The sequence below is a fragment of the Pygocentrus nattereri genome, chromosome 3, assembly GCF_015220715.1.
Source record: "Pygocentrus nattereri isolate fPygNat1 chromosome 3, fPygNat1.pri, whole genome shotgun sequence".
NCBI lineage: Eukaryota > Metazoa > Chordata > Actinopteri > Characiformes > Serrasalmidae > Pygocentrus > Pygocentrus nattereri.
This window is the reverse complement of record NC_051213.1, coordinates 43,645,610-43,774,668: the sequence shown is the minus strand read 5'-3', so window position 1 is coordinate 43,774,668 and position 129,059 is coordinate 43,645,610. Positions and strand designations below refer to the sequence as shown.

Below are 129,059 nucleotides of genomic sequence, written 5' to 3'. Positions count from 1 at the left end.
AGATAGGGAGAGAGAGGGAGAGACAGAGAGAGGGAGAGAGAGAGGGAGAGATAGGGAGAGACAGAGAGAGAATGAGAGAGAGACAGAGAGAGAATGAGAGAGAGACAGAGAGGGAGAGAAAGACAGAGGGAGAGAGAGAGATAAGGAGAGACAGAGAAAGACAGAGGGAGAGAATGAGAGAGACAGACAGAGAGGACTCTTATTGGTATAGTGTAGGGTGTTTGTCTAGGTGGGGAATTGAACCCCAGTCTACAGTGTAGAAGGCAGAGGTGTTACCCACTACACTATACCAACCATTCCAGTGGTAGTAACCCATGTCCCCAACAACATACTGGTTCAGGTTTCAGTTTTTCCTGTTTTCCATCTTTCAAAGGAGGGAAAGTGATAGAGCTGTAATTAGAAACCCAGATATACATAACTAGAGGCCGCGTTGTCTGTTGTTCTCTATCTGAGGCGATAAGTCTGCCTCCATGTTGGAGCGGTCAAGATCTGCTTGTGAACAAATTCACTTTTACTGAGAGGTGATGAACCTTCAGGATTAAACAAGCCACAAGTTCCTTATTACAGAACTAAGTTTCACCAAATTTGTTTTGTTATAATTCTCAGACATAGACTGATTTAGGTGGCATGGACCGCTCTCGGTAGATTTTTTCCAGCAGGAAATAATTCAGTCCGCACCTAACATTAAAAACGGAGTTGTCCATCAATGTGTGAGCCACTTCTAATCTTGTTACACTGTAAGAATGACAAGAAGCTGGAGGTTGGCTTCCAGTTTGCCAGCTTCTTGGTTGAATTTTCCTGTTCCACCTTAAATGGTGCAGCAGTCACCTACTGATGCCTCAAGCTGCTCCCTTGTGGAACAGGAAATTTTGGACAAGAAGCTGGCAAATAAGAAATTAGCTTCAGCTTCGTGTAAGATGGTGCTAAAGTTGATCCAGTATGAATATCTACACAGATTAAAGAATGGTTAGGGTTAGGGTTAGGGTTAGGCTTACCTAGTTAGCATTAACCATAATGTAAATAAATAACTACTACATCAATTAAGATCTCCTGAATTGACTGTTAAATCAAATAAGCTTAAAAACAATCACATCAACAGGTTCTTTGCATTTCACCAACCACACGGCCATATCTACACATAAACATCACACAAACATGAGCGTGGATCGCTGCGTTCTCTCTGTTATATAATCCTATCCTGCATATTGAGATGTCTTGAAATAGTTTAACTTTGGACAGTATCTTCATTAAACTGCCATTCTGTAATGGTACTGAATGCAGTCCAGTAGCGATGTTGACCGCCCCTAAAATTGTGGCACCGTTGATGTGCCTGCCTGGCATCTACATATGAACAGAGCCAGTTCATGAGGAGTCTGGCCGCTTCCTATTCCACCCGTTATATCAAAAACAGGACTGCTGAACAGCAGAGGGCGCCTGCGAGGGAGTCTTCAATGATTCAACTGCTAAAAATGAAAAGTTAAAATGATCACAGAGCGTTTCTTTCAGAGCGTGATGATTGATGGGCAAGCGGAGCAGCTCATTGGCTATTCGCGTTCACTGATGTCATGGACCTACATCGGGCACTGTTTAAACTCCTATAACTCGAGTTTAAAAGCTCTGTTTTATGCAGTTCTATGATCAGGAAGTGTGTATATTCTTTTACGTTAAAACAGTTTAAGCATTTAAAAACTATAATTTTGCTCAAATTCTCCATATCAACCCATTCATTTTTGACTCACTCAGGAGCGCCCTCTAGCGTTTGAGAACACTGGAAGACTTTGCAGAGTGGAAGTTCTGCTCTCTACAAGTTAAATATATTTATATATATTTATATCTATGGTAACAGCTATTAGTATTGTCATAGCAATTACAGTAAAGGCTACTCATAAACACTGCAGTGAAAATGAATGGCTGGTACTTTCCCACACAGTCCAGTCCAGTTAATCGTGAAGTTATCGCAGAGGAACGGTCAGTTTAATACGGAGCCCCTCCTGCATAAATAAAAATAATGCGTGGCCACACCATACTAATGCGTGGGAACGAGATCCTAATATACGGCCACAACTTACTAAAGCGTGGGAACGGGATAGTTCAGTCATGCCTACGACTTAGTAAGGCGTGGGAATGAGATCCTAATGCGTGGCAGTAAGTATGGAGCCCCGCTGGTGACAACCTGTTTAAATAAAAATAACATGTGGCCACGACTTAGTGGGGCATGGGAATGAGATGATTAAGTCGTGGCCATGACTTAGTAGATCACGGCTTACTAAGTCATGGCCACGCATTAGGATCTTGTTCCCACACTTTAGTAAGTCGTGGCCATGACTTAATCATCTCATTTCCGCACCTTACTAAGTCGTGGCCACACATTATTTTTATTTAAACAGGATGTCACCAGCGGGGCTCCATACTCACTTTTCTTCGGCAGTCACATGAATCCCCTGACAGCATGTGTGTGTATATATACACTTCTGATATGCTAGCAGTGGCTAAAATAGAAGGATCTCATCACCACGCCTTATGAAGTTGTGGGCACGACTTAACTACCCCATTCCCACGACTTATTAAGTTGTGGCACTGTTTTTATTTATGCGGGATGTCACCAGAGGGGCTCATAGTTTAAAACAGAACCAGAACATCTTCATCAGCTCACAGCCATTCACCAACACCAGCAACAGCTGTAGAGCATTCAGATCATTTACATGATTTGATAATGAAGATGAAGAGATGCACATGACCCCAGTGTTTAGATATGTCGTCACTAAGTTCACTAAGTCCTGTTCTCTCCAATAACTTGATTAAATAAGTCAAATAGGTGTCAGGATTGGTATAAAATCTTGTATCAGTCCAGCGTGATCCACACTGAGGGTCTTTTCTTTGTTGTTGTGATGTCACACTGATTTGTCCTATAGTTATTGACAGTGTGGACCTGAGTTACTACACTGCTCTGCATTTAATGTTTCTCTTTGCATAAAAAGGCAAACTGAAGGAAATTTGACCAAATTACGTGGATAAAACAGCAGCTTAGCCCAATAGTCGTCACTCAGCATCGGCTTTTCAGGCTCCCCTGTTAATCCTGCTAATTTAGTCAAACCAGCTCATGTTACCTGACAGGTGTGAGTGTAATGAAAATGAATGAAAAACAGTAAAGTACTTCAAATAAAAGTAATAATAATAATAATAATGTTCCAGATATGAATGTAATGAAAAATTATAAAATGCTGCAAATAAATTAAAAGATAAAGATCTTAAAGAATTAGTATCATTAATCATTCATTTATTTATTTAACAATTACAATTGTAAATAATGTAATATTATTAGTATTAATCGTTGTTTTACCATCAAAATAAATCAAATTAATCAGCAATCAGTATGAACCAAATTAAATTTGAATTCAAATGTCTTTACCCACTTTATGAACCCATGTTTTATGATTTCCTGTCACTGTGGGTAAATTGTTTTTGGTGCACAAACAACATCAAACATTGAATTTTAAGTTTATAATTTTAAAAAATCATATCACTTCTACCACAAGGGGGCAGTGATGCACGGTTTTGACTGGCCTGTGAGTGGAAGGGAAAAATTATGATGCAACAGCAAAACGTTAAAGGGCCCATATCAAAGAACTTCCACTCTGCAATGTCTTCTGCTTTTCTCAAGCGCTAGAGGGCGCTCCCAAGTGAGTCCTAAATGAATGGGTTGATATGGATATAATGCGGCACATTATATATATATATATATATATATATATATATATATATATATATGTATATATATATATATATATATATGTATATATATGTATGTATATATATATGTATATATATATGTATGTATATATATATATATATATATATATATATATATATATATATATATATATATATATACGTCCATGACCGTGAACAGCCAATGAGCTGCTCTGCTCGGCAATCAATCATCACGCTCTAGCAGTAAAGCCCGCCCCCTGCTGCCCAAAACCCATTTGCTGTAGAAAAAAGGAAATATATAGGTGGGATTTCTCTGTTTTTTAGTGAAACACATCCTTCTACTTTCTATAATGAAAGAAACGTTCTGGGCGAGTGATCAGAAACTATTTTAACTTTTCATTCTTAGCCGTTCAGCTCCATTCACTCCCATTCATTGAGGACTCACTCGCGGGCGCCCTCTGCTGTTTAGCAAGTCCTGTTTTTGATATAACGGGAGAAATAGGAAGTGGCCAGGCTCCTCCTAAAATGGCACTGCCCATATCCTACATTTTACTTACATCTCTCATATTTCTGTGGTTTAGTGTCCCTAAAATAGTTCTTTTTTGCTCATGTTCCAACCCGTCTTTATCCCTTAGAATTAAACGGGACGTTCTAAAACGTTATGATTACATACTACATCAAACTCTTTGAGTCTGGGAAATCCAGTTTTCAGTGAAATGGTCCATGTAATATGAGACCAGCTAGTCTCAGAATCTTTAAGCTTTAAGAGTATATTATGCTGTATGTAGACACTCAAAAAGTAGTTCAGGGAAAGGTCACTGACTTTTTTACAGTGTTATATTCACCACTGACTTTGCTGTTTCAAGTTTCTTTGTCATTTGCACAACATGTCAGGACATTTATGCATTGAAATGCTTCTGGTGAGGCTCAGATAATCACTCTACAGAAAGTAAATAAGTAAAAAATAAAAAATACAAGAAAAACAAACTGAAATATATGAAATATACATAAAATATAGAGAAATATACACTTTAAAGTGGCTTAAGTGACTCAGTGTTATTGTTCTTTAAAGTGGCTTAGTGTTAAGGTGTTATTGTCCATAAAAGAGATGATATGATAGAATAATAATACTGACAGAGTGACTGAGTAACTGACTGAAAAAGGTAGTTGGGGACGGACCCATAGCTTCACAGCTTATTCAGAAGCCTGACAGCCTGTGGGTAGAAACTGTTCATTAACTGGGTGGTTCTAGCCTGGATGCTGCGGAATGTCCTGCTTGATGGCAGGATGGTGAACAGGCTGTGTGCTGTGTGACCGCTGTCTGACCGGATCTTTTTGATTTTCCTGAGGCATCGGGACTTTTAGATGTCCTGTAAGGCTGGTAGTTTATTGCCTATGATGGCACCACTCACCACTCCTTTAAAGGCCTTATGGCAGGCTGTGCAGCTGCTGTACCGGACAGTGAGGATGCTCTCTATGGCGCATCTGTAGACGTTTACTGTACCTAGCATTAAAGTTTTTCCACAGTTTAGCAGCTTCACTCAAAAAGAAACAGCTAAATATTGATTGACCAGTTGTACTTTGGCATGAATTCAGGCATGAATACTGCTCTGCTAACAAGCTTTCAGAATTGAACAGTATGCTGTAGTCAAGAGTGCTGGAGTACAAATGACTCATTACTTCCCTCACTAATGTAATGGTTACTCATTACTTTCTAAAAAGTACTCTCACTACTCATTACTTTACTTCTGTGTCACTCTGTAAAAGCTAAACAAATTTGTACCAACAGAAAAACACAACTAGAACTTTTCAGTATTTCATTTACAACCCAGTTCTAAAAAGTTTGGACAGCAGGCCTGTGTGAACAGTGGTGGACAGTAACTAAGTAAATGTAATTCGTTGCTGTACTTAAGTCATTTTCATGTATCTGTACTTTACAGATTTTGGGCGATTCTTTACTTTCACTCCACTACATTTCAAAGTCAGATATCTTACCTTTAATTCTACTATTTCTTGTGAAATCTGTTGTTCCTTTTGGTTTATGTGTGTCCATTTCAAAATGAAAGAAGCGTGAAGCAAAACCACCAGTCAGGGCACAGTGGTCACTTTGTTCTGAGCTTGTTTTGACCTGTTGGTCATACTGAGCTGGTGCAGCATACGGTTCAACATCACTGCAGCAACGTAACATTTTGGGAGAGTCTATTCAACGTAAATGATGAACAAACCTAGCTTTGTGTAAACAGAGCACAATATAGAAATATGTCCACATATGCAGTCGTGACTGACGCGTCTTTTTTCTGAATTTATACAGTCACTTTCATTTTATAGTAAATTAGTTTTGGCTGGTTTATATTTATGAAGAGACCTACAGATGCAACATAGTAAGGGAAACTGATTTGTGATCCTGAGTTTAAAGCCAGTTTTTATTAAACTTAAACTTGTAACTAAGTTGCATTAAGTTGATTACTCTTTTAGTACTTTTAACTTCAATACTTAAGTACATTTGAAGGCAAATACTTTTGGACTTTTACTCAAGTGGAGGTCTAAAGGGAGGAACTTCTACTTTTACTGGAGTAATTTTTTACTTTGGGTATCTCTATGTAACGCCGGGGAGCGAAGAGGCGGATAAGCGACTTTTATTGAGGGCAAATGCAGGGTCGTGGTCATGACAGTCCAGGTTCATATAGCCAACATGGATCGAATGGGGGACAGACATGAAATACAACCACGAAACCATGTTAAAAAGATGTTAAAATAGTTTTTCATGGCACAAAATTCTTACCCCTCCCCTTTTTACCCCTCTTTGATCGCTAGCAGCTCAGCATGGCTCAACATTTCCAACCCAGAGAGCAGACAGTGTCCCGGTTACTCTAATAACGGAGATATAGTTAAATAACGTCATTTATCACAGTTTATTTCCATTCCAGCAGAATGGCACTAGAATGGCACTGAGGAATTAGGTTAAATGAATTTTCTAGCGCTTTTCTGCCAGATCTAATTTCCCAAACTGACTTCTGGCAAAGGTTGGCACCTTATGACTGTCATGCTTGGTTCCTCCCACTCCCCCATGTGCTTTTGTTTTCATTTATTCACAGTCCAGCCCACTTGTTTTCCACTTGTCCCTCGTTATCCTTTTGTATTTAAGCCCTGTGTTTGCCCCTTGTGTTTGTTGGTCTTTGTTTGATGTTGGATATGCTGTTTGTTGGATGTATGTTTTGTATTCTCGTGTTTGGTTCTTGTTTGAGGTTCTGTGTTGTTTATCATGTCTGCACCCTGAGCTGTTTGCATTGGCTCTATGACCCTTAACTGTCTTGACCCTGATTTTGGATTTACCCATAATAAATCTCGCTTGTCTCTGCACATGCGTCTGCCTCAGCATCACTCCATGTCACAATGACTCTATGACCTGCTCTTCAGTATGACCCATTCTACTGCCAGTGCTTGTGTATGGAGATTGCATGGCTATTTGCTTGATTTTATACTGTTATCAATGTGTCTAAACACCTGAACTGAATAATTTGGAGGGGTGTCCACATAGTTTTGGCCACATAGTGTACTTTCAGTGTTTTCCAAGAACAAAAAAAAACTTTTTTACTCAAAAACAATAGAAGTAGTTTCAGAATTATTCCTGTGGTGATCTACTATTAGATACAGTTATGGCAGATAGAGAACGCTGGAGTCTTCCTTTAAGGAAACACAGTGTGCTTCCTGTGTCTCTTATCTGATCTCAGTGCAGAATCCTACCAGCTTTTCTGATAGGGATTACTTCTTTTAAACAGTCTCTGCTTCAACGCTCTGTGTACTGTGGGCATAATGACGAGGATGTCCTGAGAAAACACTGAGATACAAAACCCATCACAATAACAAATGGCTATGGCAGATGAACGCCTCATTTCCATAGTAAAATGACTCCAACATTCCCATGAATTCCTAACCTTGACATTATGCCGGGTAAGTGGTGTGCACTGGTGGTTCTGAAAGGTACTCTGTGCATATGGTATGTATGAATTTAGCTAACAGAACACAGAATATTTTGTTATAATTGTCTAGAAAACATTCCATGCTGTGCAAAAGTCAGAGTTGTTTATTTCAGTTCCAGTCAAAAGAGCCATTTAATACAAGTTATAGATATTTTCAGCACCAGGAAAAAGTCAAAGAACTTGACAGAAGACTTCCTAGCTAAATATCATATCAATATTTTTTTGGTACTTATGTATCCACCCCTGTATCTTTATTATCTTTATTCCATTCTTTTCCAGAGACTTGCTATCGGGTATTCAAAGAAATCTGCGGGGATATTTTTCCACACCTCCAAAGTTCAGTCTTAGAAGTTGGTTGCATTTTCTGATTCTCACTGTCCAGGTAATCCCAAACACATATCGTGATATAGAGGTCCCAGGGAAAGCGGGACAATTCCTGATGGGCCGCTATGTGTGTGGTCCACTGAGAGAGTGAAAATGAGATAAATGATTTTTTTTTTTAATTGGCACTTACAAATCTATAGAAAATGAATGGAGACCGCCTGGGACAAACTGCAGGCGTCAAATACTGGAGCGCACATGTCCAGGCATGTTTGTGCCCATTGCATTCTGACTGTGTGGCCATCGGCCAGTTACACAAATGTGTTCCCCTTCTTCCCAAGAACAAAGCATACACAGTTTGATTGGATATCACAGCGAGGAACTGCAAGGGTTAGAAGGGGTAAGTTAACCATGGAAAGGAGTATTACCGGCTTTAGGGGTCATGTTGGGGGTTAGATCACTGTAGTGCGCTGGTCTAAAGAAAAAACCAAGGCTAAATTTAGTTCCCAGTCCAGTCAAGTCTCTTCCAATCCAGCTGACTCTTTTCGGCCCTTGGGGCTTGAGTGCTGGTCTCTGCCTTGTGGCACTGTTCATATAGCAGGTAACACACTTCTGCAGTGGCTTAGCAAGCAATAGTTTCACCACAGCAGGTTCATTCTGGGTCACTGGCTCACTGACGCAAGCTGAGAGATGAAAGAATTAGATTTCATTTGTTTAATGTGTGGAGCTGTTAGCTATTTTGAATTCATATCCTTGTTAGCACCAAAGGCTAATGAGGCTAGCAAGAATACTAATCCTCCAGTAATTCTGACTCAGATAAAGTAACTCAAAGCAAGAAAGCACTGGAGCCTCAAGGCTAATGTAGCTAACATGTAATAAGCAGTGCCCTTAACATACCACACTTGTGCCAAAGTGTATTAAGCTGTTAAATGATTAAAACTATTTTTATAGAGGAATACAGTGTAAGAAACCACATGGGAAAGATTTATCTGAGATATATAGCAACTCAGTGTGGTTTGAGGCAAGTGTGTGCCTTGCTTTAAAAAAATAGCCCAGCATGGCTTCGTCACCAGCAAAACCAGCAAACCTTGTATATATATTTTTTGTCGTTTTTCAATTTCTGACATAATTTGAAAATGCCTGTTGTCCTTTACGTTGTCTGTATAGACATTACATTAAATGTAAAGCAGATTTTTTCCTTCTTCTGTGAAGTTAGCATTTTAGAGGTATGAGCTTTTCTTCCGACAACAGTGATATGTTTTCGATGCTGGTGTGCTGGTCAACCATCATGAACATGCTAGGTGGCCAGCTAAACCATCACCAGACCAGCACAAACCAGTGTAAAACAGCTTAGAACAGAATGAAATAGGCGTGCAGTTTGTACAATGCTACTGGCTGGCTGTAAGCTTCCCTTACTTGTTAGCTACTTTGGCCTTGTAGCTCTAGTACAAAACTAAAATAGCACAGATGCCTTGACTGATTGAGAAGACTGTGTAAATTCATTTTTAGCCAAACTATCATTTTTAAACCAACCTCAGACACCACTGAGGAAGTGGGAAACCAATCAATCCAGAAAAAAAACTCCAGCTTTAGGCCACCAGCCACAACTGGTGTACCTGGAAAAAGTCGAACAGACTGACTCTTGGCCTCCCTCCACCTCAGGATGAGTAGACTGTGGTTTTGGTGGGGGTGTGTCTCAGCAATTATCACTTTAAGCTTAAGTGATAGAATTCTTTGATGATTTTTACTGTCGTCAAAGCTGCCAAACCTGCAACTGGGTGTGGCACCTTCGTCAAGACCGAAAACCTACCATACCAGTCGTACAAAAATGCAGACGCAGCTTCTCGTGACATGCTTCCAGTTTTTTTGTGTGGAAGCAGCTTGTCTTTGGATTTGCTGAGATCTATGTTTCCTTTTTTTCCCCACACTAAAGGCCGTACACACTCGCCAATATTGAAAAGATGTGCCCTGAAATAGGTTACTGACTGCATATCTAAAGAGAGGACATGTGACAATGTGAAAAATAGACTCATTTTCCCCATGGAAACGAACTGGAGGAATGCAGAAATAGCTCCTCTCTTCTATCAGGCAAGCACTGTGTCCTGTGCTCCAGTTTTGCCCATGCTTTTTACAGCACCAGTAAAAAGCATGGGATTGCTCCATGTTTTGCAGGTTTGTAACTCAAACCATGCTTTAAATTAGATCCCTAAAGCTGAGAAATTTGACACAGCAGACCAGGCAATGTTGGGTAGGCCCGAACGATTTGGACAAAATACAGAATTGCAGTAATTCTGAGCTTGTGACTGCGATTTGAATTGTAATTATTTTCTAATGAATTCAGAGCCAAGCTTGTTATTTTGGCCAAGAACACCACAACGTTCACTTCTTCTGGCTTGAGGCTGGAACCGAAAGCTAGGTGTGTTTCTCATATTTCAGCACATGGGATCATCTACAGGTGATCCATCAACTCAGTGTTATTAGGCTTAATTTCCCAGGTTTATACTCAATGGTGTTAACAATATTGGTTATATGTAAAATTGAAGCTCTTGAAGTTTGAACATCGCACTCTTTGAAACCGTAATATCGGTTTAAAAATGACTGATCTTTCAGCTCTCGTTGGCTTGGAAAAAAACACGTTAGTAACACAGACTTTTGTTTTTGTAAATGTAAAAACATCATAACTGAGACTTTTAAAGGTAATGAGTGCTTCAGACGTCTGGTTCCTATCACCCCCACTGTGAACAATTCTGACTTTTCTCTACTACAGAGAATTGCACACCACACCTCTCTGACTGACTGTGTTTACTTCTGTACGATTTAATTAAGCAGAAAAATTGAAAAATGAATGGAATTATCATATGAATCTGAATTCTTATTCAGAATATTTCTTTCTTTTCTACAGGTCCAAGCACATGGGTGTGACTGTAGGCCTACACGGTGCTTATTTATGTAGAGAGAACAGATTTTTTTAACCTAAATGTACATAATAAGGATGAAATGGCTCTTCTACACTTTAGTTGACTACTTAAGTGTAATTCGAGAATGAGGCAAACGACAGGTTGGTGTTTTTAAGCGCTAAATCATCGGTTTCGACGGAGAAGAGGAAAACAAGAAATCGCTGTTAACGTTAGCAACAAATCTTGAAGTGTCTTTCTCGCAGCCGTCGCTATGGTTACCTTTGACGTCACCGCGCCCCGCTCCTGGGGCCGGGCCCTGATTGGAGGGAAACCCCGTGGACGAGCCCCGACACTGCCCGAGAGAATCAGCTGGGACTCCGCGGTTAGCCTAGCTAGCTCCAACAAGAACCTCCACTGTCCCCGTCTATTTACTCAGGTAAGCGAAAGAAAGGCCGTTGTTGCCTTTATCGTCTTATCCTCCTTCCATTTCATCCATTACACGCGTCACGTTGTGCCTATCTTGAGAATTCACAGAAGGAGTTAAGCTAGCTCGCTGGAGCTTCCACTGCTGGTCCGCCTATGCTAACCAGCTGGGCACGAACAATGAAGGGGAAGGCGTACTTAGGCTGCGGCTGTCGGCCTTTTTGTTTCGCGTTAGCTAGCTTAGCTTATCCGCAAGCGAGTTGTTTTTAGTAGGGAAACTGAAACGGGCGTCTGGCTGTGAAGCGTGGCTTTAATGCTGTGGACCCAACAATTCAGACGAAGCCCAAGTCAGCCTCTCGTTCGCACTTTCCCGGTCCACCTTAAATGGTGCTGCAGTTACGTTCTGGCGCATCGGGCGCCAGCCTGTAACTACTGCACCAGGTAAGGTGGAACGGGGAAATTCGAACGAGACGCTGGCTAACGCTAGCGTAGCGCTATGGCAGCCCAACATTTAACGCTCGGAAAAGGGTCTAGTAGTTAGTCAGCACCTTCAAATGGCCCCCTGTTAAATCAGCTGACGTTAAATAACTGGAAATGAGCGCAGGTCTGCGTGATATTGAGGATGTGCGGAGTTAAAACTTAATGAGTGTCAACCCTGCGCTTACCAGTGTAACGTTACCGCCAAAGCCTTTAACGTTAGCTGGCGGGTTAGAAGCGGCTCACAATGCGAAAGCGTCCATTTGCCAGTTTAGGTGGATGGTAACTACGTGTTTTAAACTACATGCGCTCTTTTCCTGGTCTGTTAAAAGATAATACAGCAAATAATTACTGTAAACGTTTATGAACTGCCGTTAGTAGGGTGTTAGCTCAGCTGCACGAGCGCTTTTCATTCACTGCTGTCCGTTAGGCTAGCGTGTTAGCTGGAAGCTAAACTGGTTATGATGGTTTACGTTAGGCTCTCTCGGTGGAAGAGCTGCTTTGCCTTCAGCATATAACATCTTGTTTGGCTTAGTGTTTAGCTAGCTACGTTTCACGTGTGGTGCAAAGCGTGAAAAATAGCGTAATGTGACATCAGGTCGCTAATAAGGGAATAGCTGGGTGTGGTGGGGGAATAAGGGCACATCCGCATTTTTCCTCACATGGCAGTTTAGTTCCGTGTGGATTTCTTAAAAACAAGACATTTTTTGGCTTGTATCAGTCAAACATATTAATGGCATCGCCCTGCTAGCGGTGTCCGCCGATTTCCTCAAAATGTGAGCTAGCTCGCTGGCAGAAACGTCTCCTTACAGTGAATGAAAGAAGGCTGACAGATGAGGGCCGGTTCTGCTACCGACACATTTCCTGTAACTCAGCGGTGTCCAAACTTTTTTTCAAAGAGGGACAGATCTTACAGTGTCAAAATACACGTGGGGTGAAATTTTTAATCAGATATGAATAATATATTAAGTTTTCAAAATATCAGTGCGATCAGTGAGATCTTACTGTATGCTACTGTTTCCTATCACTGCATGAGGCTTCTGTCATTCGATTGCTCGTTCAGAGGAATTTGGATCAGAAAGCACTCATGAAGCATGATTAATGTATTAATGTTAAGTATATACCATTCAGATGTGTACTTGCTCGAAAATGTAATTTGAGACAAATATAAATTTTCATTTTGTAGATCATGTTCTTTACATATCAAATTACTTCAGCAACAGCATTCAGAAATGGCTTTTTTTTTAAGGAGAAGAGCCAATAAAACGGTATAAATAGCTGCTAGAGGTGGGCGATATGGCAAAAACATAATGTGATACAGTAAGAAAATTTCACCTACACGATTACGATTACACAGCAGGTAATAGCGGCCCACATCCGATCTTTATCTTCATATGTGACACAGATGTGACATTTGTTTGGCAGTGTGAACAGCAAAAAAATGCATTGAATCTGATATTTTAAATTCCGATTTGAGACGCTTTTTTATGTGGTGCTGAAATCCGATACGTGTCTGATCTGCGGCAATGCGGCTCAGTCTTAACAGCCAGATCGGAATTCATGCAGTTTTTACTTCATGCCAATTCCACATTCGTCATAGTTTCGTGCTGCTGAGACTCAAACGTTAAGGCTAATGTTTCTGTGCCGAAAATTAGAAGAGGCTCATCGTAGCTGCTCCGTGTTTGAAGAGGTTTTGAACAGAGTGGCGGAGGAGACCGAGGCTACAGTGTCAAAAAAGTTTAGAGAGGACACGAACCAAAGAAGTGGCCATGGCCGAATAATGTGCCCTCTTTACGGTGAACTCTGTGGGTGATTAGCCCAGCTGTCAACCATTGGAACTTCATAATCGCTCCTGTGATCTTGGCGAAGATGAAACTGAAGCTGTGGGAGCGACTGGCATTCACTGGCTGACATGATTGTTTACCTCTGGATGAGCCACGTGAAACATTGTTCGTTGCACATGTGGCTCAGTTTAGGAGCTGATCTGTTCAGACTGATGTCGCATACAGATCATATTTGTCCCCAGTGCCGACAGTCCATGACTGAGGTGTCCTTGAGCAAGACACCTAACCCCCAGTTGTTCCACGGGCGCCGTGGATAGGGCTGCCCACCGCTCCGGGCAAGTGTGCTCACTGCCCCTTAGTGTGTGTGTCTTCACTAGTGTGGGTATGTGGTGTTTCACTTCACAGATGGTTTAAATGCAGAGGTGGAATTTCCCCGGTTGTTGGATTAAAAAAGTATCACATAACCTTATTTAAAATATAGTGTGAACAGCCAAACAAACAAAAAAAAAATTTGGTGAGAAAATCAGATTTGGGACACTTTGACCTGCTGTGTAAATGTAGCCTTAGTCAGTATTTTGCATATTGTGTTGAATTAAATCCAGATTAATTTAATCTCTTTATAAAGTACTCATGATATTCTCAGTATGTTCAGAAAAGCATATTGTATTATGACATATATATTATTAGCATGATAATTTGTCATGCTGAGCAGCCCTAATAGTCACTTTATTGTTCGGCTGTAAAGGGTTTATATACTTACTGAACTACTGAAGTTGGAGCTGTGAGACCTGTGTAACTTGTAGATGCTTCAGTTTCTCTGCCCTCTCCTCCGCTAAATATTTATTGTAATAATTTATTGTATCCTCTATGCATTGTTTCATGTTGATTTTACACTGTAATTTTGCGATACTGCTGTTACTATCAGGTAGAAGGAAAAACTAAAACATATTGGCTAGCCAATTAAAATCCATCTACGGGCTGCATTTGGCCCTGGGCTCAGACTTTGGATATCACTACTGTAACTTCCATACAAATTTTATTAAAGAGGAATTCCACTGGTTTTTCAACATTTTTACATAATTACACCATTAAGATCTAAGCATAGGAATTTAAAGTGGTTTGATGGGTAATGCTTTGTTATAAAGAGCAACTGTGAACAGTTCTGCTGACTCAGAGTTGTTCACAGTGGTGGTGATGGCAACTAGATGTCTGACTTGTTCAGGGTGCTGTAGGGCAAAATGGTCCCCAAAGAAAATATACATTTTCTGTTTTACCATCATCATTACATTAAAACTCAGTTGCGTTCGTTCACCGGTTGTTTTGGATGTTGATGTCTGTATTTGCGCAGAAGACATTGTGACCGTTGGTTCCAAACACTACCGCTGTAAAAGAAGTGAAGTCACTGAGTTCCTCTACAATGACCCATTCAGCATTTAACCACTCTGGATGACTAAGTGTGCTTGTCTGAGTGACTGTTTACATTACAATTATATTACAGTTGAACTATACAAAAAGTAACTCAGTGGGTTTCCCCTTTTATATGAACAATGTCTTTGCAGTAGTTTTTCTCAGTCCAGTGTTGGCTTTGTGTACATTTTAGTTTCCTAATGTTTGAAAAACAGGTAACATAAACGGCAAGGCCCATACTATCAACACTTTTCAGTAAGAAAGTTAAGTTAGTTGAGGTACAGTAAGAAAGTCACGTGTTTAAACTCACTAGTAAATTTTAGGCATATTAATTGTTTGATTGAATAAATCTATCTTTATTTGTGTCGTGGTTACCACTTCATTAACATGGAATTTCTGTTATGTCCAGTCTCTCCCTTCAATTAGCTTTCAACAGAGAAAGCTGCTTGGGTTTCTTTTATTGGAGGAATGGAGGGTTTAGTTCTTGTTCATTCAGATAGAGTAAATAATAATAAACGATAAATAATGTAATGAACATCTAGAGTGATAAGAACGTAAATATCTGACTGATCAGAACTTAGAAACGTGAATTTAGAAATGTTTCTTTTCACTTTTGGATTTAAATTTCTGGAGGTGTAGTGTTATGCTTGGCCCATGATTCGATTCACAGTCATGTATCCTATCTAATCTATCTATCCATCTATCCATCCATCTATCTTTCCATCTATCTATTTTTTCCTTTAACCTGATGGAGCAAAATAGTCCCATTTTAACAATATTTTGCTAAAAAAAAAAAATCCATTTTTGTCTCACACTATTACTGATGTGGCACATATGTTTGTTCTCTGTGGAACATTTTCACTTACTGAATCAACAAAATGCATCAGTTTAAGTTTTTGCTTACAAATGTAACCACACTAGGACTGGGTGGCAGGAAGAGTGCTGGAGTGAGAGTTGATTAGTGTGGGTTGTTTGTGAACTTGAGTGTTTTTGGCGTTTGGTGCAGTTGTATTAAGATAATATAATGGCCATTCTCCAAAATGCATTGTCACTGTTTTGAACTGATGTCAAGCTACAGATTCTGGAATAATGTGTTCATAAAACCACAGTGAAATAGCAATATTTTAGCCCACTTAAGTATTAAAATACTAACGGAAATCTAACGTAAAGGATTTTACAGAACTGATCAAAACGTATGGTGCATATCTGCAGCCAGTGGATGTTCATTCAGTGGCACATTACTTTGATATTATTTCTCTGTTCCAAAAAAGTTTAGTTTGTGGAAGGAATATGTATGTGGATGACTGAATGATGTAATCATCGCCAAAACTTATGTATTTTTTTTTTCTAGCTCTGAGCAGCCATGGACAAGAGTGAGCTGGTGCAGAAAGCCAAGCTGGCCGAACAGGCAGAGCGCTATGATGATATGGCCTCTGCCATGAAGGCCGTCACAGAGGGCGACGTGGAGTTGTCCAACGAGGAGCGCAACCTGCTCTCTGTGGCCTACAAGAATGTGGTGGGTGCCCGCCGGTCCTCTTGGAGGGTGATTTCCAGCATCGAGCAGAAGACTGACTGCAGTGACAAGAAGCAGCAGATGGCGAAGGAGTACCGGGAAAAGATCGAGAAAGAGTTGAAGGAGATTTGCAATGATGTGCTGGTAAGGGCTGCGCATTTCCTTTAGACAGTTTATAAATACCACATTTGGATGACAAAAGGACAGAACAAACTGGCCCAGTGTGCATGATTGTTATGCTTTTCAAAGCTAGGTGACTTTTGGATGCACAGCAACAGCCTTTCCAAATTACTGCTGAGACGCTTTTGGTTTTCCTAGTTTTTCTCTTCATGTTGGTAAGCTTTTGCAAGTAGGAGAGAGTAGGAAATTCTGAAAATGCCTGTGCACCACGGTTTTAATTAGGTCCGAAAGAAAATGATAACCAAAGCACCATCATCCTACCTGTTTCCTCAGCCTAAAGGTTGGTGCGTAATGTAGGATGATAATCCTGATGATTCTCCCCTGCTTACTCTAATTAGTGATCATGAGTAGGGACCTCCTTCAGCCAAGCCTATTAGTCAAGCCCTGATCTCATTTGTCCCAGCTCGAGACGCAGGTGTCCTCGCTCTGGGATGAGTGTCGCAAGTGAGAGCGCTCTGTGGTTGAGGACACAGACAGATTTAAGATGGTAGGGTCCACTTAGCACCCCCCCATGGCTTTGTCGTCTTATTAGTAGGTGTACACCAAAACCCTTTCGTTGCCGACACCAACATTCTGAGTGAAGTGAACATGATGAAGGAGACTCTGCTCACACAAGAGATGTGTTATTGACTCTGTAGTGGTTGGACACAATCACAGATTATTTTAAATATTCTGCCTTAGTGCTCAGTGTTAGCAGTACTGCTCAGTTTCTCAGAGTTTTTTTTTTTTTTTTTTTTTAAATGATGCAGCCTTATTTTAAATTGTTGAAACTGTAGAAGTTGCGTTTCGTGTAGCAGGGGCTAAGTGCTTTGTTTGTACATGATGGACTATTTAAACGTGCAGTGTGACACACTAAAGTCACACTGTGTATCTCCATAAACTCCATATGTGATATTATGATATTATGTTATAATGTAGAGTCGAGGAGCAAAGCTACAACTTTACAGGAGCGCTTTTCTGACATGGATCCACACCCACTCTTCTCCACTGCTACACTACTCATTCAGGGTAGTGTTAAATAATATAGCATAGCTAGCTTTTCTACTTCCTGTAAAATGAGCTAGATTTTAGTGATGGAATTGTTAAAGTACACTGCACTTACAGTGTACTTTACAGTGCATTTACACTAACAGCTGCTTATTTCTAAGTAGGTTACTCAGTATAATATCAGACTCTGTATCAGCGAGTACTAAAAATGTGTACTTGTTCTTGTACGCTGTGTGAAAAAAATTGTATCTGTGCGTTCCTTTAAAAAAAAAGTGATTGAGTTGACCATCATGCAGACGGTGTTGAACAGCATGCGGATTGTATTATTATTTATTAGCCTGTAGACCAACATGACCTTGTTATTTCCAGTCATACGGAGAAGAACAGTAAAATGCTTCATTAGTAAAAACTTTCAAACAATGTGGCAGAAATTAATAAAAGTGGGTCCATAAATCTGTCACTGTAGGAGAAAACAGAACAAGAAATTGATTATCAGCATACAGACTACTGCTCATTCATGAAGGCATGTGTGTTTTAAAACCTGATGGCCCTAAAAACATTGTTTGCCGCCCCCCGCCCCTCAGTATAATTTTGGAATTATGGGTCATTATATACACTATCTATTGGACCTTGGATATTTTGAAATTATGTTAAAAAAAAAAAAAAAAAGGGAAAAAAAGGAAATTTTGTTCTGACAGCAGTGATTTGCTTTGGGCCTGTTTATATAATTCTCAATGGGTTAAGCTCTTATTCTCCAGGGTATATTTTGTTTTTTCCATCTGCCTTCATTTGGTCATGTAAATTCAAATTATTCAGTAATTGCATGAAATAAATGTAATTTTTTTTTTATTTTATTTTTTAAAAAGCTCCCCTCAAATGAACAGAATTTGTTTTATGAGTCATACACATATTGCTATAAGCTTACAATTTACTGCGGAAACCCAAAAATCTTAGATGCGCTTTGTAATTTTTAAAAACAATTTTCACAGAGCAGATCACTGAAGAGACGCCGTCTTTTTATAGTTTAAAGCCCAGAGTTTTGAAAAAATGGGTCGACTTTCAGTAGAAAAAAAATGAGTTCAGCTTTAAAATTACATTACCATCTATTTGACTGGACAGAAGACCGTTACTGAAGACAGAAGACAGTTTTGACACATTTTATACCTTCACAAACAGTCTTGTGAGTAACGGAAAGCCATTCATCAGGAGCTGCAGAAACAGCGCCACAATTGCCCCAGGACAAGATCAGAGTCAGAGCTTAGACAATGGCAGTATTAATGACTGTGGTAGCATTGCTGTTTGTCAGTTGTTGCTAAGATTGTGCAATTTTTCTCCGTTCATTGGTTCACATGTTGAACGTTAAGCCCGTTTCACATCAGATGTAGAGACCACGCCACGTGATAGACACAAAACACTCCTGTATTGATCAGTATTTGCCTTTCACACCGACCGTGTGCTTCTTTCTTTGGATCTATATTTAATGCGTACCATGTTTGGCATGCTCGCAGTCAGGTTATTATATTGGTTATCTCCGTCATCTATATAAAGGATATTTAAGCAATGAACAGACAATAGACATTTGTATTACATAAAAAATGCAATGTAGACAGAAACCGCCTTTTCTGTGTGGTGCATGTCGCATCTAGTGTGAAAAAGGCTTTGGACGAGCTTTACATTGCCCATGCTCAGCGAATTCTGTTGACCAATTTAGATTAATTATCATCAGGCTTAAAACCAAGGACGCAACCTTTCAGAATGTCACTTATAAAACACACATTTTCGGTTCTGAAATCTGATCCGTGTTTGAAGCCCTTGTAAAATACTTATATATGCACATTTATGGTTGCACTGCATTCTCTTTCAGTGCACTGACATATTAAAAAATGTTCCTTGTATGGACTGAACTATCTGTACTGAGGTGTATGCATGTATATGAAGTAAAAGGCCCTACATGGCCGATATGCTGAGATCTATAATGTGTTTACAATGATGTGACCAAAAACAAAAAAATGTCTGAAAAATACATGATGGGCTACTGAAAGTTCTGAAACTCATCACTAGCCCACGTTAAAATGAACACAAGTGTAATGACCAGTAGCTTTGATTCATTTTTACACGTTTTGTTAAATATTGGTTTATTTCCCTTTGAAGGCTGACGGATTGCTGAGTTACTGACTGTGGTCAGGGCTCATCCTTCGTGTGTGCATTTTCACCATCCTGGTTGTACGACTAGCATTTCTGGCTTGTCAACTAGTATTTCTGTGTCTCACTTGTCGTCAGCCTTTGGATCAGTCAGGGGTCAGTCTGGCAAAAATTACAATCAGGTCTGCTTAGGCGAAGATAACAAACTGTACTCTTCCAGCTCTTGCCAAAATTTGACAGTGAGCTTAGGGTGAGAACAGCTATCAGGCTTTTAGCAGCTGCTCAGAAAAGAAAGTACAGACGCTGTATAATGAGTTTTGGGAGGTGAAACACCTCGTGGGAGCAGGAGATTGACTGAGTGCCAGACTTCAGCTGTTGACAAAAAAAAATCTTCCTTGGCTCACACATGTGGGGCTGAGGGCTGATTATTTTGAGTTACCGCAAATGTATCACTATGGTTGAAATTCCCATTCAAAGGACCATTAATTAGTGGCTTGTCTTTAGGGCTGTGTCAAATATTCAGTAAAGTTCTATCATTCAAATTTGTGAAAACAAAAAAAAAGTAGCTGGGGGTGTTTTCATCTCGAATGTTATGGCTCAGTGAATACAGTCAAAAGGAGAATTCACGATATGGGTGAAGATTGATGAAAGTAATGCAGAACCAAATTTCAGAAGCACAAGTTGGATCTATTGATGGTCGTAACTGCAGCAGCGTCATGACTCCTGAACCCCTAATGAGCTGCGAAGCTGAGTTTGAGGTGTTTGAATGGTTAACAAGAGCTCAGACAAGGTACACCACCAGGACTGTCATTCCATTAGCACTTAAAGCTTTCATATATGATGGAGAGGAGAAAATTAAGCACCTCGCTTGTTTCAGAAATCCACAGGCGTGTTTCCATCCATGTTTCCACTTCAGACAGACAACTCAGCCCTGTGAAAGGATGCGTAGCTGTCAAACCCGACACTAGTACAACAGAACTGGACTTCTGAGAATTGGAGTAGTTTTCTATGAACTGATGAGTCTAAATTTAGGATAACTGGGGTTGTGAGAAACAATAAATGCTATCAGCTAATTAGACTGAACCTTGGAGGTGTGGGGTAAAATGTCCCTACCCGTTTCTTTGAAAAACTGAAAGCAAGTCTCCTGAAATGAAGGCTGTAGGGCAGGAATCTTTAGTTCAGTGAGGTCCTGTTAAAGAAAATTTCCTCAAGCAAAGGTCCAAACATAATGTCTGAACCCGCGTCCCGTTTTTGAGTAAACATTAGTAAAACTCATCTTCTTTGATGCATTGGGTAAGCAGATGTCACAGTACTTCCCTTACACGCTGCCTCAACTCCTATAATGTGTCTTTCAGTAATTTGCAGCTGTAGAGCAGTAGCTGTTGACTGCTTTGCTGTTCAAACTGTTTAGACAAATATTTGCATAATCTATTAATGTATTCACAGGGGGGCATTTTAACATTTTGCCACAGGTAAAATGTTTTGAAGATGAACCACAGTGCAAATAGGCAAGATGATGAAGTATTTCACTGTGAATTTAAGCAGATCTAATTTTCACATTCTCATGAACGCCACATGTGGAGGTTGTAGGCAATAATATTAGTTTGTCCCTGATTTGGCTCATATCTGAATTTTGATTCCTCAGATGAGAGTTCTGTTTCCATTCAGCCTGTCCAGGTGGTACTGTTGACTGCAAGCCTCAAGCTTTAGATGTCATTAAGGATGGATGCTGGCGTCAATACCAAAATATACCTACTCTGCAGATCAGTTAGGACTTAAGATGACATTGAAATTGAACCAATAATTAATCGCAATACTATTCAGATTTTGTTACATTGTTGAGGCTGTAAGCAAGAAAACAGATTTAGAAGCAGCGATAAATGTTATTTGTTTAATATTTGGTCTTTGAGGGGATTCTGTATCGAGAGTACCCTTAACCATTTGGCACAAAAGTGAATATTTAATGCTGAAATGTTTCTTTATAATCAGCGAGGAACGTTCAAGACCTTCAGTTTTCTTTTAAATAAAAAATACACATCTTTAGTTTTTAGTAATACACATTTTCATTGTGAAGTTGTAAACGGGAGACTGTAACGCCCAATGGAAAACTGTCTAAACAACCTGGAATCAGCCAGAAATGAACCCAATACCATTCGCCAAACATGTCGTCTCATCTTCAGTCAGACCAAATCGGACTGAGCCATAAAACTGACCCAATAAAAACCAAAAAGGCTACTCAGTGTTAATGACAGTTTGGGAATTTAGTCTAAGGAGCTGGGTAAGGAACTGTGCAGCGACTGAGCGGAGCTCGTTACTGTGATGTAGCAACAAGCTGCTTGTTAAAGAAGTATAATTTGGTGGAAGGAATTGCTGACATTAAAACATATTAAATGCCTTGTTCAAGGCCCAATTTATTTATTTCATACTTTTCATACTTAGCAATAGAACACTGGAGGCCACTGGTGTGTTATCGCGAATAATGCACTCCTTCTCATGCTTGCCTTCTGCTTGATGAGTGCTCCTGCTGAAATCTGTTGAGGGGCTTTTTGAGCTCAATAAAGAGTGCCTTGGGTATTCACTTTTTTGTGCAACCTTTTTTTTTTTTAGCTTCACTCCACAGAGCACCTTAAAGGCCTCAGCATATTGCTTGCGAAACAAAATTCTCGAGGGTTGTGCGAAGCCAAAAGCGCCTTCACAAGCTTACAACCTTGTATACTTTCTGCGCTTTCATGTTGTCTGTCACGGATGGTCCATGTCGCTAGTGGACTGGTTTCGTGACTGCTAGAAAACTGTTCTTTCACAGTTCCAACTATGGCGATGTTTGCGTTCAGAACACTGACGAATTTAAGGAGATTCAGCTTTGGCAGACACATTAATATTTCACCTTAAATGGTGTCAGTGATTGTATAATGGCACATTTCTTATTTACCAACCAATCGGAGGCTTTGTCGCGTAACGTTTTTGTTCACCCGGCTGCCGTGTGCGTGACACGGTGAACAAAACTTCTGTGCAACATCTGCGGTTGTTCATTTTCTGCGCAGTTATATGTCATGTTGTTCGCTGAAGCCAGACGAATGTCGTCTCCACAAGAAGTCTGCTGAGGCCTTAAGTATTTATGCATTTATTTCCCTACTTGTAGTACTTTCTGTTTGTACATTCAAATAGTCTTGAAAATATTAATTACTTGTGCTTCCCTAATAGTGACACGCCGTTGCTAAAGTCTGTGAAAATGCCTTCAAGGGCAGCACTGTTATTCATAAAAGGTTCTGAGACATCATGTACTCAGTGGTTTAGTTTTCTTGTACCTTTTCAGCCAAAGGTGAATGAAGCAACCTAAAGCGTAATGACTGTCCAAGCGAGGGACAGTAGGTTTAGAGTTGTGCCTGTAGGCAGGGTGATTCACACCTATAATCTCTTTATAACAGCAGCTGAGCCCTCAGCCTGGGCCATCAAGCTCTCTAGAAAGCGACTAAATAAGATACTGTTGTGCTCTTTCTGGTGTTCTGCTTCTTTATGACCTCAGTGAGAAGAAAGAGGACTGAAATCAGGAAGCTTATGTTTTCAAATCAAAAATGTAATTACATTGAAGTAGGACTTTCCCCTATTCATTGATTGATCATTCGTAGCGTTCTTCATTGATTAAGAACAACTATTTGTGAAGAAAATTAATTTCTTCACTTATGGATTTTCTTTGGGGGCGTGGATCTTCCATGTAGGTTTTAGAAAGTCTTGATTTATGTTGAGAGGAGTGGATTGAACTGAAGAGGTTTTTTTTTTTGGCTATTATGTGCACAAGTTCAGACATGCTGGATTGAAACTAGTGGACAGAATCTGAAATATGATAGTTTCCATCCTACGCCTTCCACTTTTGAATGTTGTTTGTGGACACAGACTAGTTCATTCATAGTCTTTGTCTCTGAATTGCACTTACATGGCAAAAATGACTAGGTTGTGCAGTGAGTACTATAACATTGCCTTTAGCACAGAATGATGAGGGAGGAAGTTCATTTTGTGAACCAGTATCTGTCTCTCTGTGGAACTGAAGCTCATTTCATGAATCGGCCATCTCCTGTATCACATTGCTCCCAGCGTGCCTTGGACAAGTGGGTCATTGGTACATCGCTGGCACATGACATTACATGATTATGGCTCTCGCGTTCTTTTTGCTGGTGTAGATACCAGCCAGGTTTGAAGGATGTCTTGTATACAGTGCTTCGTGTCCTTGGTAAACCTTTAGATTAAGGTCAGACCCACTGAGCAAAAAGCAATTTGTCCAGTAAACTGCTTTTGATTCTGTAGGATTTCTTTGGTAAAATATGTTGCGTTGCTCAGCAGCCCTTAGTGGAGAGCAGAGTCCCTGGTAACACAGTCAGTCCTATGGTGTGGCAGCAATCAGGCCAGCAGAGCTGTGATCAAGCTCACTGACCTACTTCCACTAGCAGGAGTGCACACAGACTAGTCCATTTTTCCCATCCTGCCTCTTCCCCCTCCCACTGCCTCCAACAGAAAGGAGGTCTCGGAAGCATCTGTGAAACTGCAGCCTACTCTCAGGCCTCCAAAGCTTCAAAGGCGAGCCAAGGTTGTTTTCTTGAAAAGCCACAGGTGGCCGTTTTAGAAATAACTGAAGGAGGTAATATTGAGCTATCATTTGCACAGCTGACAGCAAACTGGAGTATGAACTTTATAGTATTTTGTAATTCATTTTTTGTTTTTATAGTTTCAAACTTGGCATGAGCAAATACTCAAGAAGAATATTCACGAAAGGCTAAAAAAGCAAATAGTAGAGTAGGGCTGAACGATTTGTCAAAAGTATATAATTGGGATTTTTCCAGACTAATATTGCGCCTGCTATTTAAATTGAGAAATTCAGGCCTGATTTCAGGTCTTTTTTGGCCTGAGGCTCCACCCCTGAACATAGTGTGTCAAACTGCCAGTAAGTTGTGGTTGTATTGTCACAAAACATGGAGGTTTGGTTGACTCTGATTGATCTAACTCACCTACAGACAGTTCACAAACTCTTAATAGGTTCAGTTTACCCCCTTTAAAACTTTAGCAAAAACATTGCTTAAGTACACATTAAAAGATGGTTCTTCAAAGGTTCTTTAGTAAAGATAGTGGTTCTATGTAGAACCACAAGGACTCAGGATATCAGTGCATCTGTACCACTGCAAATGTCTCAAGCTACTTTTAGTATTAGTCTATTTCCTCTTTCCTTCCTCTTTGAAAGGCATTTTTGTCTATTTGCAAATTCCTAACTCTCTCTCTTTCTTTCTCTCTCAGGTTCTTCTGGACAAGTACCTGATCCCCAAGGCGACTCCAGCTGAAAGCAAAGTTTTCTACCTGAAAATGAAAGGAGATTACTACCGATACTTAGCCGAAGTAGCTGTGGGAGAGGAGAAAAGCAGTAAGCCATTGCACTCACTCACTCCATGATCTCATTCACTGAAGCGGGGGAGGTTTAGGTTTGGTTGCGTGGGAAGGTCTTGGGACAAGACAATGTGTCATAATCTAGATCACACCTTCAGGAACTGCCGTCAGAGTTAAATCTGGCTGAAGAAATAAAAACCATGCAGCCTTCTTTATTGGTTTGTAACATTTATTATTTCATAACTTGTCATTTTGAAGCTTGATGTTGCTGGAGGTTTCTAGAAGTGTAAAGCTCACCTACACGTGGATGGAAATGCTTATTTTTGCTATGGCCACATTGAGCTTGAGGTCATGGAAATGCTGTAATAGCTTCCTATCAGTGGAATGAAACTACTAAGCCCTGTCCTTGTTAAGAGCGAATGGCAGTTGCGTCTGCTGCAGTCGCTGTGTACAACTCACAAGCGCACCCTCTACAAGTCTTAGACCAAGATGCAGCGATTTCCTGTTTCCAAAGCATGTTCTGTGCCATCAAACAGTTACTAAGATTCGCTTATTTATGTAATTTAAGCAGTGGATGTACAGTATGGTTGTCAGCAAGTGTTTTTGGATGTGTGTTTTGTTTTTTTTGTTTTTTTTTTGTGAAACGTTAAAATTTTGGTTCTGGACTCTGAATGTGTAACCATTTCCTTTCCCTTGAACTGATGTTGACTTTAAGCGAAGCGTAAGAGGAAGTAATGAGGTTTTAAAAAAAAAAAGCCCCCCCTCCCCTCTTTTGTTAAGTCTTGGGCTCATTCATAAAAGAAAAGAACTTCTCAATGAATCACTCATTGCATGTTTACAATGTGCTTTCCCAAGTTGAGTGGAAAATTGGCAACGGACCATCTCGTGCTTTATCATCTGCCTCTTGTTGAAGAGGTAGTAAATGAACAGTTTGTCCACACTAGGCCTGATGTAAGTTTAATTCCTTTTTACTGTTAAGAGTGGATTTTTACAGGACATTAAAGGAGAATTCCACAGTTTTTGACATTTCTGAGATTTAAAGTCATTCAAAGTGCTTTGATGTGAAGTGTTTGATGATAGAGAAACTTACCAACGAACTTTTCTTTATTAAGCATTTTATTTACTATGCAAAACCACCATTGAACCTACACATCTTCTGATGTTAAGTTCTGTCAGTTAAGTCTGTTTTTGTTGTTTGACTGATTTTCTTGATTAGCCTTGAAAATAATAGATTATATTAGTAATTGATTGAACTATCAATACTGATGGCCCTAATCTGCAAGACCTGTGTGTGTTTGAGAATGGAGAGTCTCAGATTAACAAAGCCACAATGTGCATAACGGGAAGAGGACTGTGATTGCCTTCCAGTGTCGAGGTTGACATGCTCATTGGGCATTGCCTTAGAAACTTAGAAGATGGCAATGGGGGGAGTGGTAAAAATACTCATTATGCAAGATGAATGAAGACCTGCTTGTTAGGGATGGGCACTTTAATCAGTAGCGCTATTTCGATATCTATGTTTTCAGTAGAATGTATTTTTGAGTATCACAATGAGAAAATTGTATGCAGTTAGGAATAAAAAGCAAATACTTAAGGTTTAATATTTGTTCATTGTGTGCAGTTTATTCTAAGGAGTAATCTAACAAACTAAGACTGATGATAGTTGGTTTTCTGTTTTTATGAAAAAAAGGTGGTTTTCATCATAATTAATATTAGTACGTTACATTATGTGCCTTCAGTGGCCAACTGGTACTCTCAGCGGCTGTTAGAAGTTAAGAGCAGCCATAAGATACTGCTGTGGTGTCCAGAAGTAGTATGATTTCCAGTACTGGTGACTATATGCTTTATCTGTTGTAATTATTGGGCAAATTTCAGTATCAGACTGATAATTATTTTTTCATATATTGGGAAATAAAATATCAACCAGCCTTGAGAATTTGTACTTCATTATCGATCTGCACCCACAGCAGAGTTGAACCAGAAAAGGTACTGACCAAAATAACGAAATTATTGTGATAAGAATGGTTAGAAATTCAACGAGACAAATAATTTATTATAAAAGTTTTAGTGAAAAAATGGCTTTGTAGTGTAATTGATCTTTAAAGCACTATATAATTAAAGCCTATAGTGACATTACAAAATGAGTGTTAACATACATATTCCACCAAAACAAAATATAGGAGCATATATCTGTTTATATATAGAATATGAAGTGATTTCACTGCAGTATATTAAAGTAACTGGACCCAGATCACCAGTAGGTCAGTCAGCTTTCACACTTTGCACATGCTAAAAATGAAGTGAATGTATTGTAGTATTATTTAACAGAATGTCATATCTTACCTAAATTATGTGGCTTTGTTATTTGCAAAAGCACAAAGATCAGTATTAAATCTAATTGAGGGGTCTGAAAAATTGGATGAGGGCATTCCTAGACTTTTTTTTTTTTTTTTTTTTTTAAATCATCCCTAGGCATGTTTTGTTTGTCGCTTTTCAATATGTGTTGTTTCTGGTCATGTGATGATGGTACAAAGTGGAAGAACATTAGCATCAGAGAGCACAGACAGAGGCTGGTTAGTCCGCTGCTCCATCTGGCAGTAGGGGAAGTTCCGCTAGGCATAGTCTCCATTGTGTAAAACAGGCAGTCTATTGTATTCCCTGGGGTGAGGAAAAATGAACCCCCTCATTCTTTCATCCTTTCTTTATCTTTGTTATTGCTAAGACTGTACAGCTCTGTTGTACAACTATTCAGTTGCATTTTGTCATGTGAAATATAAGTTTAAAAAAAATCCTGGCCTGTGTAAAATGCACAATAAAAACTTAAATATTTTTTGATAAAATGACTGCCCTCAAAGCGATGCAAGAACATCAGTTACATGCAAATTAACACTTTTTTACTAGCTTAATTTCAGTCTTTGTCTTCTTTCAGCGCGAGTAATGTATTTTTTCATATGCGGTCACGCCTCTGATGGGCATATAGTTTCACTGGGGAAAATACCCTATAACAGATGGTCGCCTGGCTTGACCAATTAAGAATCTTGTGAGCCAGTCATATCCAACCTTATCATCAGTGAAGCACTTCCGTGTGTTACAGTTCTCTTCAGCAATGGCAAAACAGTTCATAATCCATTAATGTTAGTTATTTAGAAAATTTGTGTTCAAGAAAACACTATCACTGCTTACGCTTGTAAGCAGTGCTTACGCTATGTATCTCATGCTTACGAACTACAGTCGTATCGTCCTGTATATACTTGTGCTAAATTGCCATCAGTTTAACTAACTTAAATTTGTTTGTTTTTTGTTTGTTTGTTAGTTTTTTTTTGTTTGGCTGTTCATATTATCTTTTAAATGTGGACTGTATGCGACATCAGTCTGAACAGATCACGATACCAAACTGACAGGCATGCACAAAATAACAATGCTTCACGTTGCTTCACGTGGCTCATCCAAAGGTAAACGGTGACTTCCAGTGTATGGCAGTCGCTCCCGGAGGGTTCAGTTTCATCTTCGCCAGCATCACAGGAGCCATCGTCAGCTTCACTGACAGACTGACAGCTGGGCTCATCACCCACAATGTGTTGGAGCTCACCATAAAAAGAGCTTGGACTCTTCTTTGGTTTGTGTCATTGGGTTCTTTAAACTTTACTTTTAGACTTTAGTTGTTCTTTGATGCTGCAGCCTCGCGCGGCCACGTTCGGCCATTCTTATAGAATTCTCCTCGAATGCGGAGGTGTTTTGGATACGTCTCTTCTTATTCCTCTAAAGAAATATAACCCCAAATGTTTGAGTCTCAGCAGCACGAAATTGATGAGTTGCAAGTTGGATTGACGTAAAAACCGCATGAATTTCGATCTGGCTGTTCAGTCGCATTTCAGTACCACATATGAAAGCGTCTCATCGGAATTGAAAATGTCATTCATCTGTGTCACATATGAAAAAGAAAAGAAATCACATTTGGGCCACTTTTACCTGCTGTGTGAATGTAGACTTAGAGATTCGCGAGTTGTGTAGATTTTCAGTTTAGAAGAACAGTGTACAAATAGGTTCCAGTCGATTACTACGTACTTTTCCGCAGCATTAAAGGTTTCAATGGTGTTACCGTCTCCATTCACCATTGTTTTTTGTGGTGTTAGACATATTGTGGCACATTAAAAAATTGTCCTGGTAGAAAACTTTGAGGATAAATGACGCAAAAGTCAGTTTGTTGTGTTGAGATCTGTGTCCACAAAACAGCAGTTTGTTCAAAGTACTCGGGTGTTTTCTCTGTTTACTCCCATTCACTTACTCAGAGTCTCTGGTCTCCCTTTTCACCCCCATTTATGCTTTTTAGATCAAGGATTGCCTTCTCTTCTCTGATGGAAGGTCTCTGCTTGACTACATACAGGAATCTCTCTTCTCCTCAAGCTGCTGCAATATTTGTCAGTACTTATGTGTCAAGAAAAAGTTAGATGAATCACTGTAGCGTAACTGCAGCAAGGCATTATTTCGAGCTTAAAAAAGGCAACTTTGCTAGTTACATGTGGATGCTAGCTAATTTTCTCATAAGTGCTGCTCACTCTCTCGCTCTCCCAACCTGAACTGTGTTCGCATAGCCATCAAATGAAATGCTTGTATTTTTTTACTCAGCATTTCTTCTTTTAACCGTCAAAATATACTGTGTATACAGTATACAGAATATGTCCATAAAACTTGGTACGCCACCAAAGTATAACCTGTGTCTGCAACACACTCCAGTCACTTGTCCACTTTGGCCTTTTTGAAGTGTACAGCATTTAAATAGAAGCTGGCAAAACAAGGATGCAGTTGTATTGTTGGGCAGTTTGGGCTGTTACTGGTGATTTGATGTCAGTTTTTCACATTTATTCAGTTAACACTTCATGGAATTTCCAAATGAGCAAGAGATTACAGTTGAACTGACATTCATATGCAGTCATTTAGTTAAATTGGCTCATTGGCTTGATTTCTTTTGATGTGTGTACAGTGGCTTTTGCCCAGTAGACACCGGTTTCAAATTCCCTTTTTTGACTTAACACAACTACTTCCTTATTTTCTAATTTAGGCTTGCGGATGATCACTTGGTTGAACATTAGTGAAGGCAGTATGGAAGCTTCAGTATTAGCAAAGCCTGAACCTGGTAAAATATTTAAGGCCTTTAACTTTCAGACCCAATTCCTGATCTTTGTCACAACTTGCCAAGAATTTTAACAGGAGCACCTGAAATTTCCAGAAGAAATCAGTTACCCCATCTGATCACAGCTGGAGGCTAGTTATTGCAGGTTTCTCACAGAAAATGCTTAAACCAGAGTTTATTTGCAGTTCTTATTATTTTGGGCCATGTATCCAACAGTCTCAGTGGGAGGCTGCCACCTTCAATTAAAGGAAAGAACGGTGTTGTGTAGCCTAACCTTGCCAGTAAAATTTGAGAGTGCCATTGGTGGTCACTTCTCCTGTTCCTTATTTCTAGTGGTTCATCAAAGCCCTATTTGAGCTGGATTTGTTTTACCTAGAGAGATGCCATGATTCAAGTGATAACTGACCAGATCTATGATTTTAATCTAGTATTAATCTGAACCATCATGCTAATTGGATAATAGAGCTTGCTAATACACACAGTCGTGTGAGTTGTTATTAATGTTTTTGAGAACCTGGCTATGATCTGTTGGTCCAGACTGTCTGGTACATTTATGTAGACACATTATTGTGTTGCATTACAGAATCTCCCGCAGTAAAACTTACCCAGCTCTTGCAGTGCTTAAACTTCTTGTTTGCCTTGATGAAAAGAAAAACATGTAATAGATGTGTGAAATATTGCTGTGATTTTAACACGCTGCATCAATCCTCAGCTATCATCTCCAGCTCGCAAGATGCCTACAAGGAAGCCTTTGAGATCAGCAAAGCCGAGATGCAGCCCACACACCCCATCCGCCTGGGCCTGGCCCTCAACTTCTCCGTCTTCTACTACGAGATCCTGAATTCGCCCGAGCAGGCCTGCAAGCTGGCCAAAACGGTAGGGGATGGTGAAAGAGACCTAACACCACCTAACAGTTATTTAACACAATCATGAAGCTGTTTATGTAGCTGGTACATCTCATCTTAGTCAATCTCATGGACAGCCACAAATATCAGTCTGACAGTTGTAAATTAAACTTGAGATTGAAGTTGAATTTATGTATAATTTTCTCATCCACCTCCTGATAGCATTCAGTTTTTTGTGCAGAACAACAAATGTGAACATATCCAGATGGTATTAGATTCTGGTATTATTGGTATTATTTCTCCCAGATCTCCAACTTCCACACGTCACTGTTTGTATATGAAATTCATTCTTACTTCTCTGGATATCCTGGGGCCGTATTGAATGTTTTATGCAGTGGAGCAGTGTGGAAAAAGCACCTTAATATGTATTTTTATCTTTCTGTGTTCACAGGCTTTCGATGAGGCTATTGCAGAACTTGATACACTGAATGAAGAATCATACAAAGACAGCACATTGATCATGCAGCTACTGCGGGACAACTTGACAGTGAGTTCAGTGCTCTTTGGTAGCAATTTATATATATATATATATATATATATATATATATATATATATATATATATATATATATACAGAAAAGTGTGTTAAAAGTTGAATCACTGAGTTTTAAAATAAGGCAGTACACATGCATTGTGTCTCACGCTGTGATGTATATTATAATTGACCATTATAATTGTTTTAACAATTCTAAATTTTTTCCTAGCTACTGTTGCAAGGCTGCACAGGCAGAAATCTAATCAAACCTGTGGCTACTTTTTGTTAAATTTTCTTGCATTTAGAGCGGAAAGTTTCATTTCAGGTTATTTTATTCTGTACGCATTTGAAAGGTCACACTATAAGGCTACATCACTTTATTTTTTTTTTGTAGTGCTATCAACAGAATAGAATAACCATCTAATTGATAAGCAGAACATTCACCAGATTTGGCTGTCATGACATTGATAGGTGCCTAAAGCTGCTGTCCTCTTATTAGTCTTTGTCTAAGTTGCTTAGTTGCTTGACTGTTGATGTAGCTAATAACATGTATTGCTTCTTTATTCCTTCTCAGTAATGTTGGTGTATATTTATCAGACACAATGGGGGAAAATATTTAATTATACGACAAGACAGGTTTTCCACAAGGGGGCGCTATTCGTACTCATTGGTTTTTGTATGGGTTTTTAAAAGCAATGATACTTGCGTGAACCCACAGAAGCTGGATCTCTGGAATAGAGTGATACACTCAGATAAAAGGTACCCAGTGGTCACTTCAAGGCTCTGTCTTCAGTACCTTTAGTTAGGGGCCATGATTGTACCATGAGCTACTGCAGTTATGTTTGTTGTAGTGAGTCCACACACCCCGGCTAGACTCCATGCTTTTCATTTTCTCTTTCTGTTTGAAAACACTAGTTTATGTAAAGGTAAGTTCCTCTTGCCTGGGAAAAATGTATTCAGTGTATTCAAACACAATTGAACCCTAAAACCATTGTTGGGACATTTTATATTGTGCACTATATTATATGTGTGCACAGTACCTTTTTTCTGACAGTGTAGTTTCAGATGTGTATCCTAAAAAAGCTCAATTACACAACAGAACTACACCCACTTTGACTTCTAATGCATACTAAATATTCTCTTACAGTTTGTCCTACAATTTCTATTTAGGTTGAATTGTAAGTTTTTAAAAACATGTATAATTAAAGCTTGTCCTGCCTCACTACGCTTACATAATTGTTGGACTGGGCATCATTTGACATAACTGATGTCTGTCATCTCTCTTCAGCTGTGGACTTCAGATAACCAGGGAGACGGCGAGGAGACCGAAGAGGGCCGGGAAAACTGAGCCCCCTCCCCCCGTCTCCATCCGTCCTTCCCCTGACGTCCGCCTTGCATCGTCCCAGCTCATCCATCAAAACTGAGAACACCTCATCGTCCAGCTTCTGTCTCCTTTAGTTCTTTCTCTTCCTTCTTTCCTTTCTTTCCCTTCTTCCTTTCTTTGTCATTGTGGGTTTTATTTTTTCTTTCCCAGGGACCTGTTCTATTGGAAGATGGGGGTGAGGGTGGAGGGTGGAAGAAGATGGGGTTCTGTTGGGGGTAAGGGAGGGTGGGATCATGGTGGATTCCAGTGGGATGGGATTGAGGCTTGTCTGCTGTTGACCTTGTTTTCTCTTCGGGGAGCTCTAGGTTGTCGGATTAGTGTGGAAAGTACGCAGGTGAAGGCAAGTACGCAACTCCAAGCCACAAGTTCTGTCAAGTTCAAGTTTTTAAACATTGGTTGTATACTCTGTATGTATATTCTGTACTGTCCGTTGGTCAAGGAGTTCGAGCATTTGCTGTAGTCGTTTTAAGCACATCTGCGATTCGTAGTCAACGTTGAAAAAAAAAACAGCCCTTGTCTTCAAGTGGAGGGTGGGGTTTAGCGGTGGTCCGTAGCTAGTAAAGAGACAACAGCTGCTTCACACATCAGTTCAGTGGCCTGCTAGCGAGCACATACTGTAACACAGTAGCGCTGGGCGAAGAAAAGGACACATTCCAGTTACTGTCACTAGTTTTTCTTTTCCCTTTTTTTTTGTATTGTGGGTGACCTGCAAAATGTCATTTTTCGCACTATTCCGCGTCATTTACGAGGTATAGAGGACCCTTAAGATCAAAGAGCACATAAGCTTCATGCTGTTACCACAAGACTGCGCAAGCAGAGCATCAGCAACTCCCTATGTGCATATTCAGTTACTTGTTTTTGACCAACTCTGTTATATTTTATTTTTTGGTTTATTTTTTTTTATACTTACCTAAATTGCATGTGGCTATGAAGTAGTTATTGGGGAGGGGGGTGTTACTGTTGGGCTGGCTAGCTTTGTTTCATGTCTTTGGAATTTTCATACAAAACACCAAGCATAAATGTTATTTGGAGGGAAATATGTAATTTCATCTAAGTGGAATAAAAAAGTAATAATTTAACATTTTAATATGTCTACTTTTTTTTTAATTAGTATATTGAAAATGTTTCTGCATTAAAAAAATATAAATCATGAATATGAATCTCCAATGTTAAACATCAACTCAGTTCTATAAGTTTCTGTCTGCGAGCCAATCAGCACTTCGAATACACACAAGAGGACCAATCAGATTCTGCGTTTGTGTCATGTTACAGCTCTGCTCAGTGACTCTGGGAAGAGTTTATAAAACATGAAAACATGTTGCTGAAACTTGTCTTAAAGTTCTTTAAAAAGTCTTATTTTAAATTTTATAAATATTAAGTCTTAAAGGGAATTAAATAGTGAACATTTGAACGGATGGGCTCTTATTTACAACATGGTTGATTTAATTTCATTAATCTATCTTTTCTTTTTCTTCTTTCTCCCAAAGTAAGACTTTTTGGCTCATTAATCACGTGTCTGATATAAAACAAAACCTCATACTGCCTTTAGACTGACCTGCTACACTTACTTGCTGGGACAGTTTATTACAGTAGGTGGTTTCTGTCTAACTAAAGGAAAGTTAAACTAAAGTTTTCCTACCTAAAACTGACCTTCATACTTAATCTGCAGTATGAAAAAGAAAAAGATGATTTGTCCTAAAATGAGGAAAAAAACCCCCAAAAAATAAATGATAAATGTCTTAAAAATGATAAAGTATCAAGTTTAACGTTCTGATACATGTAGAGACTCTGATACATCTGCTGTAGTTACAGCACTAATTTTGTTTTAAACCAAATCGTGAGTATAAACTTTAGTGTTTCTTCAAAATCATTGTTTCTTTTCATGTTTAGCCCGGAAGAACCTAGGAAGAAAGAACTTGGAAGGTTCTATGTACATTTGAGCTGTTCCAAAAAAGCCTAATTAACAAGTTTGATAGTTTGATTTTGATATTGGATATTGATGGGATTTTGGGTGTCTGTCATTTTCACATATGATGGCGACGTGTTCCACTTATTAGATTTGCGATTTGGACAGCAAAAGCTCTGAAGCTCAATATCCCAAAACCGCTCAGAACTCCAAGGGGATTATTTGATGACATTTTAGAGTTGCATTTATCTGCAATGTACCCTCTTGTGCTTGTCTCTTACACCCTCTGGTGGCTACTGAGAATAATTTTAAAGCTATCAATTAAACAAGCTCAAAGTAAGACCATTCCTCTAAATCCAGAGATCATCAGTGCGCTGCCTGATTTAGTGTGCTTTCTGTTTGATATATTTGCTCTGTTTACATTTCAAGATTCCCCCAATATACAAACCTCATTTCCAAAAATGTTGGGACATTATCAACACACATCCACAAATGCAAGTTAGCACTGTAGTATGACGTCTAGTTTCCACTGTGCAATGTCCAGAAACGCCCCGACTTCTCTGGGCTCGAACGCATGTGAAAGGGACTGGTGCAAAGTGGAAACAAATTAATCAAGACACATTGGTGGCGTGTTGTGCTGGGATGAGCGCGTCAGACACAGCAGTGCTGCTGCAGTTTTTAAACACTGTGTCCACCCACTGTCCACTCTATTAGACGCGCCTAGGTAAGCATCAAATAGTCCTACTATTTACTTCTAGCTTTCACATACTGCCCCGGTTTTTTGGAAGTTTTTGAAATTGAGCTTTGAATGCAGAAAGATACCCATTCAGATGGAGTGAAAGCGTCGTGTTTAGGATATCCGATGACCCTTCGACTCGGCTGCGTTTGTTGGCAATATGCTCGCTGTTTCTTGTCTTGGACACCCTCAGGTGGTCACTGAAAATCTATCAAACACACACGAATTAAACAAGCTGGAGGCAAGACGAGACCTTTAAATCCTGTGGTACCATCACTGTGCTGGCTCATTTTGTGTGCTGCCTCTGTTGCGCTTATGTGGTCTGTTTACATTTGAAAATCTCCCACATAGATGTATTTTTTCAAGCAATAACTGCATGTTTGCAAAAATAAGTGTTATGTTAAAAAAATCGAACTCTGAAATGTTAAATCAAAGGTTTAGGTTTATTATATATAAACCTGTCCTGCGAAAGACTGGCGACCTGTGCAGGGTGATCCCTGTCTTCTGCCCAGTGACCGGTGGGATTGGCTCCAGCTCCCCCCCACGACACAGAAGGATAAGTGGTTTAGAAAATATGTGTGTATATCAAACAGATTAATATTGGGGGTTTTGGAGAACATGCAAACTGTTGTTTAAAAGGCACCACATCCTACAGTTTTCTCTACTTTCCCCTGTGAGGTCCAGTTATGATATTTGTGTGGAGTTATGTGCCATAAGCCATATGGTGAGCCTTGTTCAGAAAGCAGTGTGGGCTGAAACACTATAACGTCACTGTAAATGGGTGGAGATAAACTGCCGGTTATATATACACCAATCAGGCATAACATGACCACCTTGTTTCTACACTCATTCTCCATTTTACTCCACTTACTCTATAGCTGCACTTTGTAGTTCTACAGTTACAGACTGTAGTCCATCTGTTTCTCTGGTACTTTGTTAGCCTCCTTTTACCCTGTTCTTCAGTGGTCAGGACCCCCATGGACCCTCACAGAGCAGGTACTATTTGGGTGGTGGATTATTCTCAGCACTGCAGTAACACTGACATGGTGGTGGTGTGTTTGTGTGTGTTGCGCTGGTACGAGTGGATCAGACACTGGAGTTTTTAAACACCTCAGTGTCACTGCTGGACTGAGAATAGTCCAACAACCAAAAATATCAAGCCAACAACGTCCGGTGGCCACTGATGAAGGACTAGACGATGACCAACATGAACTGTGCAGCAGCAGATGAGCTACCGTCTCTGACTTTACATCTACAAGGTGGACTGACAAGGTAGGAGTGTCTAATAAAGATGGACAGTGAGTGGACACAGTGTTTAAAAACTCCTGTGTTTGACCCACTCGTACCAGCATGTCCCATACTAACACGCCGCCAACACGTCAGTGTTACTGCAGTGCTGAGAATGATCCACCACCCAAATAGTACCTGCTCTGTTGAGGGTCCATGGGGGTCGTGACCACTGCAGAACAGGGTAAAAGGGGGCTCACAAAGTATGCAGAGACTATATGGTTTAAATTGTGATTATTTTCTAATAAATTAAGGTCCAGGCTTATTTTGGCAATGACAACACACTGCCCACTTCTGACTTGAGGCTTAAAGGTTATGATATCACAGCACATGGATGTTTCGTTGCTGATCCACCAGCTCAATGTTGTCAGGGCAAAAGTTAATGTTATTGACAATGTTTTCATTTTAAAAAGTTTAAAATTCCACTAATGATTTAATAATGCTTAATCTGTCAGCCCTAATTGTTTCTGTCCTGTGAGATCGACAAAATTAATTATGTAAAAAAAAAAAAATAACGAAGAAAATTGGCGCTGTATGATGAGATCGGAATCATATTAGTGTCTGTAGATGTTTCCTTAAATCAGCATTAGACGGATGGGTAAATATGACAAAGTATTTACCAGAGGTGGACGAAGTACACAAATCAAGTACTGGAGTTAAAGTAGATACTCAAGGTAAAATACTACTCCAGTAAAAGTAGAAGTCCCTCCCTTTAGACCTCCAATTGAGTAAAAGTACTAAAGTATTTACCTTCAAATGTACTTAAGTATCAAAAGTAAATACTAAAAGATTAATTAACTTAATGCAACTTGGTTCCAAGTTTAAGTTGAATAAAAACTGGCTTTAAACTCAGGATCACCAATGAGTTTTTTTCTTTACTGTATTGATCTGTAGGTCTCTGTTCATAAACATAAACTAGCCAAAATTAATTTACTATAAAATGAAAGTGTTTATGAATTCAGAAAAAAGACAAATCAGTCCCAAAATTTTACGCTGCTGCGCTGACTTTTGTATACACACATAAACCAAAAGGAACGACAGATTTCTCACAATGTAGTGGAGTAAAATGTAAGATATTTGACTTTGAAATGTAGTGGAGTGAAAGTAAAAAGTCGCCCAAAATGGAAAAACTTCAGTAAAGATACATGAAAAAAACTAATTACATTTACTTAGTTACTGTCCACCACTGGTATTTACAGAATAGTTGTACTGTAGGCCACACTGGGCTACTGTGCTAAAATATCTCCACTTGTAATCATTCACTCCACACATTCTGGGCCTCAGCCTGAGCTTTTCCAACACCTTCACACAGAGAAAGAAGCAGAAAGAAGCTGTGAGGAATGAACTGGACGAGGAGATTAACGAAAAGGAGGAGACAGAAAAGAAAAGAGGATGGTGGCAGCGCATCCGACTGGCCTTCCGAGTGGCGTACCTGACATTACGCCGCTCCTCCCAGGATGCGTCTTCCTTGTCTTCTTCCTCCTCTTCCTCTGTCCTCTCCTGCTTCCCCACTCTCCCCTGCGTCTCTCTGAGTTCTGGGAGGTTCTCCCGGCCTCGAAGATGCTTTTCATCCTCCCTGATCACCTCCTCCGTCCCTCCTTCACCACGCCGCTCCTCAAGCGCTCCTCCTGCCACCTGTGACCTCTCCTCCACTCCCCATAGCAACACCTCACCTTCCACTCTCCCTGTGTGCTTAGAGCCTGAGCCTGAGAGATCCAGGTAACTTTGGAGAGACTTAAAGTCGTATTGAATGGTTTATCATATGAGATGATGTGGTCTGTATTTCCACTGTTTAAAGCTCAATTTCTTTCATTTCTTTATGTATTTATAGCTCTCCTGGATCAAACAGTGATGTGCCACCATCTCAGCTCAAGGCTAGATCAGAGATCACTCCAGGTCTGAGCTCAGTCATGTGTATTGGTGGTTTGTTAATCCCCTCAGTAGCTGTAAACTCCAAGTTCTTGACTGTATTGTATTCTGCTCTGTACAGGATCTGCTGATGATATGTGCGTGTCCTCCTGGCCTCTGGAGAGGTCAGTACAGTCAATTGAGGCTCTTATATTTTCAGATCAGCACACTTGCTCCATCTAGTGGCTAAACACAGACACTGACGTTTCTGCCTGGCATTCACCATAGATTTCCTCCCTTGGAGTTCACATGTACTCATCTTCCTTGGACTTCTGACCAAGAGAGTGGACACTGTTTATAAAATGACAAATAAACTGAATGTTTAGGTTAAAAAAGGGTGTGGAGTCGTCTGACGTAGTAAGTGTAATATGATTAGCTGACGCAATCATGCTTAACAGAGAACATAGCAATACAGACATAAGTAGGCTACATTCAAGTTACCAACATTATATTTATGGAGTAATTTCACTTCAAATATTATCCTGAATGTTTTTCATAAATTATTTCATTGGATTTTCTGGTAATATTCATTCTGCAGCTCATGTAGCTACAAACTGAAATACTAGCTACAAAAGCCATAACTAACAACTGTAGTTTCTTAGATATTATTGTGCATTTATAAGCGAGTATAACCATGCTTACATGCTTATACACTGCTTCGTGTTTATAAAGCTGTGGATCATGTCGATTACACTGCTGGTTCAAACTCTGCTGTGTCTCTATAAATAAAACTAGATCTCTTCAGGTCTATGAAGAGTTTTCCTCAAGCATTTCAAACTAAATACTCTCCATTTAAAACCCACATTCATCTCTCTCCTGCTCTCTTAGGCCGGTGGTCGTGTAGGTCCTCTCTGACTCTCATATTCAGAGGCAGAGTGTGTTTGGTCGGATGCTGCCCCTCGCAGATATGACTTACTTTCTCATAATTAAGGCTCCGCATCTCATAGTTATGGCTTAACATCTCACATTTATGATGTACTTTCTCATAATTATGACTAAGCATCTCATTATTCTGACTTAACATCTTAAAATTATGACTTAGCATCTCATGATCATGGCATATCATCTCACAGTTATGACTTGCTATATCATAATTATGACTTAGGATCTCTTAATTCTCACTTAACATCGTAAAATTATGACTAAGCATCTCATAATTCTGACTTACCATCTCAAAATTATGACTTAGCATCTCATAATTCTGACTTACCATCTCAAAATTATGACTTAGCATTTTATGATCATGGCTTATCATCTCACAGTTATGACTTACTTTCTCATAATTATGACTTTCTCAAAATTCTGAAAACATTTTATGATTATTATGCATAATATTAAGTCATAATTATTAGAAGGTTTCTCATTATTATGACATACCACATCATAATTATTAGATAGTATGCCATAACAATGAGATGGTAAGTCATAATTATGTAATTGCTATAATTATGGAACACTTTGATGTTCCACTTTGATCATGTCGTACTAAATGGCTGTTTTTCTCCAGTAGTAGAAATGGGCCTTCCATAGGAGTGCCACTCTCCCACTACTGTCCGAACATTTTTGACTTTTTATTCAGCTATTGGTAAGTCTTCTCGCTCTCTTGGTATTTGATAGATTTTTTTACAGCCTAGCTTTTATTTATCTGCTCAATCATTCTAATTTATGGTTTAATTCAAAAGTGTATACAGTAGAAAAGACTGCACTGTACAGTACATTAACTACACACATGCATATCTTGAACACTACTTGGAAAGATTGTAATAGGAAAAAGGGAGTCATCATGCCAGTTTTCCAGCTAAAGAAACACAGATTTTAACAGTGTTACCTGCTGCCTGTGCAGAATATAGCTATCATTCTGAATTATATAATTTAATATTAGATGGCGGCCCATCTAATTAAGTGTGGATCCTGATGATATTATCACAATAATTCTGCAGATGAAAATGGAATGTAATGAAATATTGATCTTCTCTGGTGTCCTGCTAGGTTTCCCAACATTGGAAATACCTGTTTTATGAACGCCACCCTGCAGTGCCTGCTGAGTCTCCCGTGCTTCTGGACCCCCATTATAGCTCAGCAGGCCAGCTGGATGGACACCGCCAGCCCCCAGACGCTGTGGTACCTGCCAGAGACTCCACATGTGTCTGGATGAATCATGTTCTCTGTGTTGTTATTCACAAAAACACCAAAATATGAATTACGCAGCATATTTATTAGGGGAATGGTCATAATATACAATTGTGAACTGCATGTTTACAGTCTCACCTTCTACTTTCTCCCCAGAGAGTGGAAGCATTTGCTTTGTCTATTTTCTCCAATTTCAGCTGATAGACATCGAGATCTCCTGCGAGTGTGAGCAAGGCTGTTGGGGATCTGAAGTTCAGGAGTTCTCCACCCTCCCACGGTGAGATTCATCTGTTCCAAAATTCATGAGTTACAAAGCAGTGTTTTAACCAGTGCTCCCTCCAAAACTCTTCCACTCCTAAAATCTCTCTCCATCTCTGAGCAGTGTTCTGATCCTGCATGTGATGAGGTTCGACATGCTGGACTATGGAGAAAAGCTGAAGGACGCGATGGACATCCCTGCCCAGTTGGATCTCTCTGACTTTCCTGGAGTGGCTTCACTTGGAAAGCAGTCTAGGTGAGCTTATGCCATCAGTCTAAACAGTCCAACTCTCGTCTTAGCTGGGAAAATTACATTGGACTGACTGCATTAGAGATCCTTTATACAGTATAATAATAATAACTAGACAAACATGTCTGTTAGGGTATTCTTAAGCTTTTGCTAAGGTGTTACCTGGTGACTGCTAGAGTAAAGCTAGGCAGTTGCTATGTTATCCTAAGAGATTGTTGAGAAGTTGCTCGGTAGTTGCTTTGTAGCTTTGGCAGAAGAAGAAACAAAGGGGTGGCAATGATGCAGCGAGAAATCCTCTTTATTAACCACGGCAGGAGAAAGGGACACTGACCTCGAGGGAGAGGTCACCACTTGCCACCTACTTAACCCTGATGGTGACTCCCTGTCATAAAACCCACAGCCCCCGACACTAAATAACACAAATAACATTTACACATAACTTAACCTAAACAACACAACAAGTTCCTATGTAGAAGAGTGTGCGCTACCATGAGCCTTTACATGTCACCATCTGCCTAGCCCACACCTCTGGAGTCTCTCAGTGCCAGTGCCAGCTGGTAGCAGGATAAAAAGTGGTTGCTAAGGTGTTGCTAAGCAGTTCATGTTATTTCAGCTGGTTGCTGTGATATGGGATGTGGCATCTCCGGCGGTTGGTAGGCATTGCTATGGTGTTGTGGTCACTAGGGTATTGTTAGGGAGTTACTATGGTATCCTTTTTGGTTGTTAGGGTGTTGCTGTGATGTTGTTGTTGTATTTGAAGTGCTAAGTTGGAAACCAAGGTGGTTTCTACGGTATTTCTTGTGGTTGCAATAAGGGTTGTTAAGTGGTTCCTACGGTGTTCCAGGTGGCTGTTAGGGTATTGCGAAGTGGTTTCTTATGATATCATAGGTTGCTGTGATATCATGCAAAGAACCATTTAAGCAATAAAATGGTTTTATATGGAACTCATGGGTGCTAAAAAGAACCATTGCTTTGACTGAAGAGCCCTTAAAGACCCATTTTTAAAGTGTGTATGGCATTTTTAGTGGATCTGTAAGCCCCCCAAACTGGACCGAAGCCATGCACACACATGCATTAGAAACTATTCAGTGCCTAACAACACACTCTGTCCTGACAAGCCACTACATCACTGATGTAGCTGAGGGAGAAGGAGACAGCTGGCTGACGTTCAACGACTCTGAAGTGTCCCACACGAATGAGTCAGCTGTAATAAAGCGCAGGGCAAAAACAGCTTACCTGCTTTTCTATGTGCGCAGGTAGAACTTTACCTTCCAGCTCTAATACACTTACTGAAGTTCAGTAGAAACTCTGGAGAGAATGAATCTCAGTTGCTTCTCTTTTGTTGTTATTCACAGTGGAGCTGGAGAGAACTACCTGGTGTTTTGGAAGTGGGACCGGGAGGCAGTAACAGCAGCAATCCCAAAGAACACCATGGAGGACAGAACCCAACCAAGTAGCATTCATCAACCTCACCAAAGACGCTGCTCAAGAACAGCACTATAGCCCAAGAGAATCAATCAGGCCAGAAAATGGACACAATGAACCACAAGACCTAAAAAAAAAAAAACAAGATCTGACAGACCATCACACCTCACAGCAGACCTTCAGGCCTTTGGAGAAATCTCTACCAGACTTCTTTGATGTGTGCTACAGCTTTTCGGTGAAGCTGTCTTCAGAAAAGCCTGTCTGCAGTCCAGACTGGTCACCACTGAAAACACTCGAACTGTTGAGCAGCTGAAATCCTGTATCAAACAAGAATGGAAAACATTTCACTCTCAAAACTACAGTAATTGATCTCCTTAGTTCCCAAACGCTTACAGAGTGTTTTTAACAGAAGAGATGGTGAACATGCGCCCTTCCCAACTTTTTTGGAGCATGTTGTTGGCATCAAATTCAAAATGGGCATATACATATTTAAAAAAATAACAATCAGATTTCTCAGTTTCTACATTTGATTTGTTGTCTTTGTGGGGGGGGGGGCAAGCAGAGCCTTGTAAGGCAAAAGAGTCCTAGATATTGGGTCTCCTGGATCCATTCAGCACCACTGTAAAGCAATCAGAATTGGTAGGTTTCTCTCCAATGAACGAATTTCATCAAACCACTCGGAAGGATTTTCACATCTCAACCATTGAATAAAACCGACACTTTGAAAAAGCAGAATTGCCCTTTAGTAATAGATGCTAGCGGCTAGAGTGGCGAGCCTTCAGAGCAATAAGGCAAGTCTGAGGCACAAGTAAACAAGAAGATTACTTAATAATTATTCATTCATTTTCATTTGGTGTCCAATGTGACAGAATGAACCCTCCCGAAAGCTGCTACGTTATCAAATGCTTGAGTAAACAAAGCTACTCAGGGTGGTTTGGCCTGTTCTCTGTTCTAGAGAAGCTTAGAGTCACAGTGGTGGTGATAGGAACCAGACGTCTACCTCTCAAAGCTCCCATGCAGAAAGTGAAATGGTCAGACATTTGGCGCCTGATGTCTGACACGTTGTTTTACGATAGCTGTGTGAGAACGTTTTGGCTTAAAAAGTATTTAAATCCACTTATTTCAATCAGGTCATAGCAGAGGGATGCATGCAGGGCGCCGTAAAGAAAATAGCCCCAAAGAAAACTTAATTTGTCAGATTTAGGATTACTTTACTGTCATCAACATTACATATAAAAACCCAGAAGAGGTTTTTAGGTAGTGTAGGTTCTCTTGTGCTTTTGGATAGTCAATAAAAAAGACCGTGTTTGTGTTGTAGACATTGTGATGCCTGGTTCCTGTTATCACTGTAAAGAAATCTGAATTAATGAACTAATATCAATATCACATCAAAACACTCTGAATGATTTTGACACCTCAACAATCACTGTCCTACGGAGCCCCGCTGGTGACATCCTGTATAAATAAAAATAATGTGTGGCCACGACTTAGTAAGGCATGGGAATGAGATGATTAAGTCCTGGCCACACCTAATTAATTCCCTAAGTAATTACCTAAGTAATTCCCACAACTTACTAAGTCGTGGCCATGCAATCTTTTCATTTATACAGGATGTCACCAGCGAGGCTCCGTACTATCCTGCGCAGCCCTGCTGGTGACATCCTGTGTAAATAAAAATAATGTGTGGCCACAACTTAGCAAGGTGTGGGAACAAGATCACAGCTTATTACGTTGTGGCCATGCATTAGGATCTTGTTCCCTCGCTTTTGCTAAGTCATGGCCATCTCATTCCCACACCTGACTAAGTCGTAGCCACACATTATTTTTATTGATACAGGATGTTGTCATCAGGGCTCCGTACTCTCCAAACCTTTTTTGGGTAGTGAATAAAAAAGGCTATATTTGTGTTGTAGACATTGTGACCCCTGATTCCTATACAGTAAAAAAAATAAGCAATCCTACACCTCACTTCAAATTACTCTGTTTACAAAGCACAGTCTTGGGAAATTTTGAGAGAAGGGTGGAATTGCCCTTCAAGTCCGTAAAACTGCAGATATAAATAAACAGCAGCGGCTCGGTCACGTGATCGAGCTTGGCTGCCGGAAATAGAGCACCGCTGGAGAGGAAGATGGCGATGTAACAACAACAGCGCGGTAACAGCCAAAAACACTGCCGAATAATGAGCCTTGAGCCTTAAAGCAGCTCGGCATGGAGCCTGAAATAAAAAAGATATAACCCGCGATATAACCCCGCAGACTGTCATGTAACGTTAGGGCAGCTGTGTAATGGACAAAGACAAGTTTGCAGTGAGTACCAAGTAAACTGCGTCCCTCGGTCGTGTTGAGCCGCGTCTGAGTAGCTCTACAGTCAGTACAGCCTAACAGATGTAGATGGCGATGAGTTCCATTAACCTGCAGCATGTTTACACCGTTAACACAGAGAAAGAACCAATGCTGAACGCTTACTTGTTCGAATTTTCCGTTCCACCTTAAATGAAGCAGCAGTAACGTTACTGTTCTGTTCTGGCGCGTGCAACTGCTGAACTGTTTAAGGTGGAATGGAAAATAGGAATAATGAGATGTATATCTCATTATAACTATTTTCCATATATATATATATATATATATATATATATATATATATATATATATATATATATATATCGGAAGAAAACCTCATATCTCCAAAATGGGAACTTTACGGCAGAAGGAAAAAACCTACTTTACTTTTAATGTAAGTCAATGGAACCAGACGTCTTTACATCTTTACAAGTAATTTTGGGCCATTTCTTTTGGTCCATTCATCCTGAAATTTAAAGGGTAACAGATACTTTCAAATTATGTCACAAACTGAAAAACATCAAAACTGGAGATACAAGGTTTTCTTCTGACAACAGCGATATATATATATATATATATATATACACACACACACACACCCTGCACCAAACAGCTGTAACACTAATGCCACCTCATCATTCTTCATTTTATCAGTAATTGTAGTTCTACAGTTACAGACTGTAGTCCATCTGTCTCTGCATACTTTGTTAGCCCCCTTTTACCCTATTCTCTAATGGTCAGGACCCCCACAGGACCACCAGAGCAGGGTGGTGGATCCTGCTTAGCACTCACATGGTTGTTGCATGTTAGCATGTGTTGTGCTGGTGCGAGTGGATCAGACGCAGCAGTTCGGCTGGAGTTTCGAGCACTGCGTTCACTCACTGTCCGCTCTATTAGACGCCCACCTTGTGGGTCCACCATGTAAAATCAAGAGACGACAGCTCAACTGCTGCTTCACACGGTGTGCTGGTCACAGGATGCTGCCCACAGGACGCTGTTGGCTGGATAGTTTTGGTGGGTGGACTATTCTCAGTCCAGCAGTGACCCAGAGGGATTTAAAAACTCCAGCAACACTGCTGTGTCTGATCCACTCAGACCAGTGCAACACAAGCAAACACACCACCACCACGTCAGCGTCACTGCAGTGCTGAGAACGATCCATCGCCCAAATAATACCTGCTCTCTGGTGTTCTTGTCCATTTAAGAACAGGGTTAAAGGGGGCTAACAAAGTATACAGAGAAACCGATGGACTACAGTCTGTAATTGTAGAGCTGCAAAGTGCTTCTAAATGGACGATGAGTGTAGCTACAAGGAGGTTGTTTTAATGTTGTGTAATGTTAAGTCATTTGTGATGATGAAACAGCTGTAATAACTGTAGAATGATTGGTGTTATAATAAAATGAATGTCCAGAATGCCACATATTCAAAAAGCGGTGGCCAGATCTTGCTGATCGAATAGCTGTTCATAGTCATTTTGTGTCAAGAAATTATTATTAATAATTATTAATTATTACCACAACCATTTACTACTTTTTTACTGTCATGTGTACTTAAAATACCTTAAATTGTGAATAAACTATTGTTTTATGTTTTATTGTCTTCTAACATTTTAATCTACATTGTATAAATTATTACTGAATAACATTTATTATGTGACAAGTGACTCCAAACATTTGAATGGTAGCAGTCATTAGATATCTACCACAATCAAATTGAAGGACACATACGGGTGATCTGTATCTTCCCCTAACTCAGTGGTCACCGACTCTACGCCCTGGAGATCTACCTGCTTCAGCTAATTAACTGCTTTGACTGGCTGGATCAGATACATTAGTGCAGGTATGGGGAAGGAGGTGGCAGCACGTTAGATGCAGGTTGTTGCTAAACTCTGCAGGAGGAGAGCTGGTGACCACTGTCCCGACTGACCAACGTGTCCCTTTTCTTGTTTCTTTTTTGTTCATTTTATTTTGCCTAAATAGTATAATCCCAGTGCATGTACATCACAGCATAGTCGGTTCTAATTTGTGCCATCCTTAGAGTTGTGTTTTTATATCTTATACAACATTATTTTCTCCACACAGTCTGGTCCCAGCTCTTGGCTGGAGATGCATAACTTCATTGGTGACCTTGTGGCCTCTAGTGCGCCGGGCTCAGCTGGTCAGCTGCTGAAATACCATAACCAGCAGTCACTCCGCACTGCCTGGGAGACGATGGGACCTGAGGCCTCGGCACCTAAAGCCTCACATCCAGCTCAGAGGGACCTAACCAGACAGAATCAAGGGAAAACCATGACGGGGTTTGTTCTGCAGTCTGGAGAGAGGAGCGACGAGTCTGGGGATTGTGGTGACCAACAACGTAAGCGTATATTTCCTGCTGAAACCAGTCCTGGTCATATGGTTAAACTGGGTCTGAAGAATGTTTTTCTTAAATAAATTGTTTGGCAAAAAATACCCCAGATGTCGTCGATCAGACAAGGCACGTGTCGTAGTCAAGACATCTCTGGGGTCCAAATATTACTTATGAGGGTAATACAAATATTGAACATTAGAAGTCAACAGTTACCCATATCTCTTTCATAAATACACCCCAAAATTTCTCTCAGCCCACCTAAACCGGCAGTCAGTCTTGTTGATGAGGTTTAGGACCCACGTACGCTTAGTAGCACGTACAAAAACTTCAATGGGTAGCTGAACATTGTGGTGAGTCACTTTAGACAGTTTCCGTTTTAATAATAAAATAATCATTTAAAAAATGTGATATAACCTTTTTTGTTTTTAGTAAATTTACAAATTTAATCTATGCTTCCCATATGCCTGTATAACAGTGCACACGATAGGCAGTCCAAATTCGGCAGAAATAATAAACAACACTTCGCGACTTTAACGAAGACCTAGATACGGTTTAAGTGTGCTAAAACCTCCGGAAAAGATTTGGGTGGCCATTGACTTCTAGGGTTCATTAATTATATTAGCCTTGTAAGCAATAGTTTTACACCAAACATGACTGATCGAGTACATCTAGGATAAATGGAAAATTGTCTAGATTTGATTTTTTGCTAAACTGTTCCTTTAAGAGGTTTCATGGCTCTTACCTTCTTATTTGCTTTCGTGTGCGCAGTTCGACCACATACCTGCACCTGCCCGGGCTGTCCCCTTTCGTCCATGCCTACTGCGCCCTCTCTGCAGAGCCTGAAACCCAGGTATAGTTCCTTCCCCCAGACCCAATCAGCAGTTTCCACTGGGCCCCCCACATCATTGCAGTCCAAAGAGACTGGCTCGGTGCCGGTCAGCCTTGGCCTGTGTCTCGGTCTGGGTGTCTCTCTAGAGGAGGGGAACACCGAGCCCAGCAGCACATCCAACCCTGAGCCAAGCCACCCTGAGCACCAGGACAAAGGAACCAGCACCCACAGCCCAACGTCTGCCCCAAACTCAGGCCATCAGATTTGCCCTGCTGCTATCCAGGCGTTCCCCTGCCTCTGCTTCCAGCCGTGTGCCCACCTCCTGCGACCCCAGCAGGGATCTGAGAGCCATTTCGCTCACATGCACTCGCACCACCACTACCACCATCATCATTGCCCCCTCGCCTCCTGCCTGCCCTGCCCGCAGTTGCGTGCCGGCTCCCGGGCACCACCTCCCTTCCCTTGCCTGTCCTGCCAGCGCAGCTTTCCCAGTTGCGCTCAGTTGCTGCGCCACCAGCAGGGCCACATGCAGCAAGAGGGCCTCCAGCAGCAGCATCCGTGCATGCACTGCTCTGCCTCCTTCACTCGGCCTTCACAGCTGCTGCAGCACCAGCGGGCCCAGCATGCATCCAAAACTGGCGGCTTCCTGTGCGCAGAGTGCGGCCGAGCCTTTAACTCGCACAGCAATCTGCGCGTCCACCTCAATGTGCACACGGGTGCCCGGCCCTATTCCTGCGCTGAGTGCGGCAAGAGCTTCAGCCAGTCAGGGGCACTCAAGATCCACCGGCGCATCCACACGGGTGAGCGGCCGTACTCTTGCTCCTACTGCGGCCGGGGCTTCCCCCACCTGGCTGGCGTGAGGGCCCACCAGCGCACACATACTGGGGAGAAACCCTACCACTGCTCGCAATGCGGTAAGTGCTTCACCCAGTCGGGTGCGCTGAAGATCCACATGCGTGTCCACACGGGCGAGAGGCCCTTTATTTGCAGCCTGTGCGGAAAGGGTTTCTCCAACCGTTCGGGCATTCGCTTCCATCACCGTACCGTGCACGGGATCGTCACAGAGGCGAATTCTGTGGGACGGCCCAGCCTGGCAAGTGGCACCGTGTCTGCAGGTTCAGAGCCTTGCTCTGCCCAGGCCAGTCAGGCAGAGTCCACCTCAAGCGGCAGCAACCCTGGGCAGGCTGCTGCTCGACCCACGGTGGATAGGATCTCTCAGAGCAGGGAAGGCCCAGAGGTACAGGAAGAGCGGAGAGCCCTGCCTTATGCCTGCGAGGACTGTGGCATGCGCTTTCCAGACGCTCCCTCCAGAAACAAGCACCAGGCGCTGCAGCACTACTCCACTGAGGAGGCTGGGCAGGAGGAGAGGCCTGCAGAAACAACTAAGGAGCACACTTAGAAAGAAAGACTGGTCAGTGTCTTATCCTAAGAAGATATTAGAATCTGGCAGAAGTCAAAAGGAGCAGAAGTGAAAAGAAAATTGGTAGTATTAGGGATGTCCTGGTCAGGTTTTTTTGCCCCAGTCCTGATGTAAGTTCAGTATTCTTAAGTATTCCATATTTTTACAGAAGTTCATATCAGATGTGGTTTGACTGATTGAATTCTACTCCTACACGGTTTAAAAGGGAATTTCACCTGCCTGACTACATGGTTAAAATCTAAAAAAAAGTCTTTGAAAAAAAGTCTGATGTGAAATGTTCCAGTCTAGAGAAACTATAAACCTGAACAGCTGAAAGTTTCTACAAGTTTCACACTTACTACTGTTTTAGCATTAGCAACATTACATAAAACCCAATAATATACAGTATAAGTATGCAATGTGTAAACATATATATATCGAGTGGCCACTTTATTAAGTACATCTACCTTATATCTACACTCACTGTTCGTTTAATCAGGTCCATTTAACATAGGTGCACTTTGTAGTTCTACAGTAGTCCATCTGTTTCTCTGCATACTGTTTTAGGCCCCTTCCACCCTGTTCTTTAGTGGTCAGGACCACCACAGATGGGATCGCTCTCAGCACTGCAGTGACACAGATGTGAAGGCAGCATGTTGGTGTGTGTTGCGCTGGTACAGATGGATCAGACACAGCAGTGCTGCTGGAGTTATTAAACACTATAAGACGCTCTTATCTTGTTCAACCACCTTATAGATGTAAAATCGGAAACATTAGCTTGTCTGTTGCTGCACACTTTGTGTTGGTCATCCTTTTTTAGTCCATCAGTGGTCCGCTGCCTACAGGACGCTGTTGGTTGGATATTTTTGGTTCTCATGTCCAGCAGTGACACTGAGGTGTTTAAAAACTCCAGCAGCATTGCTGTGCCTGATCTACTTGTACCAGCACAACACACCCTAACACACCACCACCACCACCACATTAGTGTGACTGCCGTGCTGAGAATAATCCACCATCCTGACTATTAAAGAACAGGGGCTAATAAGGTAATCAGGGAAACAGATGGACTACTGTCTGTAATTTTAGAACTCTGGTAAATGGAGCTCATTAAATGGACAAAAATTGCGGATACAAGGCCAGTCTTTGTATATATAGTGTATTGAAGTGCATTGTTAGTCTCTAAGCAACCAGAAGAGCATTAGCTAATGTTAATGCTGGCATCTTAGCCATTGAAAACAAACTTGTCAGTCTCTCCTGACATTTTGGCGGAACACAATAACAGAAGCTCAATGCAGTTAAAAAGAAAGACCGTAGCACTTTTATAGCCTGCTGCTCATCAAAGAGCAAAGCCAGTGAGTGGTTGTAGGGAGTAGGAACCCTGTAGGAGCCAATTACACTTAGCATAATGAACCTAAACTAGCCTTAACTAGCTTGTAGTGGACGTGATAATGGTTGTCAAAAATGACCTTCCTAGCTGGAGATATATCAGTACTTCTAAAAGAATTTCTACCTGTTTAACATCTTTTGTGGATGTTTTGGAGGAGCAGAGTTTTCGAACTGCAGCAGATGTTTATCTGTATAAGCTTTTATTGTACCAGAAGATACTTCCCCCCCAACAAACACTTAACCATATGCATACAAAGGCCTATTTTATAGCAGAACCGCTTCATAATAGCCTTTGGGCATAGTGTAACATGCTCTGGATAGTGATATGAATACTCGTTACTTTCATATTCCAGGTTGCTGTAATTGTGTGAATTGGGCTGCTCCTTTCTTCTCTGCTTTGATGGGCACTGTTAACTGCCAAGTATAACAGCCCCAAACTGAAACGTGGTGAGTTTCAGTTTGGCCATGCTTTTCATGAATACAACAATCGAAACCATTCTGAATAGCTGCTGGACTGTTTGACTTTAATTTCATTTTCTATTTAAAAGTGTTCCACACTTTGAATATTCAGAGAGCTTGTTAACTTCTGACAGCACAGTCCAGACGTTGTGAAGGATGTCCATTTATGTCACCTCTCTGACTGTAAACAGAATGTAAAATAACTTCAAGAAAGCATCCCTATCCACTGATCGGACGTCCCTAGCTAGTATTTTGCCCCCTTTGGGCCAGACTCTGTTCCATATTCTGACCAGCGGTTGGTCTAAAACCCTTATGTTTTTGATAAAAGAAAAAAAATCTTTTGCACCTTTTTATGCTCCTAAATGTGGCCTTAAACAAATCTTGTTTTGAATTGCACTTTCAGTGAGAATGGTGAGCACCATTGGCAGGGTAGTGTTTAAAAATTATTTTACAGCAAAGAAGACAACATGCCGAATAATGTGCTAAATAAAGAAATTCATTATATATGTAAGCGCTAATATACCGACGCCGTATGCTTTGTCATATCTTTTAATAACAACTGATTCCATGGTAACAGCTCCTACACAAACTTTTAATATGGTTTTGATGAATGGCTCCATTCTGCTGAATGTAATTACAGTCTTCATGGGTAATTTCTAAGGCGTAGCGTGGAGTAGGTAAATCACAAGAGTGGAGCCGTTATGCTGAATGTCATTACGTGCCGATTCTTAATGTGTCGGTCTTAATAGGAATCTCGAAATGGATCTGAACGGCCTGTTGTTAACTCCTCGTATTCTGGCTTTGAAAGCCACAAATGAAAATGTCTTCGGAAGCTATTGCCACCTGGTAAAGCATTTGTTTCTAAACCTCTAAAGTCGTCCTTCATTTTGTAGTCGGTGGCATACCCGCAGAACTCTGTTTCACTTTATGGCAAAAATGTTGTACGCTTAATGTTATAGGAATCCTCGAATTGGGTGGATGTTAAATAATAAATATTAAGCTACATCCATGATAAAAGCTTACACTCCTGCGCATTGAACTGACATTTCTTAAGTCCTATGTCCACATTACCAGGTTGAAGTGGCACAAATGCGAATTTTTGCCCTAATGTGTCTCATATCTGATGTTTTCAGGGCTGTGTGGACATCTGATCTTTTGAAATACGACCTGAGCCAATTTCATATGTGGTCCTAGATCAGATACATATTCAATTTGTGGCCATGTGACCTTAATGTGATGCTCAAATCGGAATTCATGTGCTTCCCCCCTCATTCAGTTACTCTGGCAGCAGCGCCGAATAGAAGTTAAAGTCTGTTAACAGTGAAAAAGCAACTCACCTCACCTTTTCTCCTTTGTCTCGTTCTAATAATGAAGCTGAGAGCTGATCAGAGTTAATGATCTTCAGCAAAGCTCGTTCTGCTCGTTAGTTTTTGCTGATGGTGCACACGATTCATTCACATGACGTTACTGAGTAGGATGTGGACATGCGGGTCATTTCAGGACGCCGGTTCGTTCACATTAATGACCGATTTGAATCACTTATGTTAAAGAGTGTGAACCCTTGTGTAAGAGAGATCCGATTTGAGCAAAAAATCGAATTTGAGCAGTGAGGCTTGTAATGTGAACATAGCCCAAGTGAACTCTATAACACTAGCTACTCAAACAGTAGCTATTTCTATCAAAGCAATTAAACAAAGCTTGCTGGTTTGCTTGGGGTATTTTGGAGAAGTCATCAGTCTTATGGAATCAGTTCAGTGTGCAGCAGCATTAGCTTAGATGTAGCAATATTTTACACTGTATGGCCAAAATATGTGGGGACACATCCTAATCATTGAGTGCTAACAGGTGTATAAAATCTGTGCAAGCCCCATAGACAGGTATTGTCAGTAGAATCGGTTGTATTGAAGAGCTTTAAACGTGGGACTGCCACCTTTGCCTACTCAGTTTGTGAAATTTCTGCGCTTCTAGACTTGCTCTGGTTACCTGTCAGTGATATAGTTATGAAATGGAAGCACACCAACAACAACAACAGCTCAACCACAAAGTAGTAGACAATGCAGACTCACAGACTGGGGCTTTTGAGTCTTGCATTGTGTAAAAATTACTTAAAGATCTTCTGTCACTGACTACAAATGAAATGGGTTTCCATGGCTGAACAGCTGCACACAATCACTATGTGGTGCCAGGCGTCAAATGTAGTAGTGTAAAGCATACCACCACTAGACTCCGGAGCAATGGAAACATTCTCCGGAGTGATGAATCATGCTTCACTATCTGGCAGTCCAATGGAAGTCTCTGGGTTCATCGGATGCCAACAGTGAAGTTTGGTGGAGGAGGGATCATGGTCTAGGGTTGTTGTTCAGGGTTTGTGCTTGGCTCCTCAACTCACACGAAGGGTAATGTTAATGCTACAGCTTACAAAGACATTTCAGACAATTATATGATTATATTATCATAGTAATGTCCATGATTTTGGAATGGTATATCCAACAAGCTTACATAGATGTGATTTGTCAGATGTCCACATCCTTTTGGCCATGCAGTGTATCTCAACTACTTGCCTTCATAATCAGACACATTATTGGGAAAAATGAATCTAGTCGAAAACGTACCAGCTTCCGGAACACAGCAGTAGTGTTCAGGAACGCCATTAATTTTTTCCATAGAGAAAAATGGCCTAGTCCCAGAATTCCTTTTATGAGAATAACACTTAGATACTTAGAATGGGCACTACCCATTCTGCACTGCCTTGAGTTGTACCAGAGGCATAACCCATTTTTTGTTGCGCCTTTAAGTTTCAGTATGCTCTACCTGCAGTTTCCCTCCAAAATAATTCTCATCCAGTGTAATTAGAATAATTTTCTGATTAAAAAGCATTCATTAACCCCAAGAAGTCACTACTGATAACAGCATGGTATCATTGTATTTCAATTATTTCTCACTCATGGCGCAAACCATGATTGAAAGTGCTAAACTTTCAATCAATACCACATTTATGATCATAAGAGTACATACACTCGTATGCAAAAGTTTGGGCACCCCTGGTGAAATTCCAAGTCCTTTTTATTTAGTTTTATATATTTTCTAAGTTAAAATATCCTCCAAAGAGAAAATACGTCTGGACATTTTAATGTGCAACTAGTGTTTACTTGCTAATTTTAACACTGAAGAAAAAAATGAAAGAAGTCATAAAAATGTGGCTGGTGCAAAAGCTATGACTCATTTTATATTTAATGTTCATTTTATTCCAGTGTGTTCAGTTAGTATACATTGTGCAGGACAATGGCGTGTTTAATATAGGATGTGTTAACTAAAACCTAAATTTGATGAAAAGTGTGTATAGTCTTGTTTTGCTTTTAATTTTGTGTCGTTTTTGTTTTTTAATTGCTTCAAAACAAACAGAAAAAGGATGGAAGTGGCGCCTTGAACTTAAAATTTGTCAGTCCAGAATGTAAGTCACATGTATTTACATTATTCTGTATTAATTCTGCAACGTAATGTGTTACGTAGTTACATTTAAGCTGTGTAGCAAAGTAACAGGAGTAATTCTGGACTTCTAAGTGTTAAAATGATCTAATTAAACAAAGGTTTTGTTTTTACTGAATGGCCAGTCAGACAGGGACTTGCTAAAATTGATAAAGGCCTTGGTAGCTGTCTAAGTGTGTGCTATAACTCAGATGTCTTTGTGTTGTTTCTGCGAGCACCTGAAAGGGCTTATGTTTTCACATTGTGGAATTCATAATGACTGAGGCGGAGTGTTCTGTCACACACAACCTGGGGGTCCAGATTTACAGTCAAGTGCAGGTTTTAGATGAAAATGGAATTACTAGTGTAAGAAAAACACGTTTTTACTTTTTTCTGTGCTTTTTCTGTCTGTTTCAGTGTTTGGATCGGTGTCAGTGGCGTAACAGTGGCATAGCTGCACTGAAAACAACTATTAATGGCCCCCTCTTTGGGAAATTTACATAAAAAAAGAAAAGCTTGCTTAGCAGTTGTTCTATCTCAATCACATGAGGTATTTTATGTTATTTTAGCTACTTGTGGTGTTACAGTATGTTAGTGACAACATGAATAGTCCAATAAAGATGTTGCGGGGACGTCACCTCAGGCCTTCTGAGCTGTGGGCTCCAGGGCAAGTGCCTCACATGTACTGCCGCTAGTTACGCCACTGGACAGTATGACAGTTTCCTATTATGAAATCAGTTGCCAACGTCATCACATATTCTGTTATTGGATTGTTAAAATTGACCAAGAATTTTTAAAAAGCACCAAGTTAAATTGAAACCATTTCATCCAAGAGTGTATTAAACCTCTTGTTCTTATACATAACGCCAAAAAAAACAGACACACACACACACACACACACACACACACACACACAGACAGGCTGTAGCAGTAGGCTGTTTACTTCCACTGTGGCTTGTTAAAAAGACAATCATATATGGTTATTGGAATGATTAGTCACTGTCTAGTGATGTATTTCCAAGTGGAACATGGTACCAGGGAGGGTAAGCTAGTCAAGGGTTCACTTGATGATAGGAGGGGGAGGTGATGTCTCTGGTTACTTATATTTTTCCCCGCCCACCGGTGGCGTAAACTCAGACGGTGTTTGTGTCAGTCATTACATTACAGATGGAAGATTATGGGAAACCAATAAGAAAAAGAATGATGTCTTTTAAGTGATATATTAGGTCTTGTATATGAATGAATTATGCTTCATATGCTTAAAACGTTTTCAAAATGTAAAACATTATGACAATCACTTTTATGTCAAAGCATATCTTTAAAACTGGTTGTTCTTACAGTGGCATCAAGATGCCGTCCGCTGAGGGTCAGTTATTATGACATTGTACTTGACTCGGCTAGCTTGTTTCATCAATAAGCCTAATGGGTTGATTACATTCTCCTATGACTTCTGACATTGTTGTAGGTTGTTCTAGGTCGGGGGTGACGAACTGCCATCCTGGAGGGTCAGGGTGTAGCACAGTTTGGTGATTTTCCTCCTCTTAACACGCCTACCAAACATGGCAATTAGATGCTGAGTTGAATCTGTGTTTGAGTAGAAAAACCACCAAACTGTGCATGACTGTGGGCCTCCAGGACTGGCGTTTGCCACCCCTGTTTTAGGTAGTTCTGCTCTCTTTTTCTCTGGAAAGCCAGTCCTTCCCTGTATTTTACTGTAGCTAACCCTTATCTCTTGAACTGTAATGACAAAACTCTGTCCTCTTTTGTTAGTTATCTTTGGACATGTAAAATAAATTTAGCTGTAGACTTTGCAGTCCAAGAACCATTCGCTCCATCTCTTCGTGCTTTATTAATAAACCTAAATAAACATATTTGGTCTTTGTGAATTACATGCTTGACTTCATCTAGCCTTCAGCTGACATTGGAGACCATACCTGCTGTAATAACCACTTAATATGCTGCTTGGTAACCTTAAGGGAGTGTTTAATTCATTTTATCAAGGCTTCAAACATATTCTAATATTCAGCCTTATCTTGCCTCCGGCAATCAGCATCATACTAAATAAAACACCATCCGTCAATCGCAGTTGTCTCGGTTGACTCGTTTTGAAACCAGGCCATGAAATGAAGTACACTGTATTTTAGGCCTTATTTGGGCTGTGTAATCATTGCTTCTGAGCTTTAGACCTTGCATTTCATAAGCTTCTCGACCCCTGAGGTCTATGAAATTGAATGTAGTTACATATCTGAATATTGCATATTCCTATAATTTCTTCAGCCTAAGCTGATAAACAGGCTAAGATTATAACCATTTAGAAGTGATAGAGCAAATGGCTTGCGTTTTAGTGCCAGTTTCGCTGGCTTGTTTTACTAAAACATCCCTTAACTTGTTTCAACCAGACAATGCATTCACTTTCACAGGCCTCAGAAGCCTTTATGGAAGGATGGCGATAGCTGCTTGTTATTCTATCCTAGCAGAGGTTTGTTATTCTATCTGAGCTAAAGTTTTAGTTTGTCTTTGTTATTTGATGCAAGAGATGGACCTTAGCCTTTGGAACTCCCCTTAAAAGTTTTTGTTCCTTTTCCCACATCTGCATGTTCTTTCTTGTATCGGTGTGGAACTTGGATGTTTGGAGTCATTCAGCTAGTCATGATGCTTTAGCAATATTGGAGCTGGATTGGGAGTAATTTATAAGAGATTATAAGAGATTTCACTAGCTAATTTGTATGAAATGAACACAGACTTCAGGAAGTACAGTTGCTTATTTTTCCACTCATTGTCCATTTTATCAGCTCCACTTAGCACACAGGTGCAGACGTAGTCCATCTGTTTCTCTACATACTTTATGAGCCCTCTTTTACTCCATTCTACAATGGTCAGGACCCCCCACAGGACCACCAGTGCAGATATCATTTGGTTGGTGGATCATTCTCAGCATTGCAGTGACACTGGTGGTCATGTGTTAATATGTCTTGTGCTGGCACGAGTGGATCAGACACAGCAGTGCTGCTGAAGTTTTTAAAGGCCTTGGTGTCGCTGCTAAACTGAGAACCAAAAGTATCCAGCCAACAGTGACCTATGATGATCAAGGATTAAAGGATGGCCGATGCAAACTGCAGCAGTAGATGAGCTACTGTCTCTGACTCTACATCTACAGGGCGGACCAACAGGGTAGATGCGTCTAACAGAGTGGACAGTGAGTGGACGCAGTGTTTTAAAAACTCAAGAACATTTCTGGTAAGAAGCTGACCCTTGATGAAGTGCTAGAAGAAGCTAACCTTGTCCATCAGTAGATGGACTACATTCTCTTAACTAGAGCGACAAGCTGGGGGTTTCTAATAAAGTGGCCGGTGAGTGGATTCAAGCACTTTGGATGTCAAAATCTGTTGAATATACTATCTGGTACTAATCAAGGTTACTTAATTAGTACCTTATATAAGGAGAGTTCCTCAAGACTACAACTGGAGAAAATAATTGGATAAAATAAATCAACACGAAATGTAAGAGAACTAGCACTATTTCCTAACTAAGACCTACAGGCCATATTCAGCTACTCTAAATGGTTGCTCATTCCTCAGTGCCCTCTATCTCTCTTTTTATTGTACTTTTTATTAGAAGGAACAGTGCCATAATGAACCTAAAAGTAACATGACAAGCTTAGGTTTGCTAGATATAGCTAGTCTAATATTTCTGAAATGTTATGTGCCAGCCTCACAAAAGTCTTTACATGTGATCATTTTCATCGTATTGCACTAGTAATTACTGGAATTAAATTGTTATTGCTATATTTTACCACAGAAATGGAACATTATTAGCATTAGCAAGCTTGCTAGCACTAGCAGCAGAGTTCAGAGTAATGCTCTGGGCTAAGCAATGTATAAGAAACAAAGACAGGCTTAGGTTTGATAGATATCTGGCCAAATATTTCTGAAATGTGTGGCAAATCTTAACATACGATTATTCGTCATTGTATTATGCTAGTAATTCTTCCAACAAAGAAGTTATAGATACATATTACCACAAGAGTTAGCCAACATTATCTTGCTAGTGCTAGCAGCAGAGTTTGTTGATAAGTTGTGGGCTGAGTGGATTTAAAATAAAGCGACAGGCTTATGTTTGCTAGTTAGAACTGACTTAATATTTCTAAAAGTCCCTATATAGGATTATATTTTTCATTGTATGCTAGCTAGGTGATTACAGGAACTAAGAAGCTGGGCTACAGTTATATTTTACCACCGAAATTTCAAGTTAGCCAGCATTAGCTTGCTAGTTCATTGAAAAGGTTTGTGCTGAGTAATGTTGGTTAAAGATTTGCATTTGGGGAATTGAAAACTTTGGTTATGAAGGCAGTATTTCTCAAAGTGGGATCTTTGGAGATCTTTGGAGTGGGATAGCCTAAATGAACCCCATAAAATTAAAAAAAATGTTAATTGCATATTTACAGTCCACAAATGAACTTTTTGCTAATCTCCAAAATAAGTGAAAATGAACAGGGGCCACTTTTGATCACTGTTTTTCGATTTCTATAACGAAGTAAGGTCTTACGTGTAATACGCAAAGCATGCTTGACACACCTAGGTTTGTGACCAATAGTTCTATTAATATTTTTTTCCATTTATTATTTATTATTATTATTTATGTAACCAATCTATACTGTTTAGTATTTATCTATTTATACTGTTTTTTCATGCGTGTGTATCAGTACTCCACTGAAACCCATCTCAACTTAAGTTCCTTAATGGGGAAAACCCTGACACTGTTTCTTGATTCTATGGAAACAAGGGGTTTTTACATACACAGCAAAATCCCCAGTGTGGAACCTTAAGACATCTAGTTATTATTGTCAGTATAATATTTCTATACTAATTAGATGTAATCACATAATTAAATATTAGTACATGGTTAGGTAATAAATTACACTTACATTCAATTTACATTCAGGCCCTGCATTTTTTCCCCGTTTGTTTCAATATCAAGCTTTTTTTCAAGACTGTACAGACAACAGTGACTTTTCAGCAAATTCAAGTCCTGATAAATATTTCTCTGCTTGCTTCATCGTGCTAATATAAATTTACACCATGCTTCTGTTATTATACTGACCACTAATTTTTCACAGTGAAGTTTTAAGTTCATAATTTTATTGGGAAATGAAATCAACTCAAAGATATTTTCTGTAGTAACACAGCAAATGGGGTTATCATGGAGCTGTACCACACAGCATTATGAGACAGGACTGCAACTGAGAGTTAAAAAGGCATTAACATTTTTAATAAAAACATTTGAAGTGTTCTGGTTCTGACGATTCAGGTTTTGCTGATTTAAAAACTTTTAAAGTTTTATGGCTGAAACACTGAGATGCTCAGAATGGCTGTATTGTTGAAATTGTTGCAAAAATATAAGCAAAGTTAAGCATGTTTGTATTTTTAAATGCTTAAAGATATGCATTTACAGTGATACGTTGTTCATTAATTTTTTTTTTTTTTTAAATATTGAAAGTTGATTTTTCATGTGTAAATATACAGTAATTTACTGGTTACTGCTTACTTTTACAGTTGTAAAAATACAGGAGATTACTGGGTATTAATAGTATCTTATTACTGCGTAGAGCAGTATGCAGCTATGTCACAAATTTGCTATTTTACTATTATTCACTGTTAAAATCATTCAGCAAATTACTGTGAAAATAATACTAGTATCTAGTAATTTACTGTAATTGTACATTATTTTTACAGTGATAGTGATAACTGTGCTTTAAATGGTTAACTCAGTTTAGTAGGTCAGTAGTTTACTTGATATATATGCTTGTTGATGAGTGAGGTTAACTGAGAATGGCCAGACTGGTTCAACCTGACAGAAAGGCTACAGTAACTCAGAAATGCGTAACACGGTAAACCTTTAGGTGGATGGGCTACAACAGCAGAAGACCACTTCAGGTTTCGTTTCTGTCAGCCAGTGAACAGAAAGCTGAGACTGCAGTGGGCACAAGTTCACCAAAACTGGACAGCTGAAGACTGGAAAAGCATAGTCTGGTCTAATGAATAACAATTTCTGCTGAGGCACACAGATGGTAGGGTCAAAACCTGGCACAAACAGCATGAATCCCTGGACACAGCCTGATTGGTATCAACAGTGTGGTGTGTGGAATTTGTATGTGGAATTTTCTTGATACGCTTTGGGCCCCATTAATACCAATTAGTCATTGCTGGAAAACCACAGCCTATCTGAGTATTGCTGCTGATCATACGTGTCCCTTAAGGTCACAATTAACCTTCACAGATATCTTTGAATGCCTACTTCCATCACAATAATGCACCATGTCACAAAGCAAAAGTCGTCTCAAACTGGCATCTTGAACAAAACAGTGCTTTCTTCAGTTTATATACACACAGTTCTTGCTAGCTAGGTCTCCTCCATCACAAAAAGCTACCAGGCTGGGAGGGATGGAAACACTACTGCACATTGTAAATTGGCCATCCTGCTCACCTAGAGAAAGTAAGGATAATTAAGCTGTCTTGGACTTCTGGCCACAGATGGACATTGCTGGGGATTGAGCTCATGGTCTCCTGATGACAGTAACATATGTGCTACTTTGTATTTTGCATTGAATCTTTTAGTAAATATTTCAAATTAAAGCCTTACTCTGAATATTACTGGAGGAGCCTGTTAGACTATGAGCAATCTGCTGAACTAGTCAGCTGAGATCCATGTAAGTAAAACCTATATATGTTTAGAATGGCCTTGGGCCTTTAACTTCAAATAAATGCAATATGTCTATTGGAGAGGACGGCCCTACCCACCCTGAGAGAGAAAGAGGGAATCCAGTTATGCTCTCTTGGACTCCCAAACACAGATGGCTGTAACACAGCTAAGGATCAAATTCATGAATCTCCTGTCAACAACGCTTAGATGGTTGCCACACTCGCAAGCTAAACCCTATGTTTATGATAACTAATTTTTGAGAAAACAGTTTTAAAATACAGTAGCACCATCCAGTTTTAGAAAGATGACTAGAGACATTCAAATGAATTCAAAATTCATGCTTTCTCTGAAGAAAAGTGAAGGTGAAAAGGTGCTGCTCTTTAAACGATTAGCCACCTCGGGACCTGTCCCTAGTTGCCATTTTAAAAAAAAAATAGTTTTAATTATTATAATCAAATCATTTTTCCCTGTAACTCTAGATTAATTAGCAATGAGGATTGAAAGGGGAGGGGTGAGAACACCTCTCCACAAAGGCAGCTGTGCCGAGATAAATTGGACAGCACAAAACTTTGCTTGTGGTTTAGTAAATCATTCACATTTCCCTCAAAATACACATTATGCCCATAGTAAATGTGTGGACATCCCTCCTAATTATTGAGTGGTGTTCCAGCCACACCCAATGATAACCGGAATGAAATCAAGCACATAGCCATGCCGTCTCCACAAACATTAGCAGTAAAATGGGCTGTGAACATGGCGCTGTCATAGGATGCCACCTCTGCCACAAGTCAGTTTCTGTGAAATTTATGCCTTGCTAGATCTGCCCCAATCATCAGTAAGTGCTATTATTATAAACGGGAAGTGTCTAAGACCAACAACTGCTCAGCCACAAAGCAGAAGGCCACGCAAACGGGTGCTGAAGCATTTAAAAATAACCTGTCCTCTGTAGGATCACTTATTACAGAGTTCCAAACTGCCCTTGGAAGCAACATTAGTATAACATTTGTGTGGCAGGAGCTTCATGAAATGGGTTTCCATGGCTAGGCAGCTGCAAAAAAGCATAACGTCACTATGCGCAATGCCAAGTGTCGGCTTGTGTGGTGTCAAGCATGCCGCCACTGGATACTGAGGCAGTAGAAATGTGTTCACTGGAGTAATGAATCATGCTTCACTATTTGGCAGTTTGACGACCATAGTTTTAGAATTGGATGCTCAGCAAGCTCATATAGAGATAGAGACATACTTTTGGCCATAAAGCGTATATTCATTCCATCAACAGTATTGAAGGAAAAAAGGCACAGTTCAACCAAGGGAGCCCTGCAACAGGTGGAAATTTCATCTCCTGGCTACTGTGAAAAGCGCTTAAGCTGTGAAGGCTATACATTTACAGCACAAATGCAAAAGGCTACAGCGTTGTGGTTGCGCCTAAATGCACCCAAGTCAAGTGAGGAGAGCGTTCAGCAGCGCCGCGGCCTTGCTTTTTATGCCTTAATATGCATTTTTTCACTTTTCATAACTGACATGCCTTCACCTGCTGTTCTAAAACTACTCTTAGATGAAGACTTCACACAGCCTGCTCCTCTCTCAGGTTCTTGAAAAGGTTAAGTATGTGGGAAAAGTCTGCTTTTCAGATCCAGTGTTTAGCTTATAAAAAATTAAATCCTGATAAAAATGAAAATGAATGACCCATAAATATTAATGCGAACCTTTGTAAACGAACAAGACTTTGCCTTTTCAATAATTAACTATGTTTTCCTTGACAACATGTGGAGTTCAGTGAGGATAATAGCAGCCAGGAGTGCATTGGCAGCCTAATAGCAAAAGGCTTAATTTAAAAGTTATTTGAAAGTAAATATCACCCATGTTATGGAGCACAGCGCACATGGTGACGTAGTACTGATTTTGTCCATTTTGAACTCAATTTGAGCCTAAAGGGCCCAAAACAACCAAATTTTTTCACTTTTTTGAAAAAAAAAAGTTTGAAGTCATATGTAAACATTGTTAAAGTTTCAACATTCAACATACTATTCATTTTCGTGTTTGTAGATCCATATATGGAAGTTATGATGCGAAGACAGTCAGCTTCAAATACCTTGTTTTGTGATGTCACAAAAACCAATGCATTTACATACAATGTATGGACAAAAGTATTTAGACACCAACACTTTTATGACATCCCATTATAAATCCACAGGCGTTAATATGGAGTTGGTGCCCCTTTGCAGTTATAACAGCTTCTACTCTTCTAGGAAGCTTTCTATAAGATTTTGGAGAGTGTCTGTGGGAATTTCTGCCCATACATCCAGAAGAGCATTTGTGAGGTCAGACACTGATGTTGGACGAGAGGGTCTGGCTCACAGTCTCCTTTCTAGTTCATCCTAAATGGGGTTGAGGTCAGGGCTCTGTGTGGGCCAGTCAAGTTCTACCACACCAAACTCACCCAGCCATGCCTTTATGTGCCTTGCTTTGTGCAAACTGTTCCCCATGTCTTGGTATGATGAAGCATTAACATTTTCCTTTGCTGGACACTAAGGGTTCTAGGCCAACCCCTGAAAAACTAACCCATAGCGTTATCCCTCCTCCACCAAACTTTACAATTGGCACAATGTTGTCAGGCAGGTAATGTTCTCCTGGCATTTGCCAAACCCAGACTCGTCCATCAGACTGACATGTGATTTGTCACTTCACAGAATATGTTTACACCACTCTTGGCTCTGTGCTCAGTGATGTAACGCTTGCATACGGCTGCTCAACCATGGAAACTCTGCCATGAAGCTCCGGGCACATAGGTTTTGTGTTTGGAACTCTGCAGTTATTGACTCAGCAGAGCGTTTGTGACTTCGCCAACCTTGCTCTGCAACTTCATGTGGTCTGCCACTTTGTGGCTGTGGTTCCTAAACATTTTTCAATAATACCACTCTCGGTTCACTGTGGAATATCTAGCAAAGAAGAAATTTCACAAACTGACTTGTTGAAACAGTGGCAACTTAAAACACCACTCTTGAGTTCAGTGAGAATAGATGTGTCTAAAGGCTGACCCCATGGCTCGGTGATTTTATACACCTGTGGCAATGGAACTGAATGCAATACCTGAATTCAATGATTAAGAGGTGTGTCCCAATACTTTTGTCCATATTGTGTACAGCCACCCATTAAGCCTTCAGCATTGTACCCCATCCATTTATGTGGAGGTTATAAGGAGTATTTCAACCTTAATTTATTTTTGAATATGGCACAGTACAGGGCAGTTAATCCAACCAGATGAATTGTGAAAAAAATGCATATCCAACTATTAGGCCTACAGCGGTTGAGCCTAAATTCCATGCTAAAGTTTTAAGGAGAGTTTCAGCCTAGACTGCATTTTGAATCGGGCACAATACCGGGTAGCCAATCAGAAAAGACAGTATTTGCATAAATCATTCTACAAAGGCACAGTAGCAGATCGTAGTAGCAGATGGTTGTTTTTGTGAAGAAAACCACACAAATGGTCACAGAAAAAGTGGGAAAAAGTAAAAAATATACCAGGGCACACAGCAAGGGCACACAATAATAGCAATAATTCTCACACCTACAAAGGTAAGTGCTTAGTATCTGGATCCAAATGACCCAGTTCCATGTATTTCAGTACATTTTTGACAGACTTGTCCCTTTCTAACTAGTTTCAAATGAGTGAGGAAAGGACTTTCTGCCCTCATCCACTAAAGTCATACACTCTCTTGCTCACAGCTCCCACTTTGGAGCTTAAACGTTTCATTTTAAACCAAATGGGTCCCAGAAGAAGAGGATAACATACTTCCCTTGCAGGATATCCTCTTTCAGTTCAGTAAAGGTAATATGTTGGGAGTTTTATGACCCTTTTACTTTCACTCGTGTAATCAGGTCATGCATATGGTCGAAGGGAACGGTTTCATTGGCTGTTTATCATGGCGGGAGGCGGAGCTTGTCAGGCTGGTAAAGGTGATAAATAGCCAGAGCGAAACTTTCACTTCTACATTGTTGACTTTGAGTCGTTGAGGACAGAAAGACGTTCATCACAATGAGAGCCTGCATTATTCTCACCTCTGTGATTCTCGCCTTCCTGAGAAGTGGCTCCGGTAAATATGATTACATCTTGTGGCGAGGGGTTGTTTTAAGCTCTGTTTCCAGCTGACCTGGAAACCTGAAGAAAAAAAAACACGGCAGCATTTCTGTTAGGCTTAGCAGAAAAAGCATATAAGTCTTAAATATTAGCAATATATATATATATTGCATAATTAATATATGCACATATTTAGAAGCGTCACTTTCTGAACGAAGCTGAAGTCGGCTTCTTATTCGAATTTCCCGTTCCACCTTAAATGGTGCCGCAGTTCCATTCAGGCGCCTGAGGCTCCAGGATGGAACTGCTGCACCATTTAAGGTGGACCGGAAAATTCGAATAAGAAGCCAACTCGAGCCTCGTCTATTCTGAGATAACGAACTATTCGAAATAGACAGTAAATGCTTAACTATATTTCATAATGAACCCACACAATGTACAGTTTTCTTAACGCTGACCTTTTTTAGCCTTTCTTTGCGCAAGTGACTATAGAGGTGCTGCCGTAGCTCACGTTACTTAATAAGAAATTATTAGTTAAACTAAATATTAGAAGTTATATTATGTGTATTATTCAATGAATACCGACTGTTAGTGACTTTTGAGCTAGAGGAGATGTGTTTTATATTGAAATAAAGGTAGAAAGGTTAAGCTAGCATGCTGCAGGTGTTATTAGCTGGAACAACAACAATAACATTAACATTAACCGCCATTCCGGGAGTTTTCCCTTCAGGGGAAAACCGGCCAGGTTTCAAATGGAATGAGAAACGAAAGAGGTCACTGGTCAGCTGAATCATCTCGTGAGCGACGGTTTACGGTGCTCTTTACATAAAAAGCGCAAAAAAGCACATGGACTTTTCCCCGCTTTGACCATGACCTCCTACACTAACGTTAGCGGTCCTGCTTCGTACTTCAACTGCGCCATCAAACCCGCTGCTTCCTGTTTATGTCTGAGCCGTTGGGCTTCACGAAAGGCTGGAAGAGAGTTTCATCGGATAAATGAACGGGGCTGGTTTTTCTAAACATTTCGCGTAATAAAATAGTCAAGTTATTGAGTTTTATAGTTACTCAGACTGATTTGGAGTGAAAGTCTTCGAAAACGAGAAATTTGCAAAGCGGTGGTGATAGGAACCAGACGTCCGCCTCTAAAAGCTCCCGCGCAGAAAGTTATTAACTACATGGAACGCTTACAGATGCACTTCGTGATGTCCTAGACGTTGATTTAAAGTAGTTTTGCGATACAGTTTTGGTCTAAAATAGGTTTTCAATCAGTTAATTGAAGTCAGTTCATGGTGGAAGGGTACAGAATGGGGGTTTGAGGCAAAATAGTCCCCAAAGATCATATTTACCACTGTTTTAGCATCATCAACATTGCGTATAAAAACTCAGACATGTGTAGGGTCACTGGTGGTTTTGGATAGCAAATGAAATTGCTATATTTAAGTTGTAGACACTGGAACCTCTGGTTCTTATCACCACCACCGTAAAGAAAACCCTCTCTCAATATATATATATATATACTTTACAGTGGTGGGGATGGGAACCAGGGCCCTTTAAGCCAAAAGCCATGACTTAATCATGACTTAAGCCATAACAGACCATGCCATATATACATATATAAGAGAGAGAGAGAGGGGTTTCTTTACAGTGGGGGGATAGGAACAAGGGGTCTCAGTGTCTACAATACAAATATTACCTTGTTATTTCTAATCCAAAACCGCCAGTCAGTGAGTTTTTATATATAATGTTTATGACTGGAAAAGTGTGTTCAACCTGAAAAAGGCTTATACGCTTTACAGGTAGCCCAGCACCATGAATAGGCTTTTGACGGAAATCTGATCTCAAAACTAGCATAAAACAATATCTCAGGCACCAGGCAGCATATTCAAAACCATTTCATGTTACAGTCGTATGCAAAGGTTGAGGGAACATGGTCAAATTACATATTGATTTGCAAAGTGATAATAGCTTAGCGCATGCTCTACAGAGAGCACTCTGCTGCACATAATGTGCAGTTGTTACTGTATTTGTAAAATTTTATGTATATATATATATATATATACACAGTACTGTGCGAAAGTTTTAGTCATCCAAGCACATTTTTAAACAATTTACCTCAGCAGTGAGTTTATCATAATATACATTAGAATAAAGTCATATTCATAATTCAAACAAACATAAAAACCATAAAAAGTAAGGAGGATGTATTAACTTATTTTCACTTATAAAATCAACAAAACATGTCATTTCACTAAGGTTCAACAGCTTTTGCATGGCTTTCTGGGGCAATAAATGCTTTAGATGCCACCCTTGTAAACAGTTCTGACTTTACATTTCTTCAGAATTCTTCTTTACATCTTATGTTTACATCTTAACAGTACATTTATGCATAACTGATGAAAATCAGTGGAATTGATTTACTTTTGAAGCCGTCTAATGAAGACAGGAGTAGTAACACACCTGTTTACAGCCTATTTCAAGGAAAAATAACACAATCATGGTGTCCTAAAGCTTCATTGTAGGCAGTGCCCACTTCTATACTTCATGCCCACTTCTATACCTATATTACAGTTCTTTAAGCTGCAAATGTCCTTAAACACATAAAATACTGTACACGTCATTCTGGCAATACTGCTTTGCTAGGGCTGTAATAATGAATACTGTTTGTTAGTAGTTGCTGGCATGTTAGCCTTTGCGATACTGATACTGACGAAGGCCGCAAAATCACGTACTGGGTGCATCATGACCAGTCGCATTTCCAGATGAGCGTATTTCAATGCATCAAGCTGCTCATTCATTATAAGTAATTGATCAAAAGTAAATGACTTTGGTAGAATAGGGGCCAGTGTCCTTAACCACAGCACTTTGCTGTTTCATCAGTGCGCTTTTAATGTTGCAAGCCATATCACAATCCCTGCTAACGCTGTGTAGCAGTATAATAACACTCCCTGTTAACACTGTCCAGTTTACTGTCTTATATCTCTGGAGACTTGAATAACCAGTTGCGCACATGACTGTGTTTTTGTAATTTTAATTTGAATGCTGCAGGTACCTGCGAGGCACTAAGCCTTTTACCTTGAATGTCCTCTTGAATAACATGCATAAGAACTGAGTACGCAGCTCAAATTGGAGTTCCTGTTGGTTCCTTGTTCCTGTTGGTGTTGAACGTTAAAACTATGAATAAAACACATTCCAGTAATGAAAGGAGTTTGTGTTTTTGTGTGTGTGATTTTTCGCAGCTTCTCTGGTAGTGAAAGGTCCAGCTGGTCCTGTTGTGGAGGGGGAAGAAGTGACCCTGGAATGCGTGGACACAGAATCTGAATTCAACATGAGCACGGTGCACTTCGAAAAGCTTTCAAGGGTAAGATTTAGGATAACAATAGGTTCAATGCCGAGTCTCCTCTGAGTTGTCCTTTGCCACAAATTCAGCCTTAAATGGAAAAAGAACTGAAATTTCGCTTTACCTTTATGAAACTGGCCATGTTTGGATTGGATAGGTGGACAGTATGTATGCTAGAATGGCCTTATCTCTTGTGCATGCACAGACACGCAAACAACCACACCTCGTTTTGAAAGTAAACACTTCCTCATTCAGGTCTTGAAAAATATTTTAGTCATCTGTTCTCTTGAAACAGGTTCAAACCTGTCTTTTTCAGTAGAATTAGATCTGTACAGGATAAAAACAAAACATCAAGGCCTTTTCCGCATCCACACATATCCTAATGTTTTCACAAATGTAGTTTTTCTCTGAGTTTTGGCCTCAGTTAATATAAAAAATGGCATTTTCAGTGAATGAAAAATGTTATTTAAAAATAATAACAATTCTTAAACTCTGTAATCACTAATGAAACAACAGAAAACCTGATCAGAACTGAAAAGAGCATTTCAGAGACACTCGCATAGCCATGGCAACTTAAAGAACGCCACAACAGCAAGTGGCTTTCGTTTTACTAGTTTAAGCTTTTATTTTCTGGCAGGAACTGGACATACTGCTAAATGTTGAATTATTGAATCAGATCTGACCACCTGTAATACTGACATCACTTTTGCTTTCGCATGATCACCGTGTTGCTCTTGAGGACTACAGCATAAAATTTTAAGAGGTCCTACTATCGCCCTCTTCTGGGCTGGAATGCTTGTGAGTTGTATTTTGTGTTCTCGTGTGGATGGAGAGATTTTCACAGATGTTGTTGGTGTTGGTGTACAGATGTTGTAGTTTTTCTCATGAAAAACTGCAGTGGTTGTAGCCAGTGACCTAACTTTAATTGATCTGCCAGAAAGCACTCAAAACATGTATGGTTTGGAACTGGAAAAAAGAATGAGCTCTTTACCATTGAATCTAAAAATATTGACAAGGGCAGATGATACTGTGGCTCTTGTTACACTGTAAAAAATGAGAAGTCTGGTCAACTTGAAAACTCAGCTAAGTTGTCTCTAGTGTATTAAACATTTATAGACACAAAATCTGAGCTGCTTCACGTGTTCCTGAGTGGTGCAGTGGATTAAACCCTTGCCCCAACAGGAGGTTGTGAGTTTGAGCCCCAGCGATGCCACAGCCATTTGTAAGTGTGTACCCAGCATAACTCTAAGAAATATTTAAGAAATTGTAAAATGGGACAAAATATATTCGGGTGGCTGCCACTGTACTTTTTAAAGGGGGGGGGGACCCAAGTAAAGCCATTTTTATACGTGGGAAACACTGGGATTTACCACAGTCTTTAATATAACTAAAAAAATGGTTTGGAGTTGGGCCGGAGAAAACGTCCTTTCTGGCTGGCTCTTGCCCTTCAGGCAACTAATTGATGATCCCAGCTGTAAATTCTAACTGTCTCTTGCCTCATGTACATATTTGCTGTGGCGGCTCTTAGCAGCTGAGGCTTGTGTTTGAGTCAGCTGTGGAGTACTAATTAGAATTGGGTGAAAAAATGATCAAATCAGCTGCTTGAGTTTTTGTTACTTAGGAAGGCTGTTCAAAATAACAGCCTGAGGGAGTGCCAGGATGCAGTGTGTGTGTTTTAGGGGACCACGGAGGACCGTTATTGCTTTGTTTAATTAACACATCGTGGAGAGCAGCCTAGAGAGAATTGGCGGCATCTGCCGCTAAAACACAAACTGCTCAGTGGCGGTGAAAAGTGATGTTCTTTTTCCACAGATGTGTTCTTGGTAAAGGTGTTGCCCAGATGTTTCCTCTTTCACAAACTCTCCTAGTATCGTAATACGCATCGTTGAATAATAATTAAAGGACTCTCTACCCAGAGTCACGCCTTGTCTAGGTGTACTCAGACAAGCACGATTAATCATGATTAATCGCAGTAATTGTGATTAATTATGTCTTATTTGCTCAAATTTGACCTTAAATTTATTTATTTTTTGTCATGGCTGTGTGAGTGGACAGCTGAGCGTCATGAGAATGTATTCATTCGAGTGATTCAGCACCATTGTTTTTGTCTTGTGAGCGCAAGGTTAACATGAACCGTAGCATGAAAATCATATGATTTCTGTAGTTTGATTTGCATCAGTAATGTCCAGTGAGAGCAGCTGTGGCTGTGCGCAACCAATAGCTGTATACACCGATCAGGCATGACATTATGACCACGTCCTTGTTTCTACGCTCATTGTCCATTTTATCAGCTCCACTTACGATATTGGTGCACTTTGCAGTTCTACAGTTACAGACTGTAGTCCATCTGTATCTCTGCGTACTTTGTTAGCCCCCGTTTACCCTGTTCTTCAGTGGCCAGTGGTCATCCTCTAGTCCTTCATCAGTGGCCACAGGACGCTGCCCACAAGACACTGTTGCCTGGATATTTTTGGTTGGTGGACTGTTCTCAGTCCAGCAGTGACAGGTGTTTAAAACTCAAGCAGTTCAAAACTGCTGTGTCTGATCCACTCAGACCAGCGAAACACACTGTAACACCACATCGGTGTTACTGCAGTTACTCTGATTTCCTTCAAATTTCTCAGTCTGCGCATGTGCGAAAACAGACTGCTGTACTGGAAAAAAGCGAGCAGCGTTGCCTCAAGATGGCAGCAAAACAGTTTTGGAGTGACATTGAAACCAACTACTTGATGAAATGAAGGATTTAAATATTCTTTATCTTGTAGATGATGTGTGTTCATGTTTTCAGGTAATGTGGAGCAATGTTTTTTTTTTTTTAAAGAGCTGCGACATGGAAGTTTGAGCTTTATGTTAAGTTTGTGTCACGTCGTCTTCTGTGAGTTTATTGGCTGGTTGTAAAGCAGAAATCTGATTACTGCCTGACTCATGTAGACCCGGAGTGCATGTAAATGTGTTGATCGTATTACTGCCAAAATCTGTTTTTCTGCAGTTATCGGATGATTAAGTACATGTAAACACACTCATTCTTGATATTTGGGTGTAAGCGTCTTTGTCTTTATCCTGTAGCACATGAGGACGTGGTACCGGCTGGATCTGGATGAGTACAACTATCTCTACCGCCGCTGTTTCTATTATGATGTGGATGTGAAGAGAGAGGATGGCCGCCTGCTCCTCTGGCTCCCCAGGATCCAGACCTGGTCGGCTGGACCATACCGCTGTGTTGCCGACAACGCCACAGAGCAGATGAACAACTCCATGACTTACACCATACCTGTGCACTGTGAGTGGAGGGCTGGCGTCTGGGGGCGTCTCCTCTTAAAACACTTTACATCCTAAGCAGTATTGTGTTTCTAAAGCCGGCATCTTGACCTCCAGACCCTGTGGGCTGGAGTCTAATACAGTTAGGTGATTTTTCCTGCTTAAAGATGCCAGCTAAAACTGGTAGTTAACAGAGTTGAATCAGGTGTTTTTAAGCAGGAAAACTCCATGACTGAAATCTGCGACTCCTGTTCTAAAGCTTAGAAAAGTTTAACAAATAGTCAGTCAGTGAAGACATGGTTGGTGTGTTTAGTTTAGTTTGCCTTTGTATTTCTGCACTGAAGCTGCAAACTTAATGTGGCAAACAATTATTGGAAGCTAATAGCCCAACTATTATCTATTATAAAAATCAAACTCAAACTACATCAAGTTGAAAAGTAATCTCATAAAGATTTGTGGAAAGATGCAATTTTGTAGTTTAGTAACTTTGTATACATTTGAAGCTTCAACAAGAAACTGTCAAATGGTAAAAAGTCCATCCATCCATTTTCTAAGCCACTTCTCCGTCAGGGGGAGCTGGAGGCTATCCCAGCAGTCTTCGGGCGGAAGACAGGATACACCCTGGACAGGTCGCCAGTCCATTGCAGGGCAGACAGACAGACACAGACAGTCACTCACACCTAGGGGCAATTTAGTACGTCCAATTGGCCTGACTGCATGTCTTTGGACTGTGGGAGGAAACCGGAGAACCCGGAGGAAACCCACGCAGACACGGGGAGAACATGCAAACTCTCTGAGCGACCCTGGTCAGCTCGGCCGCTGAAGTCAGTGTCTCGTTGACTAGTTTCTTGTTTGAAATGTCCCGTTCCACCTCAAATGGCGCAGCGGTTACATTCTGGCGCTTCAGGCACCATTTAAGGTGGAACTGGTAAACTAGAACAAGAAACTGGCGACCAAGAAGCGACTTCAGCCTCGTAAAAAGTCAAACGTTGAGAGACATTTTAAAGAAACTGTTTTACTTTTGTGGAAAAGTTTCCTGCTGGAGATGCGAGAAAAGCAGCTATAGCTGAGTGAAAGCTTAAAGCAGACCAAAAGGAGTCTGCATTTTTATTCATAGGCTGTTACATTTTTTAGTCTATATTAATACATTAATACACACACCGAGACATATTCACAGCCAAGATGGTAAAATTGATATAAAATGGTGTGGCTCCCAAGGTTGTTTGATTTTTGTTGAAATGACAAAATGTCTCTTCTTAGCATTTGGATTGCTGACCACTATCCTATATTTAACTTTGGGATAAAATCTGTATATATATGTTTGTCATACAGTGACAGAAACAACATAAGCAAGTCTATTTGAGATTCCTTAACACGGTTTGAGAGATAATGTGTGATCATTTAGGCAGGCTGTAAGCTCACGTTACTTGCTAGCTACATTAGCCTTGTAGCTCCAGCCTAAACTAGCAAACTAAAGACTCCAAGCATGTCTCAACTGCTACATTCGGGTTGCACATTTGATTTTCAGCCAAACTATTCTTCTAATGTATAACCACAGAACGGAGCAAGCTCTTATGCATGTTTACATAGATCACATGATATTAGCAGAGCAGTTGATCTCAAATGTCACCTTATTGTGCAAGCGTGATTTAGTAAGTCTCGGCTGAGGAACAAGTTGAATGCATAGCATTTCCAAACAATGAGTGCATCTCATACGGGAAAACTCATTGTTCTCCAGAAATGACGGACCTGAGCTTGATATTGAGTGGTGGTTATGCTGTGCCTTTGAATGAGTCGATAATGGCGGCTTATCAGAAAAACACAGTGGGGAACATGGGGGGGATTTATGGAACGGGTCAATAGTCTCAGCTGTGAAAAGAATATGAACTATTGCACACATTGTGTCATTACAGTGGGCTAAGACTTGATAGGCCATAATCATTATTATTGATCAGTCTCAGAGCTGGTCTGCGCTAAGGCTGGGGTTCTTCTTCAGTTATGATCAAAAGACCCATGAAAATGTTTCACCGGAGCATGAACACATTACATTTGTCAGTGTTAAATCATCTCCTATGAAGTTCTTGCGTGAGCTCCGTTCACAATGAGCTCCGTAGGTGTTATCACTGGTAAGTGCACTCCATATGAGTTTTGATGGTTCAGGCTGGTGATTTTATTCTTTCACTTTTTTCAACCGGTTCTCTCCTAAAAGGCCCATATTTTATATTTTTCTTGTATTTTATTTTTCCCATGAAGTCCCCTTAAAACTTATAGTGGGGTATTTGTAATAAAACATTCTTAATGTTTTCTCTCGGGCCATTGCCAAAGCTTTTAATCTTTTTTTTTAATTTAACATGCTGTGATTCTAGGTGTGCTTTTAAATGAATAGTTTGGCAAAAAATCTGACTTAAATGATTTTTAGCTCACCCCAAATGAAATCATGCAACACTACAGAGTTGCAATAAAAAATAATAAATAACAAAGGTGCAACATGCAGTTGATGATGTAGTTCCAATTTTTCCAATTGTATGAAGATTTTGGCATGTATTCGTTTTGGTGACTGGTTTACTTCCAGTGTTTGTTTGCTTCATTAACCTGGCAGCTATAGTTCTAAACTAAAGACACAAAACGTTAACACCAAGTATGGCTGCTCGTCTGCATTCAAGATAAGCAGATAAATCACATGAATCTGACTTTTTGCAAAACTCTTCCTTCAAATTTTTAGTCTATGTAAATGACCTCTGTTCTAATTGGCTGCACCTTTTGCAAGTCAAATGTGGCACATTACATTCAAAAAGCTACCCAGCTCAGTATGAAAAGTTCATACTGAAATCTTGAATGGATAAACATCAGCCACTTGTTTCAGATGCTGTTTCAGATTTTTTTTTTTTATTATTTTGGATTTTTACCCAGGTTTCTCCAACAGTTTCCATCCTAGTTAGGGCTCCCCAATCACACGATGCTGCCAACTTCTAGGAAGGGGAAAGCTAGCTCAGACGCCTGCGCTGACTAGCATTGCGTTGAGTGATGGGGGGGAAAGGGGGCCATGCTACCCACCCAGAGAGAGCGAGGCCAATTGTGCTGTCTTGGACTCCCGGCTACAGATGGCTATAGCATCACCAGGGATCAAGCTTGTGATCTCCTGATGATAGGGCAACACTTAGATGGTTGCACCATTTGGGAGCTAGCTGTTTTGCTTTCTGACAGCCAGTAACAGCAGAACGTTTAATTTCCCCAAATCTTCCACTCCAACTGCTGAAATATTGGTCATATGTAAAAACATTCATCAGAACCATAGTGAATTCAAAACAAGCTGTTTTGGCAGCTTCCGTAGGTAGGTTTAATGATGTTTACACAGTGCACCAAACCATTTTAGGAAAATTGTGTTTTCCATGAAATGGGATGCCTTGGAAATGGCAGTGCCATTGCTTAAAAAAGTCTTACAGCTCAGCAATGGGATTCTACCCTCTAAGGCAACTGCACCACTTTCAAACACTCATTGTTTTGGCTTTTGTAGTAGTTCTTTGTAACTCAACTCCATATTTATAGTGCTATGACTAATCAGTGGTATCTGCTTTTGCCTCCTTTAGATATGCGAGAAGTGTCAGTGTACAGAAGTGGCTTGGGCTCATTCACTCGCTATTTCACCACACAGCAGGAGCTTCGTGTGCAACTAGGAGATGATGTAGAGCTGGAATGCTCCACATCTGCTTCTGAGAGCCCTCAGTACTTCTGGGCCAAAGAGGTAAGAGTTTATCTGGAAGCTCAAGTAATGAAGTTTGTGAAGTATCCGGTAATAGGGTTGTATCAAGAAACTTGAAAAAGTTTTCATAATACGCAATATGTGACAATATTAATGATAAATTTTATATATCGCAATATTTTAACATACACAAGTCATGTAACTTTTAAAAACTGCTAATATAGACAATGAATGCAATTCATTATTATTCAACATTTCACATATTGTGCTGCACTAAACTAACAATTAAACAGGACTAATTCTACTCGAACTAATTGTACTTGTAACAAAGCCTGCAGTTGGCAGGTGTTCTTTAAGTACTGACGATATCTGCGATATGCTCAGAAATTCATATAGTGCATCACGATAACAAAAGTGATAACAATACAGTGTCGTCATATGGCCCACCCCTAACCTGCACTGCATGTTTTCACCCCAAACTTTGAAAGTATATGGGAAAAACTGGGTTTGACAAGTCGTACCCTGTGAAAACTATGCTTTATACCCAGTTGTTTTGCCTCCAGTAGAACTTGAGACACAATGTGAAATGTACCAGAAAGCCCATCAGCAGCAAGTGAAATGTAAAAAATTGTGGTACGTGTCCAAAGATAATAAGAATGTACTTTGGTCCATCGCAAAACACATTCACAGTGGAAACACAAGCATGGACTAGCACCAGAGTAAAAAGCATCCTGTAGTTTTTCTCTGTCTCATCATATACAAAGGCAATAATAATGGCCCTTAAATGGAGCCCTGTGGTGCTTCTTTACGAAGAGCCAAGAACTCAATTATTGGTCACTGAATTCTATCAGTGAGGTAGTTAAGGGAAATTTAATGCATCTAATTCAAATGGCTAAGAAAGATCAGTAAACAGGGCCTCCTGTGGCTGTTAGTCTGTTTATCAGGAAGACTTAATGTTTCATTCAGAACTACTGATGCATCGTACAGCGACTAGCTCTAAATATCATTGACAGAAATGGGTGCTTAATGTAAATTAGCGTGATTACACATGAATAGGCTCTTGAGTGGCACAACTGTCTAAGGCTGCACTCAGACGGCTTCCGCTCAAAACGCCATTATATCCTATGCAGTACATGGATTTTATGGGTTTGTTCCTCCACAAATCGCGCTTTTCCACCACAGTTCATTCATTAAACTCTGTAAAAATGATCAGCTTGAAGATTAACTGGGATATGTCCATCCTATACACTGCAGGGTTATTGAGTTTTGCTAAAAGTCCTTAAGAAATAGACAATCCCTTATAATATCCATGCAGTAATGCGGCTTTCTTTAGTATCTGTTTAGTGCAGGCATTGATTTACTGCCCCCTTGTGGCTCCTTGGCAAAATTAGATTTTTAGATAGAAATAAAATAATCATCCACTACAGTTAAATAGTGCTTTGCAATAAAATAAAGCTAATGTATAACATAATATATAACATAATTGACCAATCTTTTCTAACTGTGAAGATTACTGCGCAGACTGCTGGTAGCAATGCAGACAACAATTTTGCCTAGTTAGTGGCTGACGAAATGGCTAAGATGGGAAAGATTTTTGACGAACATCAAGAATTTAGAGACGAATTGATAGATCTGTGTGCGTTTAGAATCACTCTAGCTAGTTTCTTGATGTGTTTAATCTGCAACAAGAAACTGTCAACCACTAAAATTTTGACCGTTGAGAAACAAGTAACCGTTTTTGCGGAAAAGTATCCTGGAGATGCGAGAAAAGCAGCTATAATTGAGCCTAGACCACGTTGCACAGCAAAGTACAAGGTGTTTTCATTTATATTATATTTTTTAGCCTATATTGGGACATTAGCACACACTGAGACAAAGTTTCAAGACATTTTGCAGAAGTTGTTCAGACAGATTTTTTTGTGAAAACTTCTGAATGCAGCCTAAATCTTAGCCCTAGTGTCAGGAGTTCGATCACTGGCGATGAATCCAAGAGAGTATAATGGTCATCGCTTTTTTGGATGGTCCTCCCTCTCCCCTCACATCATTCAGCACAATGCCAGCCAATGTGGGCAGTTAGTGGGCAGTTATTTGAGCTTCATGTGTCTTGGAGGAAGTTCATGCTAGCCTGAATCCTCCCATTTTCGTAGTATTGTGTGATGGAAGGAGGCCTAGCTTGTATGTAGGAACCTGCCATGACTAAATAAGGGGTTAAACAGGTAAACATTGACAAAAAAAACACAGATTAATGAAATCAGTCAGTTTAGAAAGAAGCTTGGTCCCCTACCAAAGCTTTCCAATGTCAATCTTTGCCATATGACCCTCTCTCATTTTTACTGCTATCTGATATTCTCTGAAAAAGTAGAAGTTGATCTTAAATGACAGCCAGCACTGACCTCTTTGGTGTCTTTTGTTTCTGTGGAGATGAAAAGGAAGCATAAAAAAGGAGATATGAAGCCATTGGTGTGAGCCAATGGAATAGCACGCACAGTTCTGCTCTAGCTAGACCTTAGCTTGGCTGGGAATCCTCTTAATTTACTCCCATTCAGAGAAGAAATGGACTTTGCAGGCGAGCTATATAGAAACACCTCCTGTGCCAAAATCATTTGTATGGTCATGACAGGCTTTCTTTCTCTCTCTTTTTTGTCTTAATTTTCCATTTTCCTCACCCTCTGTAGTTATTTTGGTCCTTTCCATTTCTCTCTCTCTCACACTCATTATTCTCCATTTTTAACAGTCCACTCACCAGGATAAATCTCTGCTCATGCCATTATCAAGGTTAATTACAATGGCTCTTGTTTCTTCTCTGTGAGATTTAGCACTTCTGTCATTTTTTTTTTTTTTCCGGCTAATGTCAGACTGTCTTTTACAGAGCATGTGTGAACACCTCATTTCTGTCACAGTCTCTTTCTTTCTAATTATGCCCCCCTCTTTCTTGTCTTCCTTTCTTCTCTCCATGGATCTCGCCCTTTTTTCTTTGTACAAATCTTTTCAAAATACCCTCAATTTCTCTCTCTTTGTCTCTCTCTGCAGGGAGAAGACTGGATTGTGCCCGCCAGCAAGCTGAAGCTAGCGCAAGTGAGGGACTTGGACAGTGGAAAATACACCTGCACGGCTCAGCACCCCACCGTGGGCTCCCTCTCCAAGAAACGCACCATCAGCATCACCGTGCTGCCAGGTCAGTGTGGTCTGCAGGCGGCACCTAAAGGCACCTAAAGGGGTGAAAAGGGCATCATTCCATGCGTTCTAGCAGATATGTTAACTTGGAATTAGATGCAGAGGAGCCTGCGGGAGTGCTCGCATTCACATATAGTTGATGTACTGTACAGCGTGAATACACAGTGTGACTGACCACTCTTAGGAAGTCACTGTATTCTAATAGCACCTAATATCTCCAGTGTTAAATGGGGGTGGTCTACATGAGGCACAGAATAAGATCGGGGTGCTTTTTTACTTTGTAGGTAATGTGATAATTAAGTTGTCTATGTGACTAATAGATAAATGGCTTTACTACCATGCATTTTCCCATTAATTAGAATAGAGTAGTTTATTGTAGCTGGTATTTTATAGATGTTACCAGTCAAGTGACGTGAGTGCTATAAATCTTTGTGGCAGTTTGACGTCTTTTGTTGTTGAAGGGAAGTGGTACTGGTTAAAGTGGCTCTGAAATGTGACTACTGGATGCTGTTGGGTATCATTTGACATTTGTCAGTTCCTGTAAACAGTTCTGACTCCTAAAGCATTGCAAAACTGAAACTTCAACAAAAAAGAAATGTCTTTTATGTTTGAATGACGTCTGCTTGTGGAACATGTTTTGTCTCCTAAATGTCAGTCAGTCAGTCAGTAAGTGAGTGTCAGTCTGTCAGTGAGTTAGTCTGATAGGCTGTCAGTGAATCAGTCTGTCAGTCAGCGAATGAATCAGTCTGCCAGTGAGTTAGTCTGTCAGGATGTCAGTGAGTCAGTCTCTCAGTCGGTGAGTTAGTAAATCAGTCAGTCATGAAAGTCTGTCTGTGAGTCAGGCATTGAGTCAGTCAGTAAAGTCCATGAGGTACTTCAGCCTAAAAATGCAAAAGTTTTGCTTTCAACAGTGATTGGTCAGTCAGTTAATCAGTCAGTCAGTAAGTTAGTCTGTCAGTGAGGACGTCTGTCAGGCTGTCAAAGAGTCAGTCTTTCAGTGAGTAAGTCTGTCAGTCAGTCTGTCAGGTCCATGAGGTACTTTGCATAAAAAAGTAGTGTTTTGCTTTCAGCAGTCATTGGTCTGTCAGTTAGTCAGTCTGTCTGTCTGTCTGTCTGTCTGTCAGTCAGTCAGTCAGTGAGTCAGTCTGTCAGGTCCATGAGGTACTTCACATCTAAAAATCAGTGGTTTGCTTTCAGCAGTCTTTCTCTTTCAGATTTTCAGTCCATTTCTAAGCACAGGGAAATGCGCTGCTGTTATTTTTAGCTGTAATGAACAAAACAGACGCAGCAGGCAGGCTGTAAAATGCTGTACTGTTCCTTTATACTAAACATAGAAGTAAGGTGGTTTCGGGATGTGTAAAAAGAAGAGAATTGACTGTTTTGAACTAAAACAAAGAACAAGGAACAAAACAGCGGATTTGCTTTTGGACACACACACACTTACACACACACACTTACACACACACACTTACACACACTTACACACACACTTACACACACAGACACACACACACACATATTTTCTATGCTGCTTCTCCCTCAAGGTCGCGGGTTGGTTTCGGGCAGTCCTTTTGTAACTAATCACAGCGAAAAAAAAAATATAGTGAACCCCTTAAACGCATCTTCATTTCCAGATAAGTGGCGGACAAAGTATCTGACTAAAGCAATATATTTTATTTTTATTGTTATTTATCATTTTATTGTCAAACATTTGTACAGTTTTCTAGTAACTGTAGCAGATTGTAGATCAATTTGAGTTTGATAAAAACGCAGTGCTTCGCTGTGTAGAAACCTATAGTGAAGTACCCATGCATTTCATTGGTAATGCTTGATTTACTTTGTGTGCATTACAGAGGATGCCGCATGGTATGAAACGACTACTGGCCGCATCGCTCTCATGGCAGCTGCTGCCGGAGTGGCTCTCTTGGTGATCATCCTGTCCATGACTGCCTACCTCTGCCGCAGGGCCAAACAGAGGAAGAGCAAGGGACCTATGTGAGTAGAATGCAGCAGCTCGATAACTCACAGCATGATACATATGATGCATGGGACTTGTGTGAAATATATTTACTTTTATTTATTTATTTATAACTTGTTAGCTGCTTTGAATGCTATTGCTTGGTTTAAATTGTCATTGCTATTACTGATGCCGCACTACTACTACTAATAATAATGATAATATAATTTAACATAAGTGTGTGTGTATTTCATAACAAACAATCTTAAATGTTTCAAATTTACTGTCATTTGTCTTAAAAAAAAATTCTAATTAGAATTTTTTGAGTATATTTTCAAGAGAGATATTTTCTCCAGTATCCCCCTACAAGCTACATTGCTACACATGTTAGCAATTATTAAGAGACCATTTGAAATGGGCACAGATCTTGAAGCCACAGTGTAACAGATACACTTCTGCTGCGGCTCGTATGATTCGTCTGAGTCCGTCATTGAGTGGTGCTTCATCACTGCAGCTTCTGAGGATCAGCAGGGTGCGGTGTGCGTTCTTGCATTTCACACCCACAGCACAGTGTAAAACGTGGAGCCCATCTGTCCCTCTCTCACCAGTGCTCTCTCTTATAGCACTTCTATTCCATATTACTCTCATTCTGACTCTTCCATTGTGTCTTTGTCCCTATTCTCTCTCAATTCCAGAGGTGCAGCCTATGTGATGAGCAGGGACCAGCTAGGAGACCACTGAGATTTAGTGTACTTAAACACACAGCAGTGATACATAAGTGATTCACATATTTGGCCATTGCTAGCATAATATGAATACGAGGAAGAAAACCTTGTATTTCCAAAATGGCATGGAAAAAAACTACTTTACTTTTAATGTAAGTCAATGGAACCAGAACTTTTTCCAAGTCATTTTGGGTCATGTCTTTTAGCTCAGACATTTACATACATTGTAAAGGGCAACAGGTATTTTCAAATTGTGTCAAAAACTAAAAGAATCCTCTGACAACAGCGATGTGCATATACACACACACACACACACACACACACACATATATATATATTGCTGTTGACGGAAGAAAACCTCATATCTCTGCAATGGTAACTTTATAGGAGAAGGAAAAAACTTACTTTGATTTCAATGTAAGTCAGTGGAACCAGACGTGTGTCCTAGTCATTTTGGGCCATTTCTTTTGGGCCATTCTTCATGAAATTTAAAAATGGAGATACAAGGTTTTCTTGAGACAGCAGCTATATATATATATATATATATATATATATATATATATATATATATATATGTATGTGTGTGTGTGTGTGTGTGTGTGTGTGTGTGTGTGTGTGTGTAAAATTGAGAGGTACACGCAGGGCAATGCACACCAAATAGCCCCAAAAGGAGCTTATTTTTTCAAACTAGCACCATCACTGGTAATTGTGGATAGTAAATAAAAAGCTGACATTTGTTGTTGGATGTTGGATGCATCATCTTCTGGTTCCTGTCTCCATGTGCTGGTGCTACAGTTGAGTCAGCTTCTCTAGAATAGCACTGCAGAGGTTTTGAAAAAAATCTGTGAAATTTTCCTTTAACTACTGGCGATGACGACGATGTGTTCAGAAAAGCGTATTGCGGCATAAATGATCATGATAGTGTTAAATATCACAGCATTGCCCACCTTTATCCCACTGCCATCTGTCCTCAGTTCACCTGCTTCCTGCTTATCGCTTGTTTATCACTCTCCATAAATCTTATCTGTTCCTTTTCCTCCAGTGATGACCGGTCCCAGAAGAAGCCCATCTACAGGAACAGTGTGGAGTCTTTGCCCTCCACCACTGGAGATGAACAACCACTGGTGTAATGAGTGAGATGGATGGAGGAGAGGAGAGGAGTGGGGAAGGGAAGAGTGGGGGTGGAAAAGGGAGGGAGTAGAAGGAGAGAAAGAGCCTGCCAGATTGGATAAGAGATGGTTGTGTTTGCCACCGTGTAGCAGATTGTGTACTGAATTGAAGAAAGTATGAAAAGGGCGCGTCAAAAAAGTGGGACAGAAATGATTGTTTTACGGCAGTGGTTTCTTTCCAGCAGCTTTGGCAGCAGCACTCGTTCAACAAAAGGTGTGCAATTTTCTCTATATTGATTTCGCGAGCCAGCAAAATTGAGATTCACGATTGTTGTCAAAGGCAGAAGCTGTGGCTGAGCTTGCTGGTGTGAGCTTTAAATCTCTCATGTTTTTTAAGGGGTAACCTTGAGTAAACCTTCTCCTTTTTGCCTGCTAGCCATTCTTCTATGGGTCGAGCGCAAGTTCCTTTCATTGGCAAGCACACATTAGCATCTTTTCTTGTTAGATAATCATTGTACCACGCAGGGTTTGAAATCTTTTACTTTGATACAGAATATTTTAGATGAATCATTGGATCATGAGTAAACAGCTTTCTATCTTGAAAGCACCTTAGCCGAATTGCACCTTCAGACTGTACCAAGGACTATGGAAGCACTTTAAATCTTTTGCACTATGTTTGATCTATTCCTGTATACTTTTTTTTTGGAATTTAATTTCATTAAACTGCTTTTAAAATAGATAACTTGCCTGTGTTGTTGCTGATTTAATTTAGATAACGGCTCGCACTCAGATTTGTACCGCAGGGTGTGACGAAAATTGACAGCGTACTGTAATCTGAATGTCTGCCCATGCATCATAGAAGCTCCTTTGTAGGCAATATATGCGATATCCCAAATTCCTCCCGGCTTTCATGGCTGCATTTCAATCACATCATTCAGTCCTCTAAAGCAGTGGCTTTCAGTCCCCTGTGCACTGAACATTTTATTTTTCAACAAATGCCCTATATGGAAGTTCTGAGACTCATTAATTATATAATAACACCTTATGGCCAATACTAACAACCATAACTGGTACTTTGGCAGTTTTGAAACTATAACCCATATGGGGGTGGGGTGGGGGGGGTGTCAGTCATGCTGAAATAGTAGGAGTCCCTTCTCAAAGTGTTGCTGCAAAGCTGCAACCACACAATTCTCTATATTGTTATTGCGAGCAATAGGATTAAGATTTCTTTGGCACGAAGAGGCCCAAACACATGAAAAACAGCCCTAACCCATTATTCCACCTCCACCAAACTTTGCAATGCATTTGGGCAGGTAATGTTCTCAAAGCATCTGCCAAATCCAGATTTATGCCAGAAGGTGAAGCGTGATTCATGTGTCCGGAGAATTCCCAATCAGGTCCGACTGATGATAAATTTGATCAACAGAAAATGTCATACTAGGATAAACTGGTATTTTCTACATACAGTATGTGATATGGTCATTATTATTAGTATGTATTTATGGAATTGCTGATTGTATCTGGCAGAGAACAGTATCCACCATCCTCAGATCAGTTCCTTTTACTGCTGCTGCTACAATAACAAGTAAGGGGAAAAGAATGTTGTAGTCTTTCCACCGATCCGACATATTCATGTAACGTTAACCCTCAAATTCAGTCTGGGGCACATTCACCCACTTCTCAAACTCTAGAGCTGTTCCGACCATAGCTATCGACTATAATATTACTAAAGAGACCACACTCAAGAGAAAATATGTGATATTTGCATAAGAAAAGGCATATTTTTTTCAAATATAAAAACATCTGCAACATAACAAATCAGTGCCCAATGTTTTATGTTAAAAAAAGCCCCAACCTAGCAAAAAACCTGTTTTGTCAGGCAAAAAGTTCCTGATGAACAGCTCTTGTTCTTCTATTCATGAAAGGAATGACAGTTCTTGTGCTGAGGTTGCTTCCAGATCAGTTTGGAACTTTGAGTGTTGTAACCCACTACACATGATTTTTGAGTGGTTGCTGCTCCTAGATGTTTCCACTTCACAGTAACAGCACTTACAGTTGACTGGGGTAGATCTAGCAGGTGTTGAAAATGGATGAATTGACTTTAGTCCCATGTTGAAAAAAATTACTGGGCTTTTCTCTATGACCCACTGGTGTGCTGAAGGTTTGACTGAAAGAGCTTAGAATGGGTGTCGACATACTTTTGGCCACATAGTGTATGTGCAGTAGGCATTAACACGCTTAAAATGTTAGATGCTAATCCTGGCTTCGTCATGTACTTTAGGCTATGCAGATGGCATGAGTTTTCAAATGACTAGAAAGATTAGGGATGTTAAAAGACTTAAGTGCATTTTCCCACCTTGCTGTACCAAGGCTTAAAATGCAATACTGTTATCCTCCACTGAAGCAGAGAAAATTTGTGGTATTTGTTATATCATTGGTTAAATATCAGCTGTAATTCCAATATCAAACCGAAAATACTTTCCCATTATTTTCCCATTTATCAGTATGCAGGCTTGGGATGTAGCAGAATACTTATTGGGAAGCATTGAAAAAACATATTCAGAATACAGAAATCTGTATTCAGTCCAAGTTTCATTTTGTAAAGGCAACATTCAAAATAGTTTGCTTTTGCAAAAGTGATACTTTTATTTTATTATATCCCAACCCACTAGATAAAAAATATACAGAATGTTTTAAAATACAACACTATTAATGCTCATATGAACACTATAAACTATGCCCCACACGAATATGAACTTAATTAATGGCTTCTTTACAAATACTGAAGTTCCTGCTAAAGCCTGAGTAGACTGATTTTAAAGGACTGATCAAACTCACAATCTTCTCAGTAGTGCAAATGTTAAGTTTAGCATCGGTCGAGCCCTAAATTGGTCTAAATGTATTCAGTAATACACTCTATAACAGTACATGAAATGTATTGAATTTAGAGCACATTTAGAATATATATTGATAACAATGGAGACACATGGAGAAAAAAAACTTACATTGTTTCCCACTGTTACTGCTCTGCAGTTTTCTTTATGTTATTCTTCTGTTAATATGTTTGATGAAAAAAATCACTTATTTAAATGATGTTATAAAATTCTCAACATTATTTTGGCTCTCATCGCCGGCTACAGTCCACTGCTGCTCCCAAAATCCCACTGCTGTCTCATTGAGCACTCAATTTCCATTATCCTAGTCTAAATTTAAAGTAGTTGGCTATGTGATTTTCAGTTAACAGCATGCATGTAACTTATAATGAAATACATGCATGAATCTAGGACCGGGCTAAGGTTATCACTTATTACTGAAGAGGCTGTTCAGTTCATCTTTCAAAAGAGTTTATCAATGCTGAGATTTATAACTGACTCATCACATTGATTTATCAGTCTACTCAGGCTTTAGCAGAGCTCAGTAACGCTGAGATTAATAACTGATCATCGCATTGATTTATCAGTCTACTCAGGCTTTAGCAGAGCTCAGTAACACTGAGATTTACAACTGACTCATCACATTGATTTATCAGTCTACTCAGGCTTTAGCAGAGCTCAGTAACACTGAGATTAATAACTGATCATCGCATTGATTTATCAGTCTACTCAGGCTTTAGCAGAACTCAGTAACACTGAGATTAATATCTAACCACCATGTTGATTTATGAGTCTACTCAGGCTTTAGCAGAGCTCAGTAACACTGAGATTTATTAATGATAAAAAAGCTGTTTTGAGTTCTTTTTTAGAGCATATCTTTGCGTGCAGTGCACTGATTTTAAAAGAGTTAAGAAACAAGCACTGATTATGTTTTTTTTGAAGAGGGTATATATTTTTTTATTTACCTATATTTTTAAAAGGTAACTGTATCCAAATACTGCCTTAACAAAATGTAGCTAGGACTGAATACAGATACTTCATTTCTGTATTTTTAATATGTATTCCCAATACTTGTATTCTGTTACATCCCAACTCTGACATCAGTATTGTATGGGACTTCTGCTCTGGGGAATGGGGGAGCAGCAGTGGAGTGAAACAGGTGGTGAGAGAAAAAAGTTTGTTTTTAAATGAAAATGATTTTTCATGACATGTAATTACATGAAGAAAACCACCAACAGTGGTAACAGCGTGGAACAATGTCTTACTGCCTTGCCAAGATTCTAAATGTATTCTGCATACGTTGCTTTTTATGTATTGTAATAGAACACATTACTGAATGCATTTATTGCACTGTATTCCGTTCTCAGCCATCACTACTTTTTCAAATAATTATTAAGCTATTCTTGAGTTGAACTGGGTGTCTTTGAGCAGGGAAAACTCTGTAGGACCCGTAGGACCAGGACTGTAAACAAAATGCTACTCTAAAACTCCCCCTGGCATTGATTTGTTCCAGTGATCATTTAGGTGGTCTATGAGGAGGTTCATGTCTTTCGGCAAGCTTCAGGAAAACCTTCAAAGTTAATAATCCCCGAACTCAAACTAGTTTTGAAGAAGAACAACAAAAAAAATCTCTAAATAACAGCTTACCCTTAAGTGTACTTCACTCCAACAGGGACCAAACACATTGCTAAAACTTCTGAAGATTTTAAGCTGTAGGAAGTTAGCATTAGCCCCGGACTGCTGGGGCTAACAAATTACATTTTCTGAAAGAACAGGGCACATTTTGTGCTTTCCATTAAATAATAGCTGCTGGCTAATACTTACCTCTAGCAATCATTCTAGAGCTTGATTTCACTGCCTGCCTCTGTAACCAAAGCGCTAACCAGACAAGAGGCTTGAGGAAGGCTATGCCTGTAGCAAACTGCTAGCACAGGCCTATTTTCTGAATATGTGCTGCAAGACTAGAACTTCACTTGCACCCTGAAGATACACCGCATATCATTCACCTGAAAGTGACTATGCAGTATCCATTCATCGCTAACAACTTCATTTCTTACTTCACCCCCTACAACGCTAGCGTTAGCGGAGCGCAACCAGTTCATTAAAGCCTGTGCTATCATAACCACTCATTTAATTACCACTGTCCACGCCATTTATGCTCGCTTTTATGTGATCTTATTACCGGTGTGCGGTTGACCGGAGGCTGTCGTTAATAACGCAGTAGTCGCTGCATTTTAACAATGGCACTCCATTACCGAGGCATGCGCCAAAGAGCAGCGTGAAGACACTGTTATTAAGAAGATTATTCAAGATTATTCAAGTTATTCGAGTTGTTCCTTTCTGCCTTTGCTTAGGGGGGCATCTATTGCCCTGCAAAATCAGGCCTGTACCAGAAAGCAAGCTAAGTCTAACAAAATTCCAAGGTGGATTAGACTGGTTTCGTGCTGGTTCAGCTGGTCACCCAGCAAGGTCATGCTGGTTGACCAGAATACCAACATCCAAAACACAACATATGCTGGTTTTGCCTGTGGCCAGCATTAATAGCTTCCATTGCTGCTGACCAGCATACTAGCACCCAAAAGACAACATATGCTGGTCGCCAGCCATGTTGGTCTGGTCTGTGCTGGTTTTTCTATTAGGGAACACTCTATGGACATACAAGGCAAGTGACCTTGAGAGGTTTGAAAGCATGTATTTGAGCATGTATCTTTTTTGGTTGGAGATGATTTGATTATCTGCAGTGATTGGTCCTAGCCTGTATCTACAATCCCCACAGAGATTAGATCTCGTAATAGAGGCATGATTTATCATGCAGTTAACCAGCTTGGCTAATGCTAGTCTTGTGCATTGTCAGACGGCATCAAAAGAACTGGTCAGTGATTTTTGAGGGCCAAATGCTTGTACGAGCACAGGAGCAGCTCAAAATGTACCTAGAAGTGACCACAATGTGCGCCTGCAATGCACTTGAAATTAACATCTGCTGTGTGTAGTTCCACCCACTAACTGCTCACTCATAGACCACTGTAGTTGTGCTTCATTCTGTAGTACCCATATTAGGAATTCTGGGATTAAGCTCCATTTCTCTATGGCCAGAATAAATAGGATTTCAAAAAAATCGCCCCTATCGCACCCTGTGTTGAATAAAAATGTTAACAACCCGACAAGTTTTGTCCTGTGTACATTTTTATCCCAAATACTACTGGATCCTCTGAATTACGAGGTCCCAGCACAAATTTTTTTGGGTTCTGAACATTTTTATTTAACACAGGGTGCAATAGTGGCCTATGCTGTCTTTTTAAAAGCCCAATCATTCTGGCCTTACATCCAGGCTTAGACCTGGAGTTCCTAATATGGGCAAAACGTATGGGCAAAGCAGAATGATGCATGACTACAGTGGTCTATGAAGCCTAGGTCTTACAAGTCTCAGTGACATGGTGGAACCGCCAACAATCTCTAGACACAACAGAAATTTGTTGTTAAATTAAGGTCTTTCCCACCAAAACATTCTGCAGGGCTGTTTCTTTAAGCTGGCTTTATATTGTGAGATCTTCATGCAACTTTAGTTAAAACTAAATTGAGTTTATATTCTTTTCTGCATAGCAGAAGCAAAAGCATAAGCTTCCAAGGGCTACACCAAAGTCTTTGACTGTAGCTTTAGGTTGCACTGAAAAACCATTAAAGTGTAGCGCTTGAAATGTTTATCTGAACCTAACGGGACTCGACTGCTTATATTGAGTTCGGTCAAGTTTAGATGTCATTTCTTAAATATGTCTTGTGGTCAGGTTGCATTCTAATTTCACGTTTGGGTTCTCAGAGCTCACCTCCCACTTTAAACAGATTTTACCATGCTTTCCCCACTGCTTTCGATTTTCTCCCTACTGTATTTTCCTCCTGTTTTCATTACAGTGAAAGCATGCTGGAGTCACCTACCCATGTAGGCCTAGAATTTAGCACAGATGCCCATGAGGCTCACGCTCATTAAAAAATGGATAAAAACTGAATCCTGAATCTATTCAGGGGATGAAAGTGTAGCCAAAAGGACACTTATCTTCAATTTGTTTGGATAAAATATTTTTATGGTATATGCAACAGTTACCATTCACAGAAAGAGTTTTAGGATTAAACAGGTGAAGGCTAACGTAACCCCATGTCCAAAAGAATTGGTACGCTGTGCAAAATATAAATAAAAACAAGATGCAATGATGTGATCATTTAAACTCTATCTGTAATTGAAAATAGTACAAAGACAACATATAAAATGTTGAAACTGAGAAATGTTATTGTTTATTGAAAAAAATATGCCCAGTTAACCCCCAAGTGTTTTTTTTTAGCATTACACAACTTTACCAGCCTTTTGTTGCCACTGTCCCAACTTGTTTGGAATGTGTTGTTGGCATCAAAGGGAATGTGTGGGAATGTGTGGGCATCAAAGGGAATATGTGAGGGAAGAGAGTTCCAGAGTCGGGGAGCCAGTATAGAGAAAGCACGATCATCGTATTCATGTAGGTTGGAAGGTGGGACAGTGAGTAAACCAGCAGAAGAAGACCTGAGAGTGTGAGTTGGCTTGTAGGGAATAAGAAGATCTGACAGGTAAGAAGGAGTAAGATCATGTAGAGCTTTGTATGTGAGGAGAAGAATTCTGAACTGTATGCAGTATTTTACAGGACGCCAGAGGAGATGCTGCAGAATGGGTGTAGTATGGTGATGTGCACGGGTGCAGGTGAGGAGGGGAGCAGCAGATTTCTGTGCCATCTGGAGTTTGCATAAATGGGAGGAGTTAATACCAGCGAATAGAGAGTTACAATCGTCCAGTTGACTAGAAATGAATGCATGAATAAAGGTTTCTGCAGCAGATGGAGAAAGTGGCAAAAGAAAGTTCATCCAGATTTTAATTTCTGTTATGTAGTTTTCAAGCTGGGTGAGGGGTGGATTTTTAATAGATTGAGTGCTAATGTAAATCTGTGTGTCATCCGCATAACAGTGAAAGTTCAGCTTGAAACTACGTATTATGTGCACAAGAGGAAGCATGTACACAATAAACAAAAGAGGTCCAAGGACTGAGCTTTGAGGGACCCCCTGTGTAACCACAGATGTATGAGAAGTATGGCCACCAAGGGTGACAAACTCAGATATGACTTAAACCACTCCAGGACAGTGCCCCTAATGCCTGATGTAGAACTTAATAAAGTGGTTGATAACATCGGGATCATACAAGTTTTTGTCTGGCTCAGGTTGGGTTTGGATGCAGAACTTGATGAGGTGGTTTTGGGTCTGATCGACATTAGAGAGAATTTTGTTTAGCTTATGTCAGTTTTGAACTAAACACTTGATTTGGTCAGGGTCGGTTTGGGATCAGACCAAATTTTATCCTGCTCAGGTCAGATTTGGATGCAAAAATTGGATACCATGGTTCGTATCTTTCGAGGATTGTACAAATTTTTGTCAGGCTTAGGTAGCATTCAATGCAAAACTTGATAATGAGGTTTGGGGTCAGGACAGCATTGAGCAAGATTTTAGTGAGCTTGGGCCAATTTTGGACTCAAAACTGGATGATGTGGTTTGGGTTGTGTCAGGATTGGACAGACCTTTATTGACCTTCGGTTGCATTTGGATGCAAAACTTGATGATGTGATTTGAGTCGGATAGGACAAATTTTAAAAGCTTGGGCTGAGTTCTGATCCGCTTCAGATAAAATTGTGTTGAGCTTGGGTCAGAACTGCATGATGTGGTTTGGGTCGGATCAGTATTGAACTAGAACGCTGACAAGAAGGTCTTGGCTGTATTTGGGTTCAGACCAAAACTGCAGACATGATAAAGGCTCTATAAAGGCGCAAACCTCCATTACCTGTTCACTACATTAGCATCAAAACCTCAGTGCAAAACTAAAGAAGCAGACATTGGACACCAAACATGTCTTGTCTGATTGGCTACGTTTGATGTAAGGTTAAAATTGCGTCCACTGTGACTTTCAGCCATAACAACAATCTTTATTTATTCAACCACATCTGTGGTTCCCAGCTCTGGTCCTGAACTACCTTTGCCCTGCTTGCTCTACCCTGCTTGATCCAACTAATCTGCTTATTATCAAGCCCTTCCTGAGTTAAACTGGGGGTCTAAGGGTCTTTCTGGCTCAAACAGTCTAAAAGGTATGGGGCAGGGTTACTCCAGGACCATGGTTGGGAACCTGTGGTTTATACCAATCATGAACTTTCTTTTGTTACTAAAATGACACAATCATTTTAAAACAGCAGGTCTACTATTGTGGAAACAATTTCCAAACCATGTTCTTAAATTATGCAGATTTTGAATTGCTGCAGGCTACGGTTTGGCATTAAAACACTGAAGCATGAAAATATTTCATGTTCCAGGGTTTCCATGGGTAACAGGTCAGTAGATGGCTGCCCTTTTCTCATTTGAATAGTTTGCAGGGCCCTGTGTATAAATGATTTCACTTGCAAATTATTTAAGATACCTTGTGGTGTGTGAATTTATAAGAAAAGTAAGCTCAAGGGAGAGCCATTTTTTTGTGCGCAATCACAGTCAACAAAGAAGCATAAACAAATAGCTCCACATATTAAAAGGTTACTCCAAACCCTGTCCAACCAATGGGAACTTTAATGTCATGAAAAGATGTCATGATTGGTGTTACACCCTGTCAACTTTTCTACAGGATGTGGTGACAGAGTTGAAGACATTTTTTGCTTCTGCTTGTACAGCAGGACTGTAAAAGGACATGGTAAATGAAAAAAATACCTTGTATCTATTATTTTTTGTTTTTCAGTTTTTGACATAATTTGAGAATTTCTTTGCTCTTTATATTGTGTGTAAATTTCATGATGGGCCAAAATAAATGACCCAAAATTACTTGGAAAACATTCTGGTTCCATTGGCTTACATTAAATGTAAAGTAGGTTTTTTCCTTCTCCTGGAAAATTACCATTTTGGAGATACAAGGTTTTGTTCTGGCAACAGCGATACATAAAATAATCATTAATAGGGTACATTCTGTTTGGATGTATCTACCCCAAACCCTAACCCCTAAATATCAACTTATTTTTAAAGATCTTTTTATTTGTTTTAAATTGAACTTGGTTTAGATTTATGAGTTTAACTTTAAAGTAATAAACTGAACAATTGCTTTCATTTTACTACTGAAACACATAGTTTTAGTCCATAGGTGGAGCCTTACTGTAGCCACAGCCCTGCATTTTAGAGCAGGAAGTGAGACTGCATCCCTGTCCCTCATGGCCACATGGTGTGCAGTTAGATCTCATTGTTTTGAGGTAAATGCGTCTGAAAATCAGTCTTTAACATTAAGAATTGTCACTACTGAAACATATACTGTATTGCCAAAAGTATTCACTCACCCATCCAAATCATTGATTTCAGGTGTTCCAATCACTTCCATGGCCACAGGTGTATTAAACCAAGAACCTAGGCCTAAAGACTCCTTCGACAAACATTAGTGAAAGAATGGGTCGCTCTCAGGAGCTCAGTGATTTCCAGTGTGGTACCGTGATAGGATGCCACCTGTCATGAAATTTCTTCACTACTAAATATTCCACAGTCAACTGTCAGTGGTATCATAAAGTGGAAGCCATTGAGAACGACAGCAACTCAGCCACAAAGTGGTCGGCCATGTAAAATGACAGAGCGGGGTCAGCGGATGCTGAGGCACATAGTGCACAGAGGTCACCAACTTTCTGCAGAGTCAATCACTACAGACCTCCAAACTTCATGTGGCCTTCAGATTAGCTCAAGAACAATGTAGAGAGCTTCATGGAATGAGTTTCCAAGACCGAGCAGCTGCATCCAAGCCTTACATCACCAAGCGCAATGCAAAGCGTCAAATGCAGTGGTGTAAAACACCACCACTGGACTCTAGGGCGGTGGAGACATGTTCTGGAATGACAAATCATGCTTCTCCGTCTGACAATTCGATGGATGAGTCTTGGTTTGGTGGTTGCCAGAAGAACGGTATTTGTCTGTCTGCATTGTGCCAAGTAAAAAGTTTGGTGGAGGAGGGATTATGGTGTGGGGTTGTTTTTCAGGTGTTGGGTTCAGTCCCTTAGTTTCAGTCAAAGGAGCTCTTAATGCTTCAGCAGACCAAGAGATTTTGGACAATTTCATGCTCGCAACTTTGTGGGACCAATTTGGGGACGGCCCCTTCCTGTTCCAACATGCACCAGTGCACAAAGCAAGGTCCATGAAGACATGGATGAGCAAGTTTAGAGTGGAAGAACTTGACTGGCCTGCACAGAGTCCTGAACCCGATAGAACACCTTTGGGTTGAATTCGAGTGGAGAGTGCGAGCCAGGCCTTCTCGTCCAACATTCAGTATCTGACCTCACAAATGCACTTCTGGAAGGTCAAAAATTCTCATAAACACACTCTTAACCACTGTGGAAAGCCTTCCCAGAAGAGTTGAAGCTGTTATACCTGCAAAGGGTGGGCTGACATCGTATTAAACCCTATGGATTAAGAATGGTATGTCACTCAAATTCATATGCGTGTGAAGGCAGACGAGCAAATATTTTTGGCAATATAGTGTATGTCCTAATTTCTGTAAATTGGAAAATATGTATCTGTAATTTTTAGTTCATTTTTATTCAATAGAATCATTATCAATATCAAAATCAATATTTATTTCACCTTCTTATTTCGTTCTTATGTTTTGGTTGGAAACAAAATGGTAAAAATCTCAAAATAGCAAACAAAAAATGATTTAGTCAGATTTTATGGTTCTGATGGTGTCTATTATGTGTAAGGGATGTGCATTTTGAGTAATTTTGCTGGTACTGCACAAAGGATTAGCAGCATGCATACATTTTAGAGCATATGTTATTATTCATAAGTAGATGATGGAAAATATGTTCATGTTATTGCATTGTTCTAGTTTGGAGGAAGGTCAATGTTGTTGTCCATGAAACACGCCTTGTCAACAATGGAAACTGATGAGTTGAATCAGATGTGTTAGAGCAGGCAAATCACCTAACTATGGCGGTCTCAAGCCTCAAGTCAAGAGAACATCAAACATTGCTAAATATTGGCAATTAGGATTAATAGGTGCCAGTAACTAGGATCTTATAGCCTCCATAGCAAAAAAATAAATAAATAATGCTCATACAAAAAATTATTTTCAGTAATTTTTGAATATACACTCACTAGATTTATTAGCTACACCTTGCTAGTAAATGGTTGGACCCCCTTTTGCCTTCAGAACTGCCTTAATTCTTCGTGTCATACTTTCAACAATGTGTTGGAAACGTTCCTCAGAGATTTTGGTTGGTTATTTGAGTTGCTGTTGCCTTTCTATCATCTGGAACCAGTCTGCCCGTTCTCCTCTGACCTCTCACATCAACCAGGCATTTTCGTCCACACAACTGCCGCTCACTGGATATTTCCTCTTTTTCGGGCCGTTCTCTGTAAACCCTAGAGATGGTTGTGTGTGAAAATCCCAGTAGATCAGCAGTTTCTGAAATACAACCACGCCACGTTCAAAGTCCCTTAAATCACCTTTCTTCCCCGTTCTGATGCTCGGTCTGCACTTCAGCAAGTGTTCTTGACCACCTCTACATGGCTAAATGCATTGAGTTGTGGCCATGTTATTGACTGATTAGCTATTTGTGTCAATAAGCAATTAAACAGGTACCTAATAGTGGCCGGTGAGTGTTAAATAACTTGTTTACTTGCTGTTGTAACACCAGCATCTAATGTTAACCCAAATGGTTATATTAGACTACCTATTTCGATCCCAATAGGTCATATTTAGCTGCCCAATATATCACTGGCCAAGTAAGGTTTCTGAGAACCCTTGATGTTCATCAACATCTTTTTACAAAATACATGTTTCTATATATTTTAGAATTATAAATGATGAATATATCATGGTGCAGGTAGCATGGATGAGCTGCATTAAGAATAAGAGGGAAACAAGAGGGATATAAATAGACTGTCTGTCTGTGTAGTGCTGATGAAGCTAACTGCTGAGGTGTGCAGGGTTAAGAAATTGGATCTTTCTGTGACTAATGAGTGTGTTATGTCTGTATGTATAAGAGAGGCAGTATTCGGAATAATTACTTTCAGAGCGCCTACGTACTAAATAAAAATATTGCTTTTAATGCATATATATATATATGTGTACAGCACACTCACTAAATTTTAGGTGTGTCTGCCCTGTGATGGACAGTTGATCTGTCTAGGTTGAGCACTGGTATTGTGGTATCGGCTCCATCACCCCTGCAACCCAGGAGGATGAGCTGCTTACAATATGTGTGTGTGTACATTTGAAATATTTCAATTAAAAAAATAATTATTTATTTTAAAATCATTGCATGGTATATAGGAAACATGCCTGTAAGACTGTCTCTAAAGACAACCTCAATAATGGCTTCTTTACAAACACTGAAGTTCTTGCTAAAGCCTGAGTAGACTGATAAATCAATGTGATGATCAGTTATTAATTTAAGTGTTACTGAGCTCTGCTAAAGCCTGAGTAGACTGATAAATCAATGTGATGATCAGTTATTAATGTCAGTGTTACTGAGCTCTGCTAAAGTCTGAGTAGACTGATAAATCAGTTATGATCAGTTATTAATCTCAGTGTTACTGAGCTCTGCTAAAGTCTGAGTAGACTGATAAATCAATGTGATGATCAGTTATTAATCTCAGTGTTACTGAGCTCTGCTAAAGCCTGAGTAGACTGATAAATCAGTTATGATCAGTTATTAATCTCAGTGTTACTGAGCTCTTCTAACAGATAATCAAACTAACTATCTCCTCAGTAGTGGACATGTTTGCAAGTGATAAGCTTAGCATCTGTGTTGTACTGGAATCATGGACATTGTGCAAGCAGCTGTAGGCTAAAGCAGGTGATGGGAGAAAAAAAGTTTAGATTTTTTGGAACTTCATTTAATGATAAGCGAACTTTTTATGAGAAAAAAAATGCCAAACAATAAAAGCGAGGAACGGTGTGAATTAAGTTAAAAATGCCATGTGCCGTGTCATTATATAGTCTAAATGTATTCTGAATATATTGCTGTTATCAGAACAAAACCTCTCCAAAATGATAACTGTATAGGAGACAGGAAAAACCTACTTTGTAGGTTGGTTAGTGTAGTGTTTAACACATTTGCCTTCTATGCTGTAGACTGGGGTTCAATCCCTGACCAGGGCAAGCACCCTACACTATACCAATAAGGGTCCTTGGGCAAGACTCCTAACACCACCTTGGCCTACCTGTGTAAAATGATCAAATTGTAAGTCGCTCTGGATAAGAGCGTCAGCCAAATGCCAAAAAAATGTACTTTAGTTTTAATGTAAGTCAATGGAACCAGAATTTTTTCCACGTCATTTTGCACCGTTTCTTGTAGTCCATTTATCATGAAATTTACACACAATGTCAAGAGTAACGGGTGTTTTCAAATTATGTCAAAACTAAAACTAAAAAAATGGACATACAAGGTTTTCTCCTGACAGCATATATTACTTCTTATTATAAAGGAATATGTTACTAAACCATGTGAGGCTGTGTATTCAGCACTCAGCCATCACTTTTTCAAAGTTTTTTTCTAAATACTGCAGGTAGGTGTGAAACCGTGTTGGCCCTCCAGCATCACAGTTGGTCCTCCGTGCTGTTGTGCTGTCGTTCCCCTCACTCGCCGAGTGGTGTCGCCAAATACACGCTTTACAAAATGCGCTGCGAAGGCGAGATTTCTCCGACCACTTCATCTTCCACTGTAAAGAGCTGTGAGTAAAACCCGCCGAGAGCATCGGGCTTTATAGCCTGCGACAAGCACAAAGGGGGGGTTGTGCAACAAACCCACCACAGCAGTTTATTGCCGTGTAGCCCATCCAGGGCGAGAGTACCAAATTTGATGGAGGTGATCAATTTCGTTCAGCCAACCGCTGCAGTCAATACAATCAATAGCCTACATGCTTCTGTAGAACTCCCTGTAAGTAATCAGACCTAAGAACGAGTGTGATAAACCCATCCGATATTATTTTTTTACAACAATCATTTTTTGAAATATGTAATGAGAACCTTCCAGCTTATTACGCTAATTAGACCTCTTTTGCCAACATAAAAGGGCCTAAAACGGACTGTACACAGCTTAAAAAGACGGTTCTTCAAGGGTTCTTTACACGTGTAGTGCTGTAAAGAACTATTGCATGCTTAAATTCTCTGCGTGGAGAAAGGATGGGGAATCTGATTGGGTTCTACTATTTTACAACACCTCCTTCTACCATTCCACCATGCAGATAAGCATAAAATGGCTCCATCTAGAACTTCTGGCTCTAGATAGAACCATCGCTTTTACCAAAGAACCCTTTTTTAGCGTGTAGGCCGATTTCAAGGCACCTCCTGTGGTTTATAACGTCGTTAATGCTCGCGGTGAATCACATTTATAGCGTATTGATTTCAATTCTTTTTAAAAGGGTTGGGCCTTATTTGTTTATCAATCAGGCTTTTCCCTTTAAATTACCCCTCAGGCCCCGCCCACTATATTTATGCAAAAAAAAACTCAGGACGCTCATTGGCGAAGGCTCGCCGTGGCCACGCCCCCTCGCTGCACTGGCAGCTGTTCGGCTCTCTGAAGTAACCGCGACCAGCCCGCTTTCATTCAGCTCGCTCTGTCAAAGTGGCTGCGCTGGTGTCAGATTATTTTTGCTCATTTTCCAGCATTTAGTATGTCATAAACAACAATTCCCGCCAGCGTTGGGACTTTGAAAGCTTCTTCCATTAGCTGAGAGCCTCCGCGCTCGCATATAACACTCACTTCGGAGAGAGGAGAGAGGAATTAATCAAGGTGAAAAGAAAAGAAAACGGAATAAACCACAATGGCATGGTCGTGGGTTTGGAAGTGCTGCGTCCCCCTCTTCGCCCCGCTCCTGCTCTCCTTTCTGCACACAGGTAGGCTCCGTTTTCGCCTCGTGTCGCGCGGTTTGTTTTCCCGAGGTAAACTTGAGCACCTGCTATGTTCGCCTAAACCGTGCTCGGGAGGAATAGAGTCGAGGTGGGTTCAGTCGTCGGCACGTCATGAGGTTTATGTGAGGACGAAAACAACGCGTTCGCTGCGAACGGCGCGAAGCTAAACTTGGCTTTTCGCTCACATTCGCCAGCGTCCTCGTTCGAATTCGTCCGGTCCACCTTAAATGGTGCAGCAGTTCCATTCTGGCCGCTCAGCCTCCGGCGACAGAACGGAACCGCTGCAGCATTTAAGGTGGAATGGAATATTCGTGGGAAAAGACAACTTCAACCCTTCCAAAGACGTTTTTAACTCGCTTCTAGTCAGAGATACGTTTTGTTTCACTTCGCTAAACCTTTTGAAACCCCCCCTTTACTTCCCTCAGCTATAGTTCCTTATGTGTGTCTGTTAGCATCATGTACTAAGGCACGTTGTTTGTGTGCAGATCCGCTTTTAAGTATGAACTAAATTTTGCATGGACGATGATAGTGATTTGCCTAAAATGTCATTTTTTGCCCTACTTTTCTTTCTTAACGCGTTTGTTGTGCTTATAACAGTCCCTGAAAACCGTCATGTAAACGCTGGGATGCTGTAGGAGCATTCTCCACCCGTATTCCGGCATCTACGCTAGGGTTGGCTATCGCCTCCTGAGCTGTGATTGGTTAACAGCGTACCTCCTCCTGCGCGGGGATTGGCTAGGAGTACTTTATACTCAGAGGCAGTATGTATAAGCTACCAGCCAATCCCAACGCATGGCGCCTGAATACGGGTGGGAAACGAAACAACGCCGTACAGTTAATCACGTCATTTCATGCTTGCCGTCCCATGATAAACGCATCGCGAGGGATTTGTGTTACTGTAACACATCTGCTTGTGTCTCCTCTCCGTAAGCTTCTGCAGTGGGTGTCTCATTACGTCATCGAGACCAAGATTTAGCCTGGCTGCTCGTAATAGGGGCACAGATGTAAATGAGTAATGATGAGGAGCTCTTTTGTCTGGTGTTCTTAGTGGACTTAGGAGTGGGCGATAAGGCAGAAATACAACATTGGGATACCTTTTCACGATATAGAATAGAGTATCATGGAGATACTGCATTTTTCTGAGGTTTGACAAGACAAAAAAACCACATTTTAACAATACTAGCAAAACGTCTGGGTAGGATAATGTGTTTTCAGTGTTTCTGATACTGTGCTGCACTGAATACAGCTAAACCGGCCTAATTACGCTTTCCAGTTGGTCAGTATTTGTGAAGCACTGAGCCACGATATGCTCAGAAAGTCATATTGTGATGTAATTTATCATGATGCTGATCTGGGGGCAGTTGTGGGCTGGAGGTTAGGGAACCAGCCCTGTGACCGGAATGTCACAGGTTCGATCCCCTGTGTCTTTGAGCAAGGCAACTAACCCCCAGCTGCCCCCCGGCGCTGTGGATAGGGCTCCGGGCAACTGTGCTCACAGCCGCCTAGTGTTTTCACTAGCGTGTATGTGGTGTTTCACTGCACGGATGGGTTAAATGGAGAGGTGAAATTTTCCCACTGTGGGACTAATAGGGGTGTCTTTGTCACGATTGGCCCCTCCCAGTCTCCTCATGTGCTTTTGTTTACCTTTTAGTCCTGTCATGTGCTTTTGATTTCTTCCCAGTCCGGCCCCCTTGTTTTATGACTCCGCCTCAGATTGTTCCCACCTGTGTTTTCCACCTGCGTCCGGTTATCCCTCGTTATCCCTGTTTGTATTTAAGCCCTGTGTTTCCCTGAGTTTCTTGTTGGTCTTTGTTTGTTTGATGTTTGAATTGTTGTTTGATTGTTCTGTTGGAAGTGTTTGGTTTTGTGGTTGTATTTCATGTCTGTCCCACATTTGATCCGTGTTGGCTATATGAACCTGGACTGTCATGACCACGACCCTGGATTTGCCCTCAATAAAAGTTGCTTATCTCAGCGTATGCGTCCGCCTCCTCGCTCCCCGGCGTTACACTCTTAATGTTAATTAATATTGCTTCTGCAAAGTGTTTGGCATGAGAATTGAGAATTGTCCGTTAGTGTTCTCCTCCAAGCGTGTTGAACTGTCCAGTGACACTGTGTTTGTCAGTTTGAAAAGATGCCGTGGTACTTATTACATACTAGGGCTTATTATTCAGTAACTACAGACACTGCAATGCAAACTGGTTGAGCTACACTTAGGTTATAGAAGTGTGTAATAAAGAATAATGTAAGGGTTTAAGCTGACCACAGTTGTAAGCTTTGACGGTCATATTTTTACGCAGCTAGCAGAATGTGGATTGGCTGCATTCCATTCAGCTGAAGAAAATGCATGTAAATAACAGAAATCAGAACAAGCTTCTACTAAGTTTGGACAGCTAGGAGGCAGGACAGCTGGTCAGTGATTCTGGATGCTCTAGGTTTGTTACTAGTTGCAGACAAAAAGAACAAAACAACGCTGAAGTTGTTAATCAGTTATTTCTATGGCAGTCAGTCATTAGCTAATATTTCAGGGCTAGCTTCACACGTTTTGGATGAAGCCCATGCTAGCTCCACCGTCCCAGCTTGATGGGGGGGGGCTTGGCTACCGCGTGGAATTAGACGTGAAGAAAATTGGATAAAAATACAAAAAGAAATAATCAACAGTGCCATACTGGCCGCACCGCGTTCTGAGCTTTACATTACATAAATACATACGTTCATGCAGAACATGCATGTCAGCCTCCACTGCCTCAAACGCTATAGTGGCAACGGTCCTTAATCAGTCTGAGTGCTTGGCCTCGCCCAATTTCCCCCGATACTCCATTTTTCGTTGCTCTCGTGCTGGGTTGATATATAGGGCTGAAATATAATTTGCCACATTTTAATAAATGGAGCTCTGCCAGGTCATGTGGCGTCCCTGCGGTTCAGCTCCCAGTGTGTGTTTGTTATGCTTGATGGGTAGTGTGCACCTTGAGTGAGTGTGTGTGTGTGTAGGGCAGAGTTGGGGTGCCTCATTGGGCCAGAGCAGCTGAGGGGTGGGGGGGGGTGGTTTGGTGATCATAGTCATTAATCTCTCTGGTGACATGAGGTAATGGTGGAGGGAGGAGAGAGAGAGAGAGAGAGAGAGAGAGAGAGAGAGTGAAAGAGAGAGAGAGAGAGAGTGAAAGAGAGAGAGAGAAGGATTGAGCCCCATCACCACGTAAATCAGCCACGACTTTTTGATAGCAGATTTACATGTCTTTATTCAAGCCCTTTAGGAGCTGCATGGAAAAACTCATTTGGAGTAGAGATAGTAAGGGGGGGGCAGGAGCGAGAGATGGAGGTGAGAGAGAGAAGGGGGGAGAAAGATGGGGCAGAGAAAGAGAGGGGAGAGAGGGAGGAAGGGAAGGAGAGATGGAGGCGAGAAAGAGAAATAGAGGGGAGAGAGGACAGGAGCAAGAGATGGAGGTGAGAGAGAGAAGGGGGGAGAAAGATGGCAGAGAAAGAGAGGGGAAGGAGAGATGGAGGCGAGAGAGAGAAAGAGAGGGGAGAGAGAGGGAGGAAGGGAGGGAGAGATGGAGGTAAGAGAAGCAGGGAGAGAGAGAAAGAGAGGGGGAAAGGGGAGAGGAAGGAAGGGAAGGGGAGAAGGAGGGAGGATGGGGGAGGAGGGAGGACAGGAGCGGGAGATGGAGGTGAGAGAGAGAAGGGGGAGAAAGATGGGGCAGAGAAAGAGAGGGGAGAGAGGGAGGAAGGGAAGGAGAGATGGAGGCGAGAAAGAGAAATAGAGGGGAGAGAGGACAGGAGCAAGAGATGGAGGTGAGAGAGAGAAGGGGGGAGAAAGATGGCAGAGAAAGAGAGGGGAGGGAGGGAGGGAGGAAGGGAAGGAGAGATGGAGGCGAGAGAGAGAAAGAGAGGGGAGAGAGAGGGAGGAAGGGAGGGAGAGATGGAGGTAAGAGAAGCAGGGAGAGAGAGAAAGAGAGGGGGAAAGGGGAGAGGAAGGAAGGGAAGGGGAGAAGGAGGGAGGATGGGGGAGGAGGGAGGACAGGAGCGGGAGATGGAGGTGAGAGAGAGAGAAGGGGGAGAAAGATGGGGCAGAGAAAGAGAGGGGAGAGAGGGAGGAAGGGAAGGAGAGATGGAGGCGAGAAAGAGAAATAGAGGGGAGAGAGGACAGGAGCAAGAGATGGAGGTGAGAGAGAGAAGGGGGGAGAAAGATGGCAGAGAAAGAGAGGGGAGGGAGGGAGGGAGGAAGGGAAGGAGAGATGGAGGTGAGAGAGAGAAAGAGAGGGGAGAGAGAGGGAGGAAGGGAGGGAGAGATGGAGGTAAGAGAAGCAGGGAGAGAGAGAAAGAGAGGGGGAAAGGGGAGAGGAAGGAAGGGAAGGGGAGAAGGAGGGAGGACGGGGGAGGAGGGAGGACAGGAGCGGGAGATGGAGGTGAGAGAGAGAGAAGGGGGAGAAAGATGGGGCAGAGAAAGAGAGGGGAGAGAGAGGGAGGAAGGGAAGGAGAGATGGAGGCAAGAGAGAGAAAGAGAGGGGAGAGAGAGGGAGGAAGGGAGGGAGAGATGGAGGTAAGAGAAGCAGGGAGAGAGAGAAAGAGAGGGGGAAAGGTGAAGGGAAGGAAGGGAAGGGGAGAAGGAGGGAGGACAGGAGCGAGAGATGGAGGTGAGAGAGAGAGAAGGGGGAGAAAGATGGGGCAGAGAAAGAGAAGGGAGAGAAAGGGAAAGATGGAGGTAAGAGAAGCGGGGGGAGCGAAAAAGAGAGGGGGAAGGGGAGAGGGAGCAGGAGGGGGGGAAGGAGGTGAGAGAGAAAAAAAGGAAAGAAAGAAGATCAACAAACAGTGAAGGGGAAAGAGAATAGGAGAAAAAGGTAGAGATAAAGAGAGAAGTCAGAGAGGGGTGTAAAAGAAAGAAGTGAAGAGAGAGAAAGAATAAGAGAAAAAGGGACAGAGAAAGAGGGTAACAAGAGGGTGAAAGGAAAGAATGGGAGAAAGAAAGGAAAAGAAGGGGGGAAAGAGGAAGAGAAAGAAAAATAGAGGGTTTGGGAAATAAATGAAGAGATTGAAAAAGAGAGAAGGAGGATGAGGAAAAGCAAAAAAAAGAAAGGAGGAGAGCGATAAATGAGAAGGGGAGAGAGAGTATTAGTAAGAGAGACAGAAAGAGAGAGATGAAGTGAAAGGGAAAGAGGGAGAAAGTGGTAAATGAGTAGCAAAGATGCAGAGTGAGAAGGAGATAAAAAAGAATAGAAGAGATAGAATTGAAGATAAAGAAAACAGAAAGTGAGAGAAAGGGAGAGGAGGAAGGGTGAGAGATAGAGAGAGAGAGGAGGGGGGAAATGTTACCTGTCTACGTACAATAGCAGTTTGAAGGAGCGAGGGAAATGGGGGATGGAGAGTGAAATAAGATGGGGTATAGAGAGAGAGAGAGAGAGAGACAGGATGACAAAGAGAAATGGAATAATTTAGGTGGGGAAAGGAGGAGGAGGTGTCGGGATAATGAAGCTGGAAGAAAGCACTTGATCTGGAATAGATGAAGAGCGGGGATGGAAAGAGTGAAGAAGATGAAGGAGTGAAGTAATTAAGGACTGAAAAAGTTGAAACGGTGTAGAATGGTGCAGGAGTAAAGAGGGTGAATGGGTGAGGAACATGAAGGAGAAGAAAGTGAAGAGGGTGAAGGAGTGAAGAGGGAGAAGGTGATGGAGGTGAAGTAGGTGAAGGCGTTAAGAAGGTGAATGAGATGAAGTGAAGAAGGTGAATGAGATGAAGTGAAGAAGGTGAAGGAGATGGATTTAAGGAGTGAAGGAGATGGAGTGAAGAAGGTGAAGGAGAGGGAGTGTAGAAGGTGAAGGAGACAGCGTGAAGGAGGTGAAGGAGTTGGAGTGAAGAAGGTGAAGGAGATGGAGTGAAGGAGATGTAACGAAGGAATAAAGGAGATGGAGTGAAGAAGGTGAAGGAGATGGAGTGAAGAAGGTGAAGGAAAGGGAGTGTAGATGCTGAAGGAGACAGAGTGAAGGAGGTGAAGGAGATGGAGTGAATGAGATGGAGTGAAGGAGATGGAATGAAGGAGTAAAGGAGATGGAGTGAAATAGGTGAAGGAGAGGGAGTGTAGAAGGTGAAGGAGATGGAGGTGGAAGAGGTGAAGGAGACGGAGTGAAGGAGGTGAAGGAGATGGGGTGATGGAGGTGAAGGAGATGGAGTGAAGGTGGACTCAAGCTGTGTGTGAGTTCACCTGACAGCCGATTCCTCATTCATGCGGCTTAGTGGGCTGTGAGGCCCCTCAGGCTTGGGCCAGCAGAAACATGTTGTGTACACCATCTGAGACCAATCCCCCCTGCTTTGTCTCTCACGCACTGTTACACACACACACACACACACACACACACACACACACACACACACACACACACACTAATCGGCATGGTGGTCTCTGCTCCAGCCCTGCCTCTGTCATTACTTTAACACCTACTGGCCTCATACATTTAATCATCCCGATTTGTTTATTCGGCAGAGAGCAATATAAGAATCGTTCGCTGGAATCGTTTTCCATCATTCGTCTGGACTCTGTCAGCAGAGCCGCAGGGCAGAACCGCCTCAGATAAGATGCACAACAACTGGAGAAAAGGGGTTCTGCAATATGTGTGCGCTCATCTTTGTGAATGTGTGTGATCATTTGTTGTGCATGTATCGAGCACACCGGTGTTGCTGGGGTTTTTATATCATCACAGTTAAAAAAAAAAGTGTTTCTTTTTCCATTTTCATTTTTCTACATCATTTGAACACAACAGCTGCCTTTGACGCCGTGTGAAATTTTCATGATGAATAGACTGAGAGAAATGCTCCAAAATGGCCTGGAACCTTACATAAAAAATAAAGAACGTTTTTACCATCTGCTGTAAAGCTGCAGTTTTGGAGATACCTGTTTTTCTTTGGCCAGCGACAATCACTGCTAGGTGCAGTATGCACAGCCAAGAGCAGCTATGTTGTCAGAAATTGACCGTTGATGAAAGGCTACAGCAGCCTTTTTTGGGGAGACCAAAGTGCAGTGTTTGTGGTGGACCCAGGTAAGAAAGTAAAGTAGGTAGGTTGGGCTTAAATCAAATTTTCGAAACTGTGATGTACTATTACAATGTTACACTGTATATTGTTGCTAATATAAAAGAGACAATAAAAGAGAAATAAGAATGTAATAAGTTTATATATGTATATACACTATATATGTACACACTGAAATAAGTGTTGTTACGTATTTCACTGCTTTTTAATAGTGCAGTGGCATCCATCTCGTATACTGTACTGATGTAGCTGAAACAGCCAGTGTCATAATCACGTTGTTTTGCCATCTGAAATAAAGCTGAGCCATTTTATTCACATTATGGTGTGTAAATAAGGCGCTCCGGCGCTTGTTTTCACGCACTGAAGCCGACTCATAAAATCACAACTTGTTTCATGCGTCGTTCATGGTGATATCTAAAAATAATTGCCACAAAATGTTCTAGTTAAAAAATCATGATTATCGATTGTGATTATATCGCCCCACTCCTCTCTAGTTCTGACAGTTCTTTACTTAAAATGGTGATTATTGCCTTTTATACATTACCAGTCATCAGCAATATTCAATTACGTTATTACCGCCCAGGCCTACACATGGTTGGTGTAGTCTAGTGGTTAACACCTCTGCCTTCTGCACTGTAGACTGGGGTTCAATCCCCGAAACACCCTATGCTATAACAATGAGTCCTTGGGCAAGACTCCTAACACCACGCTCACCTACCTGTATAAAATCATCCAATTGTAAGTCGCCCTGGATAAGAGCGCCAGCCAAATGCCATAAATGTAAATGTACATGGTGGTCCAACCTGTGGTCGTTACACAAAACTGTGATGAATAAGGGTCATTCAGCTGCTCTGCTGACCTAGTTTTCGCCATTGCCAGTACTTGGCGATTGATGTCGCCAAAGATTGAACAGTCAGTATCCGAAAAATTATATTTGGTGTGCAAGATATCATTAGCTGCACTAATGTCTGGATAATGTTTCAAAGTAATCACAGCCAGAGCAGAGCGGCCTTAAGATCACTAACAACGCCCTCCTTCAGAGAACTTTAGATGCGAAAAAATTGCTGCTTACTCAAGGCGATTCTCGACCTCCGTCTCTTTTCACAGATGCTTCTCGCGGAGGTGGAAGCCATACGGAGTGGGGTTTTATTTTGTTTTTCTAACTCTCGCCTTACGCAGTGCTGAAAATAGCATTTCCACTCATCACTTTGTTCTGTAGCTCCTTTAACATAAGCCAGTGTTCATCCTTTGATCCCAACCCATGGGTGTGTAATTCTCCCAGTAAAATAAAGATGTTGACATTTAATTAAAATAAGTGAACGCACCTCCTAGCGCCACGTTCAAAATGGCAGCCAACCGAAATCCTCTGGCGTGAGCGGAATCTCAGAGCCTTTTGTTAGATTAACTTCGCAGCTTTAGCCGAATCCAGGCTGGTCCGATTGGAGGCAAGAAAAATCAGGAGAAGAAACAAGAAACAAGTGTTGCCTAGGACATATGCTGGCAGAACAACATTAAAGCGCCTCCGCTCTCCTGTTTTCTCTAATCATTGCAGTAGATTACACATTACAGTGCAGCCCTTAAAAAAACAACATTTATTTTATGATCTCGGAGACTGCTGCGAAGCCGCGGAACAAAGGGAAGCGCGAGTAGGCCCCGCACTGGAGTCTTACCGAGCCTTACTGCCTTTCTGCTGTGAGGGATATGATAGCCGGTCCATAAGCTGTGAACACGTTTAATTGCGTTCGCGCCTTGCAATCACTCTTCAAAGGAGGGAGATAAAGAAAGCCTGTGCGAGAGATGGAGTCTAATGGTGTGTTCATCCATTTGTGTTCATGTTTTACAGTGCCATTAGGCCCTGTTTGGGGCAGGTGATGTGGCTGCGTGGCGGTGTTTTCCTCTGGCTGTCTGTTAGGCGAGCTCGACTGATTAGACACTTCCCTAACTCTCAGGCTAATCGGCCACTCTTGTTCCATTCTTGGACATTAGGCCCGATTCTTTACATCTGTGTTCAGACATTAGCCTTGATTGATACACTCAAAGTCATATACACAAGTAGCCTTGATACTTCACGTCCTGTGTACTTGGACGTTAGCCTCGATTCTTCACATCTTCTGTACTTTGCATGTTCTTTTTGTACATAAGTCTTGGATCTTCATGTTATATTTATATTGATTTTTCATATCGTCTGTATGTCCACATTAGCCCTGATTCTTCGCACCCTCTGTAATCATGACCGTCAAGATGTTACAAACAAAGGCCAGAATCATAGTTAATGCACATATGTAGGTGCAAATGACGGCGTCCGGTCAGTGTGTAACAGACGCATTGTCCTTCTGTTTAAACTCAGTCTGCGTTCTTAAATTCCTCTGGTGGTTAAAACACTCAAAGGGGGCATAGAGGACAAATCTGTAAACAGGATTTATTGTTATAGCTCCTTTCTGCAACGCTCAGAATGCAGCTTGCGCTCGAGTTGAGTTATGAATTGCGCTGTGATACATTTAAGAACACAACGACACATGAAAGCATTATTGCGTGGTATGTTTCTGGCAGGGGTGGGAAGTAATTAAGTACTTCGTTACTGTGCTTAAGGTAAAACTTGTTACCCTTATTTAAGTAAAGTTTTATAGTCACTGCGTTTCAGCTGAAAAATCTGTGTTTGTTATGCTTCTGTTTTTATATTTCTAGGTCAGGGGTGCGCAACTGGTCCTGGAGGGCACAGTTTGGAGGATTCCCTGCTCAAACACACCCACTTAACCTGGCAATTCACAGATGAGTGTTATCAGGTGTGGTTAGGCAGGTAAATCACCAAACTGTGCTGGATGCCGGCCAAAAAAAAAAATAGTTTAAATTACCTTTACTACCAAGAACAAACAAACAAACAAAAAAACATATTAAACAGATTTAAATGAGTAATTTTAATTACTATTTACTATTTAATTACTAATTACTATTATTTAGTAAAATTTGGCCAATTATTTAATGTCATTTGATGCATACATCTAATAACACAATAAAGAACACCCTGTTCCAAAAAATGAATTAAGCAACACCGTTTTAAATCAATGAGTGTGTTTGCATGCACTTATTAATCCAATAACTGCAGAAAATCCGATTTTGTCAGTAATCTGATCAACACGTTTACATGCGCTTGAGTAATCAGATAATGGGGTAATTCCAGGTCTTTATTGAGTTCTGCTTTGCTTTGCAACCGGCCTAAAAACTCACAGAAGAAGACGTGACGTAAACGTAATGTAAAACTCAAACTTTTTGCTGTGGCTTAAAAAAAATCATCGTGCCAACTTAACTGAAAATATCAACATACATCATCCATAAGATGAAGAATGTTTAAAGCTTTAATTTCGTCAAGCATTTATTTGGTTTCAGCATCACTCCAAAAGTGTTTTGCTTCATCTCGTGGCTTCGCTGCTCGCTTGTTTTCCAGTACTCAAGTCTGCTCCACACATGCACTGAGAAATCCGAAAGAAATCAGAGTAAGGGTTTACCTGCACTGTGAAATCTGATTACTGAGCTAAAAGCCAGTTCCCTTTATCAGATTTCTTTATCGGATTTCTAGATTATGGTGTATACATGACCATTTGAGTAATCAGATTATGATCCGATTATTGAGTGCATGTAAATGTTGAGTAAATCTGGAAGCATGAACTTTTTATACTTAAGTAAATAATGTACACTGTACCAGAGTACTTATACTTTTCCTGAAGTACTTGTGTACTACTTGTGTACTTCTGCCACCTTTGGCTTGAAAGCGTCAAAACAATGATTTTAAATTACTGTCACTTTTTTTAAAAAAATACTTTTGAAGTAGTGTTGACAAAAGAATCAGTTGTTTCTAGTCAGTTTTTCAAAAATACAAACGCCCTGTCTTAGCTGGTTGAAATATTTATGAAGGAATTCACTTAAAATCTTCGATACCCAAAGTACAAACATGTCCCACGCATGTCTCACAAGCTCCAAAAGTATCTGATGATACTGTATGTCTTGACTTTTTGTTACAAAACTGTTACAATAATATCATACTAGCCGTACAATACAGTGTTTGATACACCTAATTTACTTGTGTTGCAATTCCCTCCGCAGAATTCATCACAGAATGTTGTTTAAAACTGTAAAACACATTTGAAGTGTGTGTGCTAATACAAGCTAACCTACAGTAACTGGCCTAAAACATTACAGGCCCACTGGGAATTCTGTGGTCTTTCCTGATTAACTTCCAGCATTGTTTGGACATTAACTTCATATCCTCACATACTTAGTCTTGGATCATCACCGCCCTTGTTTCGTCACATCCTTTGCACCTCAGATGTGATTCCTCACTTCCTCCATACTTAAACATTGTCCTGATTCTTCACTTCCTCTCTATGGTTTTGATTCAGCTTTGGAAGCATTAGCACTTGGCTAAGCAACAACTGCAGTCTACTGCGGTTTTAAATGAATAATGATATTTTTCATATCCAGGTCTGAAGGATATTAGTGCACATATTAGATGTTTATGGCCACACTCTATCCAAATGGCACTGAACCACTTTGAGCTTCATTCTCTTCATCAAAAATGGGCCTTGAACATTTCCCTAATAGCGTCAGAACCTGCCCCACCCAGATAACCGCATCAGTTTTTCTCCACTGCTGTGATTTTGAGACCGTTTCAGATGATGCGAAGTTGTCAGAATCTGATCTATTTAAAATGCTTTGTGCGCATTATTCAGAAGCGTTGCCTAATTCCCTGTTTAATTTGAACTTGGATCGATTTGCTCCGCACTGTGCGAAGCGGTGCGCCCGTGCTGCGCTCAAGCCGTTGATAAGTTAACTTCCAACTTTCAGCCATCTGAAGTGGAACTCCCTCATGTAATTCAGCTCTCGTTCTTCTCTTCCTCGTCCTCCCTGGAGAGCAGTGAAAGTGGCAGATCTAGCTCCTCTCCATACCTTTTCCATCTCCTCAATCTCGTCTCAGCAGGTCCGCGCCACCTCGCAAACTAGTGCATTCTGATTTAGAGACACTGGAGAATATTACAAAGACGTAGACCGACATGACATTTCAGGGCAGACACGAAAGTTACAGCTTAAAAGTAGAGATCTTCATCTGTCTGGAGCAGACAGTCGATTACCACAGACAATTTCAACTGAACTTACAATAGAACAGAAAGCCAGGCAACTTACTACATAATAGACAGCACTTACTGAGTTTCGACAGTGAGTGTTTATGCAACACATAACTTTTATGACATCTGCAGTCAAGGTTTGAAAATTAAGCTGGAAAACTGTAGAGATCTAGAGATGGGACTAGCGGAAGAATACGTGGTAATCCGTTGCTACCATGGTGACTGCCTGTGTAGCAAATTTATAATACTACAATACTTAAAGAAATTCACAGTCACAATATTTATGCTTTCTGCCACCTAATAAGTTAATCAAAGAACCAGTACTGCCAAATTTTAAAATACTGTCCAAAACTATGAGTACAAATATTTCTTTTTTGACGTTTTACAAGTCACATTCTGCACGTGTTACGACAGCGTGGCGTCGTAGTAAAAGAGTGTGGGTACTAGACTGGCCTGCCTGCAGTCCAGACCTGTCTCCCATTGAAAATGTGAGGCGCATTATGAAGTGCAAAATACCACAACGGAGACCCCGGACTGTTGAGCATCTGAAGTTGTACATCAAGCAAGAATGGGAAAGAATTCCCCCTACAAAGCTTCAACAATTAGTGTCCTCAGTTCCCAAACACTTATTGAGTGTTGTTAAAAGGAAAGGTGATGTAACACAGCGGTAAACACGCCCCTGTCCCAACTTCTTTGGAACATGTTGCAGGCATCAAATTCAAAATGAGTGAATATTTGCAAAAAACAATAAAGTTTATCCCCTTGAACATTAAATATATTGTCTTTGTAGTGTATTCAATTGAATATAGGTTAAAAAGGATTTGCAAATCATCGTATTCTGGTTTTATTTATGTTTTACACAACGTCCCAACTTCATTGGAATTGGGGTTGTATTAAGCTTTAGACTAAAACTCACTTTAGCTTTTTGAATGTATCCCAGCTGAAAAATAACAGAGACCATTAAGTGTTTCTTTCATTTAACCGGTTACCAATGGTTGATTCATATATTGGTAACGATATCACTTCCTGAATTGTAGTATGCACATAGAACCAGCAGAAACAGTCAGAGACCTTATAAATGAGGAGACCTGCCACTGGTTGAAATATGAATGTGATTAAGAGACACTTTTTAATCCCGCAAACAGGGAAATTTCCTCTCCACATTTAACCCATCTGTGAAGTGAAACACCACATACACACACTAGTGAGCACACACACTAGGGGGTAGTGAGCACACTTGCCCAGAGCGGTGGGCAGCCCTAGCCACGGCGCCCAGGCAGCAATTGGGGTTTGGGTGTCTTGCTCAAGGACAACTCAGTCATAGACTGTCGGCACTGGGGATTGAACCGGTAACCTTCCGGTCTCAGGACCAGTTCCCTAACCTCCAGCCTATGACTGCCCGTGACGACTGCACGTGATGCTCGTAACACTCAATTTTCCTGTAAGGACATTGTTTACATGGCACAATCGCGCTGTCCTGCTGCGCATGCGCTCCACTGGTAACTGACCCTCCATAGAGATTGGGTGGAAAATGCTGGAATAAGTTACGAAGATGCATCCCGGATTCTCTCTGCAGCTTTTGCTAGCTGAGTCCATAAAATTGTAGGTCCAAATAGAGTTGGAAAGGGAGGCTTATGAGAGGAGGAAGAAAAAAGAAATGTGGAGGATGTGGGAGATAAAGAGGAGCAGTAGAGAGAACTTGAGAGAGAGAGAGAGAGGGTGAATTGTTCAGGTTAAGAGGCTATTGGCGTTGAGAGGCCTGAATGCCAAAGAGGTGGACATTCCAGTCTGGGTTTCCATGACTGTGTGAACTCGGAGAGCATGTTTAACACCGTCTCCTTTAACCACACACTCGCCAACGCTTAGATCACTCTACTTCAGAGGCTGAGCAATACATTGTTTGTTAGTCACTGGCCTTTGAGATACCGACATCTCTGAAGGAAGCAATGCGTGACAAACCTTCTGACTGATGGCGAATTTCACCAGTCATAGATGTCCTTTGGGTGTCAACAACTTGTACACACTTGCTCGTTCAGCCTTTCTTCTGATGGTACCCCCTTTTCTTCAGTGATGCCCTAGATGTTGAAACATTGCTTTGGAAATTTGATTGCATTCAGCCACAAGAGCGTTATTGAGATCAAGTGCTGATGTTGGATTATCAGTTCTGGATGACTTCAACTCGTCCTAAAGGTACTGGATGGAGCTGCATCACTCCAGAGAATACAGTTCCATTGATCAACAGCCCAATGCTGGGGGCTTTATACCCTTCTAAGTGCTGCTTGGCATTGATTTGGTGACCTTTGGCTCATGTGCAGCTGCTCCAGAGGTCCCAATGAACTGGCAATAAATTACACATAACGTATAAAATCATCGTTTATAGGGTGCTTTCTTACTTGGCATGTTGCTGTCCTTGTGAAAGTAATATTTAAAAGTTTTTAAAAACATTTTTTTTTATTTTAAAGTGAAACTGAAAATTTTAGATTGATCAGGAGCTTCTATTTTAAATAATTCAGAAAATGTTGTCCCATGTTTTCATGCCACTGCCAAATTACAGAGTTTTGATTTGTTGGGCGGGGCCTTATTGTAGCCACACCCCTGCCCTTTAGAGCAGGAAGCAGGTTTTAATGTTAATGTGTCCCAAAGTCTTAAAAAAGAAAATCGGTGTTTAACATAAAGAACAGTCACTACCGAAAACACATTTTCTGCAATGAAGTCATTTTTTGTATTTTAATGGAAAATATTATGGTTTTATGTGTGCACAACTGTTCAAAACTGTGTTTGCCAGTCACGGTAAACTGGCAGTACTGGTGTTTTTGCATTAGGATCAAAATTTGCTAAAATTGTCATGACCAAAGCAAATCAAACTGAAATATTTGGTCAAATTTCAGTAGTGTTACAAAGTCTAAACTGTGTTTTCAACTCTGAACCAATTTGTTAGGATGGTCCATATATCATATGGCTGCAGTTGGAAGAAAACCTTGTATCTTCATTTTTTGTTGTTTTTTAGTTTTTGATATACTCTGATAATGCCTGTTGTCCTTTACATTGTGTGTACATTTCATGTTGAATGGACAAAAAGAAAAGGCCCAAAATGAAATGGGAAAAATTCTGGTTCCATTGACTTACATTCAAGGTACAGTAGGTTTTTTCCAACATTTTGGAGATACGAGGTACCCCCGATACCCCCGAACAAAGGAAGGGCAAAAAAAAAAAACACAAACAAACAAAAACACTGCCATGTCTATATTCACACATCAGAAATAATAGAAGCACTGTAGTAATGTTAAGTTTCACATCTACTTCAAGGTCCTTAGTAGCTGTAAACACCAATCTTCTTTTAACAGATAGTTATGAAGAGTTGGAAGAAGACATAAAAGTGATAAAATTTCCCCAGATTTTTTCCGAAACATAGAATTTTGTCCACATCATGCAGCCCTGCCATCCTAACAGGGATTTTGTGTGTATATGAATTGGTCATTTGTTGGGGACCCCCAAAACATTACAATGTAAGCTTTCACATGCACGTTTTCACCTTTCCTCTCTCTCCATCTCTTCTCCTTCCTAAAAGGACTCTTGTGGCCAGAGGCAGGTGCAGGTGTTGGGCTGGAGCGGTAATTATTTGAGCTGGACGAGCGTTGGAGCCCTCACCAAGCTTGATTAAATGAAGGAGCCATTAGAAACATGCCTAGGCCTGTGCTCCAGCTGAAGGGTTTCTAAAAGGTTGTGAAGCTCCTTGAATGGAGGGCTAATGCCACCACCTCCTTCACATTGTGCCGGGAGAGTGAAGAGTGACAACTAGAGCTGTCTGGAAGAGAAGAAGATGAAAGAGCGGTGGCTTTATGTGCTGTAGGAGGAAAAACCTGTTAGGACTGGCGGAGGAAAGGAAAGAAAGAAAAAGGCGGAGAGACTCTGTCGGCCAAACATCAAATACACTCGGTTGTTCTCAAATGTAGTCAATTGGTCATGACTTGTTTATTTGGCTTCTTGGAGCTATGAGGCTAATGTAGCAAGTAATATAAGCGTATAGCCACCAGTGTCGTGCAAACCATGTGCTTAATTCATCACAGTCTTTGCTCAAATCATCAGAGTTGTTAAATAATCTCCAGTAGAGCCGTCTATGTGGTTTCGGACATACAGATATTTGTAAAGAGGTCATAATGTCGGAACGCACGTAAGCAAGTTGGTATAAGATTACTTGAACTGCTCGAATGTTGATTGTCAGCCTTTTAATTTGTTAGTTCGTGATTTTGAGCATATAATAGATGATTTATTACATCAACGTCTATTATTATTTTTGTATTTTATGCAATACATGTACTTTAATAAGCACAAGGATGATAAACAGTGTTTAAAATGTAAGATATTTGTGTAAGTTTAGTTTTTTTTAGTTCACAAAGATTTTGCTTTATTTATTTATTCATTTATTTTATTCAAACTGAAGTTGAGTGGCCAACCTTTTTGTAATTGCTGCATTCCAATAGTATCAATCACTTTAAAAATTTTATTTGAGGTGTTATATTTTTATAATTGTATCAGTTGCCAGGACTAATGAGCATTTAAAGTTAATCACCATTCACTTTTGTTAATTCCACAGAAGAAATTTGATGCAGTTTGTGGACCTTTGCCAGTTTTTGTGCCTCATCGAGTCAGTTTGACGATGTTTGTGCTTTCTAGGGTTAATGTGTTTATTTACTGCGTGTTCCTTGTGGAGGCAGGAGACAGAGTGCACTGTCGGCGCAGCCCAGTGGGCCGCGAAAGAGGAGAGAGAGAGAGAGAGAGAGAGAGAGAGAGAGAGAGAGAGAAGAAAGGAAGGCCAGGCAGGACACACGCGAGTGGAATACAGGGAGCGAGCGAAAGGAGGACAAAGAAGAAAGAAGGGTGAGAAAAAGAAAAGAAAGATTAGCAACAATCGAGGCCTGAAACAGAAAACATCATAGAGGTGAGAGAGGGAGAGAGAGAGAGAGAGAGAGAGAGAGAGGGGGGGGGCGGGGGAAGACAAATGGAGACGGTAGTGGAAAGTGGGCAGTGTGTAGGTGAGCGGCGAAAACAACAGAAACATGGCAGCTGCACAAAGAGAGCAGATGATCAATGGGGGCATGTTTTTTTTTTTTTTTTTTCGCCTCCCACCCATCCACTGAATGTGTTGGGTCACACACGCATTCACACGGACAAAAACACTTGCACACACTCACTCTTGACGAATTGCCCACTCAAGCCCTAAGCAGTGTGTCCATGTAAATGAGAAGCGCAACACTGATGTCCCTCGGCCGGCAGGCAGCAGGAGGGCGGCTGTTTAAGATCATAGAAAACTTGAATTGCCCTCACTTTTTTTGAATGAGTTTGACGTAGTACAAAACATACCATTTACTCACCGGTCAATGTCGTATGTATACAGAACCCATTTTGAATTGCTGTTTTTGTGATGCCATGAAAACCAAAACATTTGCATGTGCCCACCTATTCGGATTACAGCAGTTTTGCCCCGCCCATTCACTCTGAAGATATAAGGAGTGTTTCAGCCCAGATTGCTTTTTTAAAGAGGCATAAAACAAGGCTTTCAATCAGAGCAGAGCTCATTTGCATATATTGATCATAAAGTCACAGTAACAAAAACCTTTCATTCTGGAAATTGATCATGTAAAAACCAACTATTTTGTGTTCATAAAACCAGGAGTAAGACATCAAAAGAAAACTGTAAGCCCTTCGAGAGAATTAGGATCAGTGCAGTTGACTAGATTTCAATAAAAAATGCTGATTTATAGAGCATATTATGGGGGAGTTATTTTCAAGCATAGAACTTCACTAAATATGAATCCCCAGCCTTCTTTTGCCGTGTGTCCACTCAATAACAAAACACAGCAGCTGCAAAAAGTATGCTAGTTATGCTAACATTAGCTGTCCAGCATCTAGCTTCAGCAGTACGAATGAGTGCCCTTGGAAAAAAAAGAGGAAGTTATTCTTAACATCTGAAATAGTCACTTAATTCCTAACTGCTTTAATCACCCGGTGGAGTCTAAATTAATTTGATACTTGTTCATCTATTGACCTCTATTTGAATTGTCACTGAATTAAATCATGTTTTTGATATAATGGGCGAAATAGAAAGTGGCCAGGTTCCTCATGAACTGGCTCTGGTGTTACTGTCATTCAGTGTTCTCTCTGTAAAACAAGCAGCTTTTCCTTATGTTGTGCAATGAAACCGTAGAAGCCATATCGCTCCCTACGTTTTCTGTAGTGTATTGCAATCTATAAGGCATTAACATCTTAATCTCTGAGACTTTTATTACATCCAAGGATTATTATTTTTCAACTAAATGGAAAATCTTCAGGTTACAGACATGAATAATGCAGGGCTGGGCCTGCCGGCAGTTTCATGGAGTTAAAGAGGTTAAAGAAAATTTTGGTTTCAAGAACTTTGTGCAGAGATGCTTCAAAATTTTTCCATAATCGTCATCGAGAATGAATGGCTTCGCGTGCTGTTTAACAGCAGCATTCAGCTTTTGTCCTGTTTACTATATGTGGGTGAGGGTGGTAGTAATAATGATACCCTCTTCACTGCTTGACGTTGGCAACAGGGGCTTTTTACATTCTTTTTGTGTGACTACAACATATATTTTTTTCTTCTCCTTTGGGAGACTGAAATCTTTCTGTTAACGTGGTATACCTTTATCCGATCCCATGCCTTCCTGTCACAGTCTGTATTTCTTTATTTGTATTTTTTTTCACACATCACATGCTGAGGCCAGGCCTTTTGAATTCCTCTCATATAATAGTTCAGTATTTAGTTCAAGAAAAAAAAAAGAAACGGAATCTGTGGGAGGTGGAAGCTTCTTTTTCATAAATTAAACCAGTTTTGATTTCATGGCTTTAAAAGAAAATTATCAAACACAATTGTTGCTATATGGCAACGGAACGTGACGATGGAACTTGAATACAGTGGGCGTAAATAGGTACACTTTCACTGGACACAATGGATGCTGCTGCTATTTTCATGCCATTTTCTGTATTGGTACATTTTTCACATTGAAGGTGTAACGATTATTTTCATATTTTTTTATGCATCTTTGGCTTTTATCCATGTATCTGAAGCCTGGATAATGAATGTGGCTATATTGTGTGGCAGTGTGCTTATTTTCCTCTATTTCCTCCAGATTACGGATCCATTGTCGCCTGCTATTGGCAACAAAATGCAAATGTAAATATTTCTGTAAATTATGCCAGTTTCAGCAAGAAAAATCATAAATGTTTCTTCATATATAGGCTAATTTGAAATTCATGCAGTAAAGGGATATATTGGTACCACGCTAGGTCTGTAGATAATTGCTGTAAACACATAACTAATCATATTGATTTTGGGATTGGAGTGGTGCTCAGGTTCCTGAATCAATTAGCACATATTTAGGGTGGGCAGACACATTTATCGCAGTATGCAGCAAGTTCTGCTTCTACCAGAAGTGAAACTGAAACGGTTTGAAAATATGATATTCATCTCAAGTCTATGTTACACATGTTATGTTATTTACAATCACCATCCATTTAGAACTACCATGTATTTCCACTCATTGGCCACTTTATTAGAAACACCCATCTTATTGTTGTACAATTACAGACCATGAATTAAACCTGTCGTGGCCGGTGAGTGTTTGTGTGCATTTCAGTTTAGCTGAATAAGTTGAAAATATCAGCATTTTTATCAGCAGATACAGAAATGAAAGTATTGTGTATTGTTCTTTGGCCCAGGATTTTCATATCTTTACATCCCTAGTTCCAGCAGTGCTGGCTCTTTCCCAACACATCAACACATGAAAACAATGACTCCAGGATTAAGATCGAGCCTTTGATCTTGCATAATTAGCAAGCTGTGAATAAATCTTCATTAACAGTAATTAATTTACTTCATTGAAAAACAAACATCAAAAAGTTGCAAATAAATCCTCAATTAAGGCTCCCTCAGCATGAGTGAAAGGGGTGGGGGAGCGAGCTCTGGCGGTAATCCACAGCTACGTTTGACGTGATCTGGATTTTTTTTTTTTTGGCGGAGAGGAAAAGAGAAGGGTAAGGTCACGGTGTTGTTTCAGGAGGCTGCCGTGCCCACTCCAGGGCCTTACGGGACAAGATTACTTTCCATAACAATGGATTATTTCTCTGAGATTGCTTCGGTTCAAGAAATGGCGGTCGTTCCAAAAGCGGAGACGTCCCATACGGCCGACCTTGACGATTTGCGATTGCGGAAAATCGTCTCCAAGGAACTCGTAGCAAAAAGAAGGAGGGGGAGAAAACAGTAGTCCAAGATAATAAGCAGAAGAGACTGAGTCTAAGTGAATACAGCCCTGTGTGTCTGGTTTGGAGATCGGAGGCCTTGTTTAGTTTATTATTCTTTTTTTTCCTCTTTACCTCAGAGACCAAACCTGGAGCATGTATCAATCTCTGAGCTCATCAGAGAAACAATATTATCATCCCTCACAGACAGACTGCCCGACTCTGTCCATACTGATGGGTTGCAACAGCTATGTGAGCTATTGTACTGACATTCTTTTTACTGATCAAGCCTTGTAAGCCTGGTCTCCTTAGACTAATTGAATCACTTTAATTGGGCCTAAAATTTTGGTCCAGACCTGAATATATCCCAAGGACATTTTAACCAAGTTTGGCCTGCCTCCATCCAGCAAGTTTTTAACCCAAACCCAACCCTAGCCTGACTAAATTTTGTCTGAATCCAACAGTAAATTTCTGTCAAACTCAAGCTCTTGCCCAAGGAAATTCTATCTAAACCTTGGTGGCCTGGATAAATTATATCCCAATCCAACTGCAGCACATTCAAAATTGTTTCTGAACCCAATAGCTGTCTGACATAATTCACTCTGAACCCAACTGCAGCCTGAGAAAAATCTGTTGGCAAAATTTGATCTGAACAGTCACTTGACAAGTTTCTGTCCAACTGGAGCTCTCACCCAACACAATTCTATCCAAATCTGACTGGAGCCTAGCTAAATTCTACCCTGTTCCAACTGTAGCCCAACCAAACGAAGCCTTGACAAAAATCAGTTGACAAAATTTTGTCTGAACTCAACCACAAACCAACAAAATTCTACCTGAATCCCAGTGCTTTCTGGCAAAATTCTGTTCAAACCCAACATGACAAAAACTCCTGAACTCGACTGCCACCTGACATAATGTTGTCCCATTTTTTTGTCCCTAGCAGTAATCCAACAAAATTTGGTCAAATCTGACCATAGTCTGAGAAAATTCTGTCTGAAATTGAGTGTGGTCTGATCAAACTGATGTCAACTTTTTCTTAAAAAAATTCTCAAGAACACATTTAAGAAGAAATTAGGAAGATATTGGTGAACGAGGCCCATCATGTCGGAAACTGACTGCAGACTGCAGAATTCTTTCTGGTCCAACAGATTTCTATCTAAACTTCACAGCTGACAACATTTTGACAAAATTCAGTCTGAACATGACTTTAGCCTGAGAAAATTCCATATAAGACCAACCAAAGTTTGACAAAATGTCTGTCTGCCACATTTCCACCTGAAATTGGAAAATTCTGTCCCAATAGTGGTCCAACAGATTTCTATTTGAACTCCACTGCAGTGAATTCTGTCCAGACCTGACCATAGCCTGAGGAAATTATGTCTGAACCTGACTGTTGCCTGAGGAAATTCTGTCTCAACCCAAGTATAGGCCGACAAAATTCTCTTTGAATCCAATTTTAGCCTGAAAAAAATGATTTGAACCCAACTTTTGCCCAACTAAATTCCATCTGAACCTGACCGTATCCTGATAACATTTAAAACTTCAATGTTACCTCCACCAGCCAGGGACCGAATAATACTCCACAGTCATAATGGTACGTGTTAAGGTACCTTGTAGTGACAGTGACAGCCATCATTAGCTTGTTGGAATATGTGAGGTCATGTCCTGTCATGTCGTGTCCTGACAGATTTCAAGCCTATACTTAAAAGAAAAATGACCAGTTTTTTTGGGGTTGTTTTGGGAACCTCTGTCATCAACCTTCGTCATCACGAGCTAAAAACCTTTTTGTAGCGGTTCTGTACCGCCTACCATCTAGACAGTAAACATTAACGAATGGTTTCTGTGAGTTTCAGTGGTTTTTTGAACTCCAAGCCGAAAGAGGAAGGGTTTCTAACACATTCAGCAGGCCGTCAGATCTTTTTCCTAGCAATTTTCTGGCAGGCTTTTAATTGGTTATTAGCTTGTCTCACAGATCTGTATGATCTGAGTACCAGTGTCACTTGAGAACATTGGTATTTTGGTTCATCTATATTTCTTTATTGTGCTGCTCAGCCGTTTCCCCAGCCACACTTTGGTGACACTCATTGAAATGAACTGAACTGAGCTGAGCTGAGCTGAAATGAATTGAACCAGTATAAGCTGAGCCAAACTGAGCTGACCTTCATTAAAACCTGCTTTGAGACAACATAAGAAATGTATCTGAACTGGACTCTGAACTGACGTTAACAGACCTGAATTAAAACGCTGTAATGCAAATGAAAATGAAGTAACGTGACTTAAGTTGAATTGAAGAGGACATGACCTCATTAAACACTGTATGCCCTCCAAATCCTGATACATTAGACCTGGATTTACTTTGGCAAGTGTTTACTTCTTTAGGCCTATCATGTATGAATCTGAGTCTGTACCTTGGGGGTTAGGAGTCATTCCAGAAATTCCAAAATGCTTTAGGTAAATTGTTGTCATTGCTTTGCTGCCATGATTCATGATCAGGTGGCAAAGAACCTTCTTACAGATAAAGTCTTTCATCCTCAAGTGGTGGTACAAACTCCCACATGCAAGAATGGGCTTCTTCAATCACCCGGGGCTCATCTGCTCCTAAAACCGATGAACAGTGACATTTCACGATCACACAGAATGAGTTTGCCAATTAAAGACGGTTTATTTACAGCAAGATGTATTGGCCTGGTGTTTGGGAACAATTTATGCTCTTGTGAATATATTAACAAAATTAAAGTAAACATATAGCTCTGGTGCTTAAGAAGCAGGCCAGTGTCCCACAAGGCAGCTGAGTTAATTATTTGTATAAAGATAAAGAACTGCACACATACGCACACACTTTCATATTTAGTTGTTTTTTTGCAAGACCTTTGGGTTTTGAGCTTTAGAATTATTCATATGAATCAATTTGTGCTGTGTTCTTTGCTTCTCGCAGAAAATGTCAGGCGGTATAAAAGTCACTGCATTTCTTGCTCAAGAAGAAAGCATTGTGTTAACTAGAACTGCGCTCAAAACACTACATTGCTATTGCATTGGAACATACTGTGATTGCTTCGTGCATTGGAAGAGATTAACAACACATTGGTGAATCATCGATGTAGTTAATGGCTAACTGATATATTAGTTGGCCGATAATTCTGGCATGTGATTTCATCGGTATCCCTGAAACTGTTCAAATTTGTGATATTTCAGCAACAGGTCTAAAATGTTAAAAGTTGGTGAACCCAATGTGATTCATAGTTTACTTACATTACAGGCTGAACTGGTGTATTTGAACCAAAAACACACCACACACACACACTTTCTAAGCCTCTTCTCCCTCAGGGTCATGGGGGGGTGCTGGAGCCTATCCCATTTGTCATTGGGCAGAAGGCAGGATAAACCCTGGACAGGTTGCCAGTCCATCACAGAGCAGACAGACAGACATACACACCTAGGGTCAATTTACCATGTCCAGTTGGCCTGACTGCATGTCTTTGGACTGTGGGAGGAAATACACACAGACACGGGGAGAAAAAGCAACACCACACAGAAAGGACCCTGGCTGGGGAATCGAACCCAGGCCCTTCTTGCTGTAAGGCGACAGTGCTACCCACCGTGCCGCCCCCAAAAATAACCGTACGGTGTACGGTGTATATGAACCTCACATTTAGTATGAGAGTAGCATATATACACGATCATGTGCACCCCTAGTGGAACGATATTTTGTTGTTTTTCCAAGTGAAAATAAGTTAGAGACTTAAATGTGGCATTTTCTCCACAATTTATGCACAAACTTGGGAAAAATAAGAGGTAATTAGAAACCAATACCACATAGAATTAATACCTTGAGGATCCTATTTAACATTATTACATGTTTTTTTGTTTGTTTTTGAGAGTGCATTAACGTGTAACCACCCAAACACTGTCAAACTCATCTGTGATTGGTCAGGATGGTCACACAGTGAACAGAACAAAAAAGGTATGGTTCGTTATGAACTGCTAATTTAATTGTACCAACCTTCTGTGATGTCGCTATTGCAAAGGCCAGTATTGTGGTAATGGTGCTATCGAGGTGCACAATGTAGTATCTTAGCAAGTTACATTTAGAACTGACCTGATTTGGGCAGAAGAAAAACGAAGTCGAAAATGGCAAGTCCACTATTCTGGATGCTGTAAAGCATAAGAACGTTATTATATGTAGTAATTATACACAACAGATCTTAAACTTTAAAAGTTGGTGAACCCAATGTGATTCACAGTTTAATTACATTACATTACAGGCTGAACTGGTGTATTTGAACCAAAAACACCATCATGGTTAAATGCATGGCGTATATGAGTCAAGTTGAATAATACTGCCAAGCTGGGAGAGTGAAGGCTAGCATGTGGTTTCCTCCAAGATGTGTGAAGCGCCACTACAGCTTCTCAAACTGTCAAGTGTGTTTCAGCTCATGGTGTTTTTCGAATGAAGCACAATGCAGGAGCAAACAGAGGTCAATCACATAAATCAGTCTTAATGGTACATCAACAAAAGTGGCCTGCTGAAGTAGACTTACAAGGGATAAAGAGAGGTCATGTAAAATTGAATCATAATTGCTTTGGTGACATAACTGGACATCAGGGATAAAGAAACACAAGAAAAATGTAGCATATAGGAGCTATGAGATGTCCAAACTTTACCAGAGGGCAGTGCAGAGCCTGCATCTCTGCAGTTTTCTACTCTGTTTATGCGAAAGATAGAAAGACTACTACAGCTGGCTAAAGGCTAACGCACACTGGACGAGAAGCACCACACAGTAGATAGCATGATGTACAGCTGTACAACATAGGAATAAGAAAAGTTTTGCGACTTTATCAAATTTAATAACAGCTAACTGTACAAATTCCAGCTCAGTGGTACAAGGTGAAATAAGTGCAGCTAGGCTAGCAAACATTAGCTCAGGTGAAAGCCAACAATTAGCATTTGTCCGTTTACCTTAAATACATTAGATTCGTTGCCGGTGTAAACTTCAAGGTTTGTCACCTACATTGGATTTGTGTGGATCTGTGTTTTCAAACTTTTTTGGTCAAATCATTGGACAACTCAACATGCTCAGAAGCTAGTTGCCAGTTTTGGCTAGCCGCCAATTTTGTTCCAGACGCCCACATTGGCTAGCATTGTGTCGAATGATGGGGGAGGTTGGGGAAGCCAACCTGCCCTTCCAGAGAGAAGGCCAACGTCTTGGACTCCCAGGCACGGATGGCTGTGGCATCGTTGGGGATTGAACTTATGACCAAGATAACTAGCTTTTTTTAGACTGCATGAGAAATTTGATTCATCAAAGCGCCCACAGAAATGCTCGTCTGGGACCGTGGAACTGCTTTTTTCCCGTCTCCCTCACGTTTCCTTCTTTTTCTTGTGTCTGTCCGTGATACAGTGCAAACAGAAAATCGGAGACTTTCATCACCATGACAGTTTGTTTGTCTTTATCACGTGCACGCGCACACAGACGCTCCTTGACAGCACATGCTCCGCCCATCTCCTTTACCCTTTTAATCAATATGAAGCTATTAAATAGCTCTATGTATGCACTATGGCATCCTTTGAATGGCTTTATCCTCTTCACGCCCTCTCTGCACCAGGCAATCTAAAATCAAGGCAGCCTTTCAGGTGCAGGAGTGACATACGTGCCCTACCCGCCACACTTTCACTCCACATCCTGGTCCACTTATCTCTCACAATAGGCAGCCGTGATTTGATCTCTGCAGGGGGGCGTTCGACCCCTGTGTGCTACTGCCTGTAGGCTGTACTTAGGAGAAAATGTTGTGTGCGAGTCGGTGGTGGGCCTAGTTGCCAAGTCAAGGGGGCCAGATAGCAAACATGTCCCTGCGACATTGCTAAACTGTGGGTAACAATCAACAACTCGCCTGCTGCATTATAGCTAAATCATTAGAAAACTACCAGAGAGAAAAACACTTTAAAAACATAAACCTAGCACATCTAACCAGCCTGCGTTTTCTGGCACTGGTTTAGACGTCAAGTGTGACTACAGAAGACTGACCCCTATTCAGGACTAAATCAGGGGTCTTTAATTAAAATTTCAAGGTCCAGTCAAAGAAAATGTTCCTCAAATGAAGGTCCAGAACATTATGTCTATTCCGTGCCATATACTGTAAACTAAAGTAGTCAAATCAAATACTGTTACATATCGCTAGCAAACATCTCAGGTGAAAGCAGACGATTAGCATTTGTCTGTTGATCTTAAAGACTTTAGATTAGCTGTCTTTCTCAACTTCAACTTCAAGCTATGTCACCTGCATTGGATTTGTGTGGGTCTGCGTTTATTACTGTACAGTAAAGTGAAATAATGGGTGGTTTTTGGACACTGTGTCACTGTAGCCTGTAGCCTCTAGCCTAAGGAGTACTGTGTGGATATGGAAAGCTAGCTAGCATGCTAAGAACTATCACAGCCCATCTAACTTCCCACAGTCTGAAGAAAATAGCAGCTCTCACTCCTCTCAAAAATGTGGTTCTTCAAGGGTTCTTTATAAAAGACGTTGCTTCTTTATAGAAACATGAACACTCAGGGATCCATTTGCCTGTTTCAGAGGTTCTTTGCATGGTGGTGGTGGTGATTCTGTGGTTTAGTGGAGGCTCAACAGTTGAATACAATGTTCTTTCTAGCAAGCGTGTTCTTTATCGTCCAGCTTGTGACAATAGAAGTACTTTTTCGTGCTATGTGGAACACATTCTAGATCTTTCTGAAGAACCATAGAATCACAATTGAACCATAGAACCACCATCCCAATGCATGGGTGTTCATGGTTCTATATAGAACTACTGTCCTTACTAAAGAACCCCTGAAAACCACATTTTTTGGAGGCAGGAGGTTGAAATGAATTTTACAAATAAGATCACTGGAATGGTGGTAATGAATCTGATTTGGGGATTAATTTGCTGTCTTTTTATATTTTTAAAAATTTATTTATTCCTTTTTTTGGAGTGTTCAGAAATCTGTGGCTTTGCCAGCCTCGTAGCACAAAAGCCCAGGTGCTCCGTAGCGTCCCGCTTGGTCCAGGTGTCCAGATTTCACGCCCATGGCTGCACCGCTCGCACACTCATTTACATAAAGACAATCTGGGTTGTAGTCTGCGCTCTGCCTTTGGTCACCCTGTTCTATTCCCCTGTTTACCAGTCATCTCTCTTTCTCTCTCTCTCTCTCTCTTCCATCCCTGCATCACTGCTCACTGCTCGCATATTAATCAAAGTCACTATTCTGCCTAGTCCTTTAGCAGCTGAGAAAGGATGCAGTTAACCCATAGAAGTCTGTATATTTCATTTATAGTACGTAACTGTTTAAATATAACTATGGAATTACATTATTTTGTTGTGACTTTTATAATTAATTACACTTACATTCTGTGTCAACCCATTTGGGCCTACACATTTGTTTCTGCCAAAAATGACCAAAACATGACAAAAATGCAAGGATTTTTTTTCTTTCCATAAAAAAGGCAATAATCATTCATCAAATTCAAATTTCATTCACAAATTTGATTTGTGAAGGATGTTCAAACAGTGCCTATGAAATGGATTGGTCAGTTGTGCGTAGGCCTGAGTTTTCCTGCATGCAAAAGCAACATATTTCCATACATTTTTACAAATTTAAGATTAAGATTAAAAGACCCTTATTAGTGCCACAATGGGGAAATTTCACCTCCGCATTTAACCCATCCATGAAGTGAAACACCACATACACACTAGTGAGCCCACACACGCTAGGGGGCAGTGAGCACACTTGCCCGGAGCGGTGGGCAGCCAAATCCGCAGCGCCTGGGGAGCAGTTGGGGGTTAGGTGTCTTGCTCAAGGACACCTCAGTCATGTGCTGCCCATGACATGTATATAAATATTAAAAACGGATACTCTTACATATTTCTGCTGGGGGGACGAAACCTTGTATCTCTTTTTTGTCATTTTCCAGTTTTTGACTTAATTGAAAAATACCTGTTGCTCTTTACATTGCGTGTAAATTTCATGAAGAATGGGCCAAAAGTAACGGCCTAAAATCACTTGGAAAAAAGTCTGGTTCCATTGACTTGCACTAAAAGTAACGTAGGTTTTTTTCCTTCTTTTGCTTATGTAGATATATTTTTCGTCCATATGAATTTGGCCAGTTTTCCGCTGTTTCAGTAACAAAATCTGACCCAAACAAGAACCAAAGGAGTAATTCTAGTTCATTCTTCCTAACTAGCTCTAATTATCTCACCTTAGCAGATCCTGAACTAAATAATTAGTCCAAAAATAGCAGTGGACACATTCTAATATACATTCTGGTCACTTATTGATCAAAAAAATGAATTTATATATATTAATTTATTAACACTTATTGATAAAATAATGCTTCAGGACATTCCTTACTAGCTTGGTCTTGTATTTGCGCTTTGGGACGTTTTGTTCACCTGGAATTTCCTAAATTTATGAGCTAGAGCTGGTCTACCAAAGGCTGAGCAAGATGCACTGCATTACCATTGGGCTGTTGATACTAATCTTACTCAGATACCAAAAAAGCATAAAACTGGATTTTTCGGGATTTGATTGATAGCCATTTGGAAAAAATCCTGTTCTAGTTTTCTGGTGCTAAAGGTTCTGTTACTGATTACTAATTTGAACTGATTATTGATTATTGCAGATTTTTGGCCAAAATCGGGCAGCCCTGCTCTCAGGTTCTTTGATTTGTCTAATGCCTGAGCTTCTTTGCATCTCTCCCATTAGCTCCTCTACTCTCTCATTCTCTCTCTCTCTCATTCTCTCTCATTCTCTCTCACTCTCTCTCTCTCTCTCTCTCTCTCTCTCTCTCTCTCTCTCTCTCATTCTCTCTCTCTCTCTCATTCTCATTCTCTCTCTCTCTCATTCTCTCTCTCTCTCTCTCTCTCTCTCTCTCTCTCTCTCTCTCTCTCTCTCTCATTCTCTCTCTCTCTCTCTCTCTCTCTCTCTCTCTCTCTCTCTCTCTCTCTCTCTCTCTCTCTCATTCTCTCTCTCATTCTCTCTCTCTCTCTCTCTCTCTCTCTCTCTCTCTCTCTCTCTTTCTCTCTCTCTCTCTCTCTCATTCTCTCTCTCTCTCTCTCTCTCTCTCTCTCTCTCTCTCTCTCTCTCTCTCTCTCTCTCTTTTTCTGTCTCTCTCTCTCTCTCTCTCTCTCTCTCTCTCTCTCTCTCTTTCTCTCTCTCTCTCGGCTTGCTGAACTGTGCAGTTTGCTCATGTGCTGTGCTGCACTTTTTTCCTATAGCAGGTTCTCCCTCAAATAGACCTGTTCCACCTCTCTTTCTTTCTCTCTTCATCTCTGCAGGGCCTATTCCATTTCAGCCCCTCATTTTGTGCCACCCTCCATTCTGCCTCCTTGTTTTTATCCCCCCCCCCCCTCCAAATCTGCTTTCTACATCTCTTCCCCTCGACCATTCCAGTTCTCTCTCTCTCTCTATCTCCCCTTACTCTCTCTCTCTTTCTCCCATTTCTTTCTTTATCTTTCTCATTATATTCTCTTTCTCCACTCCCTATTTATACCTCTCTTATTGTTTCTTCTCTCTCTCTATCTCCTTTCTTTCTTTTCTTCTCTCTTCTTACTTGTAGCCATTAGTTTTGCTCCCCCCCTCCTT

The 129,059-nt window shown here is 40.6% G+C and overlaps 4 protein-coding genes across 7 annotated transcripts in view; all 4 read left to right on the top strand.

The window, feature by feature from the left end:
• The first annotated feature begins 11,203 nt into the window (after window positions 1-11,203).
• Window positions 11,204-34,163, top strand: ywhabl (tyrosine 3-monooxygenase/tryptophan 5-monooxygenase activation protein, beta polypeptide like). Its single transcript, XM_017702052.2, has 6 exons — window positions 11,204-11,345; window positions 16,352-16,657; window positions 25,103-25,226; window positions 31,033-31,196; window positions 31,617-31,712; window positions 32,989-34,163. The coding sequence occupies exons 2-6, from the start codon at window positions 16,364-16,366 to the stop codon at window positions 33,046-33,048; spliced, it is 738 nt and encodes a 245-aa protein (XP_017557541.1). The 5' UTR covers window positions 11,204-11,345; window positions 16,352-16,363; the 3' UTR covers window positions 33,049-34,163.
• A 10,934-nt stretch (window positions 34,164-45,097) lies between these two features.
• si:ch211-79k12.2 (uncharacterized protein LOC568844 homolog) lies at window positions 45,098-60,500 on the top strand. Of its 4 annotated transcripts, XR_001858049.2 has the most exons (5): window positions 45,098-45,290; window positions 47,406-47,679; window positions 48,442-49,913; window positions 55,149-55,197; window positions 55,629-60,500. XR_001858049.2 is itself a non-coding variant. In XM_017702049.2 (4 exons), the coding sequence occupies exons 1-3, from the start codon at window positions 45,270-45,272 to the stop codon at window positions 49,899-49,901; spliced, it is 1,755 nt and encodes a 584-aa protein (XP_017557538.1). In that variant the 5' UTR covers window positions 45,098-45,269; the 3' UTR covers window positions 49,902-49,913; window positions 55,149-60,500. The 4 variants fall into 4 exon arrangements, 2 of the variants coding, with proteins under 2 accessions (XP_017557538.1, XP_037392913.1); XR_005130085.1 differs by having other exon boundaries at window positions 48,442-55,197; window positions 55,629-60,498; XM_017702049.2 differs by having other exon boundaries at window positions 55,149-60,500.
• Window positions 60,501-65,882: 5,382 nt separating this feature from the next.
• Window positions 65,883-83,987, top strand: si:ch211-79k12.1 (uncharacterized protein LOC568891 homolog). The gene is made up of 7 exons (XM_017702048.2): window positions 65,883-66,004; window positions 69,225-69,346; window positions 72,392-72,605; window positions 76,171-76,325; window positions 79,314-79,458; window positions 81,311-81,452; window positions 83,182-83,987. Exons 1-7 carry the CDS (start codon window positions 65,947-65,949, stop codon window positions 83,267-83,269), a joined length of 924 nt encoding a protein of 307 aa, XP_017557537.1. The 5' UTR covers window positions 65,883-65,946; the 3' UTR covers window positions 83,270-83,987.
• A 14,737-nt stretch (window positions 83,988-98,724) lies between these two features.
• cadm4 (cell adhesion molecule 4) overlaps window positions 98,725-129,059 on the top strand; it is a 282,802-nt gene continuing 252,467 nt past the window's right edge. Inside the window, exon 1 of the mRNA XM_037536670.1 lies at window positions 98,725-99,034. Coding sequence (XP_037392567.1) covers window positions 98,962-99,034 — 73 coding nt within the window. The 5' untranslated portion in view covers window positions 98,725-98,961. The remainder of the gene's footprint in view (window positions 99,035-129,059) is intronic.

What these genes read in the sequence shown, in the direction of transcription:
- si:ch211-79k12.1 (XM_017702048.2), top strand. Translation starts at nt 65,947, where the DNA reads ATGAGAGCCTGCATTATTCTCACCTCTGTGATTCTCGCCTTCCTGAGA. An exon ending in CTTCCTGAGAAGTGGCTCCG is followed by an intron (nt 66,005 to 69,224) that starts GTAAATATGATT and finishes GATTTTTCGCAG; the next exon opens with CTTCTCTGGTAGTGAAAGGT. An exon ending in AGTACTTCTGGGCCAAAGAG is followed by an intron (nt 76,326 to 79,313) that starts GTAAGAGTTTAT and finishes CTCTCTCTGCAG; the next exon opens with GGAGAAGACTGGATTGTGCC.
- ywhabl (XM_017702052.2), top strand. Translation starts at nt 16,364, where the DNA reads ATGGACAAGAGTGAGCTGGTGCAGAAAGCCAAGCTGGCCGAACAGGCA. An exon ending in AGATTTGCAATGATGTGCTG is followed by an intron (nt 16,658 to 25,102) that starts GTAAGGGCTGCG and finishes TTTCTCTCTCAG; the next exon opens with GTTCTTCTGGACAAGTACCT. An exon ending in TACTGCGGGACAACTTGACA is followed by an intron (nt 31,713 to 32,988) that starts GTGAGTTCAGTG and finishes ATCTCTCTTCAG; the next exon opens with CTGTGGACTTCAGATAACCA.
- si:ch211-79k12.2 (XM_017702049.2), top strand. Translation starts at nt 45,270, where the DNA reads ATGGACAAAGACAAGTTTGCA. An exon ending in TGGACAAAGACAAGTTTGCA is followed by an intron (nt 45,291 to 47,405) that starts GTGAGTACCAAG and finishes TTCTCCACACAG; the next exon opens with TCTGGTCCCAGCTCTTGGCT. An exon ending in GGATTGTGGTGACCAACAAC is followed by an intron (nt 47,680 to 48,441) that starts GTAAGCGTATAT and finishes TCGTGTGCGCAG; the next exon opens with TTCGACCACATACCTGCACC.